At 40.9% G+C, this 144,179-nt stretch overlaps 1 protein-coding gene and 1 pseudogene across 6 annotated transcripts, besides 4 other annotated features; one reads left to right on the top strand and one right to left on the bottom strand.

Annotated features, from left to right (window-relative positions):
• Positions 24,639 to 25,284: an enhancer, noted in NCBI's record as "OCT4-NANOG hESC enhancer chr5:157308515-157309160 (GRCh37/hg19 assembly coordinates)". NCBI's record gives its function as "activates a minimal SCP1, AML or CMV promoter by ChIP-STARR-seq in naive and primed H9 embryonic stem cells {active_cell/tissue: H9 hESC(naive and primed)}" and the evidence as "EXISTENCE:reporter gene assay evidence [ECO:0000049][PMID:30033119]".
• Positions 47,358 to 47,597: an enhancer, noted in NCBI's record as "active region_23532". NCBI's record gives its function as "activates an Ori minimal core promoter by ATAC-STARR-seq in GM12878 lymphoblastoid cells {active_cell/tissue: GM12878}" and the evidence as "EXISTENCE:reporter gene assay evidence [ECO:0000049][PMID:35858748]".
• Positions 47,358 to 48,016: a biological region, named in NCBI's record as "H3K27ac hESC enhancer GRCh37_chr5:157285783-157286364".
• Positions 47,435 to 48,016: an enhancer, noted in NCBI's record as "H3K27ac hESC enhancer chr5:157285783-157286364 (GRCh37/hg19 assembly coordinates)". NCBI's record gives its function as "activates a minimal SCP1, AML or CMV promoter by ChIP-STARR-seq in primed H9 embryonic stem cells {active_cell/tissue: H9 hESC(primed)}" and the evidence as "EXISTENCE:reporter gene assay evidence [ECO:0000049][PMID:30033119]".
• Positions 47,646 to 121,044, top strand: CLINT1 (clathrin interactor 1). 6 transcript variants are annotated; one of them, NM_001195556.2, is made up of 12 exons: positions 47,646 to 47,838; positions 89,244 to 89,348; positions 89,961 to 90,057; positions 92,498 to 92,606; positions 93,564 to 93,728; positions 96,986 to 97,163; positions 100,679 to 100,925; positions 103,072 to 103,141; positions 111,819 to 111,893; positions 114,796 to 115,088; positions 117,224 to 117,428; positions 118,799 to 121,044. In NM_001195556.2, exons 2-12 carry the CDS (start codon positions 89,257 to 89,259, stop codon positions 119,143 to 119,145), a joined length of 1,878 nt encoding a protein of 625 aa, NP_001182485.1. In that variant the 5' UTR covers positions 47,646 to 47,838; positions 89,244 to 89,256; the 3' UTR covers positions 119,146 to 121,044. The 6 variants fall into 6 exon arrangements, with proteins under 6 accessions (NP_001182485.1, NP_055481.1, NP_001182484.1 ...); NM_014666.4 differs by having other exon boundaries at positions 47,646 to 47,861; positions 117,278 to 117,428; NM_001195555.2 differs by having other exon boundaries at positions 47,646 to 47,861.
• Positions 97,587 to 97,693, bottom strand: RNU6-260P (RNA, U6 small nuclear 260, pseudogene; annotated as a pseudogene).

The following is a 144,179-nucleotide window of genomic DNA, read 5'->3' as shown; positions in this document are numbered from 1 at the left end:
CCCACCTCGGCCTCCCAAAGTGTTGGGATTACAGGCGTGAGCCACCACACCTGGCCTACTGAATTGTTTTCTAGGCATAGAAGACTACATGTTCATTGCTAATAATATGGACAATACTAGAAATTATAACGACACTTATATTGTGTGTACTACGTGCCAGGCACTATTTTAGCACTTTTCCTGTGTTTTTTTTTTTTTTTTAGACTGAGTCTCACTCTATCATCCAGGTTGGAGTGATGTGGCACAATCTCAGCTCACTGCAACCTCTGCCTCCTGGGTTCAAGCAATTCTTGTGTCTCAGCCTCCCAAGTAGTTGGGATTATAGGTGCCCACCACCTGTCTGATTTTTGTATTTTTAGTAAAGATGGGGTTTCAGCATGTTGCCCAGGCTGGTCTCAAACTCCTTGACCTCAGGTGATCTGCCCATCTCGGCCTCCCAAAGTGCTGAGATTACAGGTATGAGCCACCACACCTGGCCACTTTTTCTGTTTTAACTAACTTATTACTCAAAACAATTCCAGAAGGGAGGTACAATTTTTTTTTTTTTTTTTTTTTTAGACAGAATTTCCCTCTTGTTGCCCAGGCTGGAGTGCAATGGCGCGATCTCAGCTCACTGCAACCTCCACTTCCGGGTTCAAGAGATTCTCCTGCCCCAGCCTCCTGAGTAGCTGGGATTACAGTCACGCACCACCGCGCCTGGCTAATTTTGTATTTGTAGTAGAGATGGGGTTTCTCCATGTTGGTCAGGCGGTCTCGAACTCTTGACCTCGGGTGATCTGCCTGCCTCAGCCTCCCAAAGTGCTAGATTACAGGCGAAAGCCACTGTGACTGGCCATGGTAGGTACAATTTTTATCATCCCTATTGTGCAGAGAGGAAATTGAGGTATGTAGAGGTTATGAAATTTGAAAAAGTTCACAGAGCCAGCAAATGGTAGAACCAAGATTTGTATCCATGCAGGCCAGCTCCAGAGTCCTAAAGATAAACACTGATTACTAATATTTATGGAAAATTTATATTTTCTTTCATGTTGGTAAATATATACATATATAAACTATATACTGGTAAATATATTTATTTATTTACAATTTATTTGTTTTAGGATGGGCATGGTGCCTCACACCTATAATCCCAGCACTTTGGGAGGTTAAGGCAGGGAGATTGCTTGAGCCCAGGAGTTCAAAACCAGCCTAGGCAACACAGTGAGACCCCCATCTCTAGCCATCCCCTCAAAATACACACGCACACAATTTATTTATTTTAGCGACAGGGTCTCATTCTGTCACCTAGGCTGGAGTGCAATCGCATGATCATAGCTCACTGTAGCCTCAACTCCTGGGCTTAAACGGTGCTCCTACCTCAGCCTCATGAGTAGCTGGGACTACAGACATGCACCACCACACCCAGCTAATTTTTAAAATGTTTTGTAGAAACGAGTTCTCACTATGTTTCCTGAGCTGGTTTCAAACTCCTGGGCTCAAGTGATCCTCCAGCCTCGGCCTCCCAGAACGTTATGATTACAGGCGTGAGCCACAGTACCTGGTCCACATGTAAATAATTTTTATATGGGTTTTACATTTTTACATATTTCTAACAATTTTTTTTAATTTTTAATTTTTATTTATTTATTTATTTTTTGAGACAGAGTCTCCTTCTGTCACCCAGGCTGGAGTGTGGTGGCACGATCTCGGCTCACTGCAACCTCCACCTCCCAAGTTCAAGCGGTTCTTCTGCCTCAGCCTCCTGAGTAGCTGGGACTACCGGCGAGTGCCACCATACCTGGCTAATTTTTGTATTTTTCGTAGAGACACGGTTTCACCATATTGGCCAGGATGGTCTTGAACTCCTGACCTCGTGATCCACCTGTCTGGGCCTCCCAGAGTGCTGGGATTATAGGCGTGAGCCACCACGCCCAGCTATTTATAATTTTAAAAAGGAAATTGAAATCATATGCTGCTGTAAACTAATTCTTCTATTTAATAAGATAAGCACCTTCTAATATTATTGCAACTCTAAAATAATTGTAATAGCTGTACTGAATTTTCTTCTAATTTATTTAATGAATTCTCTATTGTATAATCAGATCATCAGATCATATTTAATGTTTTGCTTGGCAAATACCACTGTAATGAACATCTCTAAACTTAAAGTGTGATTATTATGCACTTCATTTTTTTTTTAATTTTACTTTAAGTTCTAGGATACATGTGCAGAACACGCAGGTTTGGTACATAGGTATACATGTGCCATGGTGGTTTGCTGCACCTATCAACCTGTCATCTAGGTTTTAAGCCCCGCATGCATTAGGTATTTGTCCTAATGCTCTCCCTCCCCTTGCCCCCCAACCCACTATGCGCTTCATTTTTTGTTTTTGTTTTTGTTTCTGTTTTCAGATGGAGTTTTGCTCTTGTCACCCAGGCTGGAGTGCAATGGCTCGATCTCAGCTCACTGCAACCTTCACCTCCAGGGTTCAAGCAATTGTCCTGCTTCGGTCTCCAGAGTAGCTGGGATTACAGGTGCCCACGATCATGCCCAGCTAATTTTTTTTGTATATTTAGTAGAGACAGGGTTTCACCATGTTGGCCAGGCTGGTCTCCAACTCCTGACCTCAGGTGATCCACACACCTCAGCCTCCCAAAGTGCTGGGATTACAGGCCACCACACCCGGCTTCACTTTTTAAACTCTGCATCATTTCTTAATATGGGCCAGCCAGAACCGATGGCTCATGCCTGTAATCCCAGCACTTTGGGAGGCTGAGGCAGGAGGATCACTTGAGGCCAGGAGTTTGAGAACAGCCTGGACAACGTAGGGAGACCTCACTTCTAAAAAAAAAAATTTTTTTTAATTAGCTGGGGATGCTGGCATGCACCTGTAGTCCCAGCTACTTGGGAGGCTGAGGCGGGAGGATTGCTTGAGCCTGGAAGGTCAAGACATCAGTGAGCTGTGATTGTGCCCTGCACTCTAGCCTGGGCAACAGAACAAGACCTCATCTAGAAAAATAAAATAAAATAAATAAAAGCCCACACAAGTAATGAAAAGTAATTCTTTCCAGATAGAACATGCAGGGTATAAACTTTCTCACTTGAATACTCTGTGACAACGAAACCAAATTATACCTCACTGCCCAACAGCAGTGCTATCTTATAATTACACAGGTCATTTAAAAATGCTTTGACAATTTTATTAGCTTCATATTAAGGAAACCACTGGCACTATATTCTCAGAGATTCAGAGATGTAGCAACGGAAGAACTGACTGGCAATAAAATGTCAAAATATTTATGAAGAAAAGCAAAAGCTCTTCTTGAATGTAGATTCATCTCATGGGCTAGACAGTAACTAGAACATCGCAAATGTCCTGTGAGTGAATGGCTATCCAGGCCCAGATAAAAGATAAACAGGTAAGTGACTATTCAGGCACAGATAAACAGAAAAAAATGTGAGGGAAACCAGGGAAAGGGAGAAAAGGGCTCTTTCTAACTTTGCTGAAAAAGGCTATTCATTCCATTGTGGCAAATAACTTGAATATGATTCACATATTAACTGTAGACAGAAGAAATAGCAGAGCAATTTATTTATACACTACCACATTCCTGAAGCAGCCTTCCAGGTGCCTCAGCATGTTTGGATCTGGCCTGTGTGTCTCCTAAATACATCTCCTGGAGAACTTAGTCGAAACCAAAATGTTTACACCAATTGGAGGGGCCCATGATGTCCGCAGCAAACTAAAAATAATAGGATCTCTGTGTCCATACCCATTACACTGGGAAGCAGAGGTGTGACTCTGATACTCCAGACCCAACCAGAGTGTCAGTGCCGGGAAAAATGTTTGAGGGAGGAGATGGGTTGGTGGTGCCAAAAATTTCAAGCAACGCCCTCTTTCTCTGTGTGCTGTGTATATGGGGAATCTGGAAAATGACCCACCTAACAGCTCCCAAAGCCAAAAGACACTACAGTACGTAAATGGGGTCTTATATTCTGCGTCGATGTTATACATGAAATTGGAGAAGAAAAAAATAATTGTTAAAATAGATGTATACTCCTGGGAGCAAGCAGGTCCTTTTAATGTCAGGATCTAAGGAGAACACTTGCTATAATTATCTCATTCCCTTTCTTGCCAAAAGAAGATTTCGTATTGCAGAGACAGGTTCTTCTGGCATAACTAATCCTTCCGGATTCTGTAACTAAACTGAAAAGCATTTAAGTTGACTTAAATGCTTGAGAAGCCTAAGGTGCTGAAGTTGAAAGGACTTTATGGCTTAAAAAATCTCATTCTAGTATTTCTCAGTCGAGGAGATTAAGGCCCAAAGAGATGAAGTGATTTTCCAGAATCTCAGAACAATTTAGTGGCAAAGCCAGGACAGGGGCCACAGTCTCGGATTCTCACTCCTGCGCCATAAGACCACCCCTCCAGCCATCCCTGTCTCGTGAACGGCACTGCCTAGACCTGCTGTCCCATGTCTGTGGCCTCATCTGCAGTAAAATTGTCTCCTTCAGACATTAGCCAACAAATATTATTTTACTCAAATGCTGTTTAATTCTTTAATTTAATTTATTTAGTTTTCGTAAAGACGAGGTCTCACTCTATTGCCCAGGTATTGCTGGTATTGCAGGTATATTGCTGGTCTCCAATTCCTGGGCTCAAGGCATGCTCCTGCTCAGCCTCCGAAAGTGCTGAGATTACAGGCTTGAGCTACCATGCCCAGCTTTAATTGCTTTCCATTCCTTTACTCAACATGTATTTTACTGGGCACTCTCTACCTGTCAATGTTCTAAACACAGGTAAGAAAGTAATTAGCAAGATAGGTGCTTGCCTTCAGGGAGGAGAGGGTGGAGGTTAGGGGGAGAACAGCCATGAAGCAAGACACACACATACAAGATAATGTAAAGCAGTGCTGGATGCTATGAAGACAATATAACGGCATGATGTAGCCAGGGGTGTGTGGGTTTAAGAAGGCCACTTTAAGGAGGGCAGTCAAGAAAGGATTCTCCGGGCAGGTGACATTTGAGGTAAAACTTGAAATATGAGTAGGAGTTTGATAATCAATGATCTATGTGAAAATTATTTCAAGCAGGGAAGAAAATAAGTGCAAAATCCTTGAGGCAGCAGTTCCGGTTCCAGGTAAGACCATGTAAGCACATTCCATCCTGTCTCTCCCCGTGAATGTAGCTATAAAACCTAGGCAGAAGTCATGGAGCTTTCTTAATTTAAGCACTAGAAGGCAGACTGGAGAAGACCACAATCTGAAATACCACTGAACCAGCTGTGAATTTCCCTTTTTGTTGTTGTTCTGATTTCAAGACATCCTGATGCCCAAAGTTGGGCACTGGACACAGAGAAGGCGTGAGGCAGGAGAATCCCTCCAGTTTCTGCTTCAGGAGAGAGAAAGGGAATGCCTAATGCTAAGCAGAACTAACATTTTTCTTTTCACGGCTGGGCACAGTGGCTGACATCTGTAATCCCAGCACTTTCAAGGCCAAGGTGGGTGGATTATGAGGGCAGGAGTTCAAGAGCAGCCTGGCTAACATGGTGAAACCCTGTCTCTACTAAAAATACAAAAATTAGCCGGGCGAGGTGGCACACAATTGTAATCCCAGCTACTCGGGAGGCTGAGGCAGGAGGATCACTTGAGCCCAGGAGGCACAGGTTGCAGTGAGCTGAGATCATTCCACTGCACTCCAGCCTGGACGATGCAGCGAGACTCTGACTTAAAAAAAAAAAAAAAGGGATTTGTCTTTTCTTTTCTCTGTTCTCTCATATGCCAGCCCAAGGCAATCCAATGGTCACAACAGTTGCAATGATAGCCACGGTAACAGCAGTGGAGGTGCCCGGGGGCTAACCTTCTGAGGGGGTGAACCATCCTCTCCAATCACAGGGGCTATAGTCCCAACAACGTGGGGAGAACACCTGCTGTTTTTGTTTCTCTTGCTGTGCTCCCACCACCTGGCCTGTGAGGACAAAAGCACAGTTGCAGGAAGTGCACAGCTTAGTGTTGTTCTAAAGGCCTAAGGACTGAACAGGATGGCAGCAGGGACCTGAGAGGCCTGGAGACCACAGAAGGGAGCAGCCAGGAAAGGCGTCCAACACAGTTGTTAATGATGGACCCCAGTTTGCTAATCATTCACAAAGAAAGAGCTAAATATAGAGAAAAGACCAACTCTACAGCAAAATAGATGAGAGACATGAACACAGGTCATAAAAAAGACAAACGTGAATGACTTTTAAACACATGAAAAAATCAATCTTGCTCATAAGGAGAGAAATGTGGTGTAAAGCCATGATAAGATACCATTTCTCATCTATTGGATGGGCAAAAAAATCCAAAAGATTGACAATGTGTTCTGTGATGGTATTCTGAAAGAGATCTTTTCATTTGTCGATGGCAGGAAGGCAAAAGGGTACAATTCTTATAGAAGAGATTGGGAAGATTTATAAAAGTTTCCTTTGCAGCTGGGCACGGTGGTTCACACCTGTAACCCAGCATTTTGGGAGGGCAAGGTGGGCAGATCAATTGTGACCAGGAGTTTGAGACCAGCTTGGCCAACATGATGAAACCCCATCTCTATTAAAAATACAAAAATTAGCTGGACACGGTAAAACCCCATCTCTACTAAAAATAAAATAATTAGCTGGGCATGGTGGCACATGCCTGTAGTCCCAGCTACTCAGGAGGCTGAGGCACAAGAATCTCTTGAACCTGGGAGAAACTCCAGCCTGGAGGACAGAGTAAGACTCTGTCTCAAAAAAAAAAAAAAAAAAAAAGTTTTTTCCTTTGCATTTTCTTTTTGACCCAGAAACCCAAGTGTCTGTCCCAAAAATACACTCACAGAAATAGGAAAAGCTGCACATATACTATGCCAAGTATAAGTTGGCATTAATAAGAATAGCAAACGACTGGAAACTGAATAAACTTAGCTGAATAAATAATAGTACATGCCTGCAATGGAGTTGTAAAAATGCTGTGAAGTGGTATCTAAGGTATAATAATGAGTGAGAAAGCAAAGCAGAGAAAAATATTTTTAGTAAGCTACTGTTTACATGCATATGCACTTGACCGGGCATGGTGGCTCATGCCCGTAATCCCAGCACTTCGAAAGGCCGAGGTGGGCAGATCACCTGAGGTCAGGAGTTCAAGAGTAGCCTGGCCAGCATGGTGAAACCCCATCTCTACTAAAATACAAAAATTAGCTGAGTATGGTGGCATACGTCTGTAATCCCAGTTACTTCGGAGGCTGAGACAGGAGAATCGCTTGAATCCGGAAGGCGGAAGTTGCAGTGAGCCAAGATCACACCATTGCACTCCAGCCTGGGCAACAAGAGTGAAACTCTGTCTCAAAAAAAGGAAAAGATATGTACACAGATATGTATGCACTTGTATGTATATTACATGAACCTACACACACATATGTATAATATGCTTATATATATTTGAAACAGAGTTTTATTCATTGAGGAAGGGGCAACGGGTAGAGGGGATAAGGTGAGAAACTTGTCTTCTTAATATAATTTATTTCATAGATTTGACTTTCAACCATATCGTTTAAGTGATTAGCTAATAAAAATAGAAGTACTCCCTTTTATTTCACAAAACTATTAGTTTACAAAAACTAACAGTACTTTGAAAGGAATTATTTCACATGGCTTTAGTAATCTGACTACATATCCCCAGTGGAATATCTCGAAGGAAAGAAAGAACTACAAAAATAATCTTAAACTATTTTCAGTAATTATATTGTTAGTAATAATTTTGCTATTATTATTCTGAAGCTGTTATGCTCATTGCAGGAGAAAGCAAGTATGTCATTTTTGTTTGTTTGTTTTCTGGGGTTTAAAAATTTTTTTTTGCTCTGTCATCTAGGCTGGAGTTCAGTGGCTTCATCATAGCTCACTGCAACCTCCACCTATCAGGCTCAAATGATTTTTCCATCTCAGCCACCCAAGTAGCTGCCACTACAGGTGTGCACCACCATGCCCAGCTAATTTTTGTATTTTTTGTAGAGATGCAGTCTTGTCATGTTGCCCAGGCTGGTCTCAAACTCCTGAGCTCAAGCGATCCTCCCCGTTCAGGCTCCCAAAGTGCTGAAATTACAGGTGTGAGCCACTCTGCCCTGCCATAAGCCATTGTTAATGTTAAGAACCAAGATTTTCAGAATAGGAGAAAAAAATACAAATAAAAAATCAAAGAATTAATATCCTGTAATGATAAATTTTGAATTATTACAAGCTCTTGCCTTTCCTCTTAAAAATAAAAAGTATTTCCAAGCTCTGTCAATGAAAAAGTCCTAGAAGTAATAGTAAACCCAAAAGAAATGAGCACTGCTAATACCCAGATTGTGGTATTTAGATACCATTTCCTTAGAGAAATGATTGACTCGGCCAGGTGTGGTGGCTCACACCTGTAATTCCAACACTTTGGGAGGCTGAGGTGGGCGGATCACCCGAGGTCAGTAGTTTGAGATCAGCCTGGCCAACATGGTGAAACCCCCATTAAAAATGCAAAAATTAAGGCTGGGCGCAGTGGCTCACGCCTGTAATCCCAGCGCTTTGGGAGGCCGAGGCAGGAGGACTACCTGAGGTCAGGAGTTTGAGACCAGCCTGGGCAACATGGTGAAACCCCGTCTCTACCAAAAATGCAAAACTTAGCTAGGCATGGTGGCGGGTGCCTGTAATCCCAGCTACTTGGGAGGCTGAGGCAGGAGAATTGCTTGAACCTGGGAGACAGAAGTTGCAGTGAACAGAGGTTGCAGTGAGCCAACATGGTGCCACTGCTCTCCAGCCCGGGCAACACAGTGAGATTCCATCTCAAAAAAGAAAAACAAAAACAAAAATTAGCCAGGTGTGGTGATGTGCACCTGTAGTCCCAGCTACTCAGGAGGCTGAGGCAGGAAAATCCCCTGAACCCGGGAGGTGGAGATTGCAGTGAGCTGAGATTGCACCATTGCATCATTGTACTCCAGCCTGCACGGAAGAGCAAGAATCTGTCTCAAGAAAAAAAAAAAAAAAGAAATGATTGACTAATGTTGGGGCCTGCCCAAAATAAAGATGAGCCTGGATATCATGTTGTAATAAAAAGCAAGGAAGCCACATATATATATATATATATATATATATATATATGGAGAGAGAGAGAGAGAGAGAGAGAGACAGAGTTTCACTCTTGTTGCCCAGGCTGGAGTGCAATGGTAAGATCTTGGCTCACCGAAACCTCCGCATCCCAGGTTCAAGCGATTCTCCCGCCTCAGCCTCCCAAGTAGCTGGGATTACAGGCATGTGCCGCCAAGCCCGGCTAATTTTGTATTTTTACTAGAGACGGGGTTTCTCCATGTTGGTCAGGCTGGTCTCGAACTCCCAACCTCAGGTGATCCGCCCATCTCAGCCTCCCAAAGTGCTGGGATTACAGGCGTGAGCCACCCGCCCGGCCTAAGGAAGCAATATTAAAGAAGACTTGTGTTGTATCAGAAGGACTCAGCAGCTATGGTGAAAAAGCTCCCGTGGCCAAAACTGGGATAATGTGAATATCCAAAAGAGCAATAACTAATTAATTGAAACAGGTCAAATGTATTAAATGTCATGAGTTCATTAAAAAAAAAAAAAAACAAAACTACTCACTTTTGAAAGATACTTGGGAACCAACTCATTATTCTGAATACCTGTAAATAAAGAGACAGAATCAAGTATTTATCCTTGTTCTCAGAATTTCTAAATAATTGATGAGTGAAAAAAGTCATCTTTAGAAAAGAATTCCAGCTAAAAGGAATGAAAAGGAATGATAGAATTAGAGCATGACCAGCCGGGCATAATGGCTGAGCCTGTAGTCCCAGCAATTTGGGAGGCTGAGGCAGGCCAATCACTTGAGCCCGGGAGTTTGAGACCTGCCTGGCCAACATGGCAAAACCTCATCTCTATTAAAAATACAAAAAATTAGCCAGGCACCGTGGCATGTGCCTGTAGTTCCAGCTACCCTAGAGGCTGAGGTGGGAGAATCACTTAAGCCCAGAAGGCGGAGGTTGCAGTAAGCTGAGATCACGCCACTGCACTCCAGCCTGGGTGACAGAGTGAGACCCTGTCTCAAAAAATGTAAATAATAATAATAATAGCATTAGAACCTGACTACTTTTGCAAACTCCAAATGAGATAATGGATCTAGGACACAATGATCAATGGCAGCCAATATTACCATAGAAAGAGACATCCCACACTGTGTGCCTCCTAATGGACATTCCCATCACCACCTGTACTAGTTTCTAGGGCTGCTGTAACACAGTGCCACAGACTAGGTGGCTTAAACAACAGAAATTCATTTTCTCCAGTTCTGGAGGCTAAAAGTCCAAGATCAAGGCATCGCCAGGGTGGATTTCTTCTGAGGCCTCTGCCCTTGGCTTACAGACGGTCATCTTCTCCCTGTGTCTTCATGTGGCCTTCCCTTTGTAACTGTCTGTGGCCAGATTTCCTCTTCTGAAAAGGACACCAGTCATATGGGAGTAGGGCCTATCCTAATGACTACATTTTAATCAAATTACCTCTTAAAAAACCTCATCTTCAAATACAGTCACAGTCCAAGGTACTGGGGATAGAACCTCAACATATGAATTTTGCAGGGGTACAATTCAGCCCATAACACCACCCACAAAATAGTCTTGTCAAAAACTAGAATGTGAGGCCAGGTGCGGTGGATCATGCCTGTAATCCCAGCACTTTGGGAGGCTGAGGTGTGCGGATCATGAGGTCAGGAGTTCGAGACCAGCCTGGCCAACATGGTGAAACCCTGTCTCTACTAAAAATACAAAAATTAGCCAGGCATAATGGCGGGCGCTGGTATTCCAGCTGCTCGGGAGACTGAGGTGGGAGAATCACTTGAACTAGGGAGGTGGAGGTTGCAGTGAGCCAAGATTGTGCCACAGCACTCTAGCCTGGGTAACAGAATGAGACTCCGTCAAAACAAACAAACAAATAAACAAAACCAAGAGTGTGAATCAAATCAAGTATTCAGAACTAAATACCAGTTTACAGAGAATATAGAGGGGAGAAAAACATGTTAAACACCACAAAGGGAATGCAATCAGCAAAATTCAGAATTTGGAAAACTCTTGCTGACAATTGACCTTTTTCCATAAAAAGCAAATTGCAAGGACAAAAAAAAAAGGGCCAGGTATGGTGGCTCACACCTGTAATCCCAGCACTTTGGGAGGCCGAGGCGGGTGGATCACTTGAGGCCAGGAATTCGACACCAGCCTGGCCAACATGAAACCCTGTCTCTACTAAAAATACAAAAATTAGCTGGACTTGGTCATGCATGCCTGTAATCCCAGCTACTCTGGAGGCTGAGACAAAAGAATCGCTTGAACCCTGGAGGTGGAGGTTGCAGTGAGCCAAGATGGCACCACTGCACTCCAGCCTAGGTGATGAGGTGAAACTAACAACAACCACAAAAAAAGAAAGAAAAAAGAAAAGAAAAGAAAAGAGAGATCGGAGGGTGCCTGTAGATTGCCAGAGACTTAAGAACTATATAAACCAAATGCTAGATGTGGGCCTTGTATGAATCCCAATTAAAACAAATACCTTTTTTTTTTTTTGACAGAGTTTCACACTTGTTGCCCAGGCTGGAGTACAATGGCGTGATCTCAGCTCACCACAACCTCCTCCTCCCAGGTTCAAGCGATTCTCCTGCCTCAGCCTCCCAAATAGCTGGGATTACAGGCATGTGCCACTACGCCCAGCTAAGTGTTTTTTCTTTTCTTTTCTTTTCTTTTTTTTGAGACAGAGTTTTGCTCTTGTTGCCCAGGCTGGAGTGCAATGGTGCGATCTCGGCTCACTGCAACCTCCGCCTCCCGGGTTCAAGCGATTCTCCTGCCTCAGCCTCCCAAGTAGCTGGGATTACAGGCATGCGCCACCACGCCTGGATAATTCTTTTTTTGTATTTTTAGTAGAGATGGGGTTTCTGCATATTGGTCAGGCTGGTCTCAAACTCCCGACCTCAGGTGATCCGCCTGCCTCGGCCTCCCAAAGTGCTAGGATTACAGGCGTGAGCAACCGCGCCCGGCAAAACAAATACTTTTTAAAAAGATACACTATGAGGCAATTGGGAAATCTGAGCATTAACTGATTCTGGATTGTTTTACAATACTAAGGAATTATTGATATTTTTAGATTGATAATGGCATTGCAGTTATGTTTTTTAAACCAGTCGTCATCTTTTAGAGATATATATTGATACATTTACGTGGATGATTCGATGTCAGGAATATATTTCAAACTAATCCAGTAGGGAAGGAGACAGAGGGAGTATAGGTGAAATAAAAGCAGCAATGAGTTAGTGGTTGTGTCAGGGTGATGGGTACCTCGGGGTCTGTTATACCATTCTCTCTACTTTTATGTTTATGTAAAGTTTTCCATAATAAAATGTTTATAAATGAATTAATGAATAAATGAACAGACAGATAGATGGGTGATTATGTCATGCATCCCTTTGGGCAAAGGCAAAACCACTGAGATGAAAATAGGGAAGACTAATGTACTAAAGGAGCAAAATTAGAAATAAAGCATGGCTAACAAGTAATAGAAGTTACCCTTTGTAGAGAACCAGCGAGGTTCCAGGGCGGGCCCTAGGCAACATTATCCGTCTATATTTATAGTTAAAAATCTCTATTGCATTTCATTTTTATAACATTCCTGGAGCAGGGGAAAAATGGGTCATCCACATTTTACATATAGGGAATCTAAGACTCAGATGCCTAAAACCACAAGCTGGTGAGGACCTGAGATAGACCAGCACCCAGGATTTTGGTCTATAACGTGTATGTCCTTTCCCTTACCCCTTTCTGCATCTAGAGCCCAAAAAAGAATGAAATAGCGGCAGATCCTTGAGTCAAGAGGGAGCCTCAATCTGGAAAAAACCCTTTAGTTTTCTTTGTTTGTTTTAGGAGCTTACTTTGCCTTGTCTTCTATTAGTGCTTGATTTATTTATTTATTTATTTATTCATTTATTTATTTATTTATTTGAGGCAGGGGTCTCATTCTATCACCCAGGTTGGAGTGGAGTAGTCTGATCTCCACTCACTGCAACCTCTGCCTGCCAGGCTCAAGCGATCCTCCCACCTCAGCCTCCCAACTAGTAGCTGGGTCCACAGGTGTGAGCCTTTCGGCTCACTGCAAACTCCACCTCCCAGATTCAAGTGATTCTCGTGCCTCAGCCTCCCGAATAGCTGGGATAACAGGCATGCACCACTGCAACTGGCTAATCTTTTGGGGTATATTTTGTAGAGACCGGGTTTCGCCACGTTGCCCAGGCTCGTCTTGAACTCCTGAGTTCAAGCTATCTGCCCTCCTCAACCTCCCAAAGTCCTGGGATTACAGGTGTGAGCCTCGGCCGGTGCTCTTTATTTTTGAAAGACAAAAAACAAAAACAAAAAACAAACAAAAAACCCCATTTAAGAATGGCCCTCATCCAACAGAAGTGCTTATAGTCACATTTATTCTGCAAGTTTGTTTTTATAGCAATGAATACCAAAGCTTCTCTATCCTCACGATGACAAATTTTGAGTTATGACACTGACGTGAAAATGTGAAGGAAGCACAGAGCGGGAAAATATGTGTGCATCCTTATCTTCCGCTGTGAGTTTCTAGATGCTTCTCTACATAAAATGAAACTACTCAGACATGATTCACATGCACATGGTATCTCAAATAGAATATCAATCATTTTCATTTGGAGAGTATGCTTTGGTTTTGTTTTTCATTTTCACTATGCTCTTTTTAATAATACAGGGAAGTAGCTCCATTTTAGAAAGATTTCCATCAAAACAGATAAAAATGAAAGGTTCAGCCCAGGAAACTCAAGCTCAGCTCTCCTGCAATATTCTACAACCAGGCATTACTCAAACTACTAGAATGTCAGCATTTCTAACCCTCCAGATTTTTATCTTCCTCATGAATATTAGGAAAAGAGTTTGCCCCTTCCAGAATCATCTTGACACTGCCCCTTCAAGCTGCTTATTCTCTGGCCACTCCTCCCTCTGCAAAGGTGGTGTGGACGGGTCTGAGGAGCAGGGCCTCTGATTTCCCTTTATCAATCTGTGTGGAGGGGTACAAAAGAGTTCGGCCAGAAGCAGTGGCTCACTCCTATAATCCCAGCACTTTGGGAGGTCGAGGTGGGTGGCATGCACATGTAGTCCCAGCCACTCAGGAGGCTGAGGTGGGAGGATCCCTTAAGCCCAGGAGTTCTAGGCTGTGGTGAGCTGTGACTGCACCCCTGAAATCCAGCCTGGGCAACAGAGTGAGACCCTGTCTCAGAAAAAAAAAAAAAAAAAAAAAAAAAGATCTGGCATCTCATTCATGAAAAGACTAAAAAGTTCCCTTTAAAGTTATTTCCAAATTGGGTGCAGTGGCTCACGCCTGTAATCCCAACACTTTGGGAGGCCGAGAAGGCAAATCACTTGAGGTCAGGAGTTCAAGACCAGCCTGGCTAATATGATGAAACCCCGTCTCTACTAAAAATATGAAAATTAGCTGGGCATGGTGGCGCACACCTGTAACCCCAGCTACTCCGGAGGCTGAGGCAGGAGAATTGCTTGAACTCAGGAGGTGGAGGTTGCAGTGAGCCAAGATTGCGCCACTGTACTCCAGCCTGGGTGACAGAGTGAGACTCTATCTCAAAAATAATAATAATAATAATAAATTAAAAATAAATAAATGAATAAAAAATAAAGTTATTTCCAAAAGAGGTTATATACAAAGATAGAAAGGCTGACAGAACTGGAAGATGTTGATGTTTAGCTTTAAGGTTGTATCTAATCCCTGAGCTACAGTGTTCAGAGTAAGCAATTTGTACACTGTGTAAATACCCTGCAAATAGCACAGTTTTATTTATTCCTTGTATCTTTTTGTGTTGCAAAGTATTAATTTGCTATATGTAATTTTTTTTTTTTTTTTTTTGAGACAGAGTCTTGCTCTGTCACCAGGCTGGAGTGCAGTGGCGTGATCTCGGCTCACTACAACCTCTGCCTCCCGGATTCAAGCAATTCTCCTGCCTCAGCCTCCTGAGTAGCTGGGACTACAGGCACGCGCCACCATGCCCAGATAATTTTTGTATTTTTAGTAGAGACGGGGTTTCACCATGTTGGCCAGGGTGGTCTCAATCTCTTGACCTTGTGATCCGCCCACCTCGGCCTTCCAAAGTGCTGCGATAACAGGCGTGAGCCACTGAGCCTGGCCTATGTAAATGTTTTTAAAGCATACCACAATATTTTGAAGTCTTATTTTGTAATTTCCTTATTTTTTCTTATAAGTAGCCTCAAAAAATGGAAGTGGCCCTGGCTTCTCTCAATATCTGAAAGGCCTTGAGGAAGATACCCGAAGATAGCTCAATATCTGAAAGACCTTCCTGAAGAGGAAGAAGAGGGGAAGGTGTTGTGGTTAACAGCTGCAACAACAGTTAGCACACACTGAGCACTTTTCTGTGCCAGGCACTGGTGAGTGTTCTAACTTAACTCACATTTATTAGCACATTTAACATGCAGTAATTCATTAAATCCTCAAGACAACCCTGTTTAGGCAGGAGAATAGGGTCTGGAGGCAGGGAACCTAAGGCCCATTTGAGCTGACTTCCTAGAACTGAATCAAAAGGAAAACTCCACCTTTCTAGTCTCAAGTAACAAAAGGATCAAAGGCTACTCCTTTTGCACTGCCTTGCAGATGAAAAATTGAAAGTACCTCTGACTGGTCCCCTCCTGCAACCAATCAGACTATCAGACTGGTTGCAGGCCTAGTCTTCATTTGCGTAGGGGTGTAACTTTGTAACTTCAATTCAGCTTCTGATTGGTCACCTTCCACAAACAATCAGACTGCTCACAGGCCAGTACTTCATTTACATTGGTGTAAACCAAGTAACCAGTGGGAAACCTCTAGAGGGTATTTAAACCCCAGAAAATTCTGTAACCAGTGCTCTTGAGCTGCTTGCTTATTCCCACTCAGTGGAGTGTACTTTCATTTCAATAAATCTGTGTTTCCATTGCTTCATTCTTTCATTGTTTTGTTTGTGCATTTTGTTCAATTCTTTGTTCAAAACGCCAAGAACCTGGATGACAACTTGTAGTCAAGACCCTCCACTGTTAACACTATGAAGAAGGTATTATCTCCAATTTACAGATAAGGAAACTGGAAACTGAGGCACAGCTAGTAAGTAGCTGTGTATCACATTTTACTGAGAGGTTGTTGGAGGAAGCTAAGGGGAATTGCAGACTATGGGGAAATACTTTAAAACTATATAGAAAGTATAACTTTACAGGGAAAGCACCTGAAAGTTTAAACCTTTCATAAGGGGAGTTTCCTTTTGGGAGCCCTAAGATCTTAACCTTATTTCTTGATCGTCATATTCTTTTATTTATTTATTTATTTATTTATTTATTTTATTTTATTTTATTTTATTTATTTTTTTTTTTTGAGACGGAGTTTCACTCTTGTTGCCTAGGCTGAAGTGCAATGGCGTGATCGCGGCTCACTGCAACCTCCGCCTCCCAGGTTCAAGTGATTCTCCTGCCTCAGCCTCCTGAGTAGCTGGGATTAGAGGCATGCACCACCCACGCCCAGCTAATTTTATATTTTTAGTAGAGACAGGGTTTCTTCATGTTGGTCAGGCTAGTCTCGAACTCCCGACCTCAAGTGATTCACCCGCCTTGGCCTCCAGAAGTGCTGAGATTGCAGGCATGATCCACTGCACCCAGCAATCCTCATATTCTTATATGAGAGCACTGCCTTCCTCTCTGCAAAATTCCACCCTTCTTCACAAGGGATTTTCTTGCCCCATGCCAGCCCTCTTCCTCCACCAGGTGAAATGTGTTCCCCACAGGGGAAAAATATCCAAGTGTGAGTTAGTCTAGAATAACACTGAGAAAATTGGCAGGGGGAATTGTTGGTACTCCAGGTGTCTGGTCCTCTTTGGTGTCTCTCTAACATGGTAGGTGACAGTTAAAGATCTTTATTCTATCATGGCCTGTCAATACTTGTTGAGTCATATTTGCATCTCCCAAATATTAACATTAATTGTCAGAGGCAGTTTCGTCTTAACCAACCCACAAGGATGTCAAGAAAGGTCTTTAAATACTTCATAATTTGCCAACGTATCTTCTTCAACAATGGAGTAGGTGCTATGGACTACTATGGTTAGTTTATTTGATTCACTGTCCTCTTCCCCTCAAATTAGGATTCCCTTGGGCAGACCATCTTCCTCCCCATGACTGCCTGGGACAGGAGGAGAGGTGGTCTTCCAGCTCCACCACAATGTGAATAAGGTCATCTGAGATTTTGGGTTTTTTTAACATACTTCCTCTACACTGTAACTGACCAATAAAAGAAAGACTATGGTTAATATTCTTCCTGGTCACATTCTATCCCAGCACCAAAACTATTTATAGAGAATTCCCTGAGGGCCTGGTTGTTATTAAACCCTGTATAAATACTTTCTTTGAGCCAAGTATCAGGCTCTGGTCCTTACCCAGGTAAGAGGTGAAAAATCTCATGTTAATGTTTTATTGTGGTAAACATTACCTGGGGCTAGCCCCAATGGAAGGAATCAATCCGGCATTATAAACAATTCAAAGGCAATTTTTAGAATGAAAGCAAGCAATTCTCTATGAATCCTTTACAATGCCCAGAATAACAAGTTAAGTGTTCCAAACCACTTTTACACCTACTACATTGCTTCAATCTCACAATAACCCAGAAAGGTCATTAGACTTCACATCATTACCTACATTAAATAGACCAGGAAATTGAGACTGGGAGAGTTTCAGTGATTACACAAGGTTACCCAGCTAATTAATCACACAGCAAAGCTTGCTTTTGACATCCTAGTCCAACTCTTGCCAAAGCATTGATGTTTGCCTTCTTTATATCTATAAAGCATTTTACAATTATTCCCTCTAATGCATAGTTCCATTGACAACTTTTTAAATTCCTTTAATCCCCACAACCACCCTATGGGCAAGTTTTCGGTTTTTTTTTGTTTTTTTTTTTTTGAGAGGGAGTCTCACGCTTGTTGCCCAGGCTGGAGTGCAATGGCACGATCTCGGCTCACTGCAACCTCTGCCTCCCGGGTTCAAGCGATTCTCCTGTCTCAGCCTCCCAAGTAGCTGAGATTACAGGTGCATGCCACCATGCCCGGCTAATTTTAGTATTTTTAGTAGAGATGGGTTTTATCAGATTGGTCAGGCTGGTCTTGAACTCCTGACCTCAGGTGATCCTCCCACCTCGGCCTCCCAAAGTGCTGGGATTACAGGTGTGAGCCACTGTGCCCAGCCAAGTATTCTTATTATCCCCATGTTATAAATTAGGAAAGTTTACAAAGTTATTTACCCACACACCCTTATCTAATCACACTTGGAGTGCCCTTCTGGCCCCTTAGGGTGTTCATTGTTGTGTTAATCAAGATCACAAATTTGAGATCCTGGAATGATCTCTGAAACAGACGTGCTCAAAGGGAAAGGAGCAAAGGTTCTTGATATAAACCAGGAGCCAGTAAAAATTCTGATCATTATTAACATTAGGAATAACTCCTGAGAGTTATCATCAATTAATTTTTAACCAAGTACCAAAATAATTCATTGGAAAAAGAATAGTCTATTCAACAAATGGTGCAGGAACAACTGGTTACCTACATGCAAAAGAATGGAGTTGGGTCCCTACTTCATAGCATATACAAATATTAGTTCAAAATGGATCAAAGAACTGAATGTAAGAACTAAAACTACAAAACTCTTAAAAGAAAAGTAGGGCTGGGTGCAGAGGTTCACGCCTATAATCCTAGTGTGTCCAGAATTGGTGGGTTCTTGGTTTCACTGACTTCGAGAATGAAGCTGCGGGCTCTCACGGTGAGTGTTACAGCTCTTAAGGCAGCACGTCTAGAGTTGTTCGTTCCTCCCGTCCAGAGTTGTTCATTCCTCCCAGTGGGTTCATGGTCTCGCTGGCTTCAGGAGTGAAGCTGTAGACCTTCGTGGTGAGTGTTACAGCTCACAAAGGCAGCACAAACCCAAAAACTGAGCAGCAGCAAGATTTATTGCAAAGAGTGAAAGAACAAAGCTTCCACAGTGTGGAAGGGGACCCTGGCAGGTTGCCACTGCTGGCTTAGGCAGCCTGCTTTTATTCCCTTATCTGGCCCCACCCACATCCTGCTGATTGGTCCATTTTACAGAGAGCTGATTGGTCTGTTTTACAGAGAGCTGATAGGTCAGTTTTACAGAGAGCTGATTGGTCCATTTTGACAGGGTGCTGATTGGTGCATTTACAATCCCTGAGCTAGACACAGAGTGCTGATTGGTGCATTTACAATCCTCTAGCTAGACATAAAAGTTCTCCAAGTCCCCAGTAGATTAGCTAGACATAGAGCACTGATTGGTGCATTTACAAACCTTGAGCTAGACACAGAGTGCTGACTGGTGCATTTACAATTCTCCAGCTAGACATAAATGTTCTCCAAGACCCCACCCAACTCAGGAGCCCAGCTGGCTTCACCTAGTGGATCCCGCGCTGGGGCCACGGGTGGAGCTGCCTGCCAGTCCCGTGCCATGCACCTGCATTCCTCAGCCCTTGGGTTGTCGATGGTACCAGGCGCCATGGAGCAGGGGGCAGTGCCCATCAGGGAGGCTCGGGCCGCACAGGAGCCCACCACAGTGGGGCTCGGGCATGGCGGGCTGCAGGTCCCAAGCCCTGCCCCACGGGGAGGCGGCTGAGGCCCAGCAAGAATTCGAGTGTGGCACAGGTGGGCCGGCAGTGCTGGGGGAACCCGGTGCCCCCTCCGCAGCTGCTGGCCTGGGTGCTAAGCCCCTCACTGCCCAGGGCTGGCTGACCGCTCTGAGTACGGGGCCTGCCAAGCCCACACCCACCTGGAACTTTCACTGGCCCGCAAGCACCACGCGCAGCCCCAGTTCCCGCCCGCGCCTCTCCCTCCACACCTTCCCGCAAGCAGAGGGGGCCGGCTCCAGCCTCGGCCAGCCCAGAGAGGGGCTCCCACAGTGCAGTGGTGGGCTGAAGGGCTCCTCGAGCATGGCTGCCAAGGCCGAGGAGGTGCTGAGAGTGAGTGAGGGCTGCTAACACGTTGTCACCTCTCAATCCCCCCCTGTAAACAGGACAACCCAACTGCTGTTGGGAATTTGGCCAATGACCGCTCTAGCTACTTCCTGCTGGATAGGGGCAAAGAAGGGGCCCTGCAGTTGTAGTGTCCTCCAGAGGGGAACTCTTTAGGCCAGTGGAAGGGCCAGCGGAACAGTCCAGGGGTCCTCGGTAGAAGTCATTAGTTGAACTCATTTGAGTTCCATTGGTAAGACCATCTGTAGCTTGATGGCCTCAATTCTAGAGGAAACAAATTTAACAAGGATGTTAAAAATACAGGGTCCAAAGGCGAGTAACAGCAAGATGGCTGCCATGGGACCTAGAAAGGGGAGAAGCCATGTTGCCCAACTCCAGAGGTTGGTGTAAGAATTTGAAAGGTGTTGTCTCATTTCAGAAGCCTTTTCCTGTAAACGCTGGGTGGCATCTTGCATTATCCCTGACTGGTTAGTGTAAAAACAACACTCTTCCCCTAAGAAGGTGCAGAGTCCTCCTTTCTCAGCAGTGAGGAGGTCTAGGCCTTGGCAGTTTTGGAGAGTCACTGCTGCCAAAGAGTCTATTTGGGATTGTAGAGTAAGGATAGATTTTGTTACTTCTTGCAAACTGTCTGAAAAATCATTTGAGAGTGTGTGGTAGTAGGATAATGAAGTAGATAAACTGGCTATTCTGGCTCCTGTAACAGTAGCCATTCCTAACTCTATAAGTAGGGGTATTAGTTGTATGGCTCTGTGCTGACGGACTCGAGCTTTGAGGGGTACTGATAAGGTCTGATTTCCTGGGTCAATGTTAATGTTGGGACTTAGAAATACTAAGGTACAGGTGCCTGTCCAGTTAGTGGGGAGGCAGATATAGGTCGATGTTCCACATAAGAAGGATATGCCTTGGCTGAGTAGACAGAAATTTACCCTGGCTTTTAAAGGAATAGGGTACACTGTTTTTTTCTTTACTACTTCCATCTCTCTTTCATTCTCTTTGATTTCTTCTTTGTCTCTTCCTCTCTTTCTGACTCTCTCTTTGACTTTCTGTGTCTGTCTCTCTCTATGACTCCATCTTTGTCTCTCTCTTTCTGATTCCCTCTTTGTCTGTCTCTTCCTCTCTTTCTCCTTCTTTCTTTGACTTTTGGTCTCTCTGTTTCTGTCTCTCTGTCTCTTCCTCTCTGTCTCCTTCTTTGACTTCCTGTCTCTTTCTCTCTTTCCTTTCTGCTGCCTCTGCCAGCTGCTTATGCTGCTGTTCTCCCATCTCCTTCCCACTTTGATGGCTTTGGCAGTGTAAGACTGCCACCTCCTTGGGTTTTTGCATTGCATGCAATAACTCCATAATTTCCTTGTGGTATTTAATGGGGGTTCCCCCAGAGATTAGGAACTCCCTTTCTTTCCATATTGCAGCAAGAGCATGTAGAATTAGATAAGCATACTTGCTATCTGTATTTGCATTTATTCTTTTTCCCTTTCCCAGTTCAAAGGCTCGGGTAAGTGCCACTAGTTCTGCTAACTGAGCACTGGTCCCTGGGAGAAGAGGCTTACTTTCAAGTACAGTTACATCACTAACTATGGCATAACCTGCCCTTTGTATCCCATTCTCCACAAATGAGATTTCACTGGTATATAGGTTAAGGTCAGGATTAGCTAAGGGGAGTTCTAAGACATCATCTTGGCAGCATAAGTCTGGACTATAATTTGTTGGCAGTCATGCTCGATTGGTTCCCCATCCTCTGGGAGAAAAGTGGCAGGGTTGAGGGCCACACACATACATATCTGAAGCACTGGTTCCTCAAGGAGTAGCACCTGGTATCTAAGTAGGTGGTTGTCTGATCGCCATGAACGTCCTTTGGCACCTAGTATGCCATTTACATCATGAGTAGTCCAGACAGTGAGTTTCTTTCCTTGTACTATCTTGATAGCCTCTGACACTAAGACAGCCACCACTGCAACTACCCATAGTGAGGCCAGCCTTTTGCTACTACATCACTTTCCTTACTTAGATATGCCACTGGTTGTGGGGTTGTCCCCCGAGTCTGAGTAAGGACTCCAAGAGCTATCCCTGCTCTCTCTGTGACGTACAAAGAGAAGTTTTCTCCTGTGGGAAGGCTTAAATCTGGAGCTAGTACTAGGACCTGCTTTAAGGTTTTGAAGGCTGTTTTTTCCCCTGGTTCCCATTCTACTAGATGAGTATTTGCCCTCTGGGTTTCCTTGATTAGAGTATAGAGGTGCCTGGCTATCTGGCTGTATCCAGGGATCCATAGTCAGCAAAAGCCAGTGATTCCAGGGAACCCCCACAACTGTGTTAATGTCTTAGGGAAAGGACAAGCCAGTTTAGGCTGTGTTCATTCCTTGCTGAGGGCCCTGATCCCTCTGGCTAAGATTAGGCCTAGATATTTGACCTGCTGTAGGCAAAGCTGGGCCTTTGACCTAGACACCTTGTACCCTTGATTAGCGAGAAAGTTCAAGAGATCTAGAGTAGCCTGCTGGCATGAGGCTTCCAAACTGGTAGCCAAAAGTAAATCATCCACATACTGAAGGACCAGAGTGCCTGGACTTGAGAAGTGGCCTAGATCTTGGGCCAGTGCCTGGACTTGAGAATTGGCCTAGATATTGGGCCAGTGCCTGACCAAACAGGTGAGGGCTATCCCTAAACACTTGGGGCAAGACCATCCATGTAAGTTGGGATGTGTTTTCTGTGGGATCCTCTAAGGCAAAGAGAAACTGGGAGTCAGAGTGCAGAGGAATACAGAAGAAGGCATCCTTGAGTCCCAGAACCATGAACCATTCTGCTTCCTCTGGTATTTGAGAGAGCAGGGTATAAGGGTTGGGTACAACTGGATATAGAGGAATTACTGCCTCACTGATGAGTCTAAGATCTTGCACTAGTCTCCACTGACTGTTTGGTTTTTGTACTCCTAGAATTGGGATGTTGCAGGGACTGCTGCATTTCCTTACTAAGCCTTGAGTTTTTAAATGTTTAACAATATCCTGTAATCCTTTATGAGCTTCAGGTCTTAAGGGATATTGACTTTGATAAGGAAAAGTGGTGGGATCTTTTAGCCTGATTTGGACTGGGCAGCATTTTTTGCCCTTCCAAATTGTCCTTCCAATGCCCAGACTTCAGGGTTGATTCCCTCTTCAAACAGGGGACAACAAATGAATAACTTGTTCTCCATATTCATGTAGATAATAGCTCCAGCCTTGGCTAATATATCCCTCCCTAATAAGGGTTTGGGACTTTCAAGCATAACAAGTAAGGCATGTGAAAAGAGCAAAGTCTCCCAATTACAACTGAGGAGGTGGGAGAAATACCTGGTTACAGGCTGTCCCAGGATTCCTCAGATGGTAATGGACCTTGAGGACAGCCATCCAGGACAGGCAGTTAACACTGAGAAGGCCGCACCAGTGTCAAGGAGGAAGTCAATTTCCTGGCCCTTAATGGTTAAACGTAGCTGGGCTCATTGAGGGTGATGACATGAGCTGGCGCTTGCCCCAGGCACCCTCAATCCTGTTGTTGGATCATCTGGTTGGGGGCTTCTGACCCAGAGAACCTTTGTCCTCTGGGGCAGTGTACCTTCCAGTGATTGCCTTGGCATAGTGGACATGGATGAGGGGGCGGCTTGTTTCTCATTGGACAATCTTTTTTTAAGTGTCCTTGCAAACCACACTGGTAACAAGCCCTACAGGGTGATTGGCCTGCTCCATTTTCTGTCCTCTGTGAACCACCAAGGTTTGATTATCTGAGGGCCATGACTAAGGCTGTGGCCTTTCTCTGATCTTGCTTTTCCTTTTGGGCCTGTTCCTCTTGGTCCCTATTATAGAATACCGGGGTTGCCAGGTTTAATAATGCCTCCAAATTTTGTTCAGGGCCCAGGGCTTGCTTTTGGAGCTTTCTCCTGATATCTGTGACTGATTGGGTAATAAACTTATCTTTTAGAATCAATTGACCCTCGAGTGATTCAGGTGACTCGGGAGTATATTTCCTTAAGACCTCTCATAGCCACTCAAGGAAGGCAGAAGGATTTTCTTCCTTTCCCTGAGTTATGGTGGACATCATTGAATAATTCATGGGCTTTTTCCTAATTCTCCTTAGTCCTTCTAGAACACAGGTCAACAGATGTTTACAACTCCAGTCCCCGTGGTCTGCATCAAGGTCTCAGTGGGGATCCATACTGGGGATGGCTTGCTGACCGGAAGGGAATTTATCCCTTTCTTCAGCTGTCATTCTATCATTTACTTAACTAAGATACCAGGTATCTCCAAACTCTTGGGCTACAGCTAAAGCCGCATTCTTTTCATTAAAGGCCAGGGTTTGATCTAACAGTAGCATGACATCTCTCCAAGCAAGGTCGAAGGTTTGCCCTAGACCCTGTAGGACATCTATGTACCTATCAGGATCATCTGAAAACTTCCCCAGGTCTGCCTTGATCTTCTTTAAATCAGAGAGGGAGAAGGGGACATGTACCCGGGTTGGGCCAAATTCCCCTCCCCCGACAGCTTGAAGGGGACATAACAAATAGCCTGAGGATTCTTGTGGTCCTTTGGAGATTTCTTTGCTTATTTCTTTCTGGGCAGGAGAGATTAGAGGAGGATTATCATTAATAGGAAGGGGAGCTATAGGAAGGCTAGGATATGGGGGTAAGCTGAGAGGTCCTCCTGTGGGATGTAAATTGCAAGCTTTGCGTAGTTGTGTATTCTCCCTCAATGAAAAGGAGGCTTGGACATAAGGTATTTGACTCCATTTGCCTTTCCTCTTACAGAAAAGGTCAAACTGCAGGATAGTATTGTAATTTGTACTTCCCTCAGGTGGCCATTTTTCCCCATCAGAGAGAATATTGAGGCCAAGCCGTAGTGCAGAAAAAAATGAGCTGCCTCTTTTTCAGGGTTTGCAGGTCAAATTGGTCCCAATGGCTTAGGATGCATTTCAAGGGTGAGCCTGTTGATGCCTGAGTGTTTCCCATCTGAAAGACAAAAACTGCCTGCGGTTTTGATTTGTTTTTTTCTCCCCCTGCCCAAGAACCTGCAATGGTCCCTGGCCCCTGCTGATCAGAATAGTTGTGCTCACTGACAGCAGCAGAAACAACCCCTGCCCAAGAACCCGCAACGGTCCCTGGACCCTGCTGATTGGAATAATTGCTCTCACCAACGCAGCAGCAGAAACACTAGTCTTCCTCCCAGACCACAAGGAGAACCGAGGAAGGTCGGATTTAGTGGCCCTTACTGATGCATTCTTGAAAACCTGCACCCTTGCCTGTCCTCCTAGACCACAAAGAGGACCAAGAAAAATCGGATTTAGTGGCTAACCTTACTGATGCAGTCTCGAAAACCTGTTAGAGTCCTAAGCATTCTACTGTTAGTATTGGGACCTTACCCATGTCCTATAAAGATGTTATGCCCATAAAATGAAGTGGAGGGCCATGCCCTGAGGGAGGGAAGAGTTGGAAGAGTGATGCCAACCCAGAGTTGGAAGAGTGATGCCTTTTGTCCTCACTTATATGAATAGTGAGGAAGGATACAATTTCTGAGGCTCCCCATATCCTAGCTTCAGGAATAGCTTTTGTTAGGCCTACTTGTCTGAGGAGGGATCCTAAAATTCCAGATAGTACCCCCAACGAGTCTTTGGCCAAAAATTTTGTCTTTCTGATTGGTGAGCCCGGGTGTCTAAAGAAGGTAACAGAGTCCTGGAGTTTATACTAGAAATCATTCTTATAGAAGAAACTAGAAAAGCACCAGAGACAGGGAGCGATTTTTAGAAGCAGGACTAGCCTCGGAGAAGAGAGGCGAGAGGAAGTTTGTCTGGCAGGCATTAGGACACAGAGGGCAAGGATCAGGATAGGTAGGATAGATGGGCGAGTCTCGCTTGGGCAACATGCCTTTGAGAGTTCCACTCATGGCCACAGGCTCAACCAACTTGTTGTCAGGACCCCAGAGCTGAATGGCTTTCCTCTCTGTCAACCCTCAGCTCAGCCCTGAAGTACAGGAAAAGCAGAAGCTGGTTCCAGGCAAACCAACACTCCCAACGCCGAAGAGTCGGGGGTTTTTAGAGAAAGCCCTTTCCCAGGAAGCCTGACACCCATGTCTTTAGTCCAGCGGCTAAACTAGTCGCTTTTAACTGGCCGACAGGTGCCCAGCATTTAGCCCCCGAATTCTAAGGAAAAGTAGGACAGAATAGCAAGTGAAAGGGGTCCGATGGTACTCACTGCTTGGCGATAGGTGACAGTCTCACTGCTCAGCCATAGGCAATGGTCTCACCGCTTGGCGATAGTCCCATCTGGTCGCCAAAATGTGTCTGGAATTGGTGGATTCTTGGTCTCACTGACTTCAAGAATGAAGCTGCAGACCCTGTTGGTGAGTGTTACGGCTCTTAAGGCAGCACATCTAGAGTTGTTCATTCCTCCTGTCCAGAGTTGTTCATTCCTCCCGGTGGGTTCGAGGTCTCGCTGGCCTCAGGAGTGAAGCTGCAGACCTTCGCAGTGAGTGTTACAGCTCATACAAGAAGTGTGGACCCAAAGAGTGAGCAGCAGCCAGATTTATTGCAAAGAGTGAAAGAACAAAGCTTCCACAGTGTGGAAACGGACCTGGGTGGGTTGCCACTGCTGCCTCGGGCAGCCTGCTTTTATTCCCTTATCTGGCCCCACCCACATCCTGCTGAATGGTCCATTTTACAGAGAGCTGATTGGTCCGTTTTACAGAGAGTGGATTGGTCTGTTTTACAGAGAGCTGATTGGTCCGTTTTGACAGGGTGCTGATTGGTGCGTTTACAATCCCTGAGCTAGACACAGAGCACTGATTGGTCCATTTACAACCCTCTAGCTAGACACAGAGTGCTGATTGGTGCATTTGCAAACCTTGAGCTAGACACAGAGTGCTGATTGGTGCGTTTACAAACCTTGAGCTAGACACAGAGTACTGATTAGTGCATTTACAATCCTCCAGCTACATGTAAAAGTTCTCCAAGACCCCACGTGACTCAGGACCCAGCTGGCTTCGCCTAGTGGATCCCACACCGAGGCCGCAGGTGGAGCTGCCCGCCAGTCCTGTGCCACACGCCTGCACTCTTCAGCCCTTGGGTGGTCGATGGGATTGGGCACCATGGAGCAGGGGGTGGCACCTGTTGGGGAGGCTCAGGCCACGTGAGATCCCCCCGTTCAGGGGGCTCGGGCATGGCAGGCTGCAGGTCCCGAGCCCTGCCCCGCAGGGAGGCAGCTGAGGCCCAGCGAGAATTTGAGCATGGCACAGGTGGGCCGGCAGTGCTGGGGGACCCGGTGCCCCCTCCTCAGCTGCTGGCCCGGGTGCTAAGGACCTCACTGCCTGGGGCCAGCTGGCAGCTCTGAGTGCGGGGCCTGCTGAGCCCATGCCCACCCGGAACTTGCGCTGGCCCGTGAGCATGCCCGCACCTCTCCCTCCACACCTACCCGCAAGCAGAGGGAGCTGGCTCTGGCCTCAGCCAGCCCAGAGAGGGGCAGTGGTAGGCTGAAAGGCTCCTCAAGCATGGCCAGAGTGGATGCCAAGGCAGAGGAGGCACTGAGAGCAATCGAGGGCTGCTAACACATTGTCACCTCTCACTAGCACTTTGAGAGACCAAGGCAGATGGATTGCCTGAGCTCAGGAGTTCAAGACCAGCCTGGGCAACACGGTGAAACCCTGTCTCTACTAAAACACATAAACAAATAGCCAGGTGTGGTGGTGTATGTGTGTAATCCCAGCTACTTGGGAGGCTGAGGCAGGAGAATCGCTTAAACCTGGGAGGTGGAGGTTGCAGTGTGCAGAGATTGCACCACTGCACTCCAGCCTGGGTGACAAAGCAAGACTGTGTCTCAAAAAAAAAAAAAGAAATGTAGGGGTAAATCTTCAGGACCTCACATTAGGCAATAGTTTTATTCATTCATTCATTCATTCATTCATTCATTTAAATAGAGATGGGGCCAGGCGCTGTGGCTCATGCCTGTAATCCTAGCACTTTGGGAGGCCAAGGCAGGCAGATTACTTGAGCTCAGGAGTTCGAGACCAGCCTGACCAACATAGTGAAATGCCATCTTTACTAAAAATACAAAAATTTGCTGGGTGTGGTGGTGTGCATCTGTAGTTCCAGCTACTTGGGAAGCTGAGGCAGAAGAATTGCTTGAACTCGGGAGGCGGAGGTTGCAGCAAGCCAATATCTCATCACCGCACTCCAGCCTGGGCAAAAGAGCAGGACTCTGTCTCATAAATAAATAAGGCAGAGGGTGCAATGGCTCACACCTATAATCACTGTACTTTGGGAGGCAGAGACGGGTGGATCACCTGAGGTTGGGGGTTCAAGACCAACCTGACCAACATGGAGAAACCCTGTCTCTACCAAAAATATAAAATTAGCTGGGTGTGGTGGCAGGTGCTTGTAATCCCAGCTACTCGGGAGGCTGAGGCAGGAGAATCACTTGAACCTGGGAGGCAGAGGTTGCAGTGAGCTGAGATCACACCATTGCACTCCAGCCTACGTAACAAGAGCAAAAAAAAAAAAAAGTACAAATGGCAAATAAGCACATAAAAAGATATTCAACATCACTAACCAACAGGGAAACATAAATAAAAAAAAAATGAGATACTACTTCATACCTAACAATAAAAAAGACAGATGATAGTAAGTTCTCTTTTCTCTTTTTCTTTTTTTTTTTTTAAACCTCATGATGCAACAGTAGATAATACATTGTAACCAGGATGTGGAGAAATTAAAACCCTCATACATTGCTGGGAAGAATGTAAAATGGTAATGCCGCTTTGTAAATCAGTCTGGCAGCTACTCAGAAACTTAAATATAGACTCCAGAGGCTGAGGTAGGAGGATTGCTTGAACCCAGGAGTTTGAGGCCAGCCTGGACAACATAGCAAGCGCTTGTCTCTAAAAAACAAACAAGCAAAAACACAGAGTTACCATGTGACCTATCAGTTCCATTTATAGGTATATACTCAAGAGGATTGAAAACATTTCTGCAGAAAAATTTGTATACAAGTGTTCAGAGCAGCATTATTCATAGTAGCCAAAAAGTAGAACCCAAAAGTATATCAATGGCTGCATGGGCTGGGCATGGTGGCTCGTGCCTATAATCCCAGCACTTTGGAGGCTGAAGCAAAAAGATTGCTTGAGGTCAGGAGTTCAAGACCAGCTTAGGCAACATAGCCAGAATATTTTTTAGAGACCTTGTTTCTAAAACAAAATTTTTTTAATTAGCCAGTTGTGGTGCTGGTGTGGGCCTTTAGTCCTAGGAGTACTGAGAAGTTGAAGTGGGAGGATCGCTTGAGTCCAGGATTTTGAAGCTGCAAATGAGCTATTATTGCCCCACTGCACTCCAGCTTGGGTAACAGAGCTAGGCCCTGTCTGTAAAAAAAATTTTTTAATGAAATAAAATAAAATCTGTTGCATGGGACAGGGCACAGTGGCTCATGCCTATAATCCCAACACTTTGGGAGGTCGAGGTGGGTGGATCACTTGAGATCAGGAGTTTGAGACCAGGCTGGGCAACCTGGTAAAACCCTGTCTCTACTAAAAATACCAAAAAAAAAAAAAAAATTTAACCGGGCGCAATGGCAGAGGTCTGTAGTCCCAGCTACTTGGGAGGCTGAGGCAGGAGAATTGCTTGAACCCAGGAGGTAGAGGCTGCAGTGAGCCGAGACTGCACCACTGCACTGCAGCCTGGGTGATGGAGTGAGACTCCATCTCAAAAAAAAAAAAAAGATTCATGGGCCGGGCACGGTGGCTCACGCCTGTAATCCCAGCACTTTGGGAGGCCAAGGCGGGCGGATCACGAGGTCAGGAGATCGAGACCATCCTGACTAACACGGTGAAACCCCATCTCTACTAAAAATACAAAGAATTAGCTGGGTGCAGTGGCAGGTACCTGTAGTCCCAGCTACTGGGGAGGCTGAGGCAGGAGAATGGTGTGAACCCGGGAGGCGGAGCTTGCAGTGAGCCAAGATGGTGCCACTGCACTCCAGCCTGGGTGACAGAGGGAGATTCTGTCTCAAAAAAAAAAAAAAAAAAAAAAGATTCATGGATTAAACAAAGTATGGATATCATACAATGCAATAATAATCATACATAAAAGAGAAATGAAGCACTGATATATGCTACAGCATGGATGAATCTTGAAAACATCACTTTTAGTGAAAGAAGCCAGACACAAAATACCACATATTGTATAATTCCATTTATGTAAACTGTCCAGAATAGGCAAATCTATAGACATAGAAAGTATACTAATGGTTGCTAGGTGTTGGGGGGAAACAGGGAAGGGAGGTAACTGCTGATGGATGCTGGTTTTGAAGGGACGGTCATGAGGATTGCTTGAGGTCAGGAGTTCAAGACCAGCCTAGGCAACATTTGCTGGGTGTGGTTCTGTGCATCTGTTCTGGAATTAGATAATGAAATGGTTTCATACCTTGTGAACATGCTAAAAAAATCACTGAATTGTCACAAGAGTGAATTTTATCATATGTGAATTATATCTCAATTTTTATAAAATTAACTTCTGGCTTCTCACAGGTGCTACATTAAGGAAAGCAAATCACTAATTCAGGGCACCTAAGCTCATCATCAAGGACCCAAGTAAGGAAATAACAATGCTCAGCAAATCATCAGGGAGACCAGATTGGTTCTTGAAACTCTAGAAGCATTCTAATATCATCCATGCCAATCTCTAGTGAGTATGCATTTATACTTTATACAATGACTAGCCCCAAAGTGACACTGTGGCTGAAATCCAGCTTCAGGACCAACCGACTCTTTTCCTCACTAATCTTCCTACTTCAGTCTCAGGCATTTCCTCTGTAGCATTAGAAAGAAGAAAGGTCGAGTTTATGATTCATTCACAGATAAGTGAACTTAATTCTGCATATTTTACTATTTTACTGAGCACTTGGGAAGTGTTGGACATTTGCTAGACACTAGGGAATCAGCTGTAATCATGATGGCCATGGCTTTGCCTTCAAGGAGCTTATATTCTTATATGAAAGACAGATAAAAACTATAGTAGGCTGGGCACGGTGGCTCATGCCTGTAATCCCAGCACTTTGGGAGGCTGAGGCAGGTGGGTCGTTTGAGTCCAGGGGTTCAAACCAGCCTAGGCAACATGGCAAAACCCAGTCTCTACAAAAAATACAAAAAATTAGCCGGGCATGGTGGTGCATGCCTGTAGTCCCAGTTCCTCAGGAGGCTGAGGTGGGAGGATCGCCTAACCCTGGGAGTTGAAGGTTGCATAAGGCCCAGCCAGGTATTTGTTTTTCAAAGTCATTAGGTTTTGGGGTGGTCTCTTTCACAACAATAGATAACTGAAACAGGAAGTAATGGGGTCACAAGTGCCTCCACACCCTTGATAACACCCTTAACCCTAACCTTGCCTCCGTAAATAGTTCTTTCCCATCATTCTGTTCAACAAAACCCTTTTGAGTTCTGTTTTCTGCTGTGGCCCTCCCTAATATAAGCAAATTAATAAATTCATTAAATAATCACAGACATTTGTTGGTACCGGGATGAAAATACATAGGCTACTGTGACAGGGAATGACAGAGAAAACCAACCTCAGGCAGAGTAGCTAGGGAAGACCTTTCTGACTCACTCTGTCTGAGCCAGTTTACATCTACATCAAGGAGGCGGATGGAAACACAGTGCTAGAATGAGCAAGGTGGTGGCAATCTTACTGGAGGAACCCGTTTCTGATGTAAATCACTCTTTTCTTTTTGGTGTCTCTGCCATGGGCCACTGAACTAGGGTCTGCAACTGCTTTCGGATCTCTGGGTGTATCATTCATTCCATTCTTTCTGTTAGACAGAGTATTTGAAGCAGAAGAAAAACAAGCGATGGGAATGACTCCTTCCCTGGATGCCTGCCTTCCATCTCCCAATACACCTAAAAGAGCAGTTTTGACAGGTCTGAGCCGTACTGACCAAGAAGAAATAGAACAGAAAAACAGGAGAGATGTTAAAAGGCGTTTCTACAAAAGGTATAAAAACACAGGTTTGCCTCAACTATAAACACTTTGAAATCAAAGCAACTTATTTTTATCAATCCAGTTGGCAAGCATTCCAAAGAGCAATGGCATCCAGTGCTTGTGAGGATGTGACAAAACAGGCTCTTCAATGTGTTGCTTGGTGAGAGTGAGAACCGCCCTATAACTTCTTTGGTATACAGTCTGCCAATATCCAATTAAATAAACACAAATCTTCCCCTATACCCATTTTTGAGAATCTATTCTAAAAACCATATGTAAAGATAAATGTAGAAACATCCCTTTTTGGTTTTGAGACGGAGTCTCATTCTGTCGCCCAGGCTGGAGTGCGGTGGCGTGATCTCAGCACACTGCAACCTCCACCTCCCAGGTTCAAGCAATTCTCCTTCCTCAGTGTCCCGAGGTAGCTGGGATTACAGGCATGTGGCACCATGCTCGGATAATTTTTGTATTTTTAGTAGAGACGGGGTTTCACCATGTTGCCCAGGCTGGTCTCGAACTCCTGACCTCAGGCAATCCACCCATCTCGTCCTCCCAAAGTGCTGGGATTACAGGCGTGAGCCATTGTGACCTGCCAAGAAATATTTATTTTATTGCAACATTATTTACCATAGCAAAGCCAAAAATAGAAATAATCTGACTTGGCCAGGCAAGGGGACTCATACCTGTAATCCCAGCACTTTGGGAGGCCTAGGTGGGCAGATAACTTGAGCCCAGAAATTCAAGACCAACATAGCAAGACTCCATCTCTATTTTTTTTAATTTTTGGTAAATAAATACATGATCTAAGGCCGGGCACAGTCGCTCACGCCTGTAATCCCAGCACTTTGGGAGGCCGAGGCGTGTGGATCCCTTGAGGTCAGGAGTTCGAGCCAGCTTGGCCAACATGGTGAAACCCCGTCTCTACGAAAAATACAAGAATTAGCCAGGTGAGGTGGTGTGCGCCTGTAGTCCCAGCTACTCGGGAGGCTGAGGCAGGAGAATCGCTTGAACTGGGGAGGCAGAGGTTGCAGCGAGCCTAGATTGTACCACTGCACTCCAGCCTGGCGACAGAGCGAGACTCTGTCTCAAAAAAGAAATAAAAATAAAAATAAATAAATAAATGAATACATGATCTGACTATCCATCAATAGGAGAATGGTTCAATAAATTATGGTACATTCATATTAAGGTATTACACCATTATTGAGACATGAGAAAAAGAATGAGTTACATCTATATTTATTGAACTGGAGGCATATCCATGATAAACTATTGAGTATTTTTTAAAGCAAGCACTTTAGCATGATCCCAAAACAAAATTTACATATGTGCATGTATTATTGTTTGTATCTGTCTGAGCATGGATGGAGTGTGAAAAAAAATACTGAGATTTTAACAAAATTACCATATTAAATTTTTCTTTATACAGGTGGATTGTTTTGCTTGTTAAAATGAATGTATATTACTTTTATTTATTTGTTTATTTTTGAGACAGGATTCCACTGTGTTGTTCAGGCTGGTCTCAAATTCCCAGGCTCAAGAAATCCTCCTGCCTCAGCCTCCCAAGTAGCTAAGACTATGGGCTCATGCCACTATACCTGGCTCTACTTTTACTTTTTTTTTTTTTTTGAGATGAAGTCTCACTCTGTCACCCAGGCTGGAATGCAGTGGCATGATCTCAGCTCACTGCAACCTCCATCTCCCAGGTTCAAATGATTCTCCTGCCTTAGCCTCCCAAGTAGCTGGGACTACAGGTGCATGCCACCACGCCCGGCTAATTTTTTGTATTTTTAGTAGAGACAGGGTTTCGCCATGTTGACTAGGCTGGCCTTGAACTCCTGAGCTCAGGTGATCTGCCCACCTAGGCCTCCCCAAGTGCTGGGATTACAGGCAAGAGCCACCGTGCCCAGCCTACTTTTAATTCTCTTGTTCTCACTGCTCCGTCTACCTCAGGCAAACGTGGTAATTTTTTTTTTTTTTTTTTGCCTTGGATTAGTTTTTCCTGTTCTAGAATTGTACATAACCGGAGCCATAACTTTTTGTGTGCAGCTTCTTTTGCTCACTTTTTTTTTTTTTTTTTTGAGATGGAGTGTGGCTCTTGTTGCCCAGGCTGCAGTGTAGTGGTGCGATCTCAGCTCATTGCTACCTCCACCTGCCGGGTTCAAGTGATTCTCCTGCCTCAGTCTCCCAAGTAGCTGGGATTACAGGCCCCTGCCACCACACCCGGCTAATTTTTGGTTTTAGTTTGTTTGTTTGTTTTTTGTTGTTGTTGTTGTTTTGAGACAGAGTCTTGCTCTGTCACCAAGGCTGGAGTGTAGTGGCGCAATCTCATCTCACTGCAACCTCCGCCTCCCAGGTTCAAGCAATTCTCATGCCTCAGCCTCCTGAGTAGCTGGGGTTACAGGTGCGCGTGCCACAATGCCCAGCTAATTTTTGTAGAGACGGGGTTTCACCACGTTGACCAGGCTGGTCTCGTACTCCTGACCTCAAGTGATCCACCCACCTCAGCCCCCAAAGTGCTAGGACTACAGAGCCACTGTGCCCAGCTTCTTTGCTCACTTTTATCTGGGAGATTCATCCAGGTTGTTGTATATATCAGTCATTCATTCCTTTTTGTTGGTGAGTCATAGTCTATTCCAATGATATTCCACAATTTGTTTATCCATACCCTGTTGAAGGACATTTGGGTCATTTCTGGTTTTTGGCTATTGTGAAAAAAGCTGCTATGGAACATTCTTACATGAGAATTTTGATATAGCTTTTTATTTCTCTTGGATAAGTACCTACGGGTTGAATTGCTGCATCAAAGGGTAGATAGATGAGGACATATGACCATATTTTACTTTTGTAATTAAAAAAACTAATAAAAACATTTCAAAGAAAAAATTTGAAGAAACAGAATAAATCTGTATTAAAAATGATACTACTACTACTTGCTATCTTACTTTCCACTCCCTCCCCTCCCCATAGGTGTTTGAATCTGTCAGATGTTGGATTTCAATCAGTGACCCACCACTTTTCAGGATGAATCATCAAAAACAGGGAAATTCTCATAAACCTTCCCAAGAGGAACTAGGTTTGAATACCACCCACCAGAGGCCATAAGACGCAAGTGATCCTCCTGGAGAACTGCCAGCACACAGGAAAATCAGTTTCCATGGGCAGACACCACTTCCAAACAAAGCAAAACAAAAGTCATGACACTTGTATTCTCTAATAACAGGGTGTCACCAGAATAGATACGTAGCATTAAAAAGAAGAAAAGAGTATGTTCTGAAATTAGTCAAATTAACACAGCAAAGAATGAGAATATCAAGAAGTAACCTCACTGCAGGGAGGGCTTGTAAACGAATTGTGAACCAAACCTTGGTGACTTCCAAATCTAAACAGAAAGTCTAAAGTGCTACAAAAATTCAATCAATACCCTGAAGACTGATTCTCAGGAAGGATTGGCTAGAATATAAATATGATGTAAAAGAAGAATGTACAGAAGTCCCCTCTTATTCACAGTTTTGCTTTCCACACTTTCAGTTACCCACGCTCAACTGTACTCTGAAAATATTAAATGGGAAATTCCAGAAAGAAACAATACTACATTTTAAATTGCTCAATGTTCTGAGCAGCCGTTCTGAGTAGCATGATGAAATCTCATGCCATCCAGCTCCATCCCACCTGGAATGTGAATCATTCCTTTGGCCAGTGGATCCACGCTGTCTACCACTGCCCGTTAGTCATGGAGAGTTTCTGCTCCTGACATCCAACCATGGATATTGTCATGGCTGGATGATCCAGGATCACCTGAAACAGATGCTTCTCCTTCTGATGAATCATCAGAAGGTCACTACTAGTCTAATACTACACCACAATGCCTATGACATTCACCTAACTTCATTTCATCAAGTAGGCATTGTATTATCTCACATCATCACAAGGAGGGTGAGTATGGTACAACAGGATCTTTTTCTTAATTTTTTTTTAAGAGACAGGGTCTCGGTATGTTGCCCAGGCTGGTCTCAACCTCCTGGGCTCAAGCAATCCTGGGCATTGTCCTCCTAAAGTGCTGGGATTACAGACATGAGCCACCATACCCAGCCAACAATAGGATATTTTGACAGAGAGAGAGAGAATACATTTACATAACTTTTATTACAGTATATTGTTATAATTGTTCTCTTTTATTATTTAAATTTTTTGAGACAGGGTCTCATTCTGTCACCTAGGCTGAAGTGCAGTGGCACAGTCTTGGCTCACTGCAACCTCTGCCTCCCAGTCTTAATCTATTCTCCCACCTCAGCCTCCCAAGTAGCTGGGACTACAGGAATGTGCCACCATACCAGGCTAATTTTTTGTATTTTTTTGTAGAGACAGGGTTTCACCACATTGCCCAGGCTGGTCTAAAACTCCTGGGCTCAAGCCGTCTTCCTACCTTCCAACCTTCCCAAGTGCTGGGATTACAGGCATGAGCCACCACACCCAGCCAACTATTCTATTTATTATTATTGTTGTTAATCTCTTATTGCGCGTATTAGCCCACTTTCTTTTTTTTCTTTTTTTTTTTTGAGATAGAATTTCGCTCTTGTTGCCCAGGCTGGAGTGCAATGGCACAACCTCGGTTCACTGCAACCTCCATTTCCCAGGTTCAAGCGATTCTCCTGCCTCAGCCTCCCAAGTAGCTGGGATTACAAGCATGCACCACCATGCCCATCTAATTTTGTATTTTTAGTAGAGACAGAGTTTCTCCATGTTGGTCAGGCTGGTCTTGAACTCCTTACTGCAGGTGATCTGCTCGTGTCGGCCTCCCAAAGTGCTGGGATTACAGGTGTGAGCCACTGTGCCCGACCAAGTCCGTTTTCATACTATGAAGAAGTACCCAAGATTGGGTATTTATAAAGAAAAAGACATGTTTTTTGAGACAGAGTCTCACTCTGTCAGCCAGGCTAGAGTGCAGTGGTGCAATCTTGGCTCACCGCAACCTCCGCCTCCCAGGTTCAAGGTATTATCATGCCTCAGCCTCCCAAGCAGCCGGGCTTACGGGTGCCTGCCATGACACCTGGATATTTTTTGTATTTTCAGTAGAGATGGACTTTCACCATGTTGGTCAGGGTGGTCTTGAACTCCTGAACTCAAGTGATCTGTCCACCTCAGCCTCCCAAAGTGCTGGGATTACAGGTGTGAGCCACGGTGCCTGGCGTGAAAAAGAGGTTTCATGGACTCACAGTTCCACATGGCTGAGAGGCCTCACAATCATGGTGGAAGGCAAAGGAGGAGCAAAGGCATGTCTTACATGGCAGCAGGCAAGGGAGTGTGTGCAGGGGAACTGCCCTTTATAAAACCATCAGATCTCCTGAAACTTATTCACCATCACAAGAACAGCATGGGAAAAACCCACCCCCATGATTCAATTAACTCCCACTGGGTCCCTCTCACAACACATGGGGATTATGGGAGCTACAATTCAAGAAGAGATTTGGGTAGGGACATAGCCAAACTATATCACTGTGTTTAATTTATAAATTAAACTTTATCATAGGTATGTATGTATAGGAAAAAACATAGTGTATAGAGGGTTTGGTACTATGTGCAGTTTCAAGCATCTCTTGGAATATATCCTCTTAGGATGGGGGGAATACTGTACTGCCACAGTGTCAATGACCAATTTTAGTGGTAACTGCTGAGCCTATGGCCACCATCACCCCTTTTTCTGGGAACTGGCCTTAGTCCCAATCCACAAGCGGTCACAGTATCAGGTATAGACACCTGGTAGATCAAGTTTGGATTCCAAGTGCCATGGGGAGCCATGGAAGTATTTTGTGCAGATAGTAATGTGGTCGAATTTGTGATTCAAAAGGCTTTTGGAGTCCAGATGTGGTGGCTCACGCCTGTAATCCCAGCACTTTGGGAGGCTGAGGTGGGCGGATCACTCGAGGTCAGGAGTTTGAGACTGGCCTGGCCAACATGGCGAAACCATATTTCTACTAAAAATACAAAAATTAGCCAGGCATGGTGGTGGGTGCCTGTAATCCCAGCTACTTGCGAGGCTGAGACAGGAGAATCGCTTGAACCCAGGAGGCAGAGGTTGCAGTGAGCCAATTGTATGGCTGCACCCCCACCCGGGCAACAGAGTGAGACTCTGTCTCAAAAAAAAAAAAAAGATTTTTGGAGAGACAAATACAGGTATTTGCAATAGTTCAGTTATCTAGAGAGATGACTGTGGTTGACATTGGCAGCAAAGGAGAAAAGTAAGCCCTAGAGACCCCACCCTGCCAATATCTAGAAGCTGGGAGAGAAAAAATGAAAGTTTTCCAAGGAGCCTGAAATACAAGAAGAACCAGAAGATTCTGGGGCCATGAAAGCTAAGAGAGGAATTTTGAGAAGGAAGAAGTGGTCAACTGTAGCTTAGGAATTAATGAAGAGGAGCCTTTTTGTGAAGAGGACAGCCTTCTGTTACAGGGAGCAGAGAAATGGGGCTACAGCTGGGAGAAGATAAAGGGACATGGAAGTGACTATAGCATGTCTGTAGCTTCCTGTTGCACCTAAAATAATCTAAGAAGGCTGTGTCCTTAACTTGACATACAATTCCTTCCATGTTGTGACCCCTTATGTTAGTCAGCGTCCCAGCAGGAAACACTGGCATTCTCAGGAGTGTAGCCAAAGACCCCGTAGTGAGGAGACAGTTTACTGCAGTGCCAGCAGGGTGAGGAAGCCAACAGCATTTGGGCAAGCATCCAGGGGTTCACATCACGGTGAAGACGTTGCCACCCAAAGCCTGAAGAGACAAGGGAAGGAAACTCAGAAGGGGAGCTGCCTGACACCAGCAGTGGCCACAGAGGGCCCAATGCCAGAAGCATGTGACAAAGCAGGTGTGCAGGGGAAGAAGTACCATGACTTCTCTTTCTTCCATCTTTGCATCCCCTCACAAAATTGGCAGAACCCTCTGGAAGCCAGAAGCCATGAGAATGCAGGTCATGGAGCTCTTAGAGGTCAGAAGGGCAGAGGGCAGGACAGAGGATAGAGAATGGATTGCACAGACAAATAACTAGCAGGTCCACGCTCACCTCCCAGGCTCATCTCTGCCCATCTCCCCAACCCCACCTCAGGGGCCTTCTTTCAGGTACCAGAACACACCGAGCTACATCCTCCCCAAGGCCTTGGTGCAGGCTGGTCTGTCTATCTGGAACATTCTTTACCTCATCAACTCAAAATTATCCTTACACTCTCATCTTAAATGTCACTTTCTCAGATAGGCCTTTCCTGGGCCACGCCCCTCCCCAATCTAGATAAAATATCACTGTTATAATCTCTCATAGCACCTTGTTCTTTTCTTCCACAGCATTCATCATGGTTTGCGATGATAGATTTATCATGGCATTATTTGTTTGATATCCATCTCCTCTATTAGACTGTAAACTCCATGAGAACAGGAATTATGTCTGTTTTTCACAGAACAATTCTTCGCAATGGGCAAGTGCCCAAACATATATATTTATTGAAATACTTAATGAACCTGCTGTAACACTCTCTCCCACATTGCTGAGATCTCCGGATACAAACAGTTTAGCAGTAATGGATCTTTCTTAGTCTCTGTTACACTCCAGGTGCTATGCTAGAAATTTATGTCATCTCATTCACTCCTCACGACAATCCAATGAGACGGGGACTCTTATTAGCCCCATTTTTCCAGTGAGGGAGCTGAGACCTGAAAGGTTAAGTTATTTGGCCAAGGTCACACAGCTCTGTGGTAGAGCCTGGGTTTGTATCAAAGTCCTGCTGACACCAAAGCTAGTGTTCTGAACTCCTCCCCACACACTGCACTGCCTCCTTAAATATCTTACTGTGGTTGGGTTGGCTTATATGTCTATCTTCCATATTAGACTATGTGGGGGCCCACGTGGCCCCCCAGAGTTGATATAAAGATTATTTTAAGCTGAAGACATTTGAGATTCAACAGATGCAGAAAGAAGCCTTCTTGGAGCTTCTCTTATCTGACTCAAGGCAGAAACTCTATGCACATTGCACATATACACATGTAAACGAATTCTTCCTTGCTAATTGGTTGTTTGTCTGAGTAGTGAAGACTGCCATAAATTCCTTCTCTGGGGCAGCTTCTACCCCTAGGAGACAGACCAAGAGTAAATCTACCAGAAAGCCCTTCTCTGGGAAGTTTCATGGCCCTAAAGGAGACAGAAAGACTATTCATATCTATATAGAAAAACATGGCCAGACGTGGTGGTTCACGTCTATAATCCCAACACTTTGAGAGGCTGAGGCAGGAGGATTGCTTGAGCCCAGGAGTTCAAGACCAGCCTGGGCAGCATAGTGAGAGCTGAACATAGTGAGAAATCATCTCTACAAAAAAAATATATATATATATATATATAAAATATGTATTTTTATATATATGTATTTTATATATATGTATTATATATATATGTCTCTACAAAAAATATATATTTGTGCTTAAAGAAAAACATGATCACAAACTTTCTTATCTCCCATTTGTTCTCCAAAAACACCTATTTGTCTTCCCTGGGGAAACCTACTTGTTCTTCCCATAGGAATCTTTTCTCCCTGCTCCTCTTCCCCTACTAAATTAGGTATCTAAGCCTCACATTCTAACCACCCCTTTGAGTTACTCGAGTTACTCATCACTGAGCACTCCCTCTTGTATGCACATTGTACACATAAACGAATTCTTTCCTGGTAATCTGTTGTTTGTCAGTTAAATTCACAGGCCCCGGATACAAACGTCAGAGGGTAGAGGAAAAGTTTTTCCTCCCCTCCAGCTATAAGTTCCTTGGGTAACAAGTGTTAGTTATCTCTTTAACCCCCATGAACATTGCAAGTGCTCAATAAATGTTAAATATTGACTCTTTCCCACCAACAGAGTATGGCTATGCTGACTGACCTCCCCACCCCACCCAAGTCTTTACCCACACACATTCTGTTTACTAAAGAGCAGTGGTCTGTGCATCCATCTCTTTTGAGCGCCATTTTAGTAAGCTCTTTCTCTACAGCACAGTTATTTTCTTACTTATGTATTTTTTAAATATTGTTTTTTCTTTTTTCTTTTTTTTTTGAGACGCAGTCTCGCTCTGTCGCCCAGGCTGGAGTGCAGTGGCATGATCTCAGCTCACTGCAACCTCCGCCTCCCAGGTTCTCGCCATTCTCCTACCTCAGCCTCCTGAGGTAGCTGGGACTACAGGCGCCCGCCACCATGCCCGGATAATTTTTTATATTTTTAGTAGAGACGGGGTTTCACTGTGTTAGCCAGGATGGTCTCAATCTCCTGACCTCGTGATCCACCTGCCTTGGCCTTCCAAAGTGCTGGGATTACAGGTGTGAGCCACCGTGCCCGGCCTTAAATATTGTTTTTTCAAAGAAATTGTTTTTTTTGTTTTTGAGACAGGGTCTTACTTTGCCACCCAGGCTGGAGTGCAGTGGCGCAATCACAGCTCACTGCAGCCTCTACCTTCCCAGACTCAAGCAGTCCTCCTGCTCAGCCCTCCATTTAGCTGGGACTACAGGCATAAGTCCCCAGGCCCGGCTAATTTTTTTTTTTTAGCCATGTTGCCCAGGTTAGTCTTGAACTCTTGGGTTCAAGTGATCCACCCACCTCAATCTCTCAAAGTGCTGGGTTTACAGGTATGATCCCCACACCTGGTCTAGAGCACAATTCTATTTTTTTTTTTTTTTTTTTTTTTTGAGACAGTCTTGCTCTGTTGCCCAGTTGCCCAGGCTGGAGTGCAGTGGCGCGATCTCAGCTCACTGCAAGCTCCGCCTCCTGGGTTCATGCCATTCTCCTGCCTCGGCCTTATGGAGTAGCCGGGATTACACGCGCCCGCCAGCACGCCCGGCTAATTTCTTTTGTATTTTTTAGTAGAGACAGGGTTTCACCGTGTTAGCCAGGATGGTCTCGATCTCCTGACCTCGTGATCCGCCTGCCTCGGCCTCCCAAAGTGCTGGGATTACATGTGTGAGCCACCACGCCCGGGCCTAGAGCACAATTCTTTTGATGAACTGATAGAGTTCAGGTTCTGTTGGAGCTTCAGTGTGAACTCTGGACGCATAGGAGCTTTCTGACCTTGTCCAGAAGGACCCTGCCTCAAAAACCAGCCAGCCCATCCTTTCTGACATCCACCCCACTCACCCCTGACTCTGACTTGACCATGCAGGATAAATTCCCACAGTCACAAGTGGCCTCGTTGCTTCACTGATGACACTTTCCTGTGAGTGGCATTTTCAGAGGTCTAGACTCTAGGAACAGTACATCCACTCCAGGCTCGCCTGTTTCAGGAGAGAGAAGACAGAGCATCCCAGGAGGCAGGGAAATGATTCTAAGAGCATTTTTGCCTCTATCTCTCCTCCTGCTGGAGCATGCCCATTCTCACAGAAGGAATGCAAATATGTTAGCCCTTTAGAGCACCTATCAAGCTTTCTGAATAGGCCCACCTGAGAGCCCCACTGACAGCCCTGAAAGGGGACTGAATGTCAGCCAAGAAGAGCCCAACTGTCGGCAGAACAGGAAGGAAGGCATGCCCCGCCATCAGTCTACCTGCTGCAGAATGCCAGCAGCGCCACCGCAGCCTCAGCATCACAGCAGCCTCAGACCACTTAACTCCTTCCTTCTGCATTGCTTCCTTTTCTTTTATGCTGTTCCCTATTATAGTTTTTTCTTTTGTTCTTTCTCTCTTTCTTTCTTTTTTTTTTTTTTTTTGAGACAGAGTCTTACTCTGTTGCTTAGGCTGGAGTGCAATGGCACGATCTTGCCTCACTGCAACGTCTGCCTCCTGGGTTCAAGTGATTCTCTTGCCGCGGTCTCCCGAGTAGCTGGGACTACAGGCATGTGCCACCATGCCCTGCTAATTTTTATATTTTTAGTAGAGACAGGGTTTCACCATGTTGCTCAGGCTGGTCTCGAACTCCTGACCTCAGGCGATCTGCCCGCCTCAGCCTCCCAAAGTGCTGGGATTACAGGCATGAGGCACCGTGCCAGGCCTCCCCTATGATAGTCTTCTCTATTTTGTTCTTCCCAACCCAGCTACTTTTGTGGAATTCCAAGAGCTGAGAAGGACCTGTGTCATCTAGCCCAGGGCATCACAAACCCCAGCAAAATCACTTAGAATGTTTTTTCAAAGTACAATTCCCAGACCCCACCTTACATTTAACAGTTGTAAACAACTCTTGCTTTTGTCTGCCAGGGCATGATTCTCTTCAGAGTTCCTTCAGAGAAGTCTTTCTTCTTTCCCCACTCCATGTGGTTCTACTAGGGCTACAAATTCTGTAAGGCAGGCCTCTCTAGAGGTGATAGGACCCAAGATAGGCATATGGTCCAAACTGGGCCAATCAGAGTTATCTTTTGAGATGTCAGAGTCAGTGGATGAAAGACCAAAGTTCCTCTTCTCCCTTGGATGCCTAATAGAAAATGTGGTTACAGCTGGGTGCAGTGGCTCACGCCTGTAATCCCAGCACTTTGGGAGGCCGAGGCAGGTGGACCACCTGAGGTCAGGAGTTCAAGACCAGCCTGGCCAACATGGTGAAACCCTGTCTCCACTAAAAATACAAAAAAAAAACTGGCCAGGAGCAGTGGCTCACACCTGTAATCCCAGCACTTTGGGAGGCCGAGGCGGGTGGATCACCTGAGGTCAGGAGTTCAAGACCAGCCTGACCAACATGGTGAAACCCTGTCTTTACTAAAGATACAAAAAACTAGCTGGGCTTGGTGGCAGATGCCTGTAATCCCAGCTACTCGGGAGGCTGAGACAGGAGAATTGCTTGAACCCAGGAGGCGGAGGTTGCAGTGAGCCAAGATTGCACCACTTCACTCCAGCCTGGGTGACAGAGCGAGACTCCATCTCAAAAAAAAAAAAAAAGAAAGAAAGAAACCAATATTCTGACCTCTGGAGATGAACAGTCAGGTGTGATCAAAAACAAGACTCGTGAGTCCAAATACTGAAACCAAGGTGCAAATGTTCACCTGCTGTGTCAGTTTGAGTACTACAGGAAACAGAAGCCAAGATGGAATTAGAAGTATAAGATATATTAGGGGAAATGCCTATGAAGGAAAAAGGGAAGCGAGAGCAAGAGCAGGTGGTAAGGGTCTGAGACCACAAGGAAGTTCTGACACCTGTCAAGGAAGAGAAGGAAGGAAGGAAGATTGGGTAGGAAGAGTATCTGATTGCAGCAAGGCTTTGAGGAAATCTGGGCCAAGTCGATGGGAAGCCCAGGTCAATGATTGCCCGGTGAAGGAGTCCAGCACTGGGCAGAAATGGCCTGGCTCCAGCACACCTTTCTCAGTCATTGCTGGGAATAGCCCTACAGAGAGTATGCCGTTGGCATAAATGATCCCAGAGGAAGACAGCAGGAAGCTGTCAGTCAACCACACTCCTTGCAACTGGTTCTCTTGAAAGTAGGTCTGAATGGTGCTTTTCCATGGCTGCCATACCCATGTACCATGAATTAAACTCCCCCAAGGGAACTCTAGGGAGGTGACCGCATGAAATAAGCAGTCAGTGTCCATTGTCTACACTGCTTCTCACAACACACATCATTAACATAACTGAGTATATATGTATATATATATTTTTTTTGAGATGAGTTTCGTATGCGATCTCAGCTCACTGCAACCTCCACCTCCCGGGTTCAAGCGATTCTCCTGCCTCAGCCCCCCGAGTAACTGGGATTACAGGCATGCGCCACCACGCCCAGCTAATTTTGTATTTTTAGTAGAGACAGGGTTTCTTCATATTGGTCAGGCTGGTCTCGAACTCCCGACCTCCGGTGATCCACCCACCTTGGCCTCTCAAAGTGCTGGGATTACAGGCGTGAGCCACCACATCCGGCCTTTTTTTTTTTTTTTTCCTTCAAAACGTGTGTTGGTTTGGCCTTACTAAAAGTGTCAGCTCATTTAGTAAAAAATATATGTTTTCCTGAAGAAGAGTGGGTGGAGCATTTTCTCATTTATTTTTCTACCATGAACATATTTGAATTGCCACAAAGAAGTTACTATGGAAACTGCTCTCGAACTTGCAAGATAAAAGGTAAAAATGGAACACTTTGTTGAAATGCAAATAGTCTCTGGAGATCACTTTTTAACAAAGTCTCCGGGTCTGATTTTTCTGAGTCCTTTAAAGGCTCTCTTGAATTAGAAGCGGACAGGCAGATTTTTTGGCTTTACATTCCAGATGGCTCCAGCTGACTGTGCAAATGTCACAGGTGACAACTCTAGGATGGGTCTAGACGTATGCAAACTTGGTTTTGGAATGAGCAAAGAGGCTGACAGTGCCCTGCTGTGAACACCCAAACAGGCCCAGGGGAGGGAAGGTGGTTGTTTCTGGGCCAGGCCCGTTCTGCAGGTGTACTCTGGACTCACTTGTTTGAAAGTTAACTTGCTGAGCTCTTATTTATGCAAAGTAGTTTCTCTTTCTTATCTCCTCTGGCCACATTCCATCTCTGGGATCTTGAGCTGGATAGTCTTTTCAACAAAAAAACACAAACTTCTTATTTGAAAGCCCTATTCCTCTACCCATCTCTGCTCATCTTTACCTGCCTCTCCCCACCCACCTCTCCAACTCACTTCATATCAGCCCAAGTACTCCTACCATTACAAAGCTCTGAGATAACTTTGGATTTCTGCTTGTTGTAATTTTCTGCCTGTCAATTCCTTCAACCTTGCTTCTTTCTCTTGGGGCCTCAATCCGAAAGCCTTACTGAAACTTTTTTCAAAGCTGCTTTCGGTAATTAAGTGAATGCAACTTGGAGAGGGTTTCCTGTAGTCTCAGCTACTTGAGAGACTGAGGTGGGAGGATTGCTTGAGCCCAGGAGTTTCAGATCAGCTGGGGCAACAGAGTGAGACCTCCAGCTCAAAAAAAAAAAAAAAGAAAAAGAAAAAGAAAATAGAAAAGAGGTGGTTTCACTTGAGGGACCAGGGTCCGAGGTTGTTTATTTGGGATTATTGTTACCTAGCTTCATGACTAGCAACCATCAATTTCACTTCTTTGTGAATTGGAGTCTTTATTTGATCCTTTCGAGGGATCCTTCCATTTCAACCTCCTAAGTAGCTGGCCTCACAAGAGTGTGCCCCAACGCCTGGCTTTTTTTTTTTTTTTTTTTTTTTTTTTAAAGACTGGGCTGGCAGGGGGATCTCACTTTGCTGCCCAGGCTGGTCTCAAACTCCTGGGCTCAAGTGATCCTCCTGCCTTGGCCTCCCAGCCTCCCAAAATGCTGGGATAACAGGCGTGAGCCACTGTGCCTGGCCTGTAATGAACTATTGTAGAACCTAAGATTGGCCTTTTAAGACGTCTTTTCAGGCTTTTGCATTTCTGACAAACGGATGACCCCACCCAGACCAGCCACTCCTCTGCTGGCCCTCCATCAAGAAGCCGATTCAGCAAAGGAGAACCATTTTCCATACTCCTCTGATTGCATCCCTAACCAATCAGCAGCACCCATGCCCTAACCCTCTGCTCACCAAACTATCTTTGAAAAACTCTAGCTTCCAAATGTTCAGGAAGATTGATTTGAGTAATAACTCTGTCTCTCAAGTGGCATGGCCAGCCTCATGTCAAACTCTTCACTGCAATGACTTGGTCGCAGTGAATTGACTTTATCTGTAAAGTGGGCAGAAAGAACCCGCTAAGCAATTACACTATATGCAATTATCTTAAATGTTTCCTTGATTATTATATGTTTCTTCCAATTACGTTTGAATTCCAAGAGAGCTGGGTCTTTAACTATATTCCCCACTTCTGGAACATACAAGATGCTCAATAAATATTTGTAGAATGAAAAGAACTGTAAAATTTCAGCAGATGGATCAAATGAAACTTAAGGTTGCTTGTAGCTTTAACATGAGCATTGATAAAAATGAGTAAGTAGAGAAGGAAGTGATGACAACCATTGCAACAAAGCAATGGAAGCAATGTGCATATTTATCCTTAAAAAACACAAACCTGTCATATGTATGTGTATGTGTGCGTGTATATATAATGTTGGCTTTTTAGTTTCCCGTGGAGTGTGAACTGAGTTTCTGAGGTTTATAGTAAAGCATTTAACAAGGATTTCAGGTAGTTGTCTAAATATAAAACATTGTATCATAGAATTAGAGCGGAAAAGGATTTAGAATACAAGTTCTTCAATTTTACAGGGGTGGAAACTAAGGCCTAGAGATCTAAGTGTACTTGGGCATTGGGAAATAAATACAGCGATGTGTCTGTCGATGAGGAATGCGTATGCCAATCATACTTCTGTATAATCATTACTAATAACATAGTAATACTGCCTTACATTTGAAAAGTGTTTGAGTGTGACTAGACCCTGCACCAGTGGTTCTGAAACTTGAGCGTGATCAGAATCACCTAGAGGATTTGTAAAAGCACAGATCGCTGGGCCCCACCTCCAAAATTTCTGGCTCGGTAGGTCTGGGGCCGGGGACTGGGAAAGCTTAAGAGAAACCATCCCAACTCCTCTCAGCTCTCCCAACTCAACCTCTCAGCTCTCCCAACTCAACCGGCCGAGCTCGGCACTCAGGGAAAACTACAAGTCCCGGCGTGCCCCGCGCGCAGCGGCGGAAAGTCGGACACTTCCGCTCCACGCAGCGCCTGTGCTGCCGCGTCTCGACGTGTCACCGGCGGCGCCGCTGCTGTGGCAAAGGAAGGAGCTGACTGGGGGAGTTCGAGGCGGCGGGCGGCGGTGACCCCGGCCTGGAACTGCCCCGGTACGGAAGTGTTCCGGGGTCCGTGGGGAGCAGGAGAGGGAGGCGGCGGACCGTCCCGCGCGGGGCACGATGTTGAACATGTGGAAGGTGCGCGAGCTGGTGGACAAAGCGTGAGTATCGGGGGGCAGTTGTGGCCGAGGCCCACGTGGGGGAGGGGGGAGGGGGAGAAGGAGCTGGCCTTGGGCTAGGGGTTGCCCACGTCACGCCCCCTGGCTCTGCCAGCCCCATCATGGCGGCGGCCCGCTCCTTCCCGGCCCCGGGCCTCATCCCCGCTGGCGAGGCTGGGGAGGGACCCTCCCTCGTTTTAAAAAAAAACATCCTCTTGGCCACCCTTCTCTCCTTTCCAGGCCTTCCCGTCCCTTCCCCTATTCCAACCCCTGGGTGCCGACGCTTTGGTCATAAGGGGCGGGTTGTTTGGCGCTGGGTCACTGCCCTGGCCGGAGGACTGTCTTGGCCCCAGGCCGTGGGCTTTGCCTCCTGGGGAGCAGGGAAGGTTTGGGGGTGGGGGGCACAATGCACTGGTTCCCTGTGTCCCTCAAGGTGTAGTACGGAGAGACCTTAGACCTGGTTGGGGTGTGTCTTTTATCTTCCTTGCCTCCTCTTAATTCCTAATGAACCTGAAGTGTTGGAGTGGGTGGTAGTAGTGTAACAAGTGGCTATTGTGGTCAGCCTGAAGTTACTCAAGAAGACACTCATCCTTTGCTTTTCTAACACTAGTGAAAGTAGATCACTATATGACTTCTTGCGATTTTTTCTTCTGTTTCTTTTTCCACTACACATCATTTTTGGTGTGCTACTTGTTCCATTCGATTAAATTAAGAGGTCATTAAGAAATGTCCTCTTAAGGAAAAAAACAACCCAGGTTTATATCCTGTTGATCTGCTTTTAAAAGCAGGTAAAACGACCAGTACGTAGTTGATTTCCTTTAAGACTGAAATAACTTTAGTCTCTTACTTGCACAAGGAAAACCTTAACTTTTAAAATGAGTATATCAGGTATAACAGTGGTTAAGTAAGGTCTTCTAGGCCAGCAGGAAATAAAGTTTAAGAATTTAAGCAGTCCTCTTCCTTTGGGGCTTTAATGATTATGCAATAAGTGTGGTGAGAAAAACAGTTGATTTGTGCCACCCACCTAACCTAAAATCAGGAAGTATAGATAGCAAACTGTTTTCTTGACACCAGGAAACAAAGTAATTTCCAGTGCCTTGTCTGATACATCAGATAGAACTTAGAGCTTGACCATATTTTTATATTTTCTGTGCTACCAAGAAGGCAATAGAGTGCCTAAGGAGCACAGGTTTCAGAACCTGCAAAGCTGGGTTCAAGCTTTATAACCTTGGGGAAGTTACTTATCCTCACAGTGCCCTAGTTTTCTCTGGTACAAAATGAAAATGCAACGATACCTACCTTAGAATGTTGTTGTGAGGCTTAAGGGTTAAGGGATTGTATTGCATATAAAGCCCTTAACAGAATATGTTTATATTAGTGTACTTTTGAAACTAGCAAATGTTTTGCATTTAGAGTGAAATAAACCTCTTTAAGAAAGAAGCTTCAAGTTTGAAAAGTGATTTGCTTTAATAATTTTCCTTTATAACAACTCATTTGGCTATTAAGGCTTCAGCTATTTATTTCGGACTATTTAGCTATTTATATATTCTTTGCTTTTGCTTACCGAAGATGAAATAAACTAGATCTTTTCCAGATCTAGGTTCATTGGCATTTTTTTAGTATATTGTGTAAAGATTAGGATATCAACTTAAATAGTTTTTTAAAGGCCAAAAGAAGACTAAAAGCTACCTTTTTTTTTTTTTTTTTTGATGGGGTCTCATTCTTTTGTGTGTTCATAACTCACTGCACCCTCCAACTCCTGGGCTCAAGTGATCCTCCCACCTCAGCCTCCCAAGTGGCCAGGACTACAGGCATGCATCACCGTGCCTGGCACTGCCTCCTTATTTCTCAGTCAGAGGTCAGAAGAATAAAACCATTAAGAAACACCTTGTTCTCTTAGAGGACCAAATTTGTGGTACTCAAAAATTTGAAGAGGCTGTACATTGTTCGTAAGACAGAAATCGAGGCAATATTCCTACTATTGTTGTACCTTTCATATTTGCTTATCACACTTGTTACTAATCTTCACGTGCTTTAGGTTAAATTTGCCATGTAAGTAGTTATCTAAAGGAAAAGCTATTGTTGAAAAATATTATCTATCTTTTTACTACCCAATTTAGGATGTAGACTTGAACCAAATTATTCAAGAACATAGAAGAATGTTGTCACCAAAGACTTTTTAAGGCTTTTGTGGGTGTCTGACACATATTAAGATTAGAACATGAGGTTGATTTACTGATGAGTACTCGGGATTTTAATTTTCATCTTTTCACTGGCAAGAAGAGAAGAAATTCTTCCCCCCAAATGTAAGCATCTTACAGAACCGTGGATCTGTTAGACTGTGCACCTTATAATGCCATAATAGACGTGCATCCATAGAATGGTTGGTCTGATTATCAGAGGTATAAAATGATGAAGGAACTTGCAAATGAAGAAGCAGTGACGTGATTAAGGGCTATTCAGATAGATGGATCAATAGAATGAGGGCTTCTATGAGAGAAAGGTTAGGGGTTTAACTATCTGGTTCATATTCTGGCATTACGTTTTTAATTAGCTGTATGTATGATTTGAGGCAGAATCACATGAATCTCCAGACTTTGCCTTCCTTATCTGTAAAATGAGGGGACCTGGCTAGAGTAAGACTTTTTCCACCTTTGATGGCTATTGGAGAAATGCATTTCCATCAAGGAAAAATAGTTGGAACTAGTTTTTACAATAGCAGACAAATTTTGGAGCCATTATCCTCTGTAGACAATTTAGGCTGAAAAGGGAAATTTTCTTAAAAAGTGGTAATCAATAAATGTTATACTTAAATATTTTATGCAATAAATAAGACCATGACTCAGGAAGACTAGGACTTTTAGTGTATATTGATACCCAGTGAGGTTTTACTTCAGAAAAAGAAATGTACTCTGAAAAATGTGTTTCCTGGAGCCACTCTTAGATTCAGTATGGTAGCGGCTCTTAAGTGTAATGATGTATTTCTTTTTTTTTTTTGAGATGGGGTTTCGCTCTTGTTCCCGGGGCTGAAGTGCAGTGGCGAGATCTCAGCTCACTGCAGCTTACACTTCTGGGGTTCAAGCGAGTCTCCTGCCTCAGCCTCCCTAGTAGCTGGAATTACAGGTGCCTGCCACCACACCCAGCTAATCTGTGTATTTTTAGTAGACACGGGGTTTCGCCATGTTGGCCAGGCTGGTCTTGAACTCCTGACCTCAGGTGATCCACCCATCTCAGCTACTCAAAGTGATAATGATGTATTTCAAACACTGGCTTTTGAGACCTTGAAGACTTTTTCTGGAAGTGGGGGTATATTTTCCACAATCGCTGCACCTCCTGGTGGCAGTAGAGGGATTTGTTTTGCAGAACATTGTGGAACTGAGGGAAGCAGATAAAGCCATAGGCCTGCCAGAGCTTGGAATGCCAGTATCTTCCCACTCGTCAAGTTGCATAAAAGGCGATGTGGCAGGAAAGGATAAGTGGCACCATTCCCACCAACTAGGAGCACTAGCTTAATCATTGTCATCCTATGACCTATCTTTACTTGTGGCTGTAATAAAATTGGACATGTTTATATTTTGTCATCCTATACATGGTAAAATTGAAAGTTGCTGCAGTTCTATTTTCTCTCTAGATTTGAGGAATGTAATGAAGGTGACATGGTAGTGGTAGATCAAAACTGCTACTTATTTGTTCAAGCTCAGCGAATCCTTCTCTTTCCTTGCAAGGAGTAATATTAGTGGTAAATCTCTTTCATCAGTGACCCGCCCCCCCCCCCGCCTTTTTTTTTTTTCGGAGACAGTTCACTTTATCCCCCAGGCTGAAGTGCAATGGCGTGATTTCAGCCCACTGCAATCTCTACCTCCCGGGTTCAAATGATTCTCCTGCCTCAGCCTCCCGAGTAGCTGGGATTACAGGCGTCTACCTCCATGCCTGGCTAATTTTTGTATTTTTCATACAGCTGAGGTTTTGCTGTGTTGGCCAGGCTGGTCTCAAACTTGTGACCTCAGGTGATCCACCCACCTCGGCCTCCCAAAGTGCTGGGATTACAGGCATGAGCCACCTTGCCCAGCCTCAGTGGCCCTTTTTTTGATAGTGATTCAAACAGCTCTGGCTAAGGTCCTAAGGCAACAGCTATGGGTAGTCCATTTTAAGTTATTCTCCTAAGCATAGCTTGCATTTTCCCTCATAAGTTGATTTTTATTGATGTATATTTGCTTGGTTTTAGTTCCTAAATGTTTAGATAATGTAATAGAGCTGTAGAAACTGCTGTTCTAGTCTCCTGACTCCAGAGGGAGAAACTTTTGCTTTTATAAAGAATAGTATATTCATTTATTTTAACAGGCAATACATTTGTTATTTATTGGATTAGTAGTCTGGTTTCTTTTTATTTTTTATTTTTGAGACAGGGTCACACTCAGTTGTCCAGGCTGGAGCACAGTGATGCAAACATGCACACTGCAGCTGGGACCACAGCTGCGCCTCCATGCGTGGCTAATTTTAAAAAATTTTTTTGTGGAGAAGGGTTCTTGCTATGTTGCCCAGGCTAGTCTTGAACTCCTGGGCTCAGGCAGTCTGCCTGCCTCAGCATCCTGAAGCGCAGGGATTACAGGCGGGAGCCATTGCGCCTGGTCTAGTACTCTATTTTCTGAACTCGAAACATACAATACCTGCCTTCAAGAACCTTGCCACTACAAATATGCTACAACTTGAATGGATTATTTTTCTTTTCTTTTCTTTCAGTCTTCAGATATCATCCCCTTTATTTTCTTTATCTTACCAGTAAATCTCTGTTCAGTTTGCTTCTTGGAATTTGAAAGCAGAGATAGTAAGATAGTTGTCAGCTTTCTAGTCTTCCCATGTCAACTTTTCTTTGAACCGATTATAAGTAATTGTTATTGCTGAAACAATGAATTAATTATTCTCCTCCTTTTCTAGTAACTGGACACAAGTAGATATTAGGAATTTAATTCCAAAGAAAGATGAGTTTGGTTTATCTCTGCTAGCATTTCTTAGGGGTAATTTTCTGTAGTTTAATCTATTTAGTACTACTGTCAGGGTGCTTTTAAAAAGCACTTAACTGCCTCTTATGTTTTCTTGCACACTTTAGTATTAGTTTACAAGCAGTTTTTCTTTTTTTTTTTTTTTTTTTTTTTTTGAGATGGTGTCTCGCTCTCGTTGCCCAGGCTGGAGTGCAATGGTGCGATATTGGCTCACTGCAACCTCTGCCTCCTGGGTTCAAGCAATTCTCTTGCTTCAGCCTCCTGAGTAGCTGGGATTACAGGCACGTGCCACCATGCCCGGCTAATTTTTGTAATTTTAGTAGAGACGAGATTTCGTCATGTTGGCCAGGCTGGTCTTGAACTCTTGACCTCAGGTGATCCACCTGCCTCAGACTCCCAAAGTGCTGGGATTACAGGCGTGAGCCTCCGTGCCCGGCCTACAAAGCAGTTTTTCATCTGTTTACTGATATGTCCATTGAAAGTACTTAGCCTTTTTTATTTTGAGTGCCATTTGCTAGTAATCCAAGGTTTCACAATATGGCTCTACAGTTGAGTCTTTTTCTGGACTTTTTTTTTTTTCTTTCTTTCTTGAGATGGAGTCTTGCTCTGTCTCCCAGGCTGGAGTGCCATGGTGTGATCTCAACTCACTGCGACTGGCCTCTGCCTCCCAGGTTCCAGCGAGTCTCCTGCCTTAGCCACCCAAGTAGCTGGGATTACAGGCATGTGCCACCATGCCCAGCTAATTTTTGTAGAGACGGGGTTTCATCACTTTGGCCAGGCTGGTCTCGAACTCCTGACTTCATGTGATCTGCCTGCCTTAGCCTCCCAAAGGGCTGGGATTACAGGCATGAGCCATTGCCTCTGGCCTTTTGTATGCTTATATTATTTTCCTACTTGTTTCCAATGTTTGTTTTAATGAAGATCACTTCACAGATTCAAAGTACATTTTTAGTACTTTTGAAGGTTCTTATATACAGTTAACTTTTTAGTCTCAGCTACCTTTGGTGACAACATATTTTACTGTTTACTCTTCTGTGTTTTTCAGGTTAACGCTTCATGTGAGCTTTCCTTGTTTAGCTTAATTATGTGTGTTTGTCCATCTATGTATTTTTATAATAATTTGCTAGCCAAATATACTTTGCCACTATACTTAGGTGCCTCCAGATGGTGTTTAATAAATGTGGGAATAGCTAGTGGTTCAGAGGTGAGAACTGGATTGAAATCTTAGGTCTGCTACTAGAAACGGTGATCTTATGTGTTAGAATGGTATCTTTATTTCTCTGTAAAATAGAGATGATATTTTATAGGATTATGAGGATTAAATGTGAAACAGTATAGTACTTGACATACAGTAAACTCTTGAAACATCTATTACTGTTATTACTGTTACACACAAAACAGTATAACACTAGAAAAATCAAAGGAATACAGTGTTTGTGAAAATAGAGATATCATTGTCAGACTAGGTTATTTGTAAGTATGTAGGAACTATATCTTCATCCATGAAATCATTATTTTCAGTGAGTACTCTCTCTTAAGACTCAGTTTAGCCTACATATAGGACAGCTAATTTAAATACCTCTGTTGTTTATGCCTTGTATTATTTTTGCTAAATCATAAATGGCTTCTACTTTAATATTGCAAAGCATATTGCAGAAATACCCTTTCAAAAGACATGTTGAGGAATAAAGTCTTTGGAAAGACATATCGCGAATTCCATCTGCCAATTCTTAATATTTTGTTCAGCTTGTTTTGTGTATTCTCAAGATTTTAAAGTAACTGCTAATGTAAAACATTACTAAAACATAAAAAGATTTATTTCATAAATGCAAATTGAAGCAGACAATTTATTCTTAAGAGACTGAACAATATCAAGAAAAAGAATCCTCTAAAATATGTGATACCAAATTCATGGTGTTTGACAATGGACAAACAGTATATACAAGGAAAGCACATTGGAGAAAGGGCTTTCTGGTTATTCAACCCCTCAAATTGGCAAGAAATTATTTGGCTTACCAGGGCTCTTTTGCCTGAAAATTAAATACAGGTAAAGGAACGTAATATATTCCTATGTTTGAGCCAATTTATAGCTACTTATTACTTGTGGATAGATTTAGCTAACGAATTATTAAATGTGAGTGATTTTGTTAATGTGCAACAGTGCACATGAATGGTTTGTACTTCATTTAAGAAGAGTCTAGTTAGCCAATTTTAGAATATTTCATTTCTTTTTTTTTTTTTTTTTTGAGACGGGGTCTTGCTCTGTCACTCAGGCTGGAGTGTAATGGTGCCATCTCTGCTTCAGCCTCCTAGGTTTAAGCGATCCTCCCAAGTAGCTTAAGCGATCCTCCCAAGTAGCTGGGACGACAGACACATGTCACAACACCCAGCTAATTTTTGTATTTTGGTAGAAATGGAGTTTTGCCGCATTTCCCAGGCTGGTCTCGAACTCCTGAGCTCAAGCAATCTACCCACCGTGGCCTCCCAAAATGCTGGAATTGCAGGTGTGAGCCACTGTGCCTGGCCTAGAATATTTGTTTTGACATGAATTTTATTTAGCTTCTCAATTCTTAGGACAGTATTTAAGTTCTAGATAACTTTAATATAAATAATCTTTTATAATTTTGCACACACTCATCATTATGTGGTAAACGTACATGCGTGCTTTTTCAACAACTATTGAATGAAATGTTTCATTCAAGAATTCTCATTCAAATAGCTTATATTTTTATAGTAGAAAAAAGGCATGCATTGAAAATTCAATTTTCGGGTTTTTTGTTTGTTTGTTTGTTTGCCATTTGTTTTCATGCATTTTTAGTAAATCATTAAAGAACAGTGCAAGGCCAGGTGCCGTGGCTCACAACTGTAATCCCAACACTTTGGGAGGCCGAGAAGGGAAGATCTCTTGAGCCCAGTAGTCCAAGACTAGCCTGGGCAACACAGACCTTGTCTCTACAAAAAAATTAAAAAATTAGCCGGACATGGTGATGCATGCCTATAGTCCCAGCTACATGGGAGGCTGAAATGGGAGGATCACTTGAACCCAGGAGTTGAAAGCTGCAGTGAGCTGTGATTGTGCCACTGCACTCTAGCCTGGGCAACAGAGTGAAACTTTGTCTCTAAAAAAATTTTTTTTAATATTAAAAAAAAGAACAATGCTAATAGGCATACTGAGCCTTTTTCTATTAATTTTTCTCATACTAATTTTTCATTTATCACTTTTTAAAGTGACTTAGGTTATACGGTTGAAACTACATGTCTTAATTTGTAGTTAAACCCCCATGGTTAAATAATTTTTTTTTTTTTTTTTTTTTTTTTTTGAGACAGGGTCTCACTTGTACCCAGGCTGGAGCGCAGTGGCATGCACGATCTTGACTCACTGCAGCCTTGACCTCCTGGGCTCAATCCATCCTCCCACCTTAGTCCCCCAAGTAAGAGGGACTACAGGTGCTTACCACCATGCCCGGCTAATTTTTTGTAGAGATAGGGTTTCATCATGCTCCCCAGGCTGGGCTCAAACTCTTGAGCTCAGGCAATCCGCCCGCCTCAAGCCTCCCAAAGTGCTAGGATTATAGGCGTGAGCCACTGTGCCCAGCCAGTAATATCCTTAGTTTGATGTATTTGGCTTATAAGTTCGGTACTGAATGGGGCTTTGAAGGATGGCCTGTTTCTCACTAAGCATGTAAAATGTTTAGCCCTGTCATCTGCTGTCCACTCAGCAGCGAGAGGGATTCTTTAAAAATACTAAGTCAAATGGGTTCAGAATTCTCCAGTGGCTTCTCATCTCATTGCTTAATTGCCTGTACAGATCTGGCTCTTTGTTGCCCCGCCTGTGATCTCTTCTCCCACCACTGTCCCTCACTTTCTCTGTTCTGTTCAGTGGACCTCCTGTATTACATAGTATGCACTCACACTCGTCACTATTTTTTTCTGTGCTTGCCTTCCTCTGTTACATGTATTCATCTCCTGCCTCTGATATGCAAGTTCCTTGAGGGCAGGAACTTTGTTTTGTTTACTGCTGTATTACTAACTCTTAGAACAATTATGACACATAGTAGGCGCTCAAATATTTTTGAATGAATACATTAAATTTGGTAAGTTGATATTTATTACAGAGGATATCCTTTAAATCCAGATATTTCTAATAATAAAAGCTAATAGTTATTGAGCATTTGCCATGTGCCAAGAACAAAGGTGACAACATTGTTATGTTCAATTTTCTTATGAGGAAATTGGGCACAGAATGCCAAGAGTGTGCCACAGATAGCACATCTAGAAGATAGTCTAGATTTAAATCTAGATGATATACTTTCAGAATATGTATTTAGCAGTTTATGCTAATCTTTTACAAGACATCATGTAAACAAAAAAATTGTTATACAGGCATACCTCAGAGATATTACAGGTTTAGTTCCAAACCACTGCAATAAAGTGAATATTGGAATAAAGCAAGTCATACAAATTTTTAGTTTCCCAGTTCATATAAAAGTTATGTTTCCACTATGTGGTAGTCTATTAAATGCACAATGGTATTATGTTTAAAAAAGTACATACCTTAATTTAAAAATATCTTATTGCTAAAAAGTACAGCCATCTGAGCTTTCAGCAGGTATTTATCATTCTGCTGGTGGAAAATCTTGCCTCCATGTTGATGGCTGCTGACTTATCAGGGTTGTGGGATTGCTGAAGTTTGGGGTGGCTGTGGCAATTTCTTAAAATAACAATGAAGTTTTCTGCATCATAGATTCTTCCTTTCACAGATGATTTCTCTGTAGCATGCAATGCTGCTCGATAGCATTTTACCTAAAGTAGAACTTCTTTTATAATTGGAGTCAGGCTGGGCGTGGTGGCTCATGCTTGTAAACCCAGCACTTTGGGAGGCCAAAGTGGGCAAATCACTTGAGGTCAGGAGTTCAAGACCAACCTGGCCAGCATGGCAAAATCCTGTCTCTACTAAAAATACAAAAATTCGGCCAGGCACAATAGCTTACACCTGTAATCCCAGCACTTTGGGAGGCTGAGGTGGGTAGATCACTTGAAGTTAGGAGTTCGAGACCAACCTGGCCAACGTGGTGAAACCCCGTCTCTACTAAAAATACAAAAATTAGCTGGGCGTGGTGGCGGGCGCCTGTGATCCCTGCTACTCAGGAGTGTGAGGCAGGAGAATCACTTGAACCCCAGAGGCAGAGGTTGCGGTGAGCCAAGATTGCATCACTGCACTCCAGCCTGGACAACAGAACGAGACTGCATCTCAAAAACACAATTAGCCGGCATTCTGGCGCACCCCTGTAGTCCCAGCTACTTGGGAGGTTGAGGCACGAGAATCACTTGAACCCGGGAGGCAGAGGTTGCAGTGAGCGGAAATAGCGCCACTGTACTCCAGCCTGGGGGACAGAGTGAGACTCCACCTCAAAAAAAAAAAAATTGGATTCAGTCCTCTAAAACTCTGCTACTGCTTTATCAGCTAAGTTGCCCACTCCAGCCTGGGCAACAGAGCGAGACTGCGTCTCAATAAAAAAAAAAATAATAATTCTTAGGTCGGGTGCAGTGGCTCACGCCTGTAATCCCAGAGCTTTGTGAGGGAGAGGCGGGTGGATTGCTTGAGCCTAGGAGTTCAAGACCAGTCTGGCCAATGTGGTGAAACCCCATCTCTACTAAAGATACAAAAATTAGCCAGGGGTAGTGGCGGGCCCCTGTAGTCCCAGCTACTTGGGAGGCTGAGGCAGAATTGCTTGAATCTGGAAAGTGGAGGTTTCAGTGAGCCAAGATAGTGCCACTCCAGCCTGGGCGACAGAGCGAGACTCCATCTCAAAAAAAAATTTTTTTTGGCCAGGTGCAGTGGCTCACACCTGTATCCCAGTACTTTGGGAGTTCAAGGCACGTGGATCACTTGAGCCCAGGAGTTGAAGACCAACCTGAGCAATATGGTGAAACCTCATCTCTGCTAAAAATACAAAAATTAGTCAGGTGTGGTGGCAAGTAGTCTCAGCTACTCAAGAGGCTGAGGTAGGAGGATTACTTGAGCTCAGGAGGTCAAGGCTGCAGTGAACAGTGATGGTGCCACTGTACTCCGGCCTGGGCAATGGAGGGAGACATCGTCTCAAGAAAAACAAGAAAAATCTTTGTTGTCATTTTAACCATGTTCTTCACTGGCAGTAGAGTCCATCTCAAGAAACCACTTATTTTGCTCATCTAGAAGAAGCAACTCATCATTCAAGCTTTATCATGAGATTACAGCAATTCAGTCACATCTTCAGGCTCCGCTCCTAATTCTAGTTTTCTTGCTGTTCTCACCACATCTGCAGTGACGTCCGTCACTGAAGTCTTGAACCCCTCAAAGTGATCCATGAGGTTTGGAATCAACTTCCAGACTCCTGTAAATGTTGATATTTTTACCATGAATCACAATTTTTTTTTTTTTTGAGACGGAGTCTTGCTCTGTCGCCCAGGCTGGAGTGTAGTGGCACGATCTCGGCTCACTGCAAGCTCTGCCTCCTGGGTTCACGCCATTCTCCTGCCTCAGCCTCCCAAGTAGCTGGGACTACAGGCGCCCACCACCACGCCTGGCTAATTTTTAATTTTTAAGTTTTCTGTAGAGATGAGGTTTCGCTATGTTGCTGAGGCTAGCCTTGAACTCCTGAGTTTAAGCAGTCCTCCTGCCTTGGCCTCCCAAAGTGCTAGGATTACAGGTGTGAGCTGTGCCCAGCCACTAATATTCTTAATGGCAAAACTAGTATGGTGAATTCTTTCCAGAAGGTTTTCAATTTACTTTTCCCAGATCCATCAGAGGAATCACTAGCTAGGCAGTTACAGCCTTATGGAATGTATTTTCTTAAATAATAAGACTTGAAAGTCTAAATGACTTCTTGATCCATGGGCTACAAAACGAACATTGTGTTAGCAGACATGAAAACACTCATCTCTTTGTACGTCTCCATCAGAGCTCCTTGGTGACTCCTTGTCCATGTGAAATAATATTTTGAAAAGAATCTTTTCTTCTGAGCAGTAGATCTCAACAGTGGGCTTAAAATAATCAGTAAACTATGCTGTAAACAGATGCGCCATCATTTAGGCTTTGTTGTTCTATTTCTATAGCACAAGCAGAGTAGATTTAGCATAATTCTTAAGGGCCCCAGGATTTTCATAATGTGCAGTGAGCACTGGCTCACAGCTGCGTTAGCCCATGAGAAGAGATTCAGCCTGTCCTTTGAGGCTTTGAAGCCAGGCACTGACCTCTCTAGCTATGAAAGTCCTAGATGGCATCTTCCACTGGAAGGCCGTTTCATCTCCATTGAAAATCTGTTTAGTGTAACCACTTTCATTAGATGATCTTAGCTAGACCTTCTGGATAATTTGCCATAGCTTCTACATCAGCACTTACTGTTTCACCTTAAATTTTTCTCTTATGGAGGCGGCTTCTTTTCTTAAACCTCATAAACTTCTGCTAGCTTCAGCTTCTCTTTTGCAGCTTCCTCACCTCTCTCAGCCTTCATAGAACTGTATAGAGTTAGGGCCTTGCTCTGGATTAGGCTTTGGCTTAAGGGAATGTTGTGGCTAGTTTGATATTCTATTCAAACCACTCAAACTTTCTCCATATCAGCAGTGAAGCTCTGTTTCACTTATCATTGTTGTGTTCACTAGACTAGCACTTTAAATTTCCTTCAAGAACATTTCCTTTGCATTCACAACCTAACTTTTTGGCACAAGAGGCATAGCTTTTAGCCTGTCTCAGCTTTCAACATACCTTCCTAAGCTTAATCATTTCTAGCTTTTGATTGAAAGTAGGAGATGTGCAGCTCTTCCTTTCACTTGAACACTTAGAGGTCATTGTAGGGTTATTAATTGACCTAATGTCAATATTGTGTCTAAGGGAATAGAGATGCCAGAGGAGAGGGAGAGCGGCAGGAATGGGCAGTCAGTGGAGCAGTCAGGACACATTCAACTTACTATCAATTAGCAGCGTGGTTCATGCTATCCCCAAACAATTACAATAGTAACATCAAAGATCACTGATCACAGACTGCTATAACAGAAAGAATAATGAAAAAGTTGGAAATATTGTAAGAATTACTAAAATGCGGCCGGGCATGGTGGCTTACGCCTGTAATCCCAGCACTTTGGGAGGTGGAGGCAGGCGGATCACGAGGTCAGGAGATCGAGACCATCCTGGCTAACACGGTGAAACCCCGTCTCTACTAAAAATACAAAAAAAAATTAGCCGGGCGTGGTGGCAGGCACCTGTGGTCCCAGCTACTTGGGAGGCTGAGGCAGGAGAATGGCGTGAACCCGGGAGGCGGAGCTTGCAGTGAGCCAAGATCGCGCCACTGCACTCCAGCCTGGGCGACAGAGCAAGACTCCGTCTCAAAAAAAAAAAAAAAATACTAAAATGCTTAATGCAAGGTTGCCATAAACCTTAAATAGGTGTGAAGCACAGTAAAGCAAAGCACAGTAAAATTAGGTGTGTCCATATTTCGCTACCAGAAAGGTGAATTAGTAGTATATACCTCACACAAATTAAAAAATTACTTGGGAAAAATTTATAGTACTTAATTTTTATTTTATTTTATTTTATTATTATTATTTTGAGATGGAGGCTTACTCTGCCGCCCAGGCTGGAGTGCAGTGGCATGATCTCGGCTCACTGCAACCTCCACCTCCCAGGTTCAAGTGATTCTCCTGCCTCAGCCTCCCAAGTAGCTGGGATTACAAGCGTGTGCCACCACGCCAGGCTATTTTTTGTATTTTTAATAGAGACAGAGTTTCACCATGTTGGCTAGGCTGGTCTTGAACTCCTGACTTCAAGTGATTCGCCTGCCTTGGCCTCCCAAAGTGCTGGGATTACAGGCGTGAGCCACTGCACCCAGGCTACAGTACTTAAGATTCTGAACCAAATTCAGTTGCAGTGTGTTCTGTTTTCCACATATGCACCTATCATAGAAGGAATTTTTTCTGACCTCTTGCAATATTCTGAATAATGACTGTGAGGTCGGTGACCCTTAATGAGAGGGAAGCAAATAGATGTTTCCATAGGTGAAAAAGAAAATCTTCACTGTTGTTATGAAGGTGTTCTCTGTAAGCAATTGTAAAAAATATTTTTACATTTGTTGAGCTGTATTATGTGCTTCAGAATCAGTGGTCCTCTGTGACCAACTTTTAAAAGTTCTATAATCCTGTGATCTTTATGTTTTGGTCAGTTCGACATGCCTCAGTGTGTGCTATGTCATATGAATAGGATTTATGCACAACTTTTTCCAATTTTTCTTATGTTCAGTGTGGATAATTTGGAATAATGTTCTTTAATCGCTTATGTACCATCTAAGTACTATATTTCTGGCATAGGATGTAAACATCTAGACGTTATACAGTAACTCAAAATACATTATTGATATCCTTACTAATCTTGGCTGACCTTGTAAGGGTCCTTCACTGAGTGCTTATTAAATAGTAACCACAAGCCCTGTAGAGTACTATAAGACATGTGACAGATCTTAGGGTTCCAGTAGGCAGCTTACGGTTCTGTAAGGCATATGCATATGAAAACTGCATGAAAAATAGAAAATGACACAAGATGATATATCAGTGAGTACTTTCTTAGAAGCTAGTTCTGTCATAAACGAAAGAAGGTCCATATTATACCCTAATCAAATAGTGCAGATTAAATAATTTGAGATATAAATGTTTCTTTTTTGAGAACTTGAGGGGAAAATACATTATAAAGGTCTTCAAAATTTCAGTAGACAGGTTCTAGAAACAGTTTTCCTTCATGTCAGAAAAGTCAAGTCTAGTTTTTGAGATTGGATAATACATCTAAGTTTAATTACTGGTGAAAAATGAAAAAAACTATAGCCTACTTAATTTAAACAGAATATCAAGTATTTGAGTTCACAAAGAGATGGTATCACTCTTACCACTGTTGAGATATAGGATTTTTCATTTTATCATTCTGTTAAGGTTTTTTACAGTTATATACTTTTGATTAGCATCTGATATTTGGCAATACATATGAATTTAATCAAGCAGAAGAAAATCTATAGATGATACACTCAGACTGTACAATATCAAGCCCATGTCTGCAAAGACGTAATTTTCACATATTGTGCCAGTGCAGGATGTCTCATATTGTCATTTTCTTAGAAGGCTTTTATGCCTTTTTTTAAGGCTAACTGATTTTACTACTTTTTTTAGATGTTGTCCTGAGGAACAAGATAATACATTTCATAAAATTGCCTTAATAGAGTGTTTTAAATGGAGCACCACCTATTTAAAAAGATAACTGGTTGTGAGTGTGCCACAGTTGATCAAATTTCTTGGAGTATTAGTTTTAAATGAAGAGTGAGAAGGGTAAGTATAGGAGGGACGTGAGTCAAGATACTTCCTCTACTTCTGCTGTATAAAATGAGGATAAGGTCTACCTTCCAGGTCTGTTAAGAGAATTAAATAAGCTAATATGTGTTAAGTTACAGTAAAAGGAACAACCACTATTGTGTAAGTTATGCAAACTTTATTCTTATTCTTTTGGGACACCCACTACCAACAATATTCCAAAGCCATGTTGGTATGTCAAGCAGTCTTAAGATGCTTGTTGTTTGTAAATTATTTACCATTGTGTTGTCAGTAAATTATTGTTCTTTACTTTTGTTTTATTTCTTTAGTTTTGTCATTGTGAGGCATTTTCTGAAGTTGTTAAAAAGTTTAAAATTTAGATGAACAAAGGCCATTTTTAGGTTCCAATTAATAGGAATTAAGTTGGGAAATAAATTTTTATAAAATTTAAACCCCTTTAACAGTAAAATTTTTACTCTAAAAATTTTTTTAGTGGCTATCTTATCATACCTGTGAAAACTAGAATTGGGATCTAAAATACAAATAAAACCCTTGGGCTCTACTCATTTTTGAGTACCTTGGATATTTGATCTTCTTGTGAAACCAGTCTAACATATGATACCTCTGGCAAGAAAAACACCTCACCGTCCTTACTTTTATAAAACAAAATCGATTAACTTTAAAGAGCAAATAAGCTGTGCAAGTGGCCTTAAGCAACTGCCAGCAATAGGAAAGAATATTTCATGGTTAAACTTACACGCAAAACGATGTGAGTCTGAAGTTGCTGTAAGTACAGAATAGGAGTGTTTTGCTTGTTAAATAGAAATAATATTTCTATACTTTGTTTCTGTAAATGAACCCTAGGAGCTTAAACTTTTAAAATTTATTGAAAATTGGATTTGAGGAACTTGTACTGGAATAGATAATGTGTACCACAAGATATGCAGTTGGATTTGTAATGGCTGATATTTGCAAAGCAACTTTCAAATAAATATTTTATGGTAAATATTCAACAAAGTTTTTCTAATAAGTGGGATGGATATTCTAGTGATTTAGAGTCATAAATAGTCTGTTACCATCATATCCAAATATAACATTTTGCTAGTGTTTATTAACTTCTGTCATTAACTAGAACAATTATAAGACCTTTTTAAAGTGTCCTGGAGTCTCGCTGTATCACCCTGGCTAGAGTGCAGTGGCGGATCTCGGCTTACTGCAAGCTCCGCCTCCCGGATTCATGCCATTCTCCTGCCTCAGCCCCTGGAGGGTATTTTTGTGTATTATTGAGTAAAATGACTTTTAAGATTTTTTACTTATAAGTACTTAAGACTGCTTGACATACCAACATGGCTTTGGGATATTGTTGGTAGTGGGTGTCCCAAAAGAATAAGAATAAAATTTGCATAACTTACACAATAGTGATTGTTCCTTTTACTGTAACTTAACTATAAAATAAGATTTTAATTATCAACATTCGGTAAAAGTATGTGTTTTAACTCTAGTAAAATTTCCTTTACATTAAAACTTACATCTATATCTAAAAGCTTATAATGTTCATGCTGCATTTTAACTCTTCAGTGAGTTAGTGGAAGAATGACTGCACTTGAGAGCTACTTATTGGCTAGTTCAGCTCTGAAATAAATGTTCTTCAAATTGTAAAATCAAGAAAATGACAGCTCGGCTGGACGTGCTGGCTCATCGCTGTAATCCTAGCACTTTTGGAGGCTGAGGAGGGAGGATTTGTTGAGCCCAGAAGTTTGAAACTAGCCAGGGCCACATAATAAGACCCTGTCTCTACAAAAAATATAAAATTAGCGAGGCTCACAGATTATGTGATGATGCACGCCTATAGTCCCAGCTACTCAGGAGGCTGAGGCAGGAGAATTGCTTGAGCTCCGCAGATGGAGGCTTCAATGAGCCCTGGTTGTGCCACTGCACTCCACCTGGACAACAGAACAAGACACACACAAAAAACCCGAAAAAAAATGATGGCTCAGAATGAAAAGGAAATACCAACCAATCCTTTTCTTTTTTCTTTTTTTTTGAGATTGAGTCTCACTCTGTCACCCAGGCTGCAATGCAGTGGTACATCTTGGCTCACTGCAACCTCTGCCTCCCCAGGTTCAAGCGATTCTTCTGCCTCAGCCTCCCGAGTGGCTGGGACTACAGGTGTGCACTGCCATGCCCAGCTAATTTTTGTGTTTTCAGTAGAGATGGGGTTTCACCATGTTGGCCAGGCTGGTCTCGAACTCCTGACCTCAGGTGGTCTGCCCACCTCGGCCTCCCAAAGTGCTGGGATTATAGGTGTGAGCCACCGTGCCTGACCTTTTTCTTTTCTTTTTTAAACACGGGCTCTTGCTCTGTCACCCAGGCTGGATTACAGTGACACCATCATGGCTCACTGCTGCCTCAACCTCCCGGCATCAAGTAGTCCTCCCACTCTAGACTCCCGTGTAGCTGGAACTACAGGCATATGCCACCATGCTGGCTAATTAGTTTTTGTATTTTTTTATAGAGACGTGGTTTTGCCATGCTGCCCAGGCTGGTCTTGAACTCCTGAGCTCAAGCAATCTGCCTGCCTTGGCCTTCCAAAGTGCTGGGATTGCATGTGTGAACCACTGCACCTGACTACAACCAATCCTTTTCATGAAGTTTGACTTTGTTCCAAGTGTATGTTACTTATTGAGGCATATTAAAAAGAAAAAAATATATACACTTTTCTCTTTTTTAAAGAGATGGGGTCTCGCTGTGTTGCTCAGGCTGTTCTCGAACTCCGAACTCCTGGGCTCAAGCAATCCACTTATCTCAGCCTTCCAAAGTGCTAGGATTACAAGCGTGAGCCACCATGCCAGCCAAAAATATATTTTTTTATTGAGATAAACGACACATAAAATTAACAATGAGTAGTAAAGAGAATACATGTATACTTTTTATCCACATTCATCCATTTTTAAGATTTTGCCATCTTTGCTTGTCATTCGCCCTCCCCCACCCCCATCTTTTTCTGTTTACGCAAACGCACACACATACACACACACACTTACTTCCCTCATCCATTTGAAAGTAGATTATATACATCATGCCCCCTTTGCTTCAATGCTTCAGTGTGCATTTCCTGAGAATAAGGATGATTCTTTTAGATAGCCACAGTGTAGTTAAAAAATATTCCGAAAATTTGACATTGAAACAAGTTTTACCTCTTCCATATTCCAGTTTTGTCAGTTGTCCCATTCCAGGATTTCATTTAATTAATTGTCATGATTCTCTAGTCTCTTTTAATGAAGAGTTTCTTAACCTTTCTTTGTCTTTCACGACAGGCATTTTGGAAACTACAAGTCAGTTTTTTGTTTTTTTTTTTTAAATAGACTATTCCTCAGTTCTTCTTCTCTTTTTTCCTTTTTTTTTTTTTTTTTTTTTGAGGCAGTCTCACGCTGTTGCCCAGGTTGGAGTGCAGTGGCACAATCTCTGCTTACTGCAACCTCTGCCTTGTGGGTTCAAGCTATTCTCCTGCCTTAACCTCCTGAGTAGCTGGGACTATAGGCCCATCATGCCCAGCTAATTTTTTTTGTATTTTTAGTAGCAACAGCCTGGTCTCGAACTGCTGAGCTCAGGCAGTCTGCCCACCTTGGCCTCCCAAAGTGCTAGGAGTGAGCCATGGTGCCCGACCTCCTCTTTTTTCTTTTGAGCACCCTTAGCTTCTGGTACAAAGATGTTTTAGGCTTATCCTGAAACTTTGACTGCTTCAGCCCTGGAATCAGCCATTTCTCTGAGGACTCCTGGTTTTGGTTCCACTTAGTGGTAAAGCATATTTTTAAAATAGAGATTATACAGTTGATTATATGTATAGATAGATAGATAGATAGATAGATAGATAGATAGATAGATAGATTTTTGTTGTAATTAGGAGATTTCTAGAACTTCTTGATATGCAGGATCACCTGTAGTCCAGAGTTGGCACATGGGACAAAGTTCTGTTTTTTTTTGTTTGTTTTTTTTTTTTATTTTATTTAAGACTGAGTCTCGCTCTGTCACCCGGGCTGGAGTGCAGTGCACAATCTCGGCTCACTGCAACCTCCACCTCCCAGGTTCAAGCCATTCTGCCTCAGCCTCTCAAGTAGCTGGGATTACAGGTGCCTGCCTGCTACCACACCCAGCTGATTTTTGTATTTTTAGTAGAGATGCGGTTTCACCATGTTGGCCAAGTTGGTCCTGAACCCCTGGCTTCAAGTGATCCACTGACCTTGGCCTCCCAAAGTGCTGGGATTGCAGGCGTAAGCCGCCGCACCTGGCCTGGGACAAAGTTCTTTGGAAGTGTGGTGATGATACTTTTCTTTTGAGTAAAGCTTAAGGTTTTATTTTCTTTTTTTGATTGTTTTGTTTTGAGGCAGGGTCTCCCTTTGTCACCAAGGCTGGAGTGCAGTGGCACGATCATGGCCCACTATAGCCTTGACCTCCTGGGCTCAGGTGATCCTCCCACCTCAGCCTCCCTAGTACCTGGGACTACAGGCATACACCACCACATCTGGCCAATTTTTGTACTTTTTGTAGAGATGGGGTTTTGCCATGTTGCCCAGGAAAATCTCAAACTCCTGGGCTCAAGCAATCCGCCCACCTCCCAAAGTGCTGGGATTATAGGCATGAGCCAGCACACCTGGTCTGTTTCATATTATTAAATATAAAGAGAATAAGATTTGTGAAGAGCACTATATTTCTGTTCTATTTTCACTACTTCTAGCAATGCTATTTGTTTTTTTAAAATGAGTTAAGTGTGAACAGACAAAAAGCATATGCCACACAAGTGTATGTATTGTAGATAATGGTTGTGATTATGGCAATAACATGCTCCCATAGAATATATTCTTCCTAACAATATTTCTTGTTACAGCCTTTCACCTGTAATTCATAGTTCTGTTATATTGCAACTGCTTTTGGTTTTTGAATTGTTTATACCAGCAACTGATTACTGAGTAATTTAAGAGTCTCAATTATGGCAGCACTATTCTAATTAAATGCTGGCACTTTATTTTGCAAATAGAAGTGTAAACTATCCACGTTTGCAAAATTTGTAGAAAAAAGTATTGAGAATTTATAGATAAAATTAAGATGTACGTATTAAGCATGTACTTAGGCTGGCTTTACTCACAGAGTAAATATATAATTCATTTGAAATATGAAATCCTTGACTTAGGCTGGATGCTGTGGCTCACGCCTGTAATCCCAGCATTTTGGGAGGCCGAGGCAGGTGGATCACTTGAGGTCAGGAGTTTGAGACCAGCCTGGCCAACGTGGCAAAACCCAGACTTTACTAAAAATACAAAAATTAGCTGGGCGTGGTGGCAGGTGCCTGCAATCCCAGCTATTTGGGAGACTGAGGCAAGAGAATTACTTGAACCTGGGAAGCAGAGGTTGCAGTGAGCCGAGATCGTGCCACTGCACTCCAGCCCCTGGGCAACAGAGCAAGACTCCATCTCAAAAAAAAAAAAAAAACAAAAAAACCTTGACTTAAATTGGATTAAATTGGCCATTTGTTAAAAGTGGCATTTTTCCAGCAATTAAGAAAAAATGTATATAAAGCTGAAAAATTACGTAATTTTAAGTAGGACAAATGTTAAGTTCTTAATTTGAACATTAAGAGTAAAAGATCTTGGCTGGGCACGGTGGCTTGTGCGATGGCTGGGATTACAGGGTGCCTATAATCCCAGTACTTTGGGAGGCCAAGGCTGGTGGATCACGAGGTCAAGAGATTGAGACCATCCTGGCCAACATGGTGAAACCCCGTCTCTACTAAAAACACAAAAGTTAGCAGGGCATGGTGGCACGTGCCTGTAGTCCCAGCTACTCGGGAGGCTGAGGCAGGAGAATCGCTTGAACCTGGGAGGTGGAGGTTGCAGTGAGCCAAGATCACGCCACTGTGCTCCAGCCTGGGGACAGAGTGAGACTCCGTCTCAAAAAAAAAAAAAGTAAAAGAGCTTGAGAAATTTGCTGGCAAGACAACACTGATTTTGAATTTAATGTAAGTAGTATCTTTGTAGCCTTCTTCAGATATTATAAGGAGTAATTTGAAAATAACAACACATAATTGACATTTCTTTTAGACCGATTGCATTTCTCAAGTATGAGTTTTTAGAATACATGATGATAAACATCTTTTAGTTAATGAGTTACAGTATGTGTGTGTGTGTGTGTGTGTGTGTGTGTATTTACATATATTCCATCCTTCCTTTCCTGCCTTCTTTGGACAGGGTCTCACTCTGCCATCCACGCTGTAGTGCAGTGGCACAATCTAGCCCACTGCGGCCTTGACCTCAACCTCCCATGTAGCTGAGACCACAGGTGTGGGCCACCATGCCTGGGTAATTTTTTTATACTTTGTAGAGGCAGGGTCTCTCCATGTTGCCCAGCATGGTCTTAAACTCCCGGGCTCAAGCAGTCCTCCTGCCTCAGCCTCCCAAAGTGCTGGGATTACAGCTTCCAGTATATTCTTAATGCTTACATAATCGCTGATAAAGAAGACTCAAATTATAGGTATGCATCTCATGTCAGATACTTATATCCCAAGGGGAATAAAGTGTTATAACCAGAAGTAACAGGAAGCCACAGGATAACCTGGCTTTTTAATATAATGAGTATTTATTGATCATTTGCAACTCTTGTAGGTACTTGAAAATATACCTGTAAACAAGTTTTGGTAGAGGTAAATAAAAAGAGCAAGTAAACAAAATAATTATACATTCTGTGTTACGAAGAAAAGAGGCTGCAGTTAAGAATGATGAGTGGGATTATTTTAGATAGAGTGGCCAGAGGAGGCCTTTCTGAGGATGTGGCACCTACTTTAAGACTGAAAAGTAGAGTGAAGAAAGTGAAAGAAAGTGTTCCAGGAGAGGATATTTTAGAATAAGCAAGGTCCTGGATAAAGAAAGAGCTGGTGAGAAAGTGGCAGTGCAGTGTGGCAAGAACATGGAAGAAGAGGAGTAGCTTCAGAGGTTTGTAAGCCACTGTGTGGAGTTTGGGTTTATTCTAAGGGTCATAAGCAGCTGATGAGGAATTTTGATAAGGGAGCAAAATGACACCGCTTAATGACACCACTATGCTCAGGGCCATGTAACTTACTCTTGGTGCTGAGTTGGATAGTGGATTGGAAGGGAGAACAAGAGTAGAAGGTGATAGTGGCTGAAATCATGATTATAAACAGCAATTAATAACATGGTCTCTGGACCTTCATCTATGGAATCAGACTGCCTGGGTTCATGTTTTGACAGTTAATGGTTGTGTGACCTCTAGTGAGATACTTAACCTCTTTGTGCCTCAGTTTTCTCATCTGTAAAATGGGGATAGTAATAGTAGCTGCCTCATAGAGTTGTTAGGAAGATTAAATGAATTGTCCGTGGCTTAGGACAATGCCTGGCCCATTAGAGTTATGTGTATTAAAAACCAATAACCAAACAAATATGGCTGTATTGTGGAAGAGAGTGTGAAGTATGAGAAAAAGCAGTCTTGGCTTTGTACAGTTCTTCTGTGGTAATAGATTGTGCAAAAAAAGGAGAGGGTTCCAGTATGTACAAGTTTCAATTAACAACCTGCCAGAAAAGTGAAAATTGTCTATATAAAAGAATTGGTACATCTATAGAAATGAAATTCGTGATGGCTCCCAAATCCATAGTTTACACTCAGCATGGGTAGGAGAAGTTTTCATGTTTTTGAAGTATGTTTTTTAACTTTAGATTTCATTTAGTTCTTCAAATCTTTCTATGGGACACAGAAATCTTGTGCCAAGTTATCTTAACTTTTTAAGTCTTGGCAAGGGGTCATTGAGTTAATTTCAGAGGATATAGTAAATTAATAAGTCTTTCTAGTCATGCCCCCAAAAGAGCTGGCTTTGTGTGTTTGTTGAGTAGAGGGTGTTTATTTTAGTTCCCTTGTTCATATCTTGGTCTCAGCTCCCCTTTCTTCCTTTCCACCTCTCCCTTCTCTGTTCCCAAGATATCATGGAGTTCACTTACATATTCATTTGTCAGTTTTTCACAAGCCATCTTATGTTAGACATTCGTTGTTAGGCACCGAGAGGGAAAGAAAACTGCATAAGATATAGTGTAGTCAGTTCTGGTTATATGAGGTAGCTATGTTTTATAAAGTCGCCTTAAGCAGAACCATTGCTCCTAGGGGAAAACACAGGGGTAGGTTCCTTTGAGCCTCTGGTGACATTTTCTTTAGCCAGTCAGTACGTCACTTTGTTTTTTATGTGTGTTTTTATTTAAAGACATCTTTTTTAATATATAAAAAAATTGCTGATTTATTAACATTGAACTCACTGCCAACAGCACTATAACTGATGTCTGAACAGGGCTTATCTCACACGCATTTTTTTCCTGTAAGGCATATCACAATCTTCCTGTGTTTAGGAGCACTACATAGCACTTGAACACTATGCTCAGGGCCATTTTAAACAGCGAAATTGCCAACGTGTAAAGCATAAAAGTGTGAAATACGTTGCACCAAATAGATTATAGAAAGGACCCTTGTTTATGGTTTGAGAACTGAAACAAGAAGGCAAAGTGTCAGCTTGTTTGACCTCGGATGGGAATGTGTGCTCTGGACAACTCACGTTTTTTGCTCCTCTGCTAATGTTCATGAACATGAAAGCACCGTGAATACAGATTTTGAGGTTACATTTTAGTGAGTAGGCAAATTTGCGTATATGGAGTCCATAAATAAAGAGGATCAACTCTATTTGCTTTTTTAAAACTGACAATATATTAAGGTAATTAAAATAAATTCATACATAGCCATTGTACAGGCAGAATATAATACATAAGAGTTTAAAAATGTAATGTTGGATTTGATCAAAGGAAGGGGGAAATTATGGGTTGGAAAGAACAGGAAGGCTTCATTTTTGCATCTTTGTTGAAAACTAGGTTTGAAAAGAGGTGGGGATTCTGGAAGCACATAGAGTCACTGAGATAAGAAAGTAAAGGGCATATTGTTAAGGCAGTAATGCTAATCAGCTAGTAAAGCAGTGTAATCATCCCATAAAGGAAACGAAACAGAGGGAATGAGAGAAAAGGCTAGATAGGTAAGTTGAGGCCTGATCATGCAGGTTCTGATTACCAGTTCAATTAGGACTTTTTTTTATAGTCCTAAAGAAGCTATTTAAGAATTTTTGTCCCTTTGTTCTGTTACTCAGAACAGAGTAACAGAACATCTGCTGTCACCAAGACTGATCCAGGAACTGGAGGTTTTTTTTTTTTTAATCGCTCTGTTGCCCAGGCTGGAGTGCGGTGGCGCAGTGGCGCAGTCTCGGCTTACTGCAACCTCTGCCTCCCGGTTCAAGCAATTCTCCTACCTCAGCCTCCTGCGTAGCTGGGGCTACAGGTGCACACTGCCATGCCTGGCTAACTTTTTTTGTATTTTAGTAGAGATGGGGTTTCACCATGTTGCCCAGGCTGGTCTCGAACTCCTGAACTGAGCTTAGGCAATCCGCTTGCCTAGGCAATCCGCTTGCCTTGGCCTCCCAAAGTGCTAGGATTACAGGTATGAGCCTCCGTGCCTGGCCAGAACTGGAGCTCTTTAAGAGAGCAAGATTATTTTGTGTCCCCAGGTGTATGGAATCCAGAGGGGGAGACGGGTAAATAAACAAACATGCCTGTTACAATACACTGTTTTTGTTTTTTGAGGCAGGGTCTCACTCTGTCACCCAGGCTGAAGTGCAGTGGCACGATCACGGCCCACTGCAGCCTTGACCTCCTTGTGTTCAAGTGATCCTCCCACCTCAGCCTCCTGAGTAGCTGGGACTGCAGGTGCACACCACCTTGCCTGGATAATTTTTGTATTTTTTTGTAAAGATGAGGATTCACCATGTTGCCCAGGCTGGTTCAGAACTCCTGAGGCTCAAGTGATCCACCTCAGCCTCCCAAAGTGCTGGGATTGCAGGTGTGAGCTGCCACACCGGTCTGATACACTGGTTTTAGTTGTAATTCTAGGTAGTAGAAAGCAAAGGGTGCTATGAAGAGCGTGTACACAGACTCCCAACTGTTTTGGGAGTTAAGGAAGGTTTCTTGGAGGAAGTGGCATTCAAGCTATAAGACCTGATGATCAGGTGGAGTTAGCTGGAGAGCAGGGACAGAGAGAATAGCCTGTGCAAAAGGCCTATTCTTCAGGAGAGAATGACACATGAATGGGACTGAAGAAGTAAACTGGTATCTCATATGAAGGACCTTTTATATCTTGTTAAGGATTTTGAACTTCCTCCTTTTTTTTTTTTTGAGACAGAGTTTCTCTCTGTCACCCAGGCTGAAGTGCATTGGCATGATCTCGGCTCATGGCAGCCTCCACCTACCAGGTTCAAGCTATTCTCCTGCCTCAGCTTCCCAGATAGCTGGGATTACAGTCATGTGCCACCACGCCGGGCTAATTTTTGTATTTTTAGTAGAGACAGGGTTTCACCGTGTTGGCCAGGCTGGTCTCGATTTCCTGACCTCAAGTGATCTGCCTGCCTTGGCCTGCCCCAGTGCCGGAATTACAGGAGTGAGCCACCGCGCCTGGCCTGGACTTCTGCTTAAAGGCAATAAGGAAGCCTTTACTAGATTTAAAATAGGAGCTCAGTTTCAATTAGTAAGGATTTGTATTTCATCAAGAGCTCTCTTTGGCCCTAGTCTGGTAGAAGATGAGTCGAAGTAGAGAGACTAGTTACAAAGCTGTTCCCAATAATCCAGGTGAAAAATAGTGGTGACCCTAGATTAAGGTAGTATTGGTGTGGGTAGGGAGAAGTGGACAGTCATATTTGAGAGGTACCTAGGGAATAGAATTGCAAAGACCTGGGAGTAGATTGGATATTCAGTGGGAGGAAGGGAGAGAAGTAATCTCTCAAGTGTTGCTCAAGCCATAACCTTGGATGGTACTGTCCACTGATACAGTAGGAGGAAAATGTTTGAGGGAAAGTAGTGATGAATTTGTGGTGCACTAACATGGCCAACACTAAATATTAGAAAGATTAATGTGGTCATGTAGAAGATGAATGAAAAGAAGATACCTCAGAAGTGGAGAGATAGTTAAATGGCTTTTGTAGGAATCTCAGCTAGAAGTGTCAGTATTCTTAAGTGCAGAACTAACAGGTGTGGGAAAGTAATGGGAAGTAGACACCAAACAAATAGTTCCCCAAAGATGGTATCAAATATCCCAGTGACAGCTTGCAGCCTGCTCAGCTTTATGATATGCCCCTGAGATCATTTTTCAGGACAAAAAGTAGTGAAACTACCTTTATTTACTTCTCAAATTTACCTTTATTTACTTCTCAAATATACATAGAAAGTAATATTGTAAAAAGCAGCTCTGGCTGGGCGCTGTGGCTCAAGCCTATAATCCCAGCACTTTGGGAGGCTGAGGGGGGCAGATGACTTGAGGTCAAGAGTTCAAGACCATCCTGGCCAACATGGCAAAACCGCATTTCTACTAAAAATACAAAAATTCGCGTGGCAGCACGTGCCTGTAACCCCAGCTACTCTGGAGGCTGAGGTACAAGAGTCGCTTGAATTTGGGAGGTGGAGACTGCAGCGAGCCGAGATCCTACCACTGCACTCCAGCTTGGGGGACAGTGCGAGACTCTGTCTTAAAAAACAGTGGCCTGGCGCACTGGCTCACGCTTGTAATCCCAGCACTTTGGGAGGCCGAGGTGGGCGGGGGTGGATCATGAGGTCAGGAGATCAAGACCATCCCGGCCAACGTGGTGCAACCCCGTCTCTACTACAAATACAAAAATTAGCTGGACATGGTGGTGTACGCCTGTAGTCCCAGCTACTCAGGAGAGTAAGATGGGAATCGCTTGAACCTGGGAGGTGGAGGTTGCAGTGAGCCAAGATTGTGCCACTGCACTCCAGCCTGGCGACAGAGCAAGACTGTCTTAAAAAAAAAAAAAAAAAAAAAGGATATTTTCACTCTTGGGACTTGATAAAGCTAGTTTATTTTTATTATCTCCTATATCCTATACATATTTAATTGGCCCCTATGAACAATGTTACCTCTTTATGAGGGGACCCAAAGAAGTAGCTGCTGGTGTGAGAGTGAGAGATCATCCATCTTTTTTATTGTGCTTTTTGTTGTTTCTTTGTCCTGCTATGTGTTATAAGTAAGGCCGGGCACGGTGGCTCATGCCTGTAATCCCAGCACTTAGGGAGGCCAAGGCCAGATCCCTGAGGTCAAGAGTTTGAGACCAGCCTAGCCAACATGGTGAAACCTTGTCTTTACTGAAAATACAAAAAAAATTAGCTGGGCAGGGTGGCATGCGCCTGTAGTCCCAGCTACTCGCAGAGGCTGAGGCAGGAGAATTGCTTGAACCTGGGAGGCGGAGGTTGCGGTGAGCCAAGATCCTGCCACTGCACTCCAGCCTGGGCAACAGAGGGAGACTCCATCTCAAAAAAAAAAAAAAAGTAAAACACGAAGAAAAAAGAAAGCTGTTTAACATAAGGTTATTAAATGAGGGTTATTAAGAAATTAAAACTAAAAGCTAAAAACAAGTGAGAATTTTGAAAGGATTACAATAAAGTTTAAACTTTTTTTTGTTTGTTTGTTTTTTTGAGACAGGGTCTTGTTCTGTCATCTAGTCTGGAGTGTAGTGGCACTATCATGTCTCACTGCAGCCTCAACCTCCCAGGCCCAAGCAGTCTTTCCACCTCAGCCCCACCCTCCACCCTCACCTCCAGTAGCTGGGACTACAGGTGTGTCCTACCACGCCTGGCTAATTTTTAGAAATCTTTTGTAGAGATGGAGGTCTCACTCTGTTGCCCAGGCTTAAATGTGTTTCTATATATATATATATATATAGAGAGAGAGAGAGAGAGAGAGAGAGAGAGAGAGAGAGAGGGAGAGAGAGGGAGGGGCAGGGAGAGTGGGAGGGGGAGTGTGTGTGTAGAGACAAGGTCTCTCTATATTGCCCAGGCTGGTCTTGAACACCTGGGCTCAAGCAGTCGCCCCACCTTGGCCTCCCAAAGTGCTGGGATTACAGCCGTGAACCATCTTGCCAGCCCTTAGGTATTTTGTTTAAACCCAACAAAAACCCATGTTTTTGAAGTACAGTATTTTTAAAAAGCAGTGTGAAGCATTTACTCTTACGAAAAGAATAAAGCAGATGATGTTGAAAATAAGCAAGGTAGGAAACTAAGATTAACAGTAAAAAACGAGTTTTAAAAAATGAGATTTAAGGCAAAATAAGAGGCCGAAAGCTACCTAACAAGAATATTAAAACTTAAAAATAAAAGACTAAAGGAAAACCTATTCATTAGGTAAAAAATAAGAAATAACAGATACCAAAAACAAGAATGGCAAGATGAAAGTATAAACTAAAAATATTTTTGGAAGTTTGAAGAAAAGGACGACTGGTTGCAGTGGATGATGCCTGTAATCCCAGCACTTTGGAAGGCAGAGGTGGGTGGATCACTTGAGCCCAGGAGTTCGAGACCAGCCTAGGCAACATGGCGAAACCCCATCTCTACAAAAAATATAAAAACTAACTGGCGTGGTGGCATGCATCTGTAGTCCCAGCTACTTGGAAGGCTGATGTGAGAGGATCGCTTGAGCCTGGGAGGTCAAGACTGTAGTCAGGCATCATCGCACCACTGCACTCCAGCCTGAGTGACAGAGCAAGACCCTGTCTCTAAAGAAAGAAGAAAAGGGCAATTTTTTAGAATAGCATATACCAAAATGAGTTTCTTGGGATACTAACAAGATGTTCCAGGAAAAGGATAAGTTGTCACAAAAGTTTTAGAAATGTTTAATATTGGCGGGGCACAGTGGCTCACGCCTGTAGTCCCAGCACTTTGGGAGGGCTGAGGTGGGCAGATCGCTTGAGTCCAGGAGTTTGAGACCAGCCTAGGCAACATGACGAAACCCTGTCTTTACTAAAAATACAAAAAAAAAAAAAAAAAAAAAAAATAGCTGGGTGTGGTGGCGTGCACCTATAGTCCCAGGTACCTGGGAGGCTGAGGTGGCAGAATCTCCTGAGCCCAGGGAGGTTGAGGCTGCAGTGAGCTGAAAAATCACACCACTGCACTCCAGCCTGGGCAATTGGAACGAGACTGTCTCAAAAAAAAGTGCATTATCTCTCTTGGAGACTCACAATGCACCATTAAAATAATAGTCTCTGAGAAGTGTTACATGAATAAAGTTGCCCTTGTTTAAACATTTTTCAGACCTTCCCTGGAACCCTTTTTTGACATAGCACCTATTATATCTTCCAGGCAAAGTATTTTTCACAAAACATCATTTAGACTACTGTTTTAAAAAAATTAAAAATGAAAATCTTGGAAGTTTTAAAGAAACATAATAAGAGAAATCAGCTGGAAATAGAAATAGTTTGAGTTGGGGCTGTCATTCCCAGTCTTTCCTGTTGAGGGCACAGTGTTCCACAGCTAGCCTAGGGGCAGAGAGCAACTTGACACCCTTACCTTCTGGCCCTTCCTCCACCCAAAGCTGTCTTTTTAGTGTTTTTTGTTGTTGTTGTTGTTGCTGTTGTTGTTGTTTGAGGCAGAGTCTCGCTTCCATGCCCAGGCTGGAGTGCAATGGTGTGATCTCCACTCACTGCAACCTCCGCTTCCCGGGTTCAACCAATTCTCTTGCCTCAGCCTCCTGAGTAGCTGGGACTACAAGAGCACACCACCATGCTCAGCTAATTTTTTTTTTTTTTTTTTTTTTTTTAAGTAGAGACAGAGTTTCACCATATTGGCCAGGCTGGTCTCGAACTCCTGATCTCAAGTGATCTGCCTGCCTCGGCCTCTCAAAGTGCTGGGATTACAGGTGTGAGCCACCGTGCCCGGCCCTTTTTAGTTTTTATCTATGCAGGTGGTGCACTGATAGAATACAGACTGCTGAGTCAGGGGAGTTAGGGGTGATCCCCAGCAAAATTAAATCAGCCCAGGGATACTTCTTTAGCAATTTGAGAGAAGTTTTACTACAAGTGCTATTTTAGTTTTCTTTTAAAAAGTCAGTTTTAAAGTTGTATAAATTAAAAATATTTTTAAATTTTTAAACAGATGCTCCCCCTTCAACCCACTCTAGTTATTACCACTCTAACACAGCTGTTTTCATATGGTTTTTTTGGTTCTTCCGGGCTTTGCTCACATGTACATGTGTTTTTATATAGTTGTTAGCGTTCATATACTTTTGTGTTATGAGGCTTCTTCTTCTATGGCCATGGAAGGAAAGGAATTTTCTAGTGGTGACTGCCTCTGCCTGCTCTGTTGCTTACATTGTTCCAAGTACCATTGCTGCCACATTTTGGAAGCTATTTTTCATCCTACTTCCCTTAACGTCACAATTTTTCACTTTTGCTAGCCACAAAACAGCCCCTCCAGCAGTCTTACTGCTGCTAGAGTGCCTCTCTGGAAAATAAAAACGCCTTAGCATTGTGGGACTAGCCTGTCTTGAGACAGTTTTTCTGTAAGCCTGTCATCTGCCCAGGTCATAATAGCAGCAGCACCTGTGCTAGAGAGGGAGTAGAAGGGCTTCCATATACAACATAATAAATAATAACAGAAAACTGAATGCTTTACACATGTCATTTCATTTAATCTCCATAATGATAATAATACATAGGTACCTTTCAGATGAGGAAGCAGAGTCACACAGTGGTTGATGTGTCCAGGGATCAGGTAGTATATGCCAGAGACAAAATTCAGGCCCTAATAATCTCTAAAAAATTATTGATCAACTAATATACAATATTACTTTGCATTTGCCACAAAATAGCCATAAAAGATGAAGCAGTTGATGAAAAATACATAAGTGTGCAATATTTTCCTTTAGCATGGCCTTGTCTTTTGGAACAGTTTCTGGGGTCTAGGTTCATTTTAATATCTGAAAATGGGCAAAATCTGAAAATTTGGTATTGGTAACCACTGAAGTTGTAAGGAAGGGGAAATAGTTTCATAGTTTCTTCCTCCCACAGGTCATAATTTAGTTATGGACATCAGGATGTTTTTCTTGGCTTATCGCATTCGTGTAGTTTTCTTTGCACATCTGTTACATAAATTACTAAACTATTTCCTTGAAAAGTTGCCAGTTTAAGTCATGTTTAATAGCGATCAAGAGTTGTTGCTTTTGGGGAAGAAGAATTAAATGACAGACTTTAAGGGGCAGAAATCCCACCACTATCCTGGTTTAAATATTTTTTTTGTTTTGGATCAGTCCCTATATTTTTTGAGGCATTAAAATTATTATATGGTTTTGGGTGTTTCCCAAAAGACTTTATGTTGGACTATAAACATTTAATGACCTTTTATATAAAATGGGTTATTTTAGTCCTTGCTTCTATAAGTTCCTATCTTTTCAATTATCCTCTTATATAGACATTTTAGTCCGACAGATTGTCGTTTGAAACTAAACTTGGAGTGTTGACTTCTTTAGTGATTATTCGTATTAGGTAATCTTTTCTGACCTTGAATTTTTCATAAAATAATTATTTTATGTGGCTTGCTTTTGGAAAAAAAATTTTAAGATTTATTCTGCTAGCTATATTTTAGGACAGACATATTGGTTGTTAGAAATCTCAGAAATTTTAGATGTGAGTCTGGTTAATTTTGCCCCATCCAAACTATTAATTGAACCAATACTGGAAATTTTCTTGGAATGTTAGGTAAACTCTTCTGTAAGCAAGTTACCATGTATTTCCTAAATGTACAGTTTGCAGTTGTCAGGATTTGGAAACTGGTTTTTAAGCTTGAAATTTTTAGATAAAGACTATTTATAATACTGACAATCTGTACTGGATATTCTTAGAGATTAGAAGGGAAAGTATGGTATAAATAGGTTAATGTCAGCTACTCATCAAATTGCTCAGATTAAATTTCTTGCGTTACATTTCCTGCTATGAAACCATTCTTTGTGAAATACAATAAGTTTTTGATAGATTTTTCTGTACAAAGTTTTGACTTTTTAAAACATCTGGAAGGTTTGACACAGGAAATTTATAATTTTGTTATGATCTCACATGCATGTATGGAAACATGTCACTTGGCTAAACCAGTCCCTCACATCCACCTCACAGCTTAGCTTTGTTCTCCAGCTTTGAGGCTGTGGTACCAAATTATTTCTGTATTAAAAAAAAAAAAATGACTGAAAGCCAGCCTCTTGTGCTGGTAGTTAATGTGATAGAGTCTAAGAAAATGATAATTCATGGACAGAAAATAAATACTTTACATATATTTAGAGAGGAACACATCAACTTTGGCAATAGCTTGGATTGATGACACAGTCAAATCTATGTAGAATCAGTAAATTTATGAAGTGTTCTGCTATGCAAAAGTTTACCTGAGAAATAAGACTTTGGTGACGATATGTATTCATTATCCGGTGGTGAGGATAAGCACAGGATCTTTAATTTATGGATAAATGTGGGAGATTGTTAACAGTCTGTACAGACATTTCCATTTTCATAATTTTGAAGATACACACAAGGGTCTTTAATCTTCCGAGAATGTTAGGAGTTCTTACAGCTTTTTGAATTTTCCTACTTGCAGAGTATTGTTTGGTGTTTCACTTGCTCCCCCTTCCTCCTCTCCCTTCTTCCTCAAACTGAAAAACACTTACATATAAAACAGTTCCATAATATTTATCTATTTTATCTATAAGTAGTACAAATACAGTGTAAAAATTTGAATTAAGGTTACAAGAATATTCAGCCATATCAATCAGCAATGTTCAGTAGTATTAAAACACCAAGAGTGATTACAATTCTGTGGTTCATTTCTCTGCCTTCATGATAATACTGGATTCAACGATTATTGAAATTGAAGGCCAGCATTAGTCAGAATGAAACAAAGAATTTGGAAGTAGAATTGATGTGAGAGTAGCATTGGTTTAAAAAAAGAATACAGTCCTTAATTTTCTGACAACTTAATTATAATTTTAAAAATAGTTATACCAGTTTCTATGGTCTTACATCATGTCAGGAGGAAAAAATTGGAAGTGGTGTTTTTGAACATTAAGACAGCATTTTCTGTAATTTTAATCTCATACGAACAGGCAGCTAGAGTTTGGACTTAGGCAGTTTGCCATGTTTTAAAGGTATTTTAGGTTCTCAGTTATAGTAACTAACTTGATCTTTGAGTATCCAGAATTATTTTAAATAGATTTAAAAAGTATTATGGGGCTCCCCTCCTCCTTCAAAGCCTGGTAGTAAGCTGCTTTTTACTCATTTGATCGTAATTTTTTTTTGACTGAGAAAGCTAAAAGATAGGGTATAATATTTTTGTGCAAATTCCTGATGGTTATTTTTAAAAGCAAAGTTTTGTGTTTCAGCATTTAGAAATTTAGAGTTCCCTCTTGAAAAGTAAAGAGGAAAACAGAAGATGCATAATCCAGCATAGTCATTTGTGTACATAGTTGAAGCCATAAATAATATGCATCCCATATACATATGATATCATTGGATTGAATAGGTTATATGTTTTAAGTATTAATAACTAGGTTACTCTTTTCCGAAATCTTGTTATTGCAGAATGGGTAAGAGAGCTTCAGATTTTAGATGTCTCTGATTTCAGTTTTTCCCTAATCAAACTGGTATTTTCTTTACTTTTAAAAGTACATGTTTAAGAGGAGAGACATCAGTTTCCTCCCTTTCAGTTAGATGATTTGTATTTAATATTTACTAAAACCAAAGAAAATGTAATTTCCATGACTGAGAATATATCTTTTTAAATATTTATTTGGCATATAGCTCTTCTGTAGCATAATTTGTGATGCTACATTTGATGTCATCTTAGACCAGATTATATTCTATGATTTTAGTACAGTGTGACATAATAGAAAATGGGCTTTGGAATTAAAAGACCTAATAGTTTTTAAATATGCCATTTACTAGTTGTGGGATTTGGAGTGAGTTTCTTTAGAGGAAGTGTCCAGGATTGTGATATTTGTTTCTTCTGTACTTTTCCAAACTTTATTTTATTGGAATTCTTGCAATATGGAGGGAGTACTATGGTTTATTATTGCTTTAACAGCATGGCTATTTTATAACATGTTTACTATAGCAAAATTATCTCTTCTACTGCGCTATGTTGTCGCTTGTGTTAAGACTTTTTCATTGCATTGTATTTCATTTTCATTTGCAGATCAGTGAGAGACTTTTTTTTCTGATGGGTGGTGAATATCCCACCATGTGGACGAATGAGTTTTTCCACCTCCCCACATCATTTCTATAGAGCCTCAGATATTTCGTTAACAATGAAAGTAATCTACCTGTTGAATTTAGGAATAGTAGGCTTCTTGGCCGTTGACAGTACATTTGATACTGTTCACAGGACTGTAATGAAATATAACTTGATATTAAAATACGAGTATTGAACCTATAAAATGTTCAACTTGCAAACAAGGGTAATGTGGTGGAGGCTATCCCCTGATAAAAAATGAATATCACAAGGTTCATTATCTAGCTTCTAGAGTTATTCTTAAAACTATTTATCTAATGTTATGGATGGAAACATAAAAAGAAAGACCAAATGTTTCTGGTTTAAGACTTTTGTTACCTGAGGAAACTGTCTTCTGCAGCAGTGGTCTCTAACCTTTTTGGCACCAGGGATCAGTTTTGTGGAAGACAATTTTTGCACAGACCAGGGGTTGGGGAGGATAGTTTCCGGATGAAACTGTTCCATCTCAGACCATCAGGCATTAGATTCTCATAAGGAGTACACAGCCTAGGTCCCTCACATGCACAGTTCACAACAGGGTTCACGCTCCTAAGGCCACCACTGATCTGACAGGAGGCAGAGCTCAGGCAGTGACGCTCGCTCGCCACTGCTCATGTCCTGCCATGCAGCCCCATTCCCAACAGGCCGGTCCGCAACTCCGGGGGTTGGGTACCCCTATTCTACAATGTTAATTTTATGGGTGTTTTATGTTAAAAAAATTATTAAGAAGATTTATACTTAATAAGAGCATTTAATTTATAAAAGTATCTTTTCTGAAACCTTTGTGGCATTGAGGATAAAAGGTGACTTTTAAATACAGATTTTGATGTCAAGAATTATTCATCCCTAACAGTTTTAAAAAATCATATTAATTCCAAAATTGGGTACTTAAATTGTTCTCTGTGGTTTTGCATACATAGCACTTGGTGTACATATTTTAGTCTGTATGTATATATTTTAGTTACTGTTTGCTGCACTTATTAACCTGATAAAACAAGATATTGGAAGTACAGATAATATTCATGTGGTCTACCATGATGTTTACTTGCCTATAAATAGTTAAAATGTAGCTAATGATGATACAGTACTTATATTTTTAATGGCCTTTAGTAGTTTAACCTTGGTTACAATATAATACTTTGAAAAAATTTGGAAAATACAGGAGAGTATTAATATAAAGAAAAACATTATTTAAAACTGTTGCTTGGAACTAAGTTATGTTTATTTCTGTCTCCAGATGTTTCTGTCTTTTAAATTATCTTAGTATGGGTGTGTGTATGCATGCGTACGTCAGAACACATTTAGAGGTCTCAAATAAAAGATTGCCTGATCTCAGGATGAGTGAAATCTTGACAATAAGCTTAAAACAAAGAGAAACCATATAAAAAATATAGATTCATTTGACTTCAGTTTTTTTTTAAAGGAATAAAATTTAAAAGGCAAACTGGGAAAAATACTTCTCAATCTGTTTCACTTTACTCCTTATTCCTTTGTTAGCAGTTAGTACCACATTATACCTATACTTTACCTTTTCTCTTGGTGTATAGTTTTGTTTTAGCAAAGCATATTCTTGAACTTTTAAGAGGAAAAAATACCAACAAGGACTGCTCAAGTTTTTTCTTGTTAATTATTTTACTGATGATTCTTAATGTAGATAAGAAGTATTGACTGCCTGTAAGTAAAAGCCTCATTTTAGCTTTTAATCAATTCTACCTCTAAAAACTGGACTGAAACTTACCAAGTAAAATAATTTGATATTATCTGAATGTCAAGTAGTCAAATAAGCAGAAAATGGAGAATAAAGAGGAGGGCTACGATGAACACTAATAATTTACAAACTGAATAGTTGACCCTTGACTAACTGAATACTGGCTGTGTTTACATAGCTCTAGAAGCATGTGTTAGTCCATTTTCATGCTGCTGATAAAGGCATACCCAAGACTGGGAAGAAAAAGAGGTTTAATTGGACACAGTTCCACATGGCTGGGGAGGCCCCAGAATCATGGCGGGAGGTGAAAGGCACTTTTTACATGGCAGCAGCAAGGGAAAATGAGGAAGAGGCAAAAGCAGAAACCCCTGATAAGACCATGAGATCTTGGGAGGGATAGCATTACATATGCCTCATGTAAATGACGAGTTAACGGTTGCAGCATACAAACATGGCACATGTATACACCTGCACGTTGTGCACATGTACCCTAGAACTTAAAGTATAAAAAAAAAAAAAAGACCATCAAATCTTGTGAGACTTACTCACTACCACTAGAACAGTATGAGGGAAACCGCCCTCATGATTCAAATTATCTCCCAACAGGTCCCTCCCACAACACGTGGGAATTATGAGAGTACAATTCAAGATGAGATTTGGGTGGGGACACAGCCAAACCATATCAAAGCATGTGTGCAAAACTTGAGGATGGTAACTTCTCGCAGTTGGCACTAAAGATCTAGTGAGTCAGTGTTGCTGAGTTGTGCAGAGTGAAGTTGCTGGAGTGTTCTGAGAAGCAAATGTGAAAATGAGTAAAAGCACTTTGGAAACAACAAACAGTTTCATAAACAATAATGATTGTGTCTATGGATTTTATTCTTGTATTCTTCATTCTTTGGTGATTCCTTCCATCTTTCATTCCCTCTCTTAACTTTCTTTTTGGCCTAATATTAGAGTCCGTTAAGATTTGGTATTGTTAGCCAGTTATACTGCTGAACTACCCAGTAGTTGTAACTGTTACATTTAAACAGTGTGATCCTAGTAATTACCTATCTTTATCAGGACAGAGAAACCTACTCTTCAAGTCACTCATTTTCAAGACTCTTGTTTTAAGCAAAGAGAAAGTTAATATGTTGAGTAAGCCTAGATAGAACACATGTGAGAAGGGCTCATTTTGTACTTTCTGGTGACTATTAGATTGTTCTGAAAATTACAGATACTATTTAAACTAGTGAAGAAATGTAAAAATTACAGCAACATTTTTTTTCCTGGTTTATGTTCTCTTGTGAAACAGCAGCATTTCTTAAAGTTATTTTTCTTCTTTTACTTTCCCTCCATTATTACATCTCATGTCTGTTTATGTTTGCAGAAATTAAATACAGATAAAAATCTGGAAATAAAAGGTAGTTATTGATGGTGACAGCAGAAATGTTAAAAATCATTAGATATTTTGTGGGTCAAGTTTTCTTTTGGTATTACTGTCAGACTGGTTTAAAATAATATACAGAAAATTTTTTTGGTGTTATCAAAGTATTCTTGGTTACCTTTAAGTGTTATAATGATAATTACATGAAAGGAAATGTAAGTAGAAAAGCCTGTATCCAAAGACTTTGAGCCTTCAACAGAAGGTCATAATAATGGTTGCCGGTACTTTAAAAAAAACAACAACTAAGTGTAAAGAGATAATTTTTTAAAATTTCAAGTTAGGAATCTCAATTTAGGATTGGTGAAAGTCCGTAAGTCACTTGTTTGACTGTAGTGTTAGTTTAAATGGTATGAAATTTATTGGGGAGGGGCGGTGTCTTTTTCTGTAATTTTGTTTGCAGATCAAATTCTAGACCTTTGTCTGGATTGTTGTGTGTGTGTTTAAGAAACCGTTGAGAGTGCCCCCTCTAGCGTCTGTGATATATTCTTAAAACATTTGTGTCAGAAGTTTTCAGAATTAAACTAGCCATTTTTTTCCTTTCAAATCTGGACATAATTTTTATTTTTATTTTTAACACGGAGGGATTGTTTTCTTTTTTAAAAAAGGTCACTGGAATTATGGGTAGGGCATAGATTGAGGGCAGTAGAAAACATGAGAAAGGAAGGATTAAAATGCCATTTCTACCTTTTTAGAAATAGTTATTTTTAAATGACCTGGAATAAGGCCAAACCATACAGTGTTGTTTTTAGTTTACATTTGTTTCTGAATTAGTTGAAGCTTAAAATACTTTGTCTTGGAATTCTTTATGCCATCAAATCTCATCTTGAGGGGGTTCTTTGCAGTTTCTGAAAGCAACAGCTTCATTGGAAAATAGCTTTTTTTGGGGGAGGGGAGTGGGAGACAGGGTCTTGTTCTCTGTAGCCTCAACCTCCTGGGCTTATGCAGTCCTCCCACCTCAGCGTCCTGAGAAGCTGGGACCACAGGTACACGCTACCACGCCCAGCAAATTTTTGTATTTTTTGTAGTGATGGAGTTTTGCCATGTTGGCCAGGCTGGTATCGAACTTCTAGGCTCAAGCAATCCACCTGCCTCATCCTCCCAAAGTGCTGGGGATTACAGATAGGAGCCACTGCACCTGGCCTGGAAAATAACTTCTAATAGATCTGGTTTCTTTGTGTAAGCGTTCTGTTATTTTTTTGTTTTATGTTTGCCATATCCTCCTGTGGATATACTTAATAACTATATTGTAAGTATGTTCTGATGGCTCCCATTGTTTTTCAACCAAAGAAATGAGGAGATTCTTAGATTATTGGCTCTCTGCCACCTCTCCCTCTAAACACAGCACTCACACAGGCCTTCAGCTAAGAATCTTGTGAAGGGTTACGGAAACAGAACCTTTCTTATTTGACCCATGGGCCTTTGTCGCTTGAACAAGGAAAGCAGTGTTCTGAAATCTACAGCATTTATGAAGGCTCTGGTAAAAATATTTCATGTACATGGACTGGAGATTAACTTCTTTCATCTTGTTCTCCAACAAATTAAACAATGCAAAGAGATTTCAAGTGCATTCTTGGTAATGAAATGCTTGGGTGAATTATAATCCTAATTGCTATTGTTCATTTTCACAGCTGCATTTTGACACTTTTAACTGCCTAAGCCACGCATTCTTCAGCCACCAGGATAAACAAAAGCATTCTGAAATTCATCATTTTGTGGCATCTTAAATTGTGAATCTGTTATTGGCTGCCTTAGTTTTATTTTGGTTCCATGGTTGATAAAATTAGGAGGAAAATTGTTCTTCTACATTTATACATAAAACTGTTGCAATAGAAGCATTACTGGATTTTAACGAAAATGTATTCCTTAGTGGTCTTAACATTTTTAAGGGGGGGTGGGCAGTGGAGATTGTGGATTTATTTTAGTCCTGGGGAAGGAATTTATATTTATTTTGTCACATTAATTGATATCTTAGGAGGCAGCTTTCTCCAAGATTTGAAAGAAAATAATAGGATTTTGCTTTTCTTCCATAGTAGAACAGTGTTCTGAATTTAAATCTGAAAGCCAGATTGATTCAGTTTTTTGGCAAGTCACACTTAAATGCATAATTGTTCCTTTAAAATTTGACCCAAACCTGTTTGTTGGTTTGTTCTTTAAACATGAAGAAATTGAAGTGTTTGTAATAAATTTGAAATTTATATTTAAGAGATTTGAGTGCCAATTTCAACCAAACCTTCCTTATTTTAAAAATAGAAGTTTTTGATGACTGAAAAACCATATAGCAAAAGTGGGGTATATGCATGTAATAGTTAACCAAATTCTGATTTTTCACTATTTCTAAGACTTAATGCTAAGTGGAAGAATTGAATTACCATATTCACAGACACCTGTTATAACAATTATTTGGTAATAATTGGAGCTTTCGATGTCAAATGAATACTACTATAGGATGTCACATTTTTGCAGTCTTTATTCTCAAAATGTCTTTGAATTCTTAAATTCATATAAGCATGAGAAATTCCATTTTAACCAAATATTTTGCCATCTCATGTCTTAATCTGATTTTTTCCGAAGTGAATTCTTTCATATAAAAATATTACATAATGTTTTGAAATACTCCTAATAGATGGTTATTTTATATATATTTCCTTTTGTTTTTTGGAGACAGGGTCTTGCTGTATTGCCCAGGCTGGGGTACAGTTGGGCGGTCATGGCTCCCTGAAGCCTTGACCTACTGGAATCAAACAATCTTCCCACCTCAGCCTCCCTAGTAGCTGGGACTACAGGTGCATGCCAACATGTCTGGCTAATTTTTAATTTTTTTTTTTTTTTTTTTTTTTTTAGAGACCAGGTCTCACTGTGTTGCCCAGGCTGGTGTTGGTTATTATATTTGATAGTAATAATAGCTAACATATATTGAGTACTTTCTATATGTCAGACACTGTGCTAAATAAACACCATTTGCTGTGCTAGCCTTTGAGGTAGTATTCTTATTTATTGGTTGAGGAAACTGAGATTAAGATAATTAAAATAATTTTGTCAAAGGTCACATAGTAAGTGATTGGAATCAGATCTTTCTGACTCCTGAGGCCCACGTTCTTGATCATTGCTGAAGACCTAAGGGAAAGTTAAGTGTCCATCGTACAATCTCCTGATGGAATATTATGCAGCCAGTAAAAGTGAGGGTTACAGTGAATATATGACATAGAAGTGCATATGATAGAGTAAATGAAAAAAGACTCAAGGATCACAGTTCAGTGTTTATAGTGGTTCTAAACATCTGTAGATATCTTTGATTTATTCTTTTAAAAATGTGATATAGATACTGTTCAGCTGTTACATAATTTTGCCTAATTTATAGAATTTCTATAAGCAGGAAACATAAGCCTGCATTGCATGTAAACCAGATCTGGTCAAGAAACTGACAACTTAGTTTTATAATAGACTCCAGCATGTTCAGTTTTTGTTTTTGTTTTTTTTAATTTGACCTTCAGCCATTTTTTACTGGACTTAATGCCAGCTCTAATGTAATCTCTCATCTGTATTCTTGAAGGCTAATGGTATAGTAAAATCTGCTTAAAGATAACTTAAGTGTGTTACATAGTGTCCTTGGGGTAGCTTGTGCACAAAAGATGTTTTCTCTCCCATCCTGTAGAGGTAGCTCATTAGGACACCCAGTAGTGTCATTATTAAGTTTTCATGTGTTTCTCAGTTTTGATGCTAATCTTTGTGCATGTGTGCGTGCATTTTTTTCCTCTACAGCACCAATGTTGTTATGAATTATTCAGAGATCGAGTCTAAGGTTCGAGAGGCAACGAACGATGATCCTTGGGGACCTTCTGGGCAACTCATGGGAGAGATTGCCAAGTAAGTGATAATTTGACTCAGCAGTGCAGAAAAAAATCAAAGCATCTTAACACAGAAATATGAAATTTGCTTTCAGATTTAAACTATTTGGCTGCCAAAATATAAATTTTGCATAATCATTCAGATAGTAATGTAGAGAGTTTCAGATACTAATGTGGAAAGTTTTATGCAATCCATTCCCCTTAAAAATTTGGCTCAAAAAAGAAACTCACAGTGTATCTTTTTTAATGAAGTTTTGAGATACACTGTAGCTCACCATGTAAAATTTTGACAAATGCATATAAAATAACTTGAAGTGAAAGTTACAAAAAAATTTTTCTGTGAACATCTGGGCCATTGTACCAGTGAATGAAGAGCTTGCAAAGTATATTAATTAATTTAATTAATTATTAATTGCAAAGTATTGATTAATTAGTGGGGCTTACATATGTGCCAGGTAGTGTATAAAACATAGGGAAAACATTTTCAAGGAAGTACATATCTTCTAAATTTTTTGAATTAAGTTTATTAATTTTTAAAAACTCTTCAGGGAAACACCAAATTAGAACAAGTCTGCCATCTACTGTCAAAATTAATATATTGCAGACTCTTAAAGAATGATTCTTTTTTCAGGGCTACATTTATGTATGAACAATTTCCAGAACTTATGAACATGCTTTGGTCACGAATGTTAAAAGACAACAAAAAGAATTGGAGAAGAGTTTATAAGGTATGGACACAAGTCTGCTTTAATTACTTGACATGTTGAAAACAAATGCTGGAAATTGAAGGTGTATATACATAGGTGATTTTGAAGTATATTAAATCCTAGAATAGAATAATCGAAAGCACATGAAAGAAGTAGATTTGTTATTTGTGTTCTATTTTCTAGTCATCATGAACAATTGTTCTGAATGAGAAATTCTTAATAATACTTCTAAATGTTGATTATTTCTTAAAATTTTTCCTACTAAAATGTTTGTGCATATCAAAAATAATGAATCTATAGTAGAGTAGTGTGCATGTTTAGTGTATGAGCAGTTAAGATGAATACCACAGTCTGATATGGTTTGTCATCGACATAGAAATTTACCTAATTTATGATAGTATTCTCACAGTATTTTGTATCCAAAATGTTCAAAATATAATTCTAATTTTAAACTTATGAATACGAACTTTTTATCAGATTCCTTTTGTTCTGATCTCATATAATGCAGAATTCTATAATAATATAGTCATCTATGCTTCTATAACCTACCATATTTTCTTGCTTCTTCAGAATGTTTTTCTTTGCTATCCAAAATGACATAGTTTGGCTTTTAGGATTGAAAATCTATGTGTTAGTTTCATTTTTTTTGTTGTTATTTCTTTCTGAAAACATTCAGTGTCATTCCCTCAGGTTGTATGGTAGGTGTGATGAAATAATTGAAATTTCTGTAAATTAAATTTGCTTTTAGTTTTTTGGTTTTTTAAAAATTCTTGGATAAACTCCTTTTTAAAAGTCGTATATACCACATAAGGACATTTTAGTCAATGATGGTCTGCTTATATGTCAGTGGTCCCATTGGATTATAATACTCTATTTGTTCTGTACCTTTTCTATGTTTAGATACAAAAATACTCAGCATTGTGTTACAGCTGCCTATAGTAGTCATTACAGTAACAATGCTGCACAGGTTTGTAGCCAAGGAGCAATAGGTTGTCTTATAGATTGTCAGTGTGTAGCAGGCCATACCATCTAGGTTTGTGTAAGTACACTCTATGATATTAATACAATGACGAAATTGCCTAATGGCACATTACGCAGAACATATCCCCATCATTAAGTGACACATGGCTGTAAATTACTGGTAGAAGGAGGTTTTGTGTCCCTCAGTTTTACCAACCTAACTAAATTTTTTTTGTTTTTGCCACCCCCTCCTTTCCGCCTAACTAGATTTTCATATACCTGATCAAGTGAGGTTTGTTCCAAGCATTGTTAAGTTCAAAATGTACAATTTATTATATAGTATATTCACAAAGTTTTGTAGGAGTAACTACTGTCTAATTCCAGAACATTTTTATCACCCTGTAAAGAAACCCTACACCCATTAGCAGTCATTCCAAATTTACATTTTAACAAAATTTAGTTTGGGGGTGGGGGTTGGTTGTTGTTTGTTTGTTTTTAAGACAGTCTGGCTTTGTCACCCAAGCCAGAATGCAGTGGCATGCCCTTGGCTCACTGCAGTCTTGACCTCCTGGGCTCAAGAGATCCTCCTGCCTCAACCTCCTAAGTAGCTAGGACTACAGGTGTGCGCCACAATACCCAGCTATTTGTGTGTGTGTGTGTGTGTGTGTGTGTGTATGTGTGAAGATGTCTATTTTGCAAAATTTTCTACCTTCAGGTTGTTTAAATTATTATTTTTTGGTAACAATCTTTTTTTTTTTTTTTTTGAGACAGAGTTTCTCTGTCGCCGAGGCTGGAGTGCAGTGGTGCGGGCTCAGCTCACTGCAACCTCCACCTTCTGGGTTCGAGTGATTCTTGTGCTTCAGCCACCTCAGTAGCTGAGATTACAGGCGTGGGCCACCATGCCCAGCTAATTTTTGTATTTTTAGTAGAGACGAGGTTTCACCATGTTGCCCAACCTGGTCTTAAATTCCTGACCTCAAGTGATCCGCCCACCTCGGCCTCCCAGGAAGTGCTGGGGTTACAGGCATGAGCCGCTGAGCCTGGCCACAACCTTTTAAAACAAAAGCCACATAATTAACCTCAAAATTAAATTTTATCTGGGGAAAATACTATAGGATTGTTTAATTACCAAATAATTTCTGGCAATTCACAGTTCCATAATGCTCAGATAAAAAGTAAAAACTGAGTCAGCTTTCTAAAACCTTATTGTCTATTTATATCAAGCATTCTGATATTTTGAACATCAGTGTTATTCTTTTAAGTCTTTGACACATAGTATCCAGTAGATGATTTATAATTATTTATCATGCTTAATATAAGAGGAACTTCAAATTGATTATGTAAGTTCTAGATTATGTGTTTAAAGTCTAATGTAAAGAAACCTCACCACCAGCATGAAGATTCTTTATTTGCTAATGTTAGAATTATTTTTTTTAACCATTTACCAAAGCTCTACTAGAATATATTTCATTAAATCATTTATTGCTTTGTATTTTTGCAGTCGTTGCTGCTCCTAGCTTACCTCATAAGGAATGGATCAGAGCGTGTTGTTACAAGTGCCAGAGAACACATTTATGATTTACGATCCCTGGAAAATTACCACTTTGTAGGTAAGCAATAGAAAAACCTTATAAGCAAATTAAAACAGTAGTTGGAGTTGTCAGTCACCTGAACCAGCTTAGAAGCTTCTCTGCTCTAATTAGAATGTGACTGTTGCTGGTTGTGTGACGAGTGCAGAATCCAAGACGTGGGGCCCTAGAGTATTAATTAGTGAAGACAAGAACTTGCAGAAAAGACTGGCTAATAACAACAGAACCAACACAACATGAGTGTTCGGGTTTATATTAAAATATGCACTGGAGACTGGTCCCCTGTGGTGTCCATAAAGGAATAGCTTTAATCATATGGGAAGAAAAGGTTAGAGCTCCAAAACACACACATCTGTTTGAAGCTGGGGTTTTTTTCCCTCCCACCAAATAATATTTACTGTGCAAAGGCAGCAAGGCCACAGTGTGTTTTGAATGTGAAAGAGGCTAGAAAATGAAGCACATTTCATTTTGTAGCGTACCCCACTTGTAAGCACTTTAAAAATTCAGTTTTTGAGCTATGCTAAAACCTCATAATTAGTGTTCCAGACGTGTACTGGGGAAACCAAGACATTTGTGTGCTTTTCAGTTATTAACATGCTAAAGTGGTTCTTCTTTTGATTTGTTTTCTTAAAATATGATAGAAAAACACAATAGCACTTATGGATATGTCTATTTTGTGTGGTCATCATCAGTAATCCTTTTTAGGTCAATCTTTAATTGACCTTGCATAGTACCATTATCTGTGGTCCTTTTTAGTTCATCTTTACATGCTCTTATAAGCCAAAATTCCATTTTAGAACTTAGAATTTGCTGAAGAGGAAATGACAAAGTTAAATAGCACAACTTGCCCCTTTCTATTGTTTTTTAAATATTGAAGTTTCTTATGTTGAAGTTTTTGTGTCTTTTTTTTAATCTTAAAGAGCTTGATACATATTAAGTGAATTCTTAGGTTTTGCTTATCTCTTACCATCCTCATAGATGAGCATGGTAAGGATCAAGGTATAAATATTCGACAGAAGGTGAAGGAATTGGTTGAATTTGCCCAGGATGACGACAGGCTTCGTGAAGAGCGAAAGAAAGCAAAGAAGAACAAAGACAAGTATGTTGGGGTTTCCTCAGACAGTGTTGGAGGATTCAGATACAGTGAGTATCAAAGACAAGCTGACACCTAAGCATCAGCTTAGCTTCTTGAGTATATTTTAAGAATCAGTGAAATACCAAAGACCAAAATGCTAATTTTCTTTTCTAGGAATACATAGAATACTAAAATACACGCAGTACTAATCTTGACTTCTACTATCACATGAATCTTCCTATTTTTAACTTGTGGGTTCGGCAATAGGATTTTAACCATTAATGGCTAATTAAATGACTGCATATTTTGAGGTGTCATACAGAGATTAAAACAGATATATGCCCTTCCCTCTTAGGATTGCCATTTTAAAAAGAAGGGGGAAGAAAGTTTCTATAACTCAGAGTTTAGAGTATAAAAATAAAAAGTTTGATCAGGAGATCCATCTTTCTAATTTGAAACCAATTTAGCTGTATTTTTGGCCCAAACCAGATAAGCTTCCTGACAGTCATTCCAGCCTCAGTCTCTCTTTCTTTATTTAAGCATTGCATACTTTGACATATAAAAGATGACTGACGATACTCGCAGTTTTTCATCTAGGCCTATTGTTTTGTTTATTCTTCCCAGTACACTTAAGAGCAGCTAGAACATTCATCTTTCATGTTTATTTTTAATATAATAATATAGTTTCTCTAAAATAGGGCATAGGTGCTTGAAGCAGATACACAAAATAGGAACTGTCTTTCACGGCATGTCCCTTTGGACTTGTTCTGTCTTCTGTGAGCTCTGACAATCTCTTGCTCATTTTGTGTATGTGCAGACTGGCCAGTGCTGTGTATCTTAGCAGCTGTTCACTGAGGCTCTCCAGCTCCCCCCACCCATATATGTTTATATTTGGATTATATTGAGCTCTCATATCTCCTTCAATGGAACCATGTAAAAATCTTAACATATAAAATATCCTTACTCATTTATTCCTCTGCTTTCCCACTCTCAAAGAAAAAACACTGCGTTTAGTTAGCTGTTTAAGGATGTTTCTAACAGCAGAAAAATTCCCTTTTTTATATTGAAGCATCAAATACAAGTTAGTTTTTTCTTTTTCTTTTTTTTAAATAGGGCTAACTCATAGGCAGTGCAACCAGAGTCGGCCACAAGTTAGTTTTTGAATTGGGCAAAAATATTTCTCCTAAAGCATATAAATAATGTTTTGAAGTTTCTATTTGGGGAAGTCCAAAGTTTTTGGATTATTTACCCAAGTAGTAACTTTATTCTTCAGGTTTTTCAAAGTAGTTGTAGCAACTTAATGTGTTTTTAATAGAAATTGCTATTTGAAACTTATTTCCACACTATTCTTGCTTGTATCTTTCTTTTTGCCAGCATGATATATAATTATATCAGCTAAACTTAGAAAATTGAATACGTTTTCAAACTCAGTCACAATGCACTAACTGCAGCATCTGTATTAAAGATAGAGTTGGATATCCTGTGTGTTTGCATCACATCCTTTTGCTAAGTTATTGTTCATGGTTTATGTTATTCAGACTTAACTAATCACTCTTAGCAGTTTTGTGTTTTTTCTTTTTCTTTTCTTTTTTTTTTTTTTTGAGGATTCTTGCTCTGTCATCCAGGCTGGAGTGCAGTGTTACCATCTCAGCTCACTGCAACCTCCGCCTCCCGGGTTCAAGTGATTCTCCTGCCTCATCCTCCCAAGAAGCTGGGACCACAGGCGTGAGCCACCATGCCTCGCCAATTTTTGTATTTTTAGGGTTTCGCCATGTTGGCCAGGCTGGTCTTGAACTCCTGACCTCAAGTGATCCAGCCACCTTGGCCTCCCAAAGTGCTGGGATTACAGGCATGAGCCACCGCACCCGGCCAGTTTTGTGTTTTTTCATTCTGACATTAGATAATGTCTTGCCAATATCCAGTATCTTTAGCAGTAATTCAGTATGATGTTCACCATGCCATGCTAATCAGTTTGGTTTTCATCCACTTCCATTTTTCGTGTAAATTTGTTTCTTTCCGAAGTCTGGTTCATCACACTGTTGTTGAAATGTACATACACATTGTTGGAAAATCACTTTTTTTAAAAAAACCATCCTGGTTTAAATTTTGTCTAGAAAACTTCATTTTGTCATGTTTTCTTTAAGTTGATGGTCATTTCCAGATTCAGTAAATATGTTAAAATCCTTAAACATGTAACAGAAAATTTTAGCCTTGCAATTTTAGGAGGCAATTCAGCAAAATCGTTTTGTTCAATCTCCAAAGGCTATGTATCCTTTTAGATCCTGTAAACAAAAGTTCAAAACAAAAGCTCCATTAGCCACTTTTTAGTTATTTTGTTGTTTCTCATTGTCCTTTTCATTTTCTTCCAACCTGCCTTAATTTTTAATGTTTTCTTTTTTAAAAATACCTCACGTGCTCTCTGTACCTTCTACTGTTGCTTCTTAAGTTGGATTTGGACATGGAAATGGAAGGGTTTCATTTTGTGTCTGTAATTCCTATGTCTCCTTTGGGTCCCTAGGGGCAAGGACTAAAACAAATCTTGACATTTTGGGTTTTTTGTTTACTGCCACGATCTATTCTCTGCATTCCCAAATTCACACAGAGGCTCTAGGTTTCGCCAGTCTCAGCATATGTTTGGAATGGGTGTTTGAATTGGTTGACACTGTTCTGAACTACTGTTTGAGCATACTTCCTGATTCTAGTATGTGTAGTTTTTGGTAGTTAGAGTAATCCTTTCTTTGTACAGTAATTACGGAATGCTTTCCCATCCCCTGAAAATTCATTGAATTATTTTTTTAGTTTGATACTGAGGCGTGACAGTTATTGAGACTTTTTAGCTTATTGGGACATGTAGCATTCAGATTGGAGTTCCTTCAGTTGTATTTTTTAAGATACTGTTGCTATCCAATGCTTTTCTGAAAATTGGGAAACCATTAAGGGACAGGAATAAAATATAACATATTAAGTGTCTTTTGTGAAAACAGAAAGATTTTCATTTCTCTTTTGCTTATATAGCTTGTGTTGGTTTTGTGTTTTCCACTACTCCTTTCAGTAGCCTTTAAGAATTTCCTGATATGCTGTGCTGTGCATTAAGGTTGTGTAAGTATTCATAAACAAAAGCTTTTGAATCTGCATTCCTGCCACTTAATGACTGGCATTACATGCTATGCCTTGCTGTAATTGTGTTGATTCAGCACTGTGGGAGCTTTCTGTTTTCCTTTGAAAATGATTTTATTATGAGGAAAAGCCTGAGAAATAAGGACTTGTAGATACCTTTTGAATTTAATGTCGTTAGAATTGCTTCTTTTTTTAATGCTCTATCTAGGTGAAAGATATGATCCTGAGCCCAAATCAAAATGGGATGAGGAGTGGGATAAAAACAAGAGTGCTTTTCCATTCAGTGATAAATTAGGTGAGCTGAGTGATAAAATTGGAAGCACAATTGATGACACCATCAGCAAGTTCCGGAGGAAAGATAGAGAAGACTCTCCAGAAAGATGCAGGTATTTTACCACTTTGTCTCCCGGGTCTCTTAGAAAGAGCCCTAAATTTATGCCACTGGGTTTTTGGTTTTTTGTTGGTTTTGTTTGGGGTATTAACATTATCTGAAATTGGGCCTTTTTTTTTTTTTTTAATAGACTTCATTTGTTTTTAGAGCAATTTAAGCTCACAGAAAAATTGTGCATAAAGTACAGAGTTGTCATATACCCACTTCCCCTTCATAACAGGTTCTGTGAACATCTTGCATTACTATGGTGCATTTGTTAACAATTGAAAAGCCAGTATGGATACACTTATTAACTAAAGTCTGTAGTTTACGTTGGGGTTTCCTATATTGTACACTTCTATGGGTTTCGACAAATGCATAATATTCCTCATTACTGTATTGTATAGAATAGTTTCACTGCCATAAATATGCCCTGTGCAGAAATGTGGAACAAGTCTTAAATGTGCAAGTTATCCTTGCACAGGGGGCATGCTAATCTTCCCTGTATTGTTCTGGTTTTAGTACATATGCTGCTGAAGCAAGCACTGTGCAACTATTTTTAAGATACTAGGTTATACACTACTTGCAATTAGTATTGACATACTTTCCATGTTGCCTCTGTCTACTTATTTTTGAAGTTGATCCTGTGTATTTTTATTCAAGCTAGTAGTCTTTCCTTGGATTTTTTTCCCCAGTAAAAACTTGTATAGATTATTTTGCATTTGGACCTTAGATGATCCAGGGACCTAAGATACTGAGGGATAATGAAGTTTATATATTAAGTTTAATTAAACATAAGTCAAAGGATTTGAAATTTAATGCTTCCTTGACATTTCATTATGATTCTGTGCCAGTGTGTACCAGAAAAACAATCCAAATGGATTTTGAACCAGTTTTTGAGAATAGAGCTGTATTTTTATAAACTACATTTTCTGATGGTATTTAGTTTTACATGGAACAATACTTTGAGCTTTGCAGCAGTCACTTTTGTTCTTACTTACCAATATTATTATAAACCAATTTTTCTGAGAATGTAAAGGGTAATGCATATAGCACTTAATTTACAGAGCAAATTTTACTTTTTAAATTTGACCTTTATCATTTGTGCCTCACAATATCTCTACTAGAGTAGAATAAGAATTTTGTCTTTGTTGTTTATAAGTAAAACCTAAAACCCAGTCACACTGTGTGGACTTGCCTAAATAACACAGTTAGTGATGGAACCAAGCCTTCAAGTGAGTTCTCGTAACTAAATGCCATCTCTTTTTCTTTACCCTGCGCCAAAAATCCTAATAGTTCAGAATTAGGGATCATTAAAAAGAGGTCCAAACAAAAATACAATCTAATTAGTGTATTTTTAGGATGTTTTCATATCTTTTAAATCCCTGGAATGCCTGTTCAGGAAATACCAACAGAATAATGGCCATAATTTCAATAATGTTTTCCAAACCAAGCCAAAACTTACACAGGCCACAAAAACATTAATGAGGGAAACAGCTCTGTATATTTGAAGTGGGCACCATTTCCCTCCCAATGTTTAGTATTTATAATTATCATATGCATCCTTTTTCAGTATAAAAAAGCTAGATATATACTTGTAAAATAGATTTATTCAAAGTGCTAAAAATAAGTTCTAGCTCTTCAAAGATCACATTCCAGTTTTTCAAACAGTCTTGAAAAAGAGACATTTCAGGGCAGGCTCAGTTCCACCACTAACTGTGTTACTTTAGGCAGATCCACACAGTCTGGTTGGGTCTTAGGTTTTACTTATAAACAATAACGCTATGTAGGCTGGTTAGATATCTGTGTGTGTTCTGTATTGTTACTTTCTCTCCTTTGCCCTTCTATCCTTAGTTTTTCTTTTCTTTGTCTCTCTACTCTTCTTTTATTTCTGTTTCTCCCATGATTTTTATTTTTTATGTTGCCTCTAAGACAGGATCTCCTAGAGTTTCTAAATCTTTAAGGAGTATTTAGGTTTAAAAGAGTGAAAATGCAGTGAACATGATTTATCGTGATAATGATAGGGCACACCAGGAACTTTTTATCTTAAAGTATTTGTGAGAGAAGAGTAGATTTTTTGACAGAGTTGCATATGACCTCAATCCTGATGGCATGTTACCTGAATTTCATACTTATTAGTTCACTATTACATTCAGGAATTCTTGAACATTGATCAGATATGGAGCTTCCATTTCATCGTGTGCTAGTCAGATTTATATTTTCAACTTGTGAATAAATTATTTTGCGCTGAAATAAAATTGGACACCAAAAAAGTAAGAAATTTCAGTTTTACTTGTAGGACTAATGGGAATCTTCAGGTCATTTGTTGTTGAGAAGTTAGTAAGGGCTTTTGAATGCGTATCAGAACTTGTAGGTTCCTTAAAATGTTTATATATAAAAATATATTTAACCCCTTTGCTCTGTGTGGGAAGTCATTCTTTTTGATCTTTGATTTATACAAGTTCCAGATTGGTTTATATTTAAGTACAAGTTGCTATAGTTCAGTCTGAGGTAAATTGCATCAGCAGTTTAAAGGAGAATTTTAAACATTATATTCCAGAATATTTATAAATTAAACCACCTACTCTAAAATTAAGTAATACAGGTAATGGAACATGTTTCAAGTAACATTTCTCTCTTTCTCTCTCTTTCGCTCTCTCTCTCTCTCTCTCTCTCTCTCCTACTTACATCAGAAAAAAACCCAATGACTTGTTACTAGAGAACAGACTAGGGCTGATATTTTCATTCCTAGCATATGAAAAACCCAGGCTTTTACTGTTTAGTTTTTAAAATCTTTTTCACTATTAAAGAAAAAGGAAAGAAAAAATTGTTGAATGTGGCTGAAGGAGAATTATCTTTAAAATATTTTAAATACAGTTGTTTTCTAGAAAGCATTTTCTATAGTTATATAAAAGTTTGATCTCCTGATACTATAGTAAAATAGCACAGTTGTAAAGTGCATTCCCTTATATTTTCATGCATTTACAGATGAGTTTAATTATTCGAATTAAGATGTGTGATTTTTTTAGCATCCATTGAACTTTTATTATTTTATTATGTACACACATTAGTCTTTGAGAGTTGATGCAGAATTGTGTTGTAAAAGTGGAACTATAGTAATTTGCACACAGTCCATGTCAAGAAAATAATCATCACATGCAAGTGTTTGAACTCTCAGGGTCTTATCATGGATTCTGATATCAAATCCTATTTTATTTTTAAGTTAAGCTTAAATCTGTAATAAAAACGAGTTATTTTGACATTTTTTATTTATACACATTTATGTAAATACTTTTTTGTAGCAGTATTTTAGACTTATATAGGATATTCTCTGTGTTTCCACTTCCCCTCCCCAGCGCACATATATCATTATTCAGACAGCTTAGATAACATTCTGTTGATCCCTGTCAAGTAGTCAAAGTATGAAATTTTGGAGTTACTGTATTTGAAATTCTTTAGCTCAAATCACTGAGGGACCCATTTTAAAATAATCCCGTCTTATTATTTTGCTTCATTTTTAATATCTTTTAGCGACAGCGATGAGGAAAAGAAAGCGAGAAGAGGCAGATCTCCCAAAGGTGAATTCAAAGATGAAGAGGAGACTGTGACGACAAAGCATATTCATATCACACAGGCCACAGAGACCACCACAACCAGACACAAGCGCACAGCAAATCCTTCCAAAACCATTGATCTTGGAGCAGCAGCACATTACACAGGGGACAAAGCAAGTCCAGATCAGAATGCTTCAACCCACACACCTCAGTCTTCAGTTAAGGTGGGAATGGCAGTAGTTTACACATTATACATGGTTTTATTTTTATAAACCGCTCTTCGAATTCCTGCATTAGTAGGCTTGGGCATTTCTAGGCAATCATATTAATTATGGATCATCTGGCATGTATTACCAAGAGACATTAATAATAAGAAATCTCTTTGAGGGGAGAAACCTGTCCAATTGCTGAATGATTGGGTACTTTCTATGAAAGTAGAAATGACACTTTTGGTTTGTTTGGGGAAGGTTGTGAATCAGAATGTAGTGCCTCTGTCCCCATCTAGACAATACTGGTTACCAACCACAAGTAGATTCACTAAAGAAAACATTGGAAGTATTTGAAAGTTTTAAGAAATGACAAACGAGGGAGTAAGAAGAGATATATAGGGGCAAGTTATCTCATGTAATGTAGAAACGTTGCCTATAAAGGGAGGCGTGTTTGCCTCACAGTCATTACTGATCAGTATCAAAAGAAGCACTGCCTCTTGTACCATCTTCGTTTGTTTTTATTTACCATAGAGATGAAATCCACCTGCTAGGTACCTGGCCAAACCCTAGTCTTTTCAACAGAAATCTGCCAAATAGGGAGATTTGCCTCAAAAGACTAAATTATTGTTTTTGTCACTTTCCCCGACTACTGTTTCCCCAGTTTGTGTCTTTGCAAGAGAAATAGCTAAAAGCTGGGAAAAACAGTTTTCTAATGTATGCAGCAGATTGTAGGTGACTCTGAAAATAAAACCAGGCCTGCTTAGTTGCAATAACAAATACCATGTCAGCTTTTGCCAAATATCTGTATAATTTTTTTAATAATAGAGACTTTTATCACATATCTTAAAGGATTTTAAATAACAGTTTGTAGTATAGCCTGAATATATGACACTCTGCAATAAATATTTTATATTTGTAGTACAAGCTTTTTCTTTTTCTTTTTCTTTTTTTGGAAGACCGAGTTTCGCTCTTGTTGCCCAGGCTAGAGTGCAATGGCGCGATCTTGGCTCACCGCAACCTCTGCTTCCCAGGTTCAAGTGATTCTCCTGCCTCAGCCTCCCGAGTAGCTGAGATTACAGGCATGCACCACCATGCCCGGCTAATTTTTTTGTATTTTTAGTAGAGACGGGCTTTCTCCATGTTGGTCAGGCTAGTCTCGAACTCCCGACCTCAAGTGATCCACCTGCTTCGGCCTCCCAAAGTGTTGGGATTACAGGCTTGAGCCACCGCGCCCGGCAGTACAAGCTTTTTCTTTTTTGTTTTCATTTACCCTCCTCCCCTCAAAAAAAATGTCTAGAAGGTTGAAGTTCTTAGAAAGTTACCCAACTCATTTGGATCTGTTCTTAAAGGTGTTTTGGAATCACAGTATATAGTATTTTAGTTTTCAAAGTTCAAATCAACATGCCTAGGATCTTAGGGTTTCCCCATTGCCTAATAATTGAGTTCTAATTTAGCATGTATATATCTAACATATAGGACATAGGTATTTAGGTATCAGGGTGCTTAGCTTTGTGGAGAAGATAAAAATAGTATTACAGGTATAGGCCTCAGTTTAGTTGGGGAACTAAATATGAAACATATCAATATATCAAATAACATAGAATTATACTAACTTGTGTGATATACAAACAATAAGTTTTGCTAAGGTTCATAGAAATTTAGAGCTGTTTAGGATCTTGACCTCTAATCCAGTGGATCTCAAGCCTTGGAATTATCTAGGGAGCTTTCTTGTAAGACTTTAACAGGCCAAGGTCTTGGCCTTTTTATACCTGGGCAATTATGACTCAGTGTATTGTATGGGACTGGTACATATGCTAGGGTATTTTTTTTTTTTTTTTTTTTTAATGAACTGATACTTAGCATTAAGATTCAAGTGGGATCTGGCAGTTAATATTTTCCAGAGTGAAATGCAGTCAGAAAAGTGAGGTAGGAAAAAAAGTGTCAATGTTAAGAGACTTTTACACTGCTGGGAATGGAGGTACTTAAAAGTGCTTGCTGCCTCTCCATAAGGATTCAAGGTCAGTACTCTTTTTCCAGAAAACCCTACCCTTATTAAGCTAATTACAGGTATTTATGTCTAAATTGAGAATTAGAGATGGATAGAGCTGATTTTTAGAAAAACAAACTTTTCGAAGCTCCTGAGTTATGTGTGTGTTTTCAGACTTCAGTGCCTAGCAGCAAGTCATCTGGTGACCTTGTTGATCTGTTTGATGGCACCAGCCAGTCAACAGGTAAGCTTCTACATTGGCCTTTTCTTTTGGTTTGAGAGTCATTTTTTAAAATGCCAAATAAAAGATAGATTGAAAAATAAGATTACTTATTTGCATTGGGTTCATTTTTTATATGAAATTAGTGAGTCTTGAGCATTATTTGGAATCATTGTGTTATTTTTGCTTATCTTTTTATATGTACACCCATTTCTCTATCCCTATTTTATACCTTTTTCTGACCCACCCTCAGACTAGCAAAACTTTGTTTGTGGTCAGTACTTATTGGTGGTTAATAATAGTATCCTCAAATCATTATCATACTTAGATTTTAATGACTCCTCATACCTGATGTACTGTGTCTTCCCTAATTAATAATAAATAGTATTTCAAGGCATCATGTACTTTCTGAAATTTTTCATCATAGATTTTGGAATCTATAGTTTCCATTTTTAATTTTTAAGATTAACTTGGAGAAACAAAAAATTGCATTTAAACTGTTGCCTTTACTTTCTTTATAAGCAAAAGGTACTGCTCTGCGCATTTTACTGTCTTTCCCTAAATTTTAATTGCAGCTGTCACCTTGGGCATGCCTAGAGATCATTTAACTTTTTATTCTTTTAATTGAACAAATATTTGTTGAACCAGACACTGATCTGGGTGCTTGTAAAAAACAGAGTTGTTGTCCTCATGCGAAGGTCAAGTGGAGAAAATAATCATTAATCAGAGTCACAAATAGTTATCTAGTGATAAACAATGGCAAGTGCTTCAGTCAGAGGAATGACATTCTCTGAAAGTATGTAACTACCAAACATATTTAAAGAGGGCGGCTGGGCGTGGTGGCTGACCCCTGTAATCCCAGCACTTTGGGAGGCCGAGGGAGGTGGATCACCTGAGATCAGGAGTTCGAGACCAGCCTGGCCAACATGGTGATACCCTGTCTCTACTGAAAATACAAAAATTAGCCGGGTATGGTGGCAGGTACCTGTAATCCCAGCTACTCGGGAGGCTGAGGCAGGAGAATCACTTGAACCCGGGAGGCGGAGGTTGCAGTGAACGGAGATTGCGCCATTGCACTCCAGCCTGGGCAACAACAGTGAAAAACTCCATCTCGGAAAAAAAAAAAAAAAAGAGAGGGCTACAGCAAAAGAACTGTTTACCTTGAATTTCTCATAGATGAGATTGATGATTTCTTCAGTTTGATTTCCAGTATGTGCTAGATTTTGAGTAATTTCTGATCAATTGTTTTCAAGAAAATTGATATTTTTAGGGTTGTATTTGATGATTATGGAGTTTTAATAAACTATTGTGTGACGTGTCAAAATAGTTTAACAAATACATCTTCTGTTTAAAGACAGTCTTTCCAAGCCTAAGTTCATTTCACATTAAAATGTAGACAGTAAGATGGGGGTATGACTAATGTGCAAAGTAAATTTATTATTCCCAGTTGTGTGTAATGATTTTTCAAAGCCGAATTGTGGCTGTGCACAGTGGCTCACACCTGTAATCCCAGCACTTTGGGAGGCCGAGGCAGGCGGATCACCTGAGGTCAGGAGTTCAAGACCAGCATGGCCAACATGGTGAAACCCTGTCTCTACTAAAACTACAAAAATTAGTTTGGCGTGGTGATGGGCACCTTTAATCCCCGCTACTCAGGAGACTAAGGCAGGAGAATCGCTTGAACCCAGGAGGTGGAGTTTGCAATGAGCTGAGATCATGCCACTACACTCCAGCTGGAGTGACAGAGCAAGACTCTTGTCTCAAAAAAAAAAAAACTTTAACTTAACCTTTAAGTGTAAGTCTATGCTGGAAATTACTTTTCACTGATAGTTTAGTATAATTAATGTAATATAAAGCCCCCTATTATTTCCTCCTCCTTACCTACTATGTTAAAATTCTTGGATTAGGCATGAACTTTATTCAAGCAATTCTCTTGCCTAAGCTTCTCGAGTAGCTGGGATTACAGTCACCTGCCACCATGCCTGGCTAATTTTTGTATATTTAGTAGAGACGGAGTTTCACTGTGTTGGCCAGGCTGGTCTCGAACTCCTGACCTCAGGTGATCTGCCTGCCTCAGCCTCCCGAAGTGCTGGGATTACAGGTGTGAGCCACTGCACCCAGCCCAGACATCTGGTTTGACCTACTTTCTTTCTCTATTTTTTTTTTTGAGACAGAGTTTCGCCCTTGTTGCCCAGGCTGGAGTGCAGTACACAGTCTTGACTCACTGCAACCTCTGCCTCCCGGGTTCAAGCGATTCTCCTGCCTCAGTCTCCTGAGTAGCTGGAATTTCAGGCATGCGCCACCACGCCCGGCTGATTTTTGTATTTTTAGTAGAGACAGGGTTTCTCCATGTTGGCCAGCTTGGTCTCAAACTCCTGACCTCAGGTGATCCACCTGTTTTGGCCTCCCAAAGTGCTGGGATTACAGGCGTGAGCCACCATGCCTGGCCAGCCTACTTTCTGAAATTCTTCAATTCCCTTTCCCGTTTTTCTGTAACTGCAAACTGTTCCTAAAATTATTCATTAAACTTGATTGGACTGTAATGCCCAAGGTTACGGACAGCTACATTAGTTGTGTAACAATTTATGTGATATATTTTTATATGTTTAAGATTTGAACTGTAGAATTAACTGGTAGTTAGCATGTAGTCATATAATACAGATATAGTGTCACAGAATATCAACTATTTTGGACTTCCTGGCATGAAATATTTAAAGGGCCCCTTTCATGCATCTGTGAAAAGTTTTAATGGAGCAATCAGAGAAGAATTAACTAGGAAGGTCAGATGGGTGGATGTAACTTTTCCTCTGTGACATCAAGATTGCTTTGAACAGAGAGATTTATTAAATACCAACATGCTTCCTTTACTTGGCAAGGAACCTTTGAGTGGTTTGTCTTCTCCAGTGCAAACAGTAGTTTGACTAATTAAATAGAAGTAGCAATTGATATTAATATAGTAACTGAGAAAGTTTGAATGAAATCTAGGAGGTTTCTTGCCTTAAATTTTATTTTATCTTAATAAAAAGCAACTAATAGAGATTGATATTAGAAGAATTTTTTAAAATTAAAGTTATCTCCTATTTGAAACCGTATGTTTAACCAGTTTGTGCAGCTCCCTCTTCAATCAGTACATAAATTTAGTTACTCCCAATCTCTATTTAAATATTTTAATAATATATTTTAAATTGAATTCAGCAGTGAAAGGAAATTGGGCATTAAATCTTTAGCACTTACACGAGAAGGTATAAGAATCTACCATATTAACATTGCTATTTGGTATGTCATTTGGGTGTCATTTACCAGATGTGCCCATATTTATAATAGTACCATCATGCAAGTAATGTGGGCACAAACTGTAAAGCTAAGCAGATATGGCATCTGTACCACTCACCAGCTAAATATATCCTCTGAGAAAATGTTCAGATTTTTGTGTGTGTGTGATTACATGTTCTTAGCATTCTCAAAAGTATATATGGTAAAATCATTGTAGAATATCTTACCAAGTTTAAAAATATATATGTAAAACCTAACTATCAGGATTTACTTGAGACTATCTCATATCTTAATAAAATGTCCCCTTGTGGTGATATTCTTTTAAAACCTGTACTCACATGGTGTTTCAGTTGCTTTTACATAAAGTACATTTCTAAGTAAACATTTTAAGAAATGAAAAATAATTTAAAGTACAGTCATGGACTGCATAGTATGTGACCATGGTCCCATATACAATACTATATTTCTACCGTACCTTTCTTATGTTTAGATATACAAACACTTTCTATTGTGTTACAGTTGCCTACAGTATCCAGTATAGTGACATGATGTACAGATTTGAAGTCAAGGAGTAATAGGCTATACCTTATAGCCTAGGTATGTAGTAGGCTAACTAGGTTTGTGTAAGTACCCTCTATGATGTTTGCACAATGACAAAATTGCCTAATGCCCCAATGCATTCTGTCATTGAGAAATGTGTGACTATATTTAGAAAATAAGCCAATTAGAAATAGAATGCCAAAAACTGTCCCATTTCTTTTTTTAGTTTATCTCACCTCTTTAAAAAGAAGTCCAACTTGTCTCTTTTGTCCCTTTGTAATTAAGAAATTTAGGTCTTGATTAACATACTGTTAAACTAGATATTTCTAGTACAATAAATAAGGTTGAGAAAATTCAGCATAATCAATACAGATAGAACTTAAATGACTTGCAATATATTTTGAATGTTTTTAAGTTAAAAAGAAACATTTAAAAGGATTAAGGTATATCAAATCCGAAATGTGTATTACATTTACATTTGAACCTGCTGCTTTGTACCCAGTAATCGCTAGTTAGTTGAAGACATTTACATGAACATGTAAATACTCACCTTGTTCCATTCTTAGTACACTAACTTATCATTTGGGTAGGGGTTGTCTCCAGTTTTAAACTAAGTTTACTGAAAATAAAATTTTTTCAGTATATTCTCTTTTTCACTGATTATTAAAAGTAATGCACATTCAATTTGGTGGAAAACAAGTGATTTACCATAATTTAGACACATAAAGTATTAATCTGGTGAATATCTTTTTAAAATACATTTTCTACATATTCCATTAATGTAGTTATTTAAGCATTTATTATGTGGCAGATCTTTTTCAGGCTTTTAGATATGACTTTTCATTTGTTTGGGTTTTTCTGGGTTTTAGTCATTTATTTATATATTTTGATAAACTGCTTTTCACCTAAGATCTCATGACCATTTTCTTATGATAGTTGGTATTCTTTTATAGTACTTTTCATTGCTTTATAATCTTACATTGGGTGGCTATATTATAATTTAGCCAGTTAATCCCTTGTTTTCTAGACATTAGTTTTTTTATTTTTCCAAAATTTTGTAGTACAATAGCACCTTTTAAAGCTTTTTCAGTTTGGTAAAGAGAAAATAATATTTCATTTTATTTTGCATTGATGATTGAGTTTGAACACTTCATATTTTTATAGGCCAGTTGTTACTATCTATTCATGTTCTTTATTTATTAGGAGTATTCATCCTTATTGATATTCTAAAACTTGTGTATTATAGATAATAATTCTTTGTCATGTATTTACATTTTTTTTGCACTTTGCCATTGCTTTAATGTTGTGTAAATTCTTCATGCAAAAGTTTGTCTTAATGTAATCTAGATTAAATTTTTTTGTCAAAGAAAATTTCCATTTGTCGTTTAAGTACTGTCTAGTTTACCTGTATTTTCTTGTTCACAATATTGCTTTGGGAAATACATGTTCCCAGCTGGTGACTAAATAACCTCCCTGCTGCCCTGGAAAGGCAGATGGAAGTGGTTCATTTATAATGACAGTTCTCATGTGGGAATCTTGAAGGATAGCACTTGTTGTGAAAATTAGCAGTCTTCCACATGCAGCAATTTTTGGTAGACTCTTTTATTTATATTCCTTTAGAATATAAATTTAGATAGAAGTTTTCTGGGAAAATGCTTAAGTATAGAAAATGAATGTGGAATTTGGTATGAATATCATACATACAGATATGGATAGTCTTAGGAGAGAAACATTTTCTAAATAAAGAGATTTTTAATTTTTGAGACAGTTTTCAAAGTTGAAGATCACATTTCTTAAAGTACCAGTAAAAGCATAATATGTGGCACTTTAAAAGATTAGAGAGAAAAAACATTTTCAGAGAAAGACAACTTCTATTTGTAAAATAGTTACATACATCTTTCCATTTTTTGCTCCCAATATTCTTAAGCTACTCATGTTGAAATCAAAATCCCTGTAATATAGATGGAGAGGAATACTATTTGCTATAGATAAGTTATGAACATCATATAATTTCTGTTTTGGTGATAGAAGATAGGTAATTATCTGAAATACTAAATACAGGGTATGTCAGAAATAAAATTTCTTACCAGTTTGAAGTTGTGATCTACAGCTTTTATCCTCAACATGTATTTTCTTTGTAGCCTAGACTGAATAAGATTTGAAAATCCCTAACTCCACCAGGGGCGGTGGCTGACACCTGTAATCCCAGCACTTTGGGAGGCTGAGGCAGGTAGATCACTTGAGGTCGGGAGTTCGAGACCAGCCTGGCCAACATGGTAAAACCCCGTCTCTACTAAAAATAAAAAAATTAGTTGGGCGTGGTGGCAGACACCTGTAATCCCAGCTACTTGGGAGGCAGAAGGTGGAGAATCACTTAAACCTGGCAGGCGGAGGTTGCAGTGAGCTGAGAGTGCACCATTGCACTCTAGTCTGGGTGACGAGTGGAACTCCGTCTCAAAAACAAAGAAAAACAGAAAAGAAAATCCCTAACTCCTAACTTGTTTGCTATAATAAGTTATATATTGATGTTTATTCACTGCTTAAATGAAGCAAATTAAAATAATCTTTAATTTTTAAATCCCTTAATGTTATATTAATTGATTAACTATCATTCTGTTACCCAACAGTATACTTGACCAATGTTTTTAACATAAAGGACTACTTTACAGAAAACAAACTTACGAATATTAAGCAGCAGCTGTTTGAAGTATTCATTTACTTGATAGGTTTTATTAATATGTGTGCTTGTTTAAATGGTTTAAACATGTATAACTCATTGAACTTTTGTGTTCCTTGTCACATTTTATCATGATGTATGTACCTTTAAGGAAGAGAAAACCAGATCACTGTGATACTCTCTTTTAGATGAAGTAAAAATTAGACTAAGCTGTAGTGTAGATAGAATTGAAGCACCTTCACTTTGGTTGGCATTAGTCAACTGGTGAGTGAGGAGATATATATATATATATATATGTATGTATGAGCATGTGCATCTGTGGTGAAGAAATGAGGAATTAGTTATGCCTGCTGCTAGTTGACTACAGTAAATATGCATTAAAAAGAAATACCAAGTACACACATATCAGAAACTGATTTGTTCCTTTTATTACTGTTGGCCATATATTAAGAAGGGGAGATGGTTCTAGTTTAATTAACCCAGTTGAGTGTAGCAGATGGGGCAGAATGTCTTTCAGCGATAAGACAATTCAGAAATGGCACCAGATGTTGGAAGCTGTCCCTGGTGGTGTTTGAGTGCAGCCCAGATGTTCCAGTCCCACCTGGCTAGTTTCTAAGCACTGCGGCCTAAGCAGCTGTGATGTAACCTATATAATGTTCACATAACACTAAAAGCACCATCATTGAACTGCTGTAGACTTCTAAGGTTGTGACTGTTAAGAGGTGAAATCTTTAAGGACAGACAAAAATAAGGACGACTATTTAAAGTTTCAGATATTGGTCTGTTTCACTAAAGTTGAGAAAAAAAGGAATATTACAACTTGAAATAATGTTATAATTGAAATTATAGGTAAAAGTAAATATTCTTACCCATGTAGTATTTACAAATAAAATTTTATGTCAGAATGTAATGTTACGCACACAGAGATTGATTTGCAGACTTATAATTTGGGTCTTACCCTTTTAAAAACACCTATCTAGAAGTAGCAAAAAAGCTATTTTTTTCCCATGCATTAAAAATACAAAATACAAGTATTTACTCTTTTATGGAGTAAACACTACGGGGGAAAACCCGTCCACCAAAACTATTGTATTGATATTTCTCCCTCTCTCTGCTTAAAATAATTGTTTTGTTTTGTTTTGTTGTTTGTTGCTTTTTGAGACAGCGTCTCACTGTGTTGCCCAATCTGGAGCGCAGCAATCTTGGCTCACTGCAACCTCTGCCTCCTGGGCTCGAGCAGTCCTCCCACCTCAGCCTCCCGAGTAGCTGGGGCTACAGCTGCTCGCCACCATGCTCAGTTTAATATTTTAAGGTTTTGTAGAGACGAAGTCTCACTATATTGCCCAGGCTGATCTCTCAACTCCTGGGCTCAAGCGATCCTGCTACCTCATCCTCCCAAAGTGCTGGGATTTACAGGCATGAGCCACCACACCAGACTCTAAAATGATTTTATACAAGTGGACTTCATCTCTTCCCTTTTTATTTTTAAAAATTACAAGCATACGGAAAATTTGCCCCATTTTCTTTCTCTCTCTCTCTCTCGTTCTTTTTTATTTGTTTGTTGTGTACTGTTTGTTCATCTGTATCATCTGAGAGGAAGTTGCAATCATGACATTTTGCCCCTAAAATACTTCAGCCTATATCTCTTTACAAGGACATTCTCCTTTATGATTGTGATACAATCATACTTGGGATTTAACATTAAAACAGTATTAATGTTAATATACAGACCACATTCAGATTTCCCCAGTGTCTCAATTCTGTCATTTCAGGATAGCAATTAAAAAAAAAATCCGGGGTCCAATCAAGGATCCTGCATTTTATTTACTTGTCTTGTGAATATCTTATTCCCCAGCAGCATTTTACTCAGGTTTTAGAATCCATTGAAGACTCCTTATAAAGAGCATAATTGGCTAGATAAGTTGTATTATTTCCACATTATGCTTGTGAAATATTAGTGAGATAATTTTAACAACAGATACAGTGTCATTTATCTTACTAGATATAGGACTGAGGAAGGGAAAAGAGTCTATGGTAGCTCATAGGGAACATAGTGACATGAAAATCTAGGTCAACAGACTAGCTTTAGCTTTTGTGAGGCATCTGGGCCTCTAATATTAGGTACTTTTTGTGTGGCACTAAAATGGCCTCCAGAAATTATTTACAATTTTTCTCTAGTTCTAACAGTTTTAACTTTTTCTTAACTTCTAGGAGGATCAGCTGATTTATTCGGAGGATTTGCTGACTTTGGCTCAGCTGCTGCATCAGGCAGTTTCCCTTCCCAAGGTATGATTCAATTTGATTGGCCAGAAGTCTAGGGTGGTAAAAAGGTTATTAAAAACAACTCCCATTCCCCCCAAGTCAGCTTCTTTCTGTCATTTTTCTCCTTGTAGTATTCATAATTCCTAAAGAATTTATTCACAAGGTATTTTATTGGGCAGATGCCTTAAATGTGCCAAATGAATTATTTTGGTTACAGACTACTCAGGTACATCTAAAGAAAATTGCCCATATTCATAGGTGACTCTTGTTTAGCTTTTTTGAAAGGGAAAGGAGGATGTGAGTATCTCTGTATCATCTCATTTTATTTAATAGCAGCAAGAATATTATAGTTTGTGTTTAGTTTAGCTTATGATTTTCATGAATGAAAGGAACACTGGGATCAGGCCAACTATCTTACTAAAATGCATTCCTTTTTAATTTAGATATCTTAAAAGCATTTATGTGAAAAATAACTGAACTTCATTTTGACATATCCTAAAATGAGCAGTTGAACCTCATGCAAAACTTTCTCATTCTTTATTAGAATAGAATTTTAAAACAAAAAAACCATTCAAACAGAATATGGGCTTAAACATCAAGGATTGAGGTGAAAGGCCTATTTTTTTTTTAATTAATATTTTTATCTTATTACCCCTGCCATATGGTAGCTGTTTAACTTTATGAAAGCCTTCGAGCCTTCAACTTTCTAAAACTGGGAACGGTGTTGCTTGTCATGGTTCTTTTTGAGGATAGTGTCTATAGAGGTATGTATTAGGTGCAATTGTCCCAGTTACTCTTGCACCAACCTAATAGAATAGGGGCTACATTCAGTATTAAGTGTCTTTTTTATTTTTTTTTAAGGTTGTGAAGAGGTTGTGGTATTTGTTTTATAAAATCTGGTCAGTCTGAAGTTTGAGACAATATTTTTAAAATTTAGCTATGAGAATCTTAAACATGAGGTGAGGCAGGGAGAAAAGATGTAATTTGACTGAGTTAGTGTTGTTACTCATCACAAGTCACATAATCTATTGCTGTTATATTAAACTGGATTAAAATTTATATTTAGTAATATTTGGTTAGGTTTGTGAGGAGTTAGAAAAAAGATACATAGCTTGTAAAATGGTTTGGGGTTATTTTGACTACTTATTTTTGTAAATTCCAAGTATTTCCCAGAAACTAGAATTGTTGAGTAATTTTCTGCTTCATTTTGAAAGTAAGAATATGCCATCTAAGGGTTAATACTTTACTTTAGGCAAACCAAAGTGGAAGGTAAACGTTACCCTTATTTTATAGCTTCCCTGTCTAATTCTCAAAGTTTTTATGTATATAAAGTTGCCTACTATGCAAATAATTTGAATATGTTAATGTTGCCTAAGTGATACATCTCTTCATCTGTATGCATGTGATTAATATAACCTGACCACCTTACGCAGGGGGCTGAAACCATTGCAACAATGATTAATCATTTCTGAATAATATATGCCCCACTAGAAATCGTTTCCTCCCACGATTAATCATTTCAGATATGAAGTTTTCAGGTGGGGCAACACATTTTGCCCCAGTTTCCATTCATATTCTGCATTATAGATCAAGCAAATAGAAAATCAGCATAAAAGTTTACATTGATCCAGCAGCCTTAGTTTAAATTGTTTAATATCTAGAACTAACTGTAAAACTCTTAATGCAGTCACTTAAAAAAAAAAAAAAGATCAAAGACGTGTATTAGTAAAACCCTGAGGTAAAGAAATTAGCCCAATTTTTATATTAAATTGTTAGTAGAACTTGGAGTTTCTAAGTGAATTATTTTCTCTTTCAAGGGTGCTTACATTTTAATATGGTAATAGAAGAATGTAATTTTAAAGACTTCACCTTATTATTCTCTTTTGATATTTAGCATAATGAGACATGGTATTGTAGTGGTTGGTCACTTTTTAGGCTAGACAAAATGTATTTCCAAGTTGTAAATGAACATGGAATGCAAAGGGATGGTGTTAATTAACTTGGAAGGTACATACTTACTATTTGCTTTCAGATGACGGTTTTTATGTAGCTCTTTCTTCACATTTTGCTTTTTCAACTTCCATTTATGCGTATTTATCTGTTCCTTTCAATATAAAAATTGATCAGAGGTTAATTGATAAGACTGTAGTGATTAAGAGTATGGATTTTATGCATTCAACCTTAAACTTGCAAAGTATGATAGGGTTTTGCTTGTTTCTGGCTTGGTTGTGTTTTTTAATATTACATGAGTTTTCCTCCTCTCTTTGATTGTAAATAAATGGTCCCAGTTGAAGCAGGCAATGTGCTAAGGTTATAGCCCTTGTATTGTCAGTGGAAGTATGGCCAAATAAGTGAGAAATTCTTCATTTTTTTTTAGACGGAGTCTCGCTCTGTCACCCAGGCTGGAGTGCAGTGGCACAATCTCAGCTCACTGCAACCTCCGCCTCCCGGGTTCAAGCGATTCTTGTGCCTGAGCCTCCCAAGTAGCTGGGACTACAGGTGTGTGTCACAACACCCAGCTAATTTTTTTGTATTTTTAGTAGAGATGAGGTTTCACCGTGCTAGACAGGATGGTCTCAATCTCCTGACCTTGTGATCCACCTGTCTCGGCCTCCCAAAGTCCTGGGATTACAGGCGTGAGCCACCATGCCTGGCCATTTTTTTTTATGGTAAATTCAATGTGTCACCTACAGAGCTGCCAAGAGATGGATTTTACGTTATATTTGGGAGGTTTGTTTTTTCTTTGCCACCTTGTTAACTCTCGTGTAATATTTATGAGAAAGAATACTGTCCAGATGGAGATGGTACCTGCAGATGTTAATCTGGGGGACTCAGATCAGCTCTAATTTGTTTCAGTTCATAGATTGTTACATTTGTTCTGTGCATTCCATGAAGTTTCTTACCCTTAGAGTTATTTCTGTCTTAGTAACAGCAACAAGTGGGAATGGAGACTTTGGTGACTGGAGTGCCTTCAACCAAGCCCCATCAGGCCCTGTTGCTTCCAGTGGCGAGTTCTTTGGCAGTGCCTCACAGCCAGCGGTAGAACTTGTTAGTGGCTCACAATCAGCTCTAGGCCCACCTCCTGCTGCCTCAAATTCTTCAGACCTGTTTGATCTTATGGGCTCGTCCCAGGCAACCATGACATCTTCCCAGAGTATGAATTTCTCTATGATGAGCACTAACACTGTGGGACTTGGTTTGCCTATGTCAAGATCACAGGTAAGTTGTCTGGTTCCCTTGGAATTTGTTATTTATAATCTTTGAGATGCTCTAACTCATTGAATGATAGATTAGTATAAAACAGAAAAATAAGCAAGTCCTTTTTATGTGTATGAATATGTGTCTGTGTGTGTATATATACGCATTTGCACATTTCATTTACCTCATACTCTCCCCTAGCATAGTCATTTGCATTCTGGAAGGCAAGACCTTCTCCCCCATCTTGTAGTCACTGTAAAGCCAAGCATGGTGCCTTTGCACAGAGGAGGAACATGGCAAAAATTTATTGTTACAACAAATTGGTACTTGATAGTTTTTTTAAATTGTCTTTAAGAAAAAGAAATAGGCCAGGCGCAGTGGCTCACCCCTGTAATCCCAGCACTTTCGGAGGCTGAGGTGGGTGGATCACTTGGTCAGGAGATCAAGACCATCCTGGCTAACACGGTGAAACCCAGTCTCTACTAAAAATACAAAAAATTAGCCAGGCATGGTGGCAGGCACCTGTAGTCCCTGCTACTTGGGAGGCTGAGTCAGGAGAATGGCGTGAACCCAGGAGGTGGAGCTTGCAGTGAGCTGAGATCGCGCCACTGCACTCCAGCCTGGGCGACAGAGTGATACTCCGTCTCAAAAAAAAGGAAAAGAAAAAGAAATAGAGATATTGTTTCACTTACGGCAAGTATCCACTTAGTAAAATTTCTGGTCATGTCCCTAAAGAAATATCACTCATTGGTTGTAAATAATTATTGCTAATATGGAAAATCATTCTCTCGAATGGTGAATGTTCTTCCCAATTCTGGACCTGCTCTACATTATATAAATGTTTTATAGGCTCATCTTTCAACTTTCATTTTCATAAAGAAAAACAACCAAAATGGGAGCTTCTTAATTCACTATTTTATAGTTAAATCCGAATTACCTAGTACTAGCTTAGAATTCAGACAAGTGCAGGCTTGGAAAATATGTGTCTGAATGGTACCAGGAACTTGCTATTTTTGACTCAAACTATTGAGAATATGTGTTTATGATGCTAATTACTCATTTTAATGTGTAGATTCTCGTCTTTGGGGTATTAGGATGAAGGAAAAGAAGAAAGAAGCAGAAAGGTGACTGCTCTATGTAACAGAAATAAGACCTAATGTATGAGTTAAGCATAAAGTCAGTCTACTTTATTTGCAGTCTTAATTGTAACTGTCATAATTCTTTGCATTGGTACATTTTTAATTATTCTTCCTCTTCCTGTTCCTTTTTTCTGTCCTTTTCAGTTATCCTCAATAACCACTAGGAACCTCTGCTTCTTTCTCCTGAATTTCTTCTTTCTCCTACATTGTTCCATATATTAATCAGTTCAGTTAGTGTTGCTCACTTTAGATAGTAAAAGTATACACAGAACAGCAAAATGTCAGGATATGTGAAATATAAATTGCTTTTTGACAGTTTTGCCTTATATCCTTGTATAATGTGAGACATCATATCCTGAATTCTCTGTTTTGTTTTGTTGTTTTGAAACAGAGTCTCGCTCTGTCGCCCAGGCTGGAGTGCAGTGGCACGATCTCTGCTCACTGCAGCCTCCACCTCCTTGGTTCAAAGTGATTCTCCTGCCTTAGCCTCCCAAGTAGCTGGGACTACAGGCATGTGCCACCATGCCTGGCTGATTTTGTATTTTTAGTAGAGATGGGGTTTCATCCTGTTGGCCAGTCTGGTCTTGAACTTCTGACCTCAGGTGATCTGCCCACCTCAGCCTCCCAAAGTGCTGGGATTACAGGCATAAGTCACTGCGCCTGGCCTCTGAATTCTGTTTTGAAAGAATAAATGTCCACTTGTGTATCTCCTTAAAGCTGTACTAACCTAAAATCGGTAGTTCCCCTGGGCATTTGCCAGGGATGGTGGCTTCTAGACTTTGAGTGATGGGAGAATAATTGTTAGTGTAGGTAAGTTGTTGGTTTTATCCACCTCAAACCTGATTGGGACTTCAGAGGAACCTCTTTGGGAAGCTAATGATTCAGGGTATTGAAGACATTAGCATAGAACATTAGTGGTTCTTTTTGTTTCAGAAGTTCATTGTTGTGATTAAATTGCCATCTGATAATTTTTATAGAACAGATGCTTAATTTTTAGAGCATTTTTCTATTTTCCAGCCTTTGCAAAATGTTAGCACAGTGCTGCAGAAGCCTAATCCTCTCTATAATCAGAATACAGATATGGTCCAGAAATCAGTCAGCAAAACCTTGCCCTCTACTTGGTCTGACCCCAGTGTAAACATCAGCCTAGACAACTTACTACCTGGTATGCAGCCTTCCAAACCCCAGCAGCCATCACTGAATACAATGATTCAGCAACAGAGTAAGTTACCTTAAGACGTCCCACTTCTTTGTGTACTTGCAGTCTTTTGCCTTAATGCCAGGACTACTTCAAACTATAAATAAAAATATATCACATAAATTGTAACAGTTAACCAAATGCCTGTTCACTTAAGATATTTTCACATAATATTTACTGGGTATTCCTCCTGGCACATTGAATTACTTTATATTCTATTCTTGTCCTGATAACATTTATTGTATTGTGGAGAGTTTTAAGGACCTGATCACTAAAATAAAAATTTGCTATACAGATTTTTTTTTAAATATAGGCAAATACGATGGACAAACAAAAATCATCTGATTCTGCCGTTGAGGGGTAATTGCCATTAATACATATTTCTTTCTATGTTTTCTTTTTTTTTTTTTTTTTTTTTCTGAGATGGAGTCTTGCTCTGTCGCCCAGGCTAGAGTGCAGTGGTGCAATCTCAGCTCACTGCAGCCTCCACCTCCCAGTTTTAAGCAATTCCTTGCCTCAGCCTTCCGAGTAGCTGGGACTACAGGCGTGCACCGCCACACCTGGCTAATTTTTATATTTTTAGTAGAGACAGGGTTTCACCCTGTTGTCCAGTCTGGTCTTGAACTCCTGACCTCAAGTGATCCACTCGCCTTGGCCTCCCAAAGTGCTGGGATTACAGGCGTGGGGCACCGCGCCTGGCCACTTTCCATCTTTTCTAAGCATATTTTTAATACTTGGGATCATTCTCTCTATACTGTTTCTTATTCAACATTAAGTTATCATTTTCCCTGTGTTGAATAATATTCTTAGGAAAATGATTGTTAGCTCTTGATAGTTATATTAGTGTATGATTTCCCTTGCTAATTATTTCAATTGTTTCCAGCTATTTGTTATTATAAATCAAGATTTTGTATAAATCTTCATACTTCTGTTTTTTTCTTAATAGAATGTTCTAAAAATAAGTCAAAGGATATAAACTTTTTAAAGATTTTTGTATAAATCTTCATACTTCTGATTTTTTTAATAGAATGTTCTAAAAATAGAATAAGTCAAAGGATGTAAACCTTTGAAAGATTTTTTATACACACTAGCTCTTGACAACTTGTTAAGTAGGATTTAACAATAGGTTTTGTAGGAATGTTTTTAAGTTGGCTGTTTTTCCCCAGTCTACTCTTACTGTTTCTACATCTCTGGGGAACCAGAGCCAATAGTCACTGAATATATGTCTCAAGAGGAACCAGTGCAGAGTAATTGATTTCTAATAAAATCACTGTAAAGGAATTTTATTGGGGCTAAAGAAGTATAGATAGATGGTCAAGAAGTTATTAGTTCTCTGTTCTATGAACCTAAAAATTTATTGTGGTAAAGTTCTTCTGTCTGTTTTCGTCTGGTAGATATGCAGCAGCCTATGAATGTGATGACTCAAAGTTTTGGAGCTGTGAACCTCAGTTCTCCATCGAACATGCTTCCTGTCCGGCCCCAAACTAATGCTTTGATAGGGGGACCCATGCCTATGAGCATGCCCAATGTGATGACTGGCACCATGGGAATGGCCCCTCTTGGAAATACTCCGATGATGAACCAGAGCATGATGGGCATGAACATGAACATAGGGATGTCCGCTGCTGGGATGGGCTTGACAGGCACAATGGGAATGGGCATGCCCAACATAGCCATGACTTCTGGAACTGTGCAACCCAAGCAAGATGCCTTTGCAAATTTCGCCAATTTTAGCAAATAAGAGATTGTAAAAGAAGCAGATTGAATGAAGAATTTTTAGCTGTGCAGATAGGTGATGTTGGGATGGAAAATGCTAATCAACTACCCTTTCTTTTATCAAGTAATTAAAATAAATCTACATAAAGAACCAAAAAGGCTGTTTTATAAAAGTGAAATATCCAGTATTTCAGAGGGCCAGGCAAGAGCACTTCAGATGAGGCAGTCAAAATCATTTTTTTCCAGTGAGGATAGACCACAAGTGGGTGGTGAGACCATTGAAAGCCTTTATCAACTGAAGAGTCCATTTAACAGCATAATTTGTGGGAAGACTGGAATAGGGCTGAATAAATGTGTTTGAATCTCTAATTTTATACTTTCTTTTCCTGAGGAACTTGATTTTTCTGTCCCTGGATCGCCTTGTCATAATTGGGTCTGTTCCTTTTACTACCACTCTTGAGTCCATATATGAAATCATTAAAGTTGGATGATCAGTTTTTTATAAAAATATATATTTTTGTCCAAGAAAAAAAAAAGCATACATATGTGATTATGGCTAAATCAAAGGTAACTGGAATGTATATACTTTTGCTAATGTTCCAGCAACACTGCTATTATACTATCCAAATTTTTATTGTAACAAAACCTCTTTAAGCAATTGGTGATTGCCATGGGACTTTTCCCATGTCTTCTGCTGTAATTATCCTGTGCAGAACTAGGAAGAAATTTTTTTCAGGACTGCTCTATGGTTTCCTTTAAAAGAAAAAAACTTCTGTTTGTTTTTAGCAGTCATTATTTACAATTTGCAGTGATTAACTTGGCAAGGCTTCCTTCCGTGTTTATCCCTGTAGCCATCATTTAAGTCAGGAACAGTCAGAAAAATATTTATTTTATTTTTTTTTTGGGTGTCTGCAAAGGTAAAAATCCATTAAAACCTTAAGTTAAATATAAATGTTACAACTCAATGTTTGCTTTTAGATTTTATACAGTATTTGTTTTGTTTTGGTTTTGAGTGTATATAATGCAGCATTAGCAATATGGTTCCAATAGAGGAGTTAAATATATATTGTTAAAGGAGACCTGTAGCAGTCAAAGATTTTATTGATTTAATGACAAAGGAAATTAATGAAAATGTTTTTGTTTTTCTGCTGTAATTCTGCATTAAGCTCACATGAAAATCATGATTCTAGAGTTTGGAATGCAAAATTAATTGTTTTACCCTCAAGCTGGGAATATTTTTCAAAATAAATACTATAATATAGATATCAAATTATTACCTCCCCATGTTATGTTGAAAATTTTTTTATTAAATTGATAAAACTTTATTTCCATTATATTCATAATGTTCTGTTATACATAACATTAAAATGTTCATTAAAATCAATGTTGAACTGCTTTTTCTTTCGTTCTGTTAGACATTTGAGACCATTTGGGGAAAAAATAATTATAGTTTGGGCAAAGTAATTTTTATAAATAATTTAAAATTATTTAATGACTTCTCTATTCTTTCCTATCAGACTCTACTGTTAGGAATTAAAAATGAAGCAGCAAAGATATCCTGACCTGCTCCATTCTTGCTAATGTTCCATCTACAACATTTCTAATTAGGCAGAAATTCATGTACTTCAGCTAAGTGGTAATGAAAAGTGATTCATTTGCTGAATAAGAGATGAGAGTGAGTGTAATTAGCTGACTGCGGTTTTTAATCTTTCAACAATTCAATGTGTTTAACTTAGTTTCAAAGAATAGGAGCTTTCAAGTGTTGTTACTTCAGAGCAATCAAGCCAGCCTCTGGTGGCCGCATAGTAGAATATGGTCCCTGATATTTAAAACCGATCATCTTAAGTAAATTTTTTCTTTAAGAAGTATATCTTCACTTTCTCAAATATGTATGGTTCTTAGACGAAGTAAATGTTTATCTGAACCTTTGTGTTTTAATTCTTTCTCTAATCAGATTGACCTCTAAAGCATTTTCTGTATCATGCCCTCCTACATTATATCTTTTTTTTTTTTGAACTTCAACTTATAGTTTCTTATCAGTATTTTTCTTTCAGAGCCCGTGAAAGAGAAAAACAACAGTTGTCTCACTGAATGTCTGTCCAGTTTAATGATTTGTCTCCGAAGGGGTTACTAAGTTATACTTGAAGAAAGGCACAAATACCCCCAAATCATTTGGAGTTGGGGAGAAAATACTCTTCCTTTCTTTCATTATTGGGTTTCCTTCAGCCCATCCTATACCCTTTCGTTCTTCAACCAGAGTTTTTTTGCTTGTATCAATTTTGTATTCTGCCTAATGGTGTGAGGGGAAGGTTGATACTGTTCCAGCAATTTATGTGTGGTGAGTCTACACGGCCACTCCAGATTCATTTTTGTTTCCTTCCCTCTAGGGTTTTTTTTTTTTCCCCCACTTCTCTGATGTCTTCGAGAACCATATACACTGTTTTTAAATAGTACTTTGGTTAGGTGTTTCCTTTTTTTAATTGCCTGAATGATAACCATAATACTATTGGTTTGAGGGTAATCACTAGCAAGTTGAGGCCATAGTTACATTTGGAGGGAAGGGTTAGTACTTTTTTTCTCTCAAATATTTATGAAACAGTTTTTCTTTTTGGCAGATGAATTAAAGAATTTGCCATCTTTCTGAACTTTGCAGTGTCTCATTTTGAAGATAAAGCACGGTGGTATAGTTTCCTAGCTGAGACATTAGGAAATACAGCTAAATCTATACTAAGCATGGAGCACACCTTATATTAAATGGATTTCTGAGGTAAATGCTGTGTATTTCAGCTCTCCTGAAGACAGCCCTGACTGCATTGTGGAAAGACCATGTGCTGGGAAGCCCATTTCAATCACCCACCATCTGCATGACCTTGAGAATTTACCTGACCTCTCTAGGCCCTCATTTTTTCCAAAATGAACTTAAGTCTTGAAATGTTGGATAATTAAATAAATGATGAGTGAGGTCCACCAGCACTGACATATGTGCAGTGCATGTTTTTCTGCCTCCCATTCTTTATGTAAATGCTTACATATCAGCAACTTTATTTGTGCCAGTCGCTGTGCTAAACACTTCCCATGTCAATTTACACAGCAAATTCAAAAGTTTGTGTTCCTGTTTTATTCCTGAAACCAGAGTATAGTAAAGAAAGCCTGAGAGACTCGTAAGTTGGTTTCTAATTAAGGGGTTTTACTAGCTGCATGAATTTAACTCCACTTTTTTTTTTTTAACTGTCAAGGAAATTGTAAATGAATTGTTCTGTGAATGTATTGAGTCGTTTCTTACCACATTAGTTTAGATGTGAGGCAGAGAGCTATTAAAGTGAGCTCTTGGTATAGGATTTGCCACACAATTCTCATTAGAATGTTCTCCACTTTTACAAGCTATAGAGATCAGTTTTTTAATTGATTGACTTGCAGTTTTGTTGACTGATCTTGCTATTCTTCTAATACCCAGATGAGCAATCAGATATAAAGACTAAATGAAATCCATGAAAGGATTTTTTAACTCACTATGACCTTAATTCCTTTTTTTGTTGTTGAAATAGGGTCTTGCTCTGTCACCCAAGCTGGAGTGCAGTGGCACAATCATGGCTCATTGCAGCCCCAACTTCTCGGGTGCAAGCAATCCTTACACAAGAGCCTCCCAAGTAGTTGGGACTACCGGTGTGTGCCACACACCTGGCTAAATTTTTAATTTTAGTAGACAGGATCTCCCTGTTTTGCCCAGGCTGGCCTTGAACACGTGGGCTCAAGCAATTAGTCTGCCTCAGCCTCCCGAAGTGCTGGGATTATAGTTGTGAGCCATCCTGCCCAGCCTGTGACCTTAATTCTTGTGTGTCTTCCTTTATTAAATGGCAGCGTTGCCTAATACATTGTTCCCGTGGAGCCATGAGTAGCTACCGCAGCCCTTTCTCTGGGCTTGCTTACCCCAATGGGCGGCAGATCAGCACATGGCCAATTGAAGGTTTACCTTCCCAGGGATTTGAAGCCCTGAAGGGCAAAAGTGGGTTTTGTTTCCTGTTCTTTAAATGTCATTTTAAATAACTGAATTATGAACTATGAAATCCTACTTTTCCTTTCCATTTGATTTTTCTTCTTTTCTTTATTTCTTTAATAGAAACAAGGTCCCACCAGGTTGCCCAGGCTGGTCTCGAACTCCTGAGCTCAAGTGATCCTGCTGCCTTGGCCTCCCAAAGTGTTAGGATTACAAGCATGAGCCACCACACCTGGCCTGATTTTTCTTAACTGTACATCTTGCAGTTGTGGTCTTTAAATGCTCCAAGCACACTTTTTTCTACTTTGTAATGAAGTAAGAGTGCTTACAGTTGGTCTATGGAGCATTTTGGTCTCAGATCCCTCTTTACAACCTTAAAAACTGAGGACTTCAAGGAGCTGTTATTTATGTGGGTTGCATCTATCAATGTTTATTTGAAATATAAAGTGCAAAGCTTTAAAATTATTAATTGGTTTCACAATAACCCATTATTATGTGTTAACAAACTGCAACTTTATAAGCTATATTTTCCAAAATAAAAATTTCTGAGAACAGCAGCATGGTTTTACATTATTGCGAATCTCTTTCATACCTGACATAATACCAGGTTGGTGCAAAAGTAATTGTGGTTTTTGGCATTTCAGTGGGAAAACTGCAGATACTTTTGCACCAACATAATAGAATGTAGCTGGGCTCTTTTACTTGTTTCTGCATTCAATCTGCTGTGATATGTTATTTTGGAGGAAGTTTGTGAAACAAGTCTGGTCTCAGGGGTAGGTGATTGGAAAAAGTTGGAACTTGCAACTTCTGGGAATGGTCTCAGGGCCCCTCAGTGGTCCCCATCCTGGCTTGGCAACTGCAACTATGTAGAGTTATCAGATAAGATGATTCTCTAGTATACTATGTATCCATTTACTTGATTTTTTCTGGTTATAAGATGACCTGCTTGAGGTACAAAGAATTTAGCTTTGCCTTTCACCAGTCGTCAGCAAAATGCCTGTCACATGAGATTTGCCCCCCTGGATTCTGAATATGAAAAATTGGTGACATCATAGCATTTGCTCAGTTTTTGAGATGATTTCTTCTGGTACACAGTGCATGTCTACTGATTTAATAGTTCTATAGTTGTGTTACGTATTATGCTAACTGGAACAGAAACTAATCTGTAAGATCACATGGAAGTGTGGACAGGCGTTAAGTGTTCTGAAGGAGCTAGTCATGGTGCTGTTAGAAAAGAATAGGAGCAGAGGCCTAATTTAGGTGGGATCACTCCAGATGCCCCCTCTGAGAAGGGAGCTTTTACACAGAGATCTGAAGAATGATGAGAAGGGGACAACCATGCTAAGCCAGACAGAGTGTCGTTCGGCCACGGAGAACTCCACGTGTGAGGACTCCTTGTGGAGAAAGAGCTACCAGAGAAGCTCATAGATGTAGCTGGAGCTCTGCATAAAAGGAGTGGAATCAGGGAGATAGGCAAGGACCATGTTAGTAACGCGTTCGGTGTGCTGAGAGAAATAATTACTTTATTCTCCTCAAAAGTTCCCCAGAGGGGGTTATCACCACCAGAAATGGAATATTCTGAAGGCCCCTTTTGCTTTCCTTGCCATACTTGTCATATAGAATAGGGCTCACTCTACTTGGGCTTTAAGAAACTTGAATGGAAAATTGGTAATATTGATTCGATATATTCACTATTTAACCTGAAATGCATTAATAGTTCATTTATATGTGAAAGATATGAATTGTTTGTATCTAAGGGACCGTTTTTATATGCAAATTGTGTATTTCAAATAGTGATAACTTGCATTTGCATATTACAGCTTACAGAGTGGATTCACACTCTTTTCTTGCCTGATTTTCACAATAACTCTAAGCCAAAAAGTTAAGACACTTATTATTTCCTTGTTACAGACAAGGAAACTGAGACTGACTGAGAGATCAAGGTAGTTATGAAAGCCACATTTCCTAGGACAGGTCCCTGGAATCCAAGTTCAGTGTTACTGCACTGTCCTCATTCCCCTCTATTAATATTTCAGATCTTTGAATTTGGAGATTGTACATGCCACACAGATAAATTGTCAGCTTTTTCTTGCATATCCCTGCGCTCTGATCACGTTGTCCCCAGATGCCACGTAACGTTCCACACATGGTAGACAGCTAGTAAAGGGTTGTTAACTACTATGTTTTTAAAATCAGCCCTGAAATGTTTATGTAATCTATTTGCATTTTCTAAAGGTCAACAGCAGGAGATGGGCCACAGAGCAAATAAAAACTGATCTCTTCTGAAGGGTAAATCTTCTGTCTTGTAGAAATGGTGACATAACTTAGCATAAGACCTTAGCCAAATCCGAGAGCAGAAAAATCCAGCAGATTTGGAGTAGTAATATAACACAAAGGCACCTCAAGGGATCAAAAGATATGTTAAGAATAATTCGCAGGCTAAAGGTGGATGGCATGGAATTGCTTGGCTGAGGAATCCATTTCAAAAAGTGCACTCAACAATTGGAAATATTGCATGCTCTCGGCCATTTTTCATCTGCTGCTGTGATTCTTGCACTTGAGAAATAGAATTGAGATGTCCAGCTACCAAATAAAAGTAGAAATGGAATTTCTAGATTTAAGTTCTTCAGGGAATATTTGAATTGGCATCTTTAGAGTAGGGTTTTAAAGAGCATTTAGAAATACCTGGTAATTTGAAAACCCTGCTTGGATTGCCAGTAGCTGAACTACCTTATTTTTGATGGAGGAAAAAAATACTCTGTTTAATGGAAAATATAAAATGAGGTTTGAGGCATGGGTTACACAAAGAACCATTTTTCAAGTCCTCTTTTAGAGGAAAGTAATAGAGTTAGATAAAAGAAATATTATTAAAGTATTTTAATTTTAACTAATTTACTAGGTTTATCAGTATTATCCCTTAGACCTAATTCCTGTGATGAATCAAGGAAAAGAATTTGTCAGTTGTTAAGAACTTTGCACATACCTTCTGTCTACCCATACAGTATCTATCTCTATATAAAATACAGAAAAAAGATTGGCTTTTAAATACTGTGTCTTCACCAAAAATTTTAGATGTCCCAAGAGTTACCAGATTTGAATGATGGGTGGCATAAGGTACCGCTTTAGTAATTAACTGGTTCTTTAATAAGGCCTCAATTACTTTGTTTCATGATAAGGAAAAAAAAATATATGTTCCAAGACAGAGTTACATTCGACATCTGGGAACCTCCTAACAGCTGGCTACCTAATGAATATGCATCTGCTTAAGAGGCTGTAGACCATTAATAAACCAGTAGATGTAAAGCAGAAACAATCTTTGTCAGCTTCAAATGAGATTGGATGCAATGTGCTGTGAAGTGTCACTGTCACACTGAATTGAGTTTGGGAGGTTAACAATCAACTCATAGGTCCTCATGTCTTTGTATCTCTACGCTCGTGCTGACACTCTTCGCAAACTGGTGGCCGTGTTTCTGATGTACAACTTATTTTTCCTGAGAGCCTGATTTGAGGCTTACATACAACGTCTGTGTCTCAAAAACGTCTTCCATTTTGTTCCACTAAACCACATGTTCACCAAGACTTCTTAAAACAAAGGAGTCATCTCCAGATGGGAAAGGCGGGAAATGTCAGCATCAAATTGGTGCAAGACGGACTTCCAGTGAAATTGAAAATTCTTAGGATGAAATCTGCAGTTAAGTTGGGAACATAATTTGTTGGGTCCTTCAGAAGAAATTCCTTACTCCTTGTGCAGACAGCGATTCTGGTGTTGATTAACTGTTCTAAATGGGCCCTTAGAGTGAATGGTGCTACCCCAACTGTGGTGTGGTGATGAGCACACTTCCCCAGTTTCTTGGTTGAGATGTCTTGAGGGACACTATATCCACAGAAGCCTTGTTTGAGATTATATCCTGTGTGAGGGAAGATTAGACCTAGGCAAGCCTACACTTTCACAGCCAAATATGTACCCATCACTGTTCTCATCCAAGTGCTCACAGATATGTTTTAGGAGAATATTATGGCTAAGGAAGAAAACTGGAAATTCAAGCCCTCGGTAGTTCTTTTAAGCACCTTCTATATGCCATTTGGCTTATCTTTTCAAATTGTGATAGAATACACATACCATATGTGTAGAATGTGGTAAGTGTATAATGTGGTAAATATATATGTGTATAAATGAGGTAAAACACACGAAATTTTACCATTTTAACCATTTCTAAGTACAGTTCAGTGGCTTACGTTCACATTATTGTGCAACCATCATCACCACCCTCCATCTCTAGAACTTCTCATCTTCCCAAACTGAAACTCTGCACCCGTTAAACACTAACGCCCCAGCCCTCTCTCCTCCATTCCCCGCCAACCACCTCTCTACTTTCTATGAATTTGACTACCCTAAGTAGATATATAAGTAGAATCATACCGTATTTGTCCTTTTGTGACTGACATTTCTCTTAGCATAATGTCCTCAAGGTCATCCATGCTGTATCATGTTCTAGAATTTCATTTCTTTTTTAGAGACAGTCTTGCTCTGTTGCCCAGGCTGGAGTGCAGTGGTGCAATCTCAGCTCACTGCAACCTCTGCCTACCGGGTTCAAGCAATTCTCCTGCCTCAGCCTCCTAAGTAGCTGGGACTACAGGCACCAGCCACTACACCTGGCTAGTTTCTTTTTTTTTTTTTTTTTTTTTTTTTTTGAGACAGAGTCTGGCTCTTGTTGCCCAGGCTGGAGTGCAGTGGCATTATCTCGGCTCACTGCAAGCTCCACCTCCCAGGCTCAAGAGATCCTTCCACCTCAGCCTCTTGAGTAGCTGGGACTACAGGTGTGCGCCACCATGACAGGCTAATTTTTGTATATATATTTTGGTAGAGACAGAGTCTCACCATATTGCCCAAGCTGGTCTTGAACTTCTGGGCTCAAGTGATCTGCCTGCTTTGGCCTTAGAAAGTGCTGGCTTTAAAGGCGTGAGCCACCGTGCCATACGGCATATCCTCTTACTCCTTCTCAAAAGAAAAAAAAAAAAAAAAGAATGGACTCTCTTCTGCTCACCATGTCTCAGTTGCACTAGGCTAAGTAGTAAGTGTATTAGCCTCATTAACCAGAAGAAGAAACTGAGGTTTTATAACCTGTATGATAGACTGAGGAGAAAAACATGGGCTATTTCCAGAGAATATGCAAGTAAATTCTCAAATATTTAGCACCACTAACACCAAATGAGATCATATTTCTTAACAAAAAACAGAGATCTATGGTATGGGAAGAGGCTCCTGGGCTACGTCTCATTGATTCAGATCACTGGATGGGTGGAGGAAGCGAGGCCTGGCCTCTTACACCACATCAAAGCCCGGGAACCCAGGCAGAGTGCCAAGCCTTGTCAATTTTACTGCCTCCAAATGGAAAAGGAAAGCACAGGATGGAGTTGAGGATACGGTCTGCGGCTTGATTACAGGTGTCATCAGGACAGCCTGCACAAACCCACTACAGGAGGACCTGGCAGATACAGTGCTGGTTTTTCAGTAGCTGAAGCAATGTTGCCCAATGAATGGCAGTTTGGGTTTTTTTTTGGTTGGTTTTTGTTTTGTGATTTTTGGTAGATGAATATTCTTAAATTTAATAATTACACACTTAATTTTTTCTTTTCTGTTCTTTTCCTTTCTTTTTTTTTTTTTTTTTTTTTTTGAGACAGAGACTCGCTCTGTCGCCCAGGCTGGAGTGCAGTGGGGAGATCGCGGCTCACTGCAACCTCCGCCTCACGGGTTCAAGCAATTGTCTGCCACAGCCTCCCGAGTAGCTGGGATTACAAGCGCCCACCACCACGCCCGGCTAATTTTTGTAGTTTTAGTAGAGACGGGGTTTCACCATCTTGGCCAGGCTGGTCTTGAACTCCTGACCTTGTGATCCACCCGCCTTGGCCTCCCAAAGTGCTAGGATTACAGGCAAGAGCCACCGCGCCTGGCCTCTTTTTTTCTTTTTCCAGGCTGGAGTGCAGTGGCACCATTATAGCTCTCTCTAGCCTCAACCTCCTGGGCTCAAGTGATCCACCTGCCCCAGCCTCCCAAGTAGCTGGCACCACAACATGTGCCACCAAACCCAGCTAATTTCTTTTTTATTTTTTGTAGCAACCGAGTCCCACTATGTTGCCCAGCCTGGTCTCAACCTCTTGGGCTCAAGCAATCTTCCTGCCTTGGCCTTCTGAGTAGCTGGGATTACAGGCATAAGCCACCACACCTGGCCCCACACCTAACTTTTTGATTACTTTTTTTCTGAGACAGAGTCTCACTCTGTCGCCCAGGCTGGAGTGCAGTGGTGAGATCTTGGCTCACTGCAACCTCCACCTCCCAGGTTCAAGCAATTCTCCTGCCTCAGCCTCCCAAGTAGCTGGGACTACAGGCATGCACCACCTTGCCCGGCTTTTTCTTTTTGTATTTTTAGTAAAGATGGGGTTGGCCAAGCTAGTCTCAAAATCCTGTTGGCCAATCCATGTTGGCCAAGCTAGTCTCAAAATCCTGACCTCAGGTGATCCGCCCACCTTGGCCTCCCAAAGTGCTGGGATTACAGGTGTGAACCACCACAAATAACCGAGGTATCTATTTTATACCTGGAGGTGGTACACAAACTATTTTACTGATAGGATGTTCAATCAACAAGGTCTGGTCACTACCAGCTGTGAAAACGAGTTGCTGAGCCCCAGCACACACACTACTGTGTTTGTGGCTGTTTCCTCTCAGCACACTTGCTTTCTCACGCCCTAGCTGCATCAAAGGGAGGGCAAAGTGAGAGAGAGCACAGGACCCTGACGAATCCACTCTTGCATAGAAGATGTGTGTCCAGGGGTCAACCTCTCATCTGAGGGCTCGAAGGCTGTTTTTTTTTACAGTCCTTTGGAGATCTCAAAACCCAACCACCTTGATCCAGTTCTAAATTTTAAAAAGGAAAGATCAAGATGGAGTGTGATCCCCAATTTTTCTTAGTAACTATTTATAATTCAGAATTTATTTTTCTAAAACAATGGTTTACAAAGCCACGCACAGTGGCTCACGACTGTAATCCCAGCATTTTGGAAGGCCAAAATGAGAGGATCGGAAGTGAAAAGGATCGAAGCAGGAGGATTGCTCGAGCCCAGAAGTTCAAGACCAGCCTGGGCAACAGCTTGGTTTTTGTAGACTCCATGTCTACAAAAAAATACAAAAAAAATTAGCCAGGTGTGGTGGCATAGGCCTGCAGTACTGATTACTCGGGAGGCTGAGCTGGGAGGATCACTTGAGTCCTGGAAGGTCAAGACTACAGTGAGCCATGCTGGCGCCACTGCACTCCAGCCTGGGCAATAGAACAAGACCCTGTCTCCCTGTCTCAAAAAAAAAAAAAAAAAAAAGGTTTACAGTAGTTCATTTTCTTAGACAAGACCTACTTAATAATATTCAAAGTGGCAGACACAGAGATTTGCAAAGACAATTTGTAGATTATAATGCTGTTACAATGCCAGTGATCCAGTGATCAAATGAAACAAAAATGGAATAAGAATAGTTTACTTTGGGCTGAGTATGGTGGCTCATGCCTGTAATCCCAGCACTTTGGGAGGCTGAGGTGAGCAGATCACGAGTTCTGGAGTTCGAGACCACTCTGGCCAACATGGTGAAACCCCATCTCTACTAAAAACACAAAAATTAGCCAGGTGTGGTGGTGCACACCTGTAGTCCCAGCTACTCGGGAGGCTGAGGCAGACGAATCACTTGAACCCGGGAGGCGGAGGTTGCAGTGAGCCAAGATCGTGCCACTGCACTCCAGTCTGAGTGACAGAATGAGACTTCAACTAAAAAAAAAAAAAAAGGTTATTTTAAACCATGTGGTACTTAGAGAAAACCATGACAATGAGAAATAGAAGCTTTTGTGAAGACTTTGAAAGGGCCTTCTCATCTCTTTTGAGGACAGGAAAGATGTATAGAACTAGCTTTTTCTTGTCCAAGTTCACTGCAAAACTCACAGCTCTTCTTGTCCTTAATGCTAGAGAATCACTAATACACTCCTTTGACTTAGATCCTTGATTAGCATCTATTTTGGGTTGGTGAACAAGGAAAGCACAACTACGGTCGTCCCCGGTGTCTGACGGGGATTGGTTCCAGGTCCCCAGTAGATACCACAATCCACAGACACCCAAGTCACAGATATAAAATGGTGCAGGATCTGCACATAACCTATGTGTCTCCTCCCATACACTTTATTATTAGTATTTATTTATTTTTGAGATGGAGTCTTGCTCTGTCACCCAGCCTGGAGTGCGGTGGTGCGATCTCAGGCTCACTGTAACCTCCACCTCCCAGGTTCAAGTGATTTTCCTGCCCCAGCCTCCTGAGTAGCTGAGATTACAGGTACGCACCACCATGCCCAGCTAATTTTTGTATTTTTAGTAGAGACAGGGTTTCACCATGTTGGCCAGGCTGATCTCAAACTCCCGGCCTCAAGTCATCCGCCCCCGCTGGGCCTCCTAAAGTGCTGGGATTACAGGTATGAGCTACCACACCCGGCCTATTATTTATTTTTTATTTATTTCTTTTCCTCAGAGATTCCTGTTCTGAAATTCCCGTATACTTTACATCATCTCTAGATTATTTATATATCTAATATAATGTAAATGCTATGTAAATAGTTGTACTGTATTTTTATTTGTATTATTTCTGTTGTTGCAATTTTTTTCTGAATAGTTTCCATCAGCTCTTGGTTGAATCCGAGGGTACGGAACCCGCAGATACAGAGGGCTGAGTGTATTTATTTGAATGTGATAGTAACTTTATTCACCAAAGTAGTTCATTTATTCATATAGGGGTCTGCTTATATTTAACCTTTTCTTGTCTCATTTGAAAACAATGTTCTTAATCCATCTCTGAGACATAATTCAGCTTGTGCTCAGAATTGCATATATATATATCGGTTCCTAAGGGTGAAAAAGAAAAAAAGGTGCCAATAAGCCCACCAGATAAGGGACCCAGGAAGGGAGGGTCATATGTTGCTGGAATGCTGTTTAGTTCCCAGTTAAGAGATTAAGGGGGTCTTTTCTGATGTTTTCCCTTTGGGACCCAGGAGAAACGACATTTTTCTACATACTCGAGCAGCACCCATGGGTCAGATTTATTGCCTAGGCTAGGCTGCTCTTCCAAAGAACTTAGCATCCGTGGGGCAATGTAGAAATTTATGAATATTTTAAAGTTCCATCAACACATCACGAAGGTGCTGAAACAGATTGGGAATACATTAAACATAGCTGTTACAACTTGCAGAGCATGACAGTGACGGGAAAGAAGTAAGAGAATGAGAAATAGCTCTCTTTGCAGTTTTTCACCTACCCGGACACACACTAACAGCAAAACGCACACACATTCATTTTATAGGCAGATTGCAAGCAACTAACAATAGTGAAAACGATAGTGACATCATAATGCTATCTATCATTTCCCTTCAGTCTTTCTCTTACCTGCCACTCTCACCACACCTGGCATCCCTGTATCTCTCCCCTCACTGCCTTCTGCATTCACCCACTCGAAAAGGACACAAGGCGGAAAACAACTGGTAAAACTGGGAAGAAGCGCTTTCAGTTGTTCAAGACCCTGCTGTCCATTTGCGAATGTCACTTTCCTTGGAGAGACCTTCCCTGATGACTTACAAAGAGCTACCCCAGACACCCTCTATCACATTCTCCTGTTTCTTTTTTCTTTTTTTTTGAGACGGAGTTTCACTCTTGTTGCCCAGGCTGGAGTGCAATGGTGAGCTCTTGGCTCACTGCAACTTCTGCCTCCCAGATTCAAGCGATTCTTCTGCCTCAGCCTCCCGAGTAACTGGGATTACAGGCACCCACCACCACACCTGGCTAATTTTTGTATTTTTAGTAGAGAAGGGGTTTCACCATGTTGGCCAGCCTGGTCTTGAACTCCTCACCTTGTGATCCGCCCGCCTTGGCCTCCCAAAGTGTTGGGATTACAGGCGTGAGCCACTGCGCCCAGCCTCCTGTTTCTTGTTTTTGCATGGCACTTTGCATCATCTAAAGTTCTTATTTATATTTTGTTTCTAAGTGGATGGTCCGTCTCCCCCAGTAGAATGTAAATGCCATGAGAGCAGGAACTTATCTGTCCCGTTCACCCAGTGTCTCCAGGTTAGAACACTGCCTGGTCCTAAAAGGAGCTTAGCAAATCAATGTTGACAGGATAAATACCATGGAATATGCAAAACACAGGGAAAATAAGAGCAGAAAAAAATTACAAAATTTAGAATTGAAAGGAACCCTAGAAGAGCTGTTTGGTAGATTTTGATGTTTGCAAGGATATTCAAGGAGACACTACAGGCAATCCGCAACAGTGTCTAGTAAGTAGATAGGTGGCTAGTATTTTAATTTTTTTTTTTTTTTGAGTTAGGAATCTTGCTGTGTCGCCCAGGCTGGAGAGCACTGGTGTGATGACAGCTCACTGCAGCCTTGAATGCATGGGCTCAAGCAATCCTCATGCCTCAGCCTCCCAAATAGCTGGGACTACAGGTGCACACCATAGTGCTCAGCTGTTTTATTTTTACTTTTTGTAGAGGTAGGGGTCTCACTATGTTGTCCAGGTTAGTCTTGAACTCCTGGCCTCAAATGATCCTCCCACCTCAACCTCCCAAAGCACTGGAATTACAGGCATGAGCCACTACACCTGGCTGGCTATTATGTTTCAAAAATTTTATTATTTGGCCACATGCGGTGGCTCATGCCTGTATTTCCAGCACTTTGGAAGGCCGAGGCAGGCAGATCACCTGAGGTCAGGGGTTCAAGACCAGCCTCGCCAACATGGTGAAACTCTGTCTCTACTAAAAATACAAAAATTAGCCAGGTGTGGTGGTGCACATCTGTAATCCCAGCTACTCGGGAGGCTGAGGCAGGAGAATCACTTGAACCCAGGAGGCAGAGGTTGGAGATTATGCCAGTGCACTCCAGCCTGGGCGACAAGAGTGAGATTCTGTCTCAAAAAAAAAAAAAAATTATTATTCTGAGCTAGAAAAATGACCTGGCCTCAGGATTTGACAGTGTTCTTTCCCAACTCAACAAAAGGATTTAGTTCCTCTTACTTAACCCTGATCCCAGAAATAAAATTCTACTCTGAGCCTGAAAGCCGCCCCTGTCCCCACCCCAGCAATAGTCCCAACAGCTCTGTGCATTAGCAATGCAGGGCTAGTGCTGCGATCCACAGTCTCCTTTGAGAATATTGGGTGAAAAATCCCTGCAGGGTTGGCCCTGGCTTTCTTTGTTCGCATTGTTTGCTTTGAAGACCTTAACTCGGTGCTGAGAAATCAATAAGCAGGGATGCTGCTGCCCCGGTATATGTCTCCTTCTGAGTCTCCTGCGGGAGGCTCGCTTCACTCCAACGCACTAAGTGGTGAAGTGCCTAACTCTGTCTGCAAATTAGGGCTCTTGTAAGTAATAAAGGAAGACCAAGTTTCGCTTGCTGTGGATTTTCCATCCAGAGTGTCATTAGATAAAACGAAAGTACACATTACAGGTTTGTGTAATGAATGAGCCTCAAGTTAGGTTTGCCGTGATAGGGTTATCAGTCATTGCAAAATTAATTATTTAGGAAAGCACTTTTTACAGGGGGTTTTCATTTAATTTTTGCCCCTTGATGTATGTATGTAAAAATGACTAATCCATTGGACATTGCTATTTTATTTGTGCATCTATCACTATTGGGCCTTTTTTTGTAATTAGTTTATTAATTATAGCATCTTAATGATCTGTTTAAAATAAATAAACCATTTGCACCATTTCAAAGGTATTTTGTGAGGCTCAGCTGATAATAGCACCAGCCTTATGTGCTTTTTCAGCAAGTGACCTAATTAGTTAATAAAGTAATTGAATATTAAAAAGGATGTTGCAAGTGATTAAAATTTAAGAGCCTTCAGAATGTTATTAAAGCTATAAATCATACATCACTGTTTTAATTTGCATAGCAACAGAATTACTAATGGTCCCACATGTACATGGGGCTTGGCAATTTGTCCTTCAACAAAATGTTGGTGATGTCGAGGTACCAAATTCTTTCAACCTCTTTTGATAGCTAAATAGAAACCTGCTTTTGCCAAATTACATATCTAACTGTTGAAATTGCTTCTTGCTCCCTTCGTCAGGCATGTACATTCATTCATCCAACAAATATTTGTGAAAACCTTTCATGCTCAAGTACTGTGCTAGGTATCGGGTATAACAGTGAGAAAAAGCCACAATCCTCGTGGAGGTTGCATTTTGGAGTTGGTTGGGCAGAGACACTAGTCGTGTAGTCCCCAAATTCATGCATAATTACAAAAAAGGCGATGAGGGGCTGTGAAAAAAAAGTGTCAGATTCTTCAAGACGATTTTTCTGGGAAAATGTGACCTCGTCTGATAGATTAGGAGCCGAACACTTAATTTCAGGCCAGGGAACCGGGACTTCTTTACACAGTAGAGGAACCTTGTTCAAGCAGGAAATGCTTGATGAATCTGCCAAGGGGGTGTAGGAAGGACTGGCTGGAGTAGTTGGTTGTTTACCAACAGCCATCATGCCTTCCCGCCTACAGGAGTCCCAATTTTGTTTGGGTATAGGGCCAGGGCTATGCCTAGGGAATGTAGGCTCAGGCCCCGGGATGAATGATGAATGCTCTAACCAGTTATTGTAATCCCATTCCTCTTTGCCTGTGATTGCTTTAAGGTGGATGTATTCTGGGAAATGTAATAGGCTTTGTGGAAGAATTTCCCTTCCTGGTAAAAAGAGATACACAGGTAGGACACTCCTTTCCTCCATACCTTTGGATGTTATCATGAGTGAAGGTGATGGCTGGAGCTACGGCAGCCTTAATGAGACCATGAGGAGGAAGACAAAACAAACAAACAAAATGCCACACACAGCTGGGTGCGGTGGCTCATACCTGTAATCCCAGCACTTTGGGAGGCTGAAGCAGGCAGACTGCTTGAGTCCAGGAGTTCGAGGGCAGCCTGGGCAACATGGCAAGACCCCTGACTATACAAAATATACAAAAATTAGCCAGGCATGGTGGTGTATGCTTATAGTGGCAGCTACTTGGGAGGCTGAGGCAGGAGGATCACTGGAGCCTGAGAGGCAGAGGCTGCAGTGAGCCATGATTGCACCACTGCACTCCAGCCTGGGTGACAGAACGAGACTCTGTCTAAAAAAAACCAATAAAACAACCCCCGCTCCCCCACCCGCCACCACACACACACATTCCCTAAACCTGAGCCCTGATATTGTTTGGTTGCTGAACCAACTCTGACAACTTTGGATGTCTTAATGTATGAAATAGTAAGTTTTAGTTGGGTAGTCTGCTTCTTGAAGTCTAAAGCATCCCAACTGAACCAGATAGGTAAAAAATGAAGACTCTAACTTCTTCTTCAAGTCACTTAAAAAACAAAAAAGACTCTAGAAGCTAAAAGGCAAATTAAGAGGCTCATATAATTGTCCAGGTGAGCAGTAGTAAAATAATAAATTATGGTGGAGTGAGACAATAGGAATGGAAAGTAAAGTCTAGAACAGAGCTAAGGCATCATGGACACAGAATCAACAGAACTTGCCAATGCTTTAGCTATCAGGGTACCAGGTAATAGCAACTCTCATTCACTGAGTATTTCCTACATTCCAAGCATCATTCTGAGTGCTTTTCAATTCAGTCTCATGGAATCATTTCAACACCTCTATGAAGTACTATTCATTGTCACCATGATTGAATTCTGTTTTTGTCATGGCTTGATTTCCCAGATCAAACCCCAGTAGCCTCTCCTACCACCAGTGGGCAAAAGCAAATGAGTTTCTTCATAGTCTTCAGACTTCCTGAGATAGCTGCTGGCTAGAGTACTGCTGTCAACAGTTTTTGCTTCACATGGAAAATAATAACATTTTAAGCCACACATTGGAATAAATTGAAGAGGACTTGGGGTATCTATATGGGACTTGGCAAAAGCCTTCATTATATAAGAAAATAAAGCTCAAAATTTAAAGAAGACATTAAATACTAAAGTTTTACAAAATTCCCCCAAAATAACCTCTTCAATTTTTAATAAGAAATTTGCATTTAATTTTATTTAATTTATTATTATTATTTTTGAGACGGAGTCTTGCTCTGTCGTCAGGTTGGAGTGCAGTGGTGTGATCTCGGCTCATTGCAACCTCTGCCTCCCAGGTTCAAGCGATTCTCCTGCCTCAGCCTCCCAAGTAGCTGGGAATATAGGCACGTGCCACCACGCCCGGCTAATTTTTTGTATTTTTAGTAGAGACGGGGTTTCACTGTGTTGGTCAGGATGGGCTCAATCTCCTGACCTTGTGATCCGCCAACCTCGGCCTCCCAAAGTTCTGGGATTACAGGCATGAGCTGCCATGCCCAGCTTGCATTTGCTTTTATGAACATAGCTTTTTTTCTCTCTTTTTGAGACAGAGTCTTGCTCTGTCACCCAGGCTGGAGTGCAGTGGCATGATCTCAGCTCACTGCAACCTCCGCCTCCCAGGTTCAAGCGATTCTCCTGCCTCAGCCTCCAGAGAAGCTGGGATTATAGGCACACACACCATCATGCCTGGCTAATTTTTGTATTTTCAGTAGAGACAGGGTTTCACCATGTTGGCCAGGCTGGTCTCGAATTCCTGACCTCAAGTGATCCGCCTGCCTCGGCCTCCCAAAGTGCCGGGATTACAGAGGTGAGCCACGGCGCTAGCATGTAGCTTTATAATATCTGATTTTATGCTTAAAATAGCAATTCCTAATCAGATTTTTTTTAATCCCATCAACACTTTTTTTTTTTTTTTTTTTTTTGAGATGGAGTCTTGCTCTGTCACCCAGGCTGGAGTGCAGTGGCGTGATCTCGGCTCACTGCAAGCTCCACCTCCCGGGTTCACGGCATTCTCCATTCTCCTGACTCAGCCTCCCGAGTAGCTGGGACTACAGGCGCCTGCCACCACGCCCAGCTAATTTTTTGTATTTTTAGTAGAGACAGGGTTTCACCGTGTTAGCCAGGATGGTCTCGATCTCCTGACCTCGTGATCCACCCACCTCAGCCTCCCAAAGTGCTGGGATTACAGGCGTGAGCCACCGCGCCCGGCCAACGCTTTTTATCAATGGTCTCTTCAAGCTCTTGGTAGTCATCACTAAGATAAACTTTGTTCACACAAGTAAGTCATGTGAAAAAAAGTAAAACATTTTTTGAAATCATTCCAAATTTTACAACATCTGAGTCATATTTTAAGAAACAAATAGTTCTTTTTCTTTCATTGACAACAGCAGTGTTGAAATTCCTGCAATCATGTGAATGACTTTCAAATCGAATGGAACTTTCTTAAAGTATTTCAAAATCATGACAATGCTTTAATGTGCAGACCACTCATGCACAGCCAGTTTGGATACCACAGAAAGGGGCACGCCAGTCACAAACAGCTGAAAGAATCTGATATGTGTGATGACAGGTTCAATGCTGTGCCTGCCAAGAACTGTCCCCATCCCTGGCACTGTTGAACTTCCACTTCCACTGGTTCCACGTTGGCCTAACGCTGTGCTTCTTGCAGGACCAGCTTCACTGACTTGCAACCTAGACAGCTGCACAGGACCCTGCACTTGGAAGGACCCTATGCTTAGTTTAATGTTCTGATGCCACCATCTTGAAATTCTTAATAATTTTTGAACAAGGGGCCCTGTATTTTCTTTTTTCACCGGGCTCTGCAGTTTATGTAGCTGATCCTGGCATCTTGGGCAACTGGAATACAAACTCCTTCAGTAGCTACCCTGCGCCCTTGCTCATGATGGACAGTGGCATGTGCTATCACAGGTGAAGCAACTTCTTAGCTGCTGCATTCAACTCATTGACATGGAGCATAACAATGTGGATGTCATCAGGCTCAGCAGGTTCCATGTTTGCAGGACCGTGGGCCACACCTTTGTACCTTCCTCCATTTGGCCACCCTCAAGGGACCTTGATGAAGCTGTTGATACTTGTGGCTGGAAATAACCGTCCCAGAGGTTCCAGCTGCCCCAAGAGGCAAGGCATCAATATCATACCCCATGGTGCACTGACTCGCCATTTGGGCCGTCCCGTGTAGGATGCATCCCCAAGTATGTTACTTCATGGTAAGATCTCTGTGACCTGAGATAGGTCTACTGAGTCCTTGCTACTGTGTGTTTCAAAATGAAGGCTAAGTATTGGATTTCGAAAGCCTACTCCACCCAAGAGAGGCTGGATATGAGACATGATCCCTGAGGGTTCTAGCTGAGGACTGAAATGAAAGGTAATGCTGGAAGGAAATGTTGAGAATCCTTCTGGGTTCTTCATCTGGCATGTGGGGGGTTAAAACAGTTTCTTCTAAATATTTGTTTGAGTTGGAATCTCTTATATTATCTGTAGTTTGGTGTCATAACTTCACTTTGGTCTCTATTATATACAGACATATATGTATATTTTCAACCTACATTATTTAAATATAAGCAAAAATAGTTCCAAGCCAGTGAAGACAAATGACTCCCAGCACAGGGGAGGGCAGTTTCTGCCAAAATACTTTGCATGGAGCAACAGATGTGCTCAGATTGGCTCTGGGGACAGGCAAGGAGATGGGGGCGAGAGGACTTGGCTGAGGCATAATTGGACCTGACAACAGTAGATAAGAGGCTGTAGCACTGGACCCCAGATTCTTCACCCAGAATACCAAATTAGCTCATCACTTTCTGCCTTCAGAGGCAAAGATCAGAAGTATGCATCAGTCTTAGCACAAAGCAATACCAACAGAGCCCTCATAGATTATTTTTCAATCAACACTATTTTTCTACTATTTTACATAAATTCATACACAACACTCCCCGATTACACACTCTTACTGTTCCAGCAAGTAGCAAGAGAACTTTGTAGATATTAACATCATGGAGTCCTTTGCCTGGTCTTCACTGTGTGTGTGTGTATATGTGTTTGCATGTGTATGCATGTGTGCACGTGTGTGCATGTGTATGTGTATGTGTGTGCTTGTGCATGTGTATGTGCATATGTATTGCGTGTGTGTGCGTATGTGCGTGTGTGCTTGTATGTATGTGTGCATATGTATGTGTGTATGTGTGTGTGTGCATGCGTATCTGTGCATATGTATGTGTGTGTGCACATGTGCATTCATGCGTGCAATCCTTTACGGAAGCTCTTGTAGTTAAAGTAGTCATCAGGTTCATGAGCAAAGAAAGAAAAGCTATGACTACTTTCCCACTTCTTAACATTCTGATTTTCTAGTCTACCTAAGTCCTTCTGGCACTTATACAATAGCCTGGCCCTCTTGCTACCAATTAGTGGCTTTTCAAGGATGATGAGAAAGCTATAAAAGTGGGATAATAACAGGAGTGGCTGCAGTGGGAATAACAAGATAGAGGAGACGCAAGAAGGAAAGTGGAGTGATTCACCTTCTGGCCTTTCTACTCCCCAGACCACTTTGTGTTTCTTGCCAAATGTTGTCTTATGGAATATTCGAGCCCAGATCTTTATAGGAGGCAAAGCTCCTGGCAGGGTTCATCTCTGGGCCTGGGGTGGGGAGGGGAGGACCCTTGGGACCTCACATTCACCGAGACCTCATATGCAGACTGTGGCTCGGCTCCAAATGAGGCTGCACACCAGTCACATACGCAGAGAGGACTGAACGCTGTCCATTGTTCCAGTTGGATTTTAAAAATATACCAGAACTTTTACAACTCTGCTCTGACATGTCTTCATTTTTTAATGTATTGGAAATCTGAAATAATGGAAGTGGCTAGGCTGTCTCTCAACCTCGTGTCTGTGTTTTCATGTTTATTCATCTTCCAGGGCACATTTTCATAACGGGATTGGATGTAACATGCCCAGTTAATTAGGGAATACATTTTTATTACCAACGCCACTCTTGGTTATATCTTGATCTCCATAAGGAACTGGCCGACCAGGGGAGATGAGCGTGAACTGGCTTATGACTGAAGGAGAACAGAGGTGTTGTGCAGTCAACATCTGCTTTGCATGTTTGTGCTTTATCACAAAACAGATGATAATGATAGGACGTGTAAGAAGCACCATGTTAATGATAGTGCCAGTGGAGGGTGTGAACAAAAGTCACGACTGTTGAGCAAAAGCTAGAGGTAAATTAAACCCTGGATTTGTTCAGAGTTTAGTTTTTATAGGTACACATCTATGGCTAGTAGAAAGGTTCTTGGTATTGAAATTGCTTTAAGAATAATAATTTCATTGCTTCAAGTGTGAAACTCCCCAGTCACTGATCCCAGCTCTTCCCACTAAAGCAGGTGTTTTATAATATTGTTTTTGTGGATGGTACCGTTTTATTGCCAGTGTGGATATTATGTAACATATGCAGATTATATACATGCAACATTTATTAACACGCAGTGCATTGATCACCGTGGCCTAGAAACTGTTTGCAAATGGCACAAAGACATTTTAATGTCAATAGTTACGTATTTATTTTAACGTGGACTTTCATGTAGGGCAAGATTCCCAATTTTCCATTGGTGGTAGTGACGTACAGCTTCCTTGTAAGTGAGGCAGCAGCCTTACATGTGTGGCACTGGTTACTCTGAAAAGTGAGTCACTGTTTAAATTGGTAACTTTTTAAAAGTGAGTCAATTTATAGAATTTATTGAACAATCTTGAATAAATAAAAATGTACTGGTCTGCTTAGGATAAGGCAAAAATCATGAAGGTGCTCTGTCAATGACCAAGTTTTGGACACAATGGGCTACGTAATAAGAAGATGTAGGCTTTGTGTTGGGTTTGTGATAGTGATGATAGCTACACTGAGCCATCCTAGTGACCAGTGCCACATGTGTAAGGCTGCTGCTGCCTGATGCCCCAGGAGCGCGCCTTCCACGTGACACTAATTGGCCCACACAGGAGAGAAACCATGACCTTGTCCTCATTAGCCACATGCTCAGACCAGCTGAGCTAGCTCACTCTGGGTCACTGGGGTCCCATGTAGGAAATTACCATTCCAGTGCCCTGTGGCCCCCTCGTAACCCCAACTAATGAATGTCCCGTGGAGCCTAATGTCATTCCTGGGGGAACACACAGCTCTCCCAGCAGTGGAGAAGCTGATAGCATTCTGAAGTTTTAACCCGGGGAGAGCCAATTGAGGAAGCATGGAGAACTCAGGAAGCCTAGAAGCAATCTTTCAAACACCTGCGTGCTGGGAAAAAAGGAGGAAAACATCCAACTCTGTCCATCTGTTTGCCGGGTCTGGTCTCAGGACACAGAATGGAAGCACAGGGAAGTTAAGAAAGCCGTTGAGCATGGCACAGCATGTTCATCGAGCATAAATGATATTAGGGGATTGCTGTATGGCCTGAGCACTTGACACCAGCAAACCTATGAAGCAGGTGGCATTATCGCTATATTAGGGATCAGGAGTTTCCTGAGGTAATAAGAGAAGGAGCTGGGGATCCTCCCAGGATTGCCATCCTATGGAAATTAATACAAGTTGAAGGGCAATTTTACAAGCTGGACAGACAGCTTGCCAAATGCCTCCTTTAGCTCTAAGGAGAAAGATACAGTCCTTCAAGTAATAATTTTTTTTTTCTGTAGCTTAGGCACTTCCATAGTTTAGCCATGAGAAGAGTTTCTTTAATTAGACGATTTTCTAGTCAAGGCTGGGACAAAGCATCCTTCCCAAGTGTTGGGGAAGATTGGAAAGGGATGGTGAACTTTCTCAATGTATACTGAAGAGCTGGGGAGACCACCAGTCACTCCATCTTCTTTTCAACAAGATTATGGGATCAATACCCCTTCCAGGACCAAACTAACTAGTGGGCAAAGGCCTCCTAGCACTCACTTGGCAGCCACTCTTCCTAGGGCCACAGCTGGCCTGCTGCCCCTGGGGGTGCTCCCCACCCTGGTTCTCTCTAGAAGCCAGGAAGCCCTGGGTGCATGTGCCCACTCCCAGCCAAAGAGTAGCGTGAATTAGAAGGGACTAGACACTTGTAGTAAACCACCACACTGCATTTTATTTTATTTTCCGAGACAGAGTCTTGATCTGTCACCCAGGCTGGAGTGCAGTGGGATGATCTCGGCTCACTGCAACCTCTGCCTCCCAGGTTCAAGCAATTCTCCTGCCTCAGCCTCCCGAGTAGCTGGGATTACAGGCACGCACCACCACACCTGGCATTTTTTTTTTTTTTTTTTTTTTTGGTATTTTTTTTAGTAGAGACAGGATTTCACCATGTTGGCCAGGCTGGTCTTGAACTCCTGACTTTGTGATCTGATTGCCTTGGCCTCTCAAAGTGCTGGGATTACAGGCGTGAGCCACCGCACCCAGCCATGCTGCATTTTAATTCAGCTTTCTGATTTCTGATTAGTTTAGGGAGATGGCTCAGCTTACTCTCAAATTTTTCTGGTTAATGTCTGAGAAACTTAATATTTTAAAGGTGAAATTGGCTGGCAATAAACTTAAGAGTCAGTGAGACCTAGATAGACCCCTCAATTCACTATTTATTAGTAGAGAGATTTTAGCAACTTACATAACCTCTCTGAGCTTTAGTTTCCTCACATATATCAAGGGGATAGAGTCTTCCTCTCATGGTGGTATCTGAACAAGGTAATGCATGTAATATGCTTAATGCAGGGATGAAATGTTATAAACGGACCGTGTCTCTTATTGCATGATCTGTTTTCTGCCTCTTCACACAGCGTGACTAAGTGAAATGTGGTGCAAGTTGCCAAGGATCAAAATGGCTCTTTATTATAACCTTATTTTTAAACATTTGAAGACCAGTATCTACTATTATCTCACATACTGTTATTCCTCTACACCACAGGAATAGGCTGCTGAAAAATTATGCTTGAGGTAGGGAGGGAAAGGCTTTTTGAAGGTCTTGGTGTGATGTGCGAGGAGCCTGACTAGCACTGCCCACCCCCCACTTCTGCCCGCCAGTATCTCAACCTAAAACAGGTTTTCCTCTGTTTATTAGAAAGTTCCCTCTGGCTCGAGCATATTTGCTCACGATCTTGGAGTGGAGGCTCAATTCTGGCCATAGAATCATAAGAGAGCTGCAACCTCTCTCACAAATGGGCTTTCAGGCAAC

Source organism: Homo sapiens, chromosome 5 (assembly GCF_000001405.40).
Source record: "Homo sapiens chromosome 5, GRCh38.p14 Primary Assembly".
Lineage (NCBI taxonomy): Eukaryota > Metazoa > Chordata > Mammalia > Primates > Hominidae > Homo > Homo sapiens.
This window is presented reverse-complemented; position numbering and strand designations above follow the sequence as displayed.

What these genes read in the sequence shown, in the direction of transcription:
- CLINT1 (NM_001195555.2), top strand. Translation starts at nt 47,821, where the DNA reads ATGTTGAACATGTGGAAGGTGCGCGAGCTGGTGGACAAAGC. An exon ending in TGTTGGAGGATTCAGATACA is followed by an intron (nt 93,729 to 96,985) that starts GTGAGTATCAAA and finishes TGCTCTATCTAG; the next exon opens with GTGAAAGATATGATCCTGAG. An exon ending in TGGCACCAGCCAGTCAACAG is followed by an intron (nt 103,142 to 111,818) that starts GTAAGCTTCTAC and finishes CTTAACTTCTAG; the next exon opens with GAGGATCAGCTGATTTATTC.